General features: G+C 34.2%; 8 protein-coding genes and 2 non-coding genes across 11 annotated transcripts; 8 read left to right on the forward strand and 2 right to left on the reverse strand.

Annotated features, from left to right (window-relative positions):
- Window positions 1–39,554: 39,554 nt before the first annotated feature.
- Window positions 39,555–42,496, forward strand: LOC133315685 (pentatricopeptide repeat-containing protein At3g26540). Its single transcript, XM_061517362.1, has one exon. It carries the CDS (start codon window positions 39,555–39,557, stop codon window positions 41,646–41,648), a length of 2,094 nt encoding a protein of 697 aa, XP_061373346.1. The 3' UTR covers window positions 41,649–42,496.
- Window positions 42,497–43,875: 1,379 nt separating this feature from the next.
- LOC133315700 (putative pentatricopeptide repeat-containing protein At1g77010, mitochondrial) lies at window positions 43,876–45,906 on the forward strand. The gene has a single exon (XM_061517375.1). The coding sequence runs from the start codon at window positions 43,876–43,878 to the stop codon at window positions 45,904–45,906; it is 2,031 nt and encodes a 676-aa protein (XP_061373359.1).
- Window positions 45,907–49,664: 3,758 nt separating this feature from the next.
- Window positions 49,665–51,890, forward strand: LOC133315684 (pentatricopeptide repeat-containing protein At1g43980, mitochondrial). Its single transcript, XM_061517361.1, has one exon. It carries the CDS (start codon window positions 49,827–49,829, stop codon window positions 51,723–51,725), a length of 1,899 nt encoding a protein of 632 aa, XP_061373345.1. The 5' UTR covers window positions 49,665–49,826; the 3' UTR covers window positions 51,726–51,890.
- A 15,052-nt stretch (window positions 51,891–66,942) lies between these two features.
- LOC133315669 (2-oxoisovalerate dehydrogenase subunit alpha 2, mitochondrial-like) lies at window positions 66,943–71,342 on the forward strand. The gene is made up of 9 exons (XM_061517336.1): window positions 66,943–67,285; window positions 68,671–68,808; window positions 68,951–69,133; window positions 69,652–69,809; window positions 69,915–70,014; window positions 70,107–70,218; window positions 70,537–70,676; window positions 70,772–70,957; window positions 71,058–71,342. Exons 1-9 carry the CDS (start codon window positions 67,031–67,033, stop codon window positions 71,223–71,225), a joined length of 1,440 nt encoding a protein of 479 aa, XP_061373320.1. The 5' UTR covers window positions 66,943–67,030; the 3' UTR covers window positions 71,226–71,342.
- Window positions 71,343–72,264: 922 nt separating this feature from the next.
- On the forward strand, window positions 72,265–75,764 carry LOC133315701 (proline-rich receptor-like protein kinase PERK14). The gene is made up of 11 exons (XM_061517376.1): window positions 72,265–72,439; window positions 73,044–73,180; window positions 73,349–73,446; window positions 73,603–73,728; window positions 73,777–73,943; window positions 74,075–74,527; window positions 74,636–74,796; window positions 74,898–74,974; window positions 75,084–75,231; window positions 75,365–75,514; window positions 75,687–75,764. Exons 1-11 carry the CDS (start codon window positions 72,265–72,267, stop codon window positions 75,762–75,764), a joined length of 1,770 nt encoding a protein of 589 aa, XP_061373360.1.
- A 10,920-nt stretch (window positions 75,765–86,684) lies between these two features.
- Window positions 86,685–93,495, forward strand: LOC133315672 (ACT domain-containing protein ACR3-like). Of its 2 annotated transcripts, none has more exons than XM_061517338.1 (8): window positions 86,685–86,916; window positions 89,083–89,194; window positions 89,586–89,631; window positions 89,999–90,113; window positions 90,517–90,584; window positions 91,202–91,816; window positions 92,219–92,323; window positions 92,941–93,495. In XM_061517338.1, exons 2-8 carry the CDS (start codon window positions 89,124–89,126, stop codon window positions 93,259–93,261), a joined length of 1,341 nt encoding a protein of 446 aa, XP_061373322.1. In that variant the 5' UTR covers window positions 86,685–86,916; window positions 89,083–89,123; the 3' UTR covers window positions 93,262–93,495. The 2 variants fall into 2 exon arrangements, with proteins under 2 accessions (XP_061373322.1, XP_061373323.1); XM_061517339.1 differs by lacking the exon at window positions 92,941–93,495 and adding an exon at window positions 92,573–92,914.
- Window positions 93,496–103,091: 9,596 nt separating this feature from the next.
- Window positions 103,092–106,496, forward strand: LOC133315677 (F-box protein SKP2B-like). The gene is made up of 5 exons (XM_061517347.1): window positions 103,092–103,209; window positions 103,745–104,042; window positions 105,072–105,420; window positions 105,510–105,651; window positions 105,799–106,496. The coding sequence occupies exons 2-5, from the start codon at window positions 103,783–103,785 to the stop codon at window positions 106,161–106,163; spliced, it is 1,116 nt and encodes a 371-aa protein (XP_061373331.1). The 5' UTR covers window positions 103,092–103,209; window positions 103,745–103,782; the 3' UTR covers window positions 106,164–106,496.
- A 2,534-nt stretch (window positions 106,497–109,030) lies between these two features.
- Window positions 109,031–109,102, reverse strand: TRNAQ-UUG (transfer RNA glutamine (anticodon UUG)). The gene has a single exon. It is a non-coding gene; the product is annotated as a tRNA-Gln (tRNA).
- Window positions 109,103–112,865: 3,763 nt separating this feature from the next.
- On the reverse strand, window positions 112,866–112,971 carry LOC133315704 (small nucleolar RNA R71). The gene has a single exon (XR_009752115.1). It is a non-coding gene; the product is annotated as a small nucleolar RNA R71 (small nucleolar RNA).
- A 28,062-nt stretch (window positions 112,972–141,033) lies between these two features.
- LOC133315702 (probable indole-3-pyruvate monooxygenase YUCCA10) lies at window positions 141,034–143,388 on the forward strand (the record flags this gene model as incomplete). The annotated part of the gene is made up of 4 exons (XM_061517377.1): window positions 141,034–141,651; window positions 142,588–142,821; window positions 142,937–143,065; window positions 143,164–143,388. Coding segments are annotated over 4 exons (1,206 nt in total), but the record flags the coding sequence as incomplete, so codon positions are not given.
- Between the last annotated feature and the right edge of the window lie 791 nt (window positions 143,389–144,179).

Raw genomic sequence — 144,179 nt, forward strand, 5'->3', positions numbered from 1 at the left:
ATTATTGGAGGCCACTCCTGCTTAATGCTTAATTTGTTTTGTACAAGGATACGGTACCTGGAATTATTTTGTTTCTTTATTTTAAGCGTTAAATGCTTTGAATACTGGAGAGTGCTAAATACTGCCGCCAAAACGGGCTCAGCTCGGCGGGCTAATTTGTCCAACTCGTCAAATGGGACGGAGCGAGCTGAGTTTTTCAACCCATCTCAAAAGCGGAGCGTGTCGAGCTCATTTTTTGGCGATTGATGGAGGGCCGAGGCATGTAAGTGTAAAATAGGTTCAGACTAGTGGGCCAACCAGCCTAACCCGCCAAACGGAACGGGGCGGGATGAGTTTTTCAGCCTACTTTCAAAAGCGGAGCGGGACAAGCTGACTCATTTTTTAACGGGTTGAAGACAGAGTGAGACGGGACGGGCCGCTCAGTTTGCCACCTGTAGCCATAAAGAATATTTATAAAGGTTATAAAATTTGTTTTCCTACATATACAATAAATATGTGAGTCTTGTTAAAAAAAATTTCCTTTTCCTCTTTTCAATTGAACTCACATATTTATTGTGTGTTTGAGAAAAAAATAAATAAATTTGTATAGCATGAGAAGTCTTTAATTTAACCCTATTTATAATGGCATCAAAGACCCACATCAGTTGCTGCATTCCAATGTGGGGTGAATCCATTAGCTATCATGAATCATCATAATCATTATCTTCTTATCAGACAATCATGGCTACCTTCCCCTTTACGAATCTCTGTTCATTGAACGTTATCTTCTTATCATTCTGATAGTTATAATACTAACAAATAATGTTGAATTAATGTCCCCAAGCAACGGCAATATATAGCACATACTATGATGGAAGTGTAGCTGCAGGGACATGGGTAGTTTAGTTGGTATATGTAAAAATCAGTTCAATAAGTATCAACCAAGTAAAGCAGTGGCAGGACCACCTACTAATTAAAATTGTAAATACATTTTGAATTCTTGCCAACCCTAATATATCAATTTCCAAGAAAATAGTTCGCACGGGGAATTTCTCCGACCTTTCTCTGATAGGTACGCGGCAAGTGAAAAATATATATATATATATATATATATATATATATATATATGGGGCAAGATCATCTTACACCGGTGTAAGAATAATAAGTCTTACACTAAATCTTAACCATTGATTTTCTGCATATAACGGTTAAGATTTATTAGGTCTCACTCATTAATTAATTTTTAATTCCCAATAAATCTCAACCATTAGATGCACGGAAATCAACAGTTAAGATTTGGTGTAAGATTTATTATTCTTACACCTGTGTAAGTTGATCCTATCCCTATATATATATATATATATATATATATATATATATATATATATATATATATATATATATATATATATATATTCATTTTTTCTGCAGTTACTGCAAATAAATTATCTGCAATAAGTCCAATACGATGTAGTTTGAGGCAGAAATTATTTTTGTAATTTTAAATTATTTCAGGGTTATTATAATTTTTATAATTATAATTTTCTAATCTTTCAATCCTAAAACGACATCGTTTTAAAAGTAAATGCAGATAACTTATATGTCAGAAATATTTTTTTTATATGAGGAAAGTTATACTTACAATTTTTTTTTATAACCTCTTACAACTATATCTTAACACTGTTGATTTTCGTCAATCAACGGTTATGATTTTCACAAATTAACTCATTAATTAATTATTAATTCACAATAAATGATAATCGTTGATTGACAGAAATTAACGATGTTAAGATATGTTTGTAAGAAGTTGTAAAAAAAATTAAAAGTATAACCTCCTCTAGCAAACCCAGTATAGACAATATTCTAGCAAAACCCTTCTGTTAGGTACGCACCATTAAATTAAGATATACATTTTGTCCCTCAGCCTCAGCCGTACCAAATGAAACAAATGAGTGTTACTTAAAAAAGAAAAAATGATGTATTCAAAAAAAATAAAAAAATGAGTGTGCGGTACTTATAAATAAGGAATCACTAATTATATCATTAAGCTCTTTTTCACAAACTGAAAACCCATATTACTGTCGTTGTCAGATTAGCATCCACGAAAATGACATTCGAACATTGCAATTGATGAACAAACAAACTAATACACCCGAAAGTCTTTTTTTTTAGTTGTTTGTCCCTCCATTCATTATTATAATATTGGTGTTTAATTTTCTCACTATTATTTGTAGTAAAAAGTAAGTCACGAAACAAATTGATATCAGATATTCAGTTTAAAAATTCAATTTATGAACCTGAAAAAAATATAAACTAATTTTGATTTATAAAATATTCTTATTTAAATTTTTTTAAAGTTATATATATATATATATAATTTTATTAATTAACTACCCTTTATTAATAAAAGAAATGCTAATTTGATGTCAAAGAATTGGTGGCTTGAATTTATTATGAGCTGCCCATTTGAACAGTGAAGTTGAAAATGAAACTTAAAGGAAATTCGCAGCAATTATAATAAACATCCCATTTATTATTAAATATATATAAATATGTGTGAGTTATTTTGAAAATACGCTTTTAAAAAAGGGTAAATGATTTTTGCAGTTGAGGCAGAAACTATTTCTGCAGCCACAAATACAAAACAAGAATGAGTTCTATCTTTTTTTTTTCCTTTCTATATGTTATGGGGGAAGGATATTGTGACAATCAAGTTGTGTTACTACCAAGTGACTACCAATCAATCTCACTGCTAGATCGATTATGTTGATCCAACGGTTGTATTTATTTCCATCTTTGCATGATCATGATTCCCCATATTTGAAGTGAAAGCATTAAATATGGGAAATCATAACCATACAAAGGTGAAAATAAATATAAAGTATTAAATTTGGGGAATCATGACCATACAAAGATGGAAATAAATATAACTGTTGGATCAATATAATCGATCTAACGGTAAGATTGATTGGTAGTCACTTGGTAGTAACACAATTTGGTTGTCACAATATCCTTCCTCATGTTATGGACCCATATATAAGACCATTTATTGCTAAGTTCAACAAGAGGCAATCCAAATATAAATCAGATATAATTAAGGAATGATATCAATCCTAATATGAAAGCATAATACATGGGCTTGGGCTGCTAGGAAAGGCACAAAAAGTCCAGAATCCAATATCCACAGGTAAACTTCATAAATAAGAGGTAAAACCTATAGGTATATTGACACTCTCTCTCTTACTGTTATATTGTCACTGTGTACACACACCACCCCTTTGGCGAAAGCTATTTATTGTTCTTCTGTATACAGTGATCTGCTTGGCTCTAGGGTATCTAACTCATAGATACCTTAGAGAGCACCTAGATCCAAAAGTAACATACTAGCTTATTGTTCTAGACATCTGTGTCTTCAGGACAGAACATTGGCGTCGTCTGTGGAAAAATGATAAATTTGTTATTCCCATGATCACGAGCAACAATGGCGGTTCGTACAAGGAGTAGCGGTCAACTGCCACCACACCCACATCTTCCATTGGATCCTGTGGTGGAAGAAGTCAATCAACCTCAAAATCAACTAGAGAACGAGGTTGATTATGATGTTGTCCATATGAGTGAGGGCGTCTTAGACACAGCCTCAACACCAGCTCCCCATAATCGAGTTGTGGATCTTCTTCATCCACCTACAGATGTGGCTGCCCACATTGTACTTGTTGTAGATCCAGATACCTGCCTTGCACAAAACGCATTTGCTGCGATCTTAAGGCGGATGGAGGATATGGAGAGCCGTAACAACCTCCAGCACAGAGGATTTCAAGAGATCTCAAGAAGAAAATAAGAGAATAATGCAAGAGATGGAGGAGCATTTGATGCGAACAAGTAATTTGGGCCGTTATGGAGGTCACATCCAAGGTGAAAGGGAAGTTCACGGTGGAAAACGTCAACTTTGGAATGGTAATGACCAGATCCGGGGTATTACAGACGTATCTCGGATACTCAAATCCAAGTTGGGATTGATGAGGTCCAAGGTGCAGCTAACACTGGAACAACTATAAACCCAAATCATCATATCCGAGTTGATAACAATGGCGAATATCATAACCCAGACACCATTCGCAATACAAATGTGATACTTCCTACCCTGAATGCTAGAGCTGGGAGGAATGTGGAGAGAAACCAGGGTGATACATATCACAACCGGGATACCCAGTTTCCATATAACGTTCTAGAATGTGGTGAAACTAGTGCATATAGGAGGAAGTATAGCAAAGGGTAATATAATAATAGTCCTTTCACGGGGGATATTCTTAATGCCCTGTTTCCAGAAGAATTTGACTCGGCATAATTGCCGAAGTATGATGGAAGCCAGAACTCACAGGTTCACATAGATGCTTTTGACACAGATATGTATAACAGGGGGATTGATGAGCCTATTATATACCGGATATTTGCTACAACCCTGACTGGAGCTGCACAAACATGGTTCTTAACCTTTCCTACTAATTCTATTGGATCCTTTGAAGATTATGGAGAGAAGTTCCTGCCGAACTTTGCAACAAGTAAAAAAATCATAAATTCGAGTTTACACTCGGAAAAATTCGGCAACAATCTGAAGATACTCTCCAGAAATTTCTGAACCGATTCATAGATGTCGTATTACAAGTTCCAGGTTTACAAGAAAATGTCCACGTACATTTAATTGTGGCCGACTTGGATGGTGCATCTCGATTGGAAAAATCAATATACAAGAATCTTGTGAAAATGTTAGAAGAATTCCGAACTCGATCAAAGAAATACTTGGAGCTTGAGCAAATGAAGATAGCAAATGCATCAGGAGAAGAAAATAGGAAGATGAGCACCAAGCGAAAAAGTCCAGCTCCAAAGAAAAAGAACAAGCAAGTAGCAAAAAGAAAGATTTCCGTGGAAGAAACCCGGATGACAGATTCCGGGTAGGGAGGTATGAAAAATATACCCCATTAAATGTACCACGGTCTCAGAAATGGAGAGAAGTTGCAATGAATGAGATGAAGAAAGCAGAACGACCACGTTCTATATTCAACAGAGGAGGCTTGGTTTAATCCAGGTTCTGTGCATTTCATAATGGACCTGGGCATACTACTGATCAATACTGGGACCTCAGAGATGTTGTTGATAAGTTCGTCAGAGATGGAAAGTTGTGCCAATATGGGATTAAGACGCAGGGATGGAAAAATAACAAGAGAAAATCCAGGGGCTGAAGTAGAAGTAAAAGCCCGACCCCTGAGAAGAAAAAGAAAGAAGACAAAGGTAAGAAAGAAGACTTCAATGATGATGAATTCTCAAAAGTCGAGTTCGACTGCAATGTAATCAGTGGAGCTCTTGGTGGAGGTGGAGATACTATGAGTGTAAGAAGAAAGTATCTCAGAGAGGTGCTTTTAGTCAAAGATCAACCAAAGTTCAAGGAAGATCCCAGCAAATCGGATCCTCCTCTGCTATATTTCACCAAAGAAGATATGCAAGGTGTACTACCAGGACATAAAGATGGCCAGGTTATTACAGGAACCCTGTGAATTGTCGGGTTAAAAAGATTTTTGTTGATACTGGCAGCTGTGTAGATATCATCCTTTAGGATGCTTTTAAAAGAATGAACTTAGATGAAGAAGATCTCAAGTCGTGCAAAACTATCCTGATAGCCTTTAACGGGGGAAATACATCCCCTAAGGGGTATATAGACCTTAGATTGACTCTGGGGACAAAATAGGCATTCAAATCGGAACGGGTAAGGTTCATTGTAGCTGACTTTCCTTCTCCATACAACGTAATCCTAGGAAGGCCAACCCTGCATAAGTGGGACATGTTGGTTTCCACAAAACATCAAAAGCTGAAGATGGTAAGTAATAAAAATGAGGTAATCACTATGCAGGGGGATCATAAAGAGTCACGACAATGTTTTTTTTGAAGCTGTCAAAGAAAATAAAGGTGTACATTTAAGTCCACCCCGGATTCGTCCGAGAGATAAAGCTGGGAAGCCGATAACCTTTCAACACTCAAGCAAACCAGTTATCATGGTTGAGTTGGACATGAGAGAAGAAACTATTATTCCAAGACCTGAACTAGATGATGAATTGAAAGATCTTATCCTAGGGGATGAGCTTGCTCAATTTACCAAAATTGGTAAAATCATCAACCCTGAGATTAAAGCCGAGTTGATAAAATTTCTGAAAAACAACAAGGATGTTTTCTCCTGGAAATCATCCAAATTCTATTGTCACAAGCTGACAATTTATCTCGGATAAACTCTAGTTGCACAAAAGAAAAAGGAAGATGGGATCTGAAAGAAGACAAGTTTTAGAGGAACATGTGAAAGAACTGCTTGATGTCGGGTTCATCAAAGAAATCCAATATACTACATGGCTAGCTAATCTTGTCATGGTTAAGAAACCTAGTGGAAAATAGAGGGTCTATACGGATTACACTGACCTCATTAAGGTGTTTCCTAAAGACTTATATCCAATGCCCAATATAGACCAGCTGGTGGATAACTCAGCTGGGTTCCAGTTGTTATCCTTCATGGATGCTTATTCTGGCTACAACCAAATACCTATGTACCCAGAAGATCAAGAGAAAATAACTTTTATTGTTGAGAAGGTCAATTACTATTATAATGTAATGCCTTTTGGGCTCAAAAATTCAGGAGCCACATATCAGAGATGATGAACAAGGTTTTTGAAGACTAACTCGGCAAGAATGTAGAAGTCTACATAGACGACATGATTGTTAAATCAATAGATGTGGCAAGCCATGTACGAGATCTAGACCAGACATTTCAGAAGCTCAAAGCTCATCGCATTCAGTTAAACCCGGTTAAATGCGCATTTGGAGTCCCAGCTGGGAAGTTTTTGGATTTCATGTTAACTCACAGGGGAATTGAAGCAAATCCAGATAAGTGCAAAGTTGTGCTAGACATGAAGGCCCCTAAAAGAAAAAGGGAAGTTTAGCAACTGATGGGTACACTGGCCACATTGACCAGATTCTTACCAAAGTTGGCTGAAAATGACTCCTCATTCTTTAAATTATTGAAGAAAGAAGCTGAACATGGATGGAACCTGGACTGTGAATTCGTGTTCGAGAAAATAAATAAATATTTAGAAGCACCACCGATGTTGTCAAAACCAGAATCAGGAGAAATCCTAATTTTATACTTGGTTGTCGGAGATTAAGCGATAAGTGCCGTGTTGGTGAAAGAAACAGATAAAGGCCAAGAACCGATATACATTGTTGACAAGGCTTTTCAAGGTCCCGAGCCTTGATGGCATGCCGAGTTTCGTAAGATGTGCCATAATCAGAGAGCTCTATTGCCCAGTTAGTCATCCTTACAGCCAAATCCGGCTTGTGCAACAATTACCGTATTGGTTGGTTAGTTCGAACTACTAATTGATGTCCTTGAAAATATGGTCGTAGTTTTCTTGCCGTGGTGAGTAAGGAAAACGACACTTTTCTAGCCTTTGGCCGACTTCTTAATAGAGCTCACCCCGGTAGAAGGAGGAAGCACTTAGAAAAATGACATCTGGAACGTCTACGTTGATGGTTCATCAAACAACAAAGGGAGTGGAGCCAAGTTTATAGCTGAAAGCCCATAAGGGGTTTCAATTGAGCACTCCCTACATTTGAACTTTCCAACCTCAAACAACCAAGCAGAGTATGAAGCCCTGATAGTTGGACTAATGCAGGTCAAAGAATATGGGGCTAAAAGAGTTAAAGTTTTCAGTGATTCCCAACTCGTCACTTCACAAGTTGATGGCAAATATCAAGCCAAAGGTCCTCTATTGATGAAATATTTGAACAGAGTCAAAGAAATTATGACCGAATTTGCGAAAGTGACAATCACTTATATTCCTCAAGGAGAAAACGGTGGGGCCGACATCTTGTCCAAATTGGCAAGCACTAAGAACCCGGGTAACCATAGAACCGTGGTTCAGCAGAGCATAGCCGAGCCCAGTTGCGTGATGGTGATAACATCATCAAAAGATTGGAGGTAAACAATTGTTGCTTACCTTAAAAGGAACACTACTAGAGGATTCACTGGAATCCAAGAAATTGATCCGAGATGTAGCATTATATACAGTGGTGGAGGATCAGTTATATAAAAAAGGATTGCATTCTCCAATGCTGAAGTGCTTGAACTCGAAAGAAGCCGAGTACATCTTGGCAGAGATACATGAAGGAATTAACGACCAACACACGAGAGCTCAAGCCCTGGCGAAAAAGGCCCTTCAAGCAGGGTACTATTGGCCCACTATAAATCATGTGAAGAAATGTAGCAGCTATCAAAAGCATGCCAGGATGATACTTTCTCCTCCAGAAGAATTAAAATACATCTCGGCTTCATGACCCTTTTTCAAATTGAGAATGGATTTGCTGGGACCATTCAAGGCTGCTGAAGGACAACTGAGATGGCTGATTGTAGCTATTGATTACTTCACAAAATGGATAGAAACTGAACCCGTCACTACTATAACTTCGGCTAAAGTTCAAAGATTCTTTGAAAGAAATATTGTTTTCAAGTTTGGAATACTAGCCGAGATAGTGACCGACAATGAAACTCATTTTACTGACAAGAGGTTCCAAGAGCTAATGGTGAATTTTAAGATTCATCATCACTGTGCATCTGTAGAACATCCACAATCAAATGGGCAAGCTGAAGCTGCTAACACAGTTGTTGTGGATGGATTGCAAAAAGCGATGAAAGATAGCAAGGATAGCTGGGTTCATCAGCTTAACTTTGTTTTATGGAGATACAGAACAAGTATCTAAACAGCAACCAGACAAACTCCATTCAGACTTACTTATGGATGCGAGGCTATGATTTCGGTTGAGATATGAGAACCATCTTGGAGGAGAATGAAGACTCTAAAAGAGAAAGAAGAAGAAAATAACAAAGCTCTTGCAGCCGAGTTAGACCTGATAGACGAAATCAGAGTGACGACACTTTGACGAGATATGGCAACCAAGCAATTGGTAGCAGCCAGATATAATAGAAAAGTAAGGCTAAGGTCATTTGAAAAAGATGACCTGGTACTTAGAAGAGCAGATATTGGCAACAAGAATGCCAAAGATGGAAAGTTGGCTGCAAACTGGGAAGGTCCTTACTGGGTTAAAGAGAAACTCAGAAAATGGGCTTATATCCTGGAAACAATAGAAGAGAAGCCTATCAAGAGAACATGAAACGCGGATAAACTGAAGATGTATTACAATTAAGATCCGGGTTCCGTGGACTGGCTGTTTTTAATATTCTTTCAATTTCTAGGCGAATCATTTTTGCTTTGTAGGGATTGTTTAAAGTCGACTATATTGACAAATTCATGTAATTGATATTTTTAATATGAATAAATGAGGAATTTTTTGTTTGAAATTTGTCCTTATATGATTATAATGCATCAATATACATAAATCCGAGATACAAGTGTGATTTGTCAAACTGGCTTTGATCAAGTCGAAATACTCCATATTATGGTTGGTAAATCAAACAAAATATGACAATATTGCCTCTACCTTGGATAAGAACCAGGTAGTAAGACCTGAATTATAGTTGAATGGGGCAATATTTACCTTCACAAATAGAAACATTGCAAAATGCTAAGTTAAAATAACAAAGACGTCATGAAAAAGAACACATGACAAAGAAACGCGTGAAATTCATTTAATATAATCTGACAACGGCAAGGTCAATGATAGTACTCGAAATGTATATCCGAGTTAATAAATAAAATGAGATAATCCATTTCTTTATGGAAAATATCCTGATATGGTTTGAAATACTAAAAAATATATCTAAGTTATACGAAACCTTATTACCATCAGGACAAAGCAATGATAATGCGCGAAATCAACAAGTGCAAATAAACATAAAAACAATTAATAGAAAAAAACCGGTAAGAACTCGACAATATTCATTACAAATCCAAAAGGGCCCCATGAAAAGAAAAATTACAAAAGTAAGCCGCCATCCCGACCCTTCATTCTACTGACTTCTCAATTTGAACATTTTGCTTAACATCCACCTCGACAGCCTCCCTATTGGTAACTTCCTCCTTTCCTTCAACCCGATCACCCTCTATCTAAGTCGCGGAGTCACCTGCAGGAGATGGGGAAGGAGGGACAATTTGCCCATTCCTGATGAAGGCCATGTGATGCTAACCATCAGTGTTGAGCTCGATGCCAGGATTGAGGACTTTAATTTGCTTTAACTCATTGTTGAAAGAGCCTAGTTTCGACTTCTCCAGCTCGGCTCGATAGTACTAAACATCGATTTCAGCCTCTTTCAACTTTCTTTCATTACACTCAAACATTATTTTAAAGTCCTTCAGGGATTGGACATTGTGGGCATGCAAAAGCTCAAGAGAAGTATATTCAGACTTAAAGGTTTTAAATCCTTCTTCACTTTAAGGAGTTCTTCATAAGTCTCAACCATCTCCTCTCTGGCAGCCTTCATCTCACCAAGAGTCTTGACATTTATTTTTTTAAAAAAGCAAAGGTCTCGCTAGAGAAGCCATCTTAACTGTATTCAGCTCAATCATTTCCAATTCCTTAACCTCGGCAGGGGTAAAAGGAGTGGACCTAAAAAAGTGGGCAGGAGGACAAATGACGTCATGAAAATCGTTACTAACCCTAGTTTGTCAAACGAAATTTTTGGGGAGACCAGAGGAAGGTGAAGGAGCAGGAGCCTGATTGGTAGTTGCTAAGGCTTGTGCAGAAGCCGAGATATCTTTATTAGCCAGGGTCATTTTTGACTTATCCCTGATAATAGACTTTTTGGTCTTTGGGTCAGGAGCTTTCCATTTTCGAGTTGTCAAGTTGACAATCGAGGTCTTCTTTCCTCGACCCAAGGCGGCCAAGAAGCTTGGTTGTTCATCTTCTTGTCCCTCCATATATGAAACTGCAAAAAATAAATGGTGGAATCATGTTAAAATGGAATATTATACAACAAATAAAAAATAAGTAAATAAGAAGATAAGTCATACTCATTTCCAAATCTAACTTCTGAGATTTGAAAATGAACAAGGCGACGCTAGTATAACCATGGGCATCGACATATGCATTCATAGAAATGACCGCGTTGATCTCAACGTCGAACAACTCGTTTTCCTTAAAGCGGTCGCTAGAGGGATCAAAATTGTAATGGTCAGGAGACCAGTATAAGGAAAAGTTTCCCTCTGCATCCTCCGCCTCAGAAGAGCGCAAGAACCAGGGTTCTTTCTCGGGTCGGGTACTTGAAGGACTCAAAATAAACATTAAAATTTTTCTGTAAGAGATGTCCCCAGATATTAACCCAACCCTTCCTTTCTGAAGGTTTACGGCCAATACGAGATGTATGGCTTGGAAGTAGAAAAAGAAGATAGAAACTGTGCAAGGCAAAGTAAGATAGACACAGAAGTGCTTAAACGCTTTAACAAAGCCCCAACCATTGGGGTGGAGTTGAGTAGGAGCTATATAGATATGGCTTAAAACGCAAATTTGAAAATTGGTTAAAGGAAACCGAATACCGAGTTTTGTGACAAGATCTCGGTAAAAGAAGAAAAAAGAGGGCTTATCTGGATTCCTCCCTAAGCAAACCAGCTCATTTTCGTGGGGAGGAACTATATCATAATTGTCAAGGTTGCTACATTGAGCCCGATTACATCTTCCAAGCTCATCTCGGATAAGGTGCTTAAAACTTCATAAGTTACCCAGAGATACTGGGATATTAAGAGGGCAGGGGTAGATTCAGAATTCGACTCAATAGAGCGAGACTCCTCTATAATCTCTTACGGAGATGACCCCATAAATACCTAAAATAAGGAGAATTATAGAAGAAATGATGGGAATACCTGAATCAAAATAGCTACTAGTCGAAGAGTCACTAGTTGATGAACTTGCAGATTTATCTGAGATTGAAATAGGATCATTTGCATCACGAGAACCCGAGGTAGATCCCGGAACATCTTCATGGCGACAACTTGACAAGGTGGACTCGACTAAAGAGTCACAACCCCTTTCTATAAGTTTATAACTTAAGAAAACACAAGAATAATAGGGACCAAATTGCTTGGGCTTTGAAGATCATGGAGGAGCATGAGAAGAGGATGATACATTAGAGTTTGGATGGGAAATTATCTCGGAAGGGTTTGACCTGGTTCTAGAAAAATATTGAGGGATACATTTGTTTACAAAAGGACCACCTCCACTCTGTCTAGTTGAACCTCGACCCCGTCCAGCAAAATTTTCATTAATACTGCGGTTTGACAACCCGAATCTTTTCCTGCTGCTTCCACCATGATAGCCACGAAGCATTGCTTCGCGTTCCTCCTCTTTAGTCTTAGGCATTCCCCACAACCAGAATCGAGCCCCTTGGGGGATCTTTTTCAGAAGCTCGGTTTCATCCCATTCCTCCTTTTTGTTACGGATAACAGGAGTGGGATTTTTCTTCTCCCTCATTATCAATGGGGAGGAATACCAAAGTAGCTACACACTCAAAGGAAAAAAGGGACAGATAGTTATGGGTAATGTGCTTAGAATCTTTAAAAGGATAATATGTGCATCAGCCAAGAAATGCTAAGGAAATTCAAAACGTAACTTGAAGAGATTCAAAAAAACTTAGCAACTACCCATAAATGTACAAAATTGGTTCAAAGTAAAGATGAGAACACTAAACACTACAAATTTCCTGAAGTAATCAAATAGATTGGGGATTCGAAGAATAAACGTTAATACCTGAATGAAAAGAGTGTTTGGGGGCGCTGGAATATGAACTCTCGTATGCACGAAAATCAGAGAGGAAGAATACCAAGTTGAACTTCTTGCAAATAGAAAATGAGAAATAGAAGAAGAAAAGGGGGGAATATATACTCACAATCGTAACCGTAGCGGTTTCGAATGGGAAAGGTCAGGGGCATAAGCGTCAACTCTCCAAAAAAGCAATGATTAGATACCTGAAACGACTTGGGCATTAAATGCACATGAAATACGAAGACGATAAAAGTTGGCTGCAACATGCTAATGAATGAAAAAATTACCACGTGTAAAGGTTGCATTATTGTTGTAGTAAATATAATTTCTATCCCGAAATTATAGTTTCACAAATGACCGGGATATTAGGAACCTGGAGCCGGGTTCCAGGAAATGAGCTTCCTCACGCAACAAATGATGGCAAGCTCTACATTAAGCTCTACATTGTATATTTTAACCGAGTTGTTAAAAGATGAACTTGGAGACAACTCATCAATTTGAGATAAAAGCAATTCCAGTTCATCTGTAACTCGAGTTAGAACAACATGAATATTATCTCGGCAAGTTGAAAATTCAATCTGTCGAGCTACGGTGCAGGTATATTACCCCCAGGACCCTTGGAATCAATACAAAAAATCTAGGAACTTTGAAAGTTCAAATTCCCAGATACTTCCTAAAGGGAAGTCTGAAGAATTTTTACTTAACCTGGATGTATATACAAAGATTATGATAATCGGGATCAATTTTTCAAAAATCCGGATGACTTTCAAAGGAACCCGGACAGATGCAAAACTTATAGAAATCCAGAATATACTCAAAATCATTTGCACCCCGCAGTCTGGACACCCAAACTAGGGGTGGCAAAAATGAGCCAACCCGTCGGGTTGACTCGTAACCCGCACAAAACGAGCCAGGTTGGGTTGGCAAAAATGAGCTGCCAGCTCGATTCAGCCCGACCTGAGCCAACCCGGGCTCAAACGAGCCAGCTCGCGGGTTACTCTTTTTTTAATAATAAAATACAATAAAAACAGTCACAGACTCACAGTGACACTCACACTGACTTAGACACTCTCGCTTAGGTTTCACTCACCGCTCACAAACTCACCACTACCAGCAGTCACCCCAGGTCCCCCACCCCACCCACACCGACGGCGACGACATCCTCTCTTCCGCAACACAAACTTTAAGGTTTTTTTCCCTTTCTTCTTGTTTTACTGATCTTGCATTTTGTTAATTTTTTCCCCTTCTTTTCTAGATCTTCGCAGCCACCGTGCTTCTCCTCGCCACTGACCGCCACCTCTGTGTTTTCAGGTATTCTCTTTTTTCTTCTTAGTCTTAATCTTCAAATCTTCCTTTTTTTTCTTAACTTCTCTGCTGCTCCACCACTGCTTGCAAGTGGATGAATGAATGTTGTAAAGAAGCATTGAATATATTCTTAAACAGAAAAACTAAATCAAAGGAAATCACTAAGATTTTCGAGATTAATCAACATGGTGCCTACGTATGTATGTACATTAATATCAAACTACCCTCACGTCTTCTCCTTATAAAAGGAGCACCACCACTCTGCATGCATAACTCAAACTTTCTCACCATATGCTTTCTATTCTTAATCATTTCAGTTAATTTTCAGCAAAATTTTCAAGTTTTGAACAAGGGGCAGTAGGTTAGTTTACATCTTTTTAAGGTAGTAATAGGTTTCTTGATTACTCACTATAAGTTGTGGTGTACATTCTCCAATATGAGGCCTTTAACACAGAATGCAGGGCACACCTCTAGCTAAACCTTGATTAACGATTTTTAGTTTAGTTTACATCATCTTCTTGTAAAACTAGAGTGGGTCAATACTTATGCCTCCACTATCTTAACTTATCAATTCTGCTATTTTTATTATGTTAAAGACTAGTTAACAAAAGTAGGAGATCCATCACCAAATATTCTGTAACCAATTTTCTCATTTATTTATATTCGAAGTACCTTAGAATTTAAAAAGATTGGAATCTGTATTTCCAAAGAGGAAGCAAAATGCATGGTTGAATTTGGTATGTGAATCTTTATTTCTACATAAGAATCATGTGTTACTAGTTATAGTGGAGTTATTAGAATGCATATCTTCTTTGCTGCAAATACATTTATATTCTATCTTAGTATAAATCAAGATTCATATAGCTCATACCATGATGTTCAGAGTTTGTCAGTTTGATTGAATTGCATACATATATCAAGTCAAACGTGCATGAATTTTACTCCTTCTTGAACCTTCTAGATGCTCTGTGAAGTCAACTGATATTTGTTACCTGCTTTTGCAGATTTGCTTCATGTTTTCTCTAATATGTCAAGAGATCTTAATTTCATCGAACATACAAGCCTTACTGGTTGGAAACTGTGAGTGAATTAGTGTTACACATCTACAAATTGCTCTAAATTATATAATTTCATTGCACATACATGCATGCTTTTTCTGGTTTACTATATCAGCTGACTGAAATTTCTTTATATTAATGTTTATATGGTCAGGAACCAAAGAGGAAGACAGATCATTATTGATCCTGCCCTTTACTTATCAAAGAAGTCTGATTTCTCATCTTTGGCATATCTTCGACTTCAAGTCTCTGAAATGGCTGATTCGAATAGGTTAATATTCTTCTATTTTTTTAAAATCTGTTTTAGTTTAAATTATCTTTTCCACGCTATTGTAATTTATATTTAACTTTGATGTAGGGAAAGCTTGGCGATGCTTGAAGAAGGCAATGATGCTGCTGCAGAAAGTGAAGAATTGGAAGAAGTTGAAGAAGGACCTGCTTTTAAAAAGCCTAGGAAAAGGCAAGCTCGTTGCTGGAAACATTTCAAAATAATAGGAGAAAAAGGGAATGAAAAGGCAAGATGCAATGGTTGCAAGACAGAGTACAATATTGACAGTAAGACTTGTGGTACGTCTACTTTAAACCGTCACATTGATAAATGCACACAAATTAAACATGAAGATATTGGTCAAGTCATATTGGACATTCAAGGTAAAATGAAGGCTATAAAAATAGATATGAAGGTAGCACGTTAGATGTATGTTGAAGCTGTTATTGAACATGACCAACCTTTTAACTTTGCTGAGTATAGAAAGTTCAGGCGTTTCCATAATTACTTGAATCCAGATTGGACTAGCATTTCTAGAAATACTCTTAAATAAGATGTTTTAAATGTGCACATGAGAGACAAGATGAAGCTGAAAAAGATGTTTGGTAGCATTCAAAGCAGGATATGCTTAACTTCATATTTGTGGACAACTTGTAATACTGAGGGTTATGTTTGCTTAACTGCCCATTTCATTGATGTCAATTTTATTTCCTTCCGTCATATGCCTTCTTCTCATATTGGATTTGAATTGACTCATAAAATACTTGGTTTGTTAAAGGAATGGGGCATAGAGAAGAAGATTTTTACCATTACTTTGGATAATGCATCTGCAAGTGACTCTATGGTTGGTGGTTTGAGAAGCCAATTGAATATGCAAAAATTGTTGTTATGTGATGGGAAATTTTTTCATGTGCGTTGTTCTGCACACATATTTAATTTGATTGTTCAAGATGGAGTAAAAGTTGCAAATGATGCCTTGACTCGGATTAGAGAGTGTTAAATATATAAAAGGCTCAGAATCAAGAATGATCAAATTTAAGGAGTGCATTGAACAAGTTGGTGGTGAGAAAACTGTAACTGCATTGATAGCAGATGTACCCACTTGATGGAATTCCACTTATGAAATGCTTGATCGTGCTCTCAAATTCAGGCGTGAGTTAGCAATTCTCCAATTGAGTGATAGAAGTTACAAGTATTATCCTTCAGAAGAATAGTGGAATAGGTTGGAAATTCTTTGTCGGTTCTTTCAACCAATTTGTGAGATCACTAATTTGATGTCTGACACTTCTCATCCTACTTCTAACTTGTATTTTCTACAAGTTTGGAAAATTCAGCGTGTTCTCATTCGTATGAGTAATGATGAAGATGTGGTTGTAAGTAGCATGGCTAATAAGATGATGGATAAGTTTCAAAAATATTGGGAAGAGTATAGTCATGTGCTTTCACTAAGAGCTGTTCTTGATCCTCGCATTAAGTTTACTACATTATCTTTTTGTCATAGAAAGATTGATGCTTACACACATGATGACAAGATGTAAAATATAAAGGCAAACGTGTATAAGCTCTTTGAGAATTATGTAAACATTAATTCATCAACTACCACTGATCAAAGTCAAGATAACACTCACTCTTCAAGTCAAGGGTCAATGGAATCGAGAGGATGGAATGATGAGATATTGGATGTAAGTTCATGTTTAGCAAAAAGCTTTAATTATGTTATATCATATTCATTTTCACGTCTTTATTTATGCATGTACTTACTTACTTCAATTATTATGTTTTTGCACTTCTCAAATATGATAGGAATTGTTCTTGCACAATCAACACCTTGCAATAAATGCTAGAAAATCTAAACTTGATGTTTATTTAGAGGAGCCTATAATGGTTATTGACAACTGGAATAGTTTAGATGCATTGCAATGGTGGAAGGATAATAGTTGTCGTTTTCTGAATCTATCATTAATGGCTCGTGACTTGTTAAGCATTCCTATTACTACTGTGGCATCTGAATCTGCTTTTAGCATTGGATCACATGTGCTTAACAAATATAGAAATAAGTTGTTGTTAAAGAATGTTGAAGCTTTGGTATGTACCCGCAATTGGTTGGCTGGTTTTGTTGCCAATGGTAATTTATTTATTTTCAATGCAATTAAAATTTCATTTTTCATTTGTCATTGTAACCTTAATTGATTATTTACATTTTATGGTTTGTGTTTTGTAGATGATGATGATGATGATGAGGATGGTATTTCCCATATATTAGCTTCTTCACGAGGATCTAATGGTCATGAAACTTTATAGATGATCTAATGATGATGGTGTACTTTTGGATGTTTATATTTTGATATTGTTCTTTATTGGCCGTGGGAACTCATAGGACAATTTTTATTTTGTAATGTGTTTGTCTACTGCTATGTTGGGATTTCTTAATTTATTGGTTATGTTTTATTACTTAGTGTCTTTACACCATTATCCATTAGGCAATCAATAGATACATGTGTTGATAATTTTATACAGGAGAACAAACCACAAAAATTAAAAATTTTGAGCCAACTCGCGAGCCAATCCGCGAGCCAATATTTCGAGCTACCCAACCCGCGAGCCAACCCACCGCCATCATTTCAAGCTAACTCGCGAGCTTTTTTTGAGCCTACCCGTGAGCTTTTTTCCGAGCCAACCCGCGAGCCAACCCTAACTTGGCTCGGGTCGGGCTGGGTTTTCCGGCTCGTTTATTTTTTTTGAGCCAAACCGACCCGATCCGTTTTTTTCGGGTTGAATGCGGGTTGGGCCGGGTCGAGCCGGGTTGACCCGTTTTGTCAACCCTAACCCAAATTGTCTGGTTGAGGGGAAACTATTATAGACCTATATATGAGACCCATTTATTACTAAGCCCAACAAGGGGCAATCCAAATATAAATCAGATATAATTAAGGAAGGATATCCATCAAGGATATCAATCATATTAGGACAACATAATACATGGGCTTGGGCTGCTAGGAAAGGCACAGAAGGTCTAGAGTTCAATACCCACATGTAAACTCTATGAATAAGAGGTAAAACCTATAGGTATGTTGACACTCTCTCTCTCTTACTATTATGCTATCATTGTGCACACACATCACCCCTTTGACGAAAGTTGTTTATTGTTCTTTTGTGTACAATGATATGCTTGACTCCAGGATATCTAACTTGTAGATACCTTAGAGAGAGCGTATAGATCCAAAAGTAACATATTAGCTTATTAGACTAGACATCTCTGTCTTCAGGACAGAACACTATCTTCTTTATAATTTCTCTTTTTCAAATGTTTTGTATATGAGACACACAAATAATTTTTGCCTCAGGTGCAAAAGTCATTTGCCATTTAAAAAAACACCTATAAACACGTCATATATAAATGAAGTGCGCAATAATTAAAAACGTTGCGTTACACTATGTATTTTATACATGCTGCTTTATCACAGGCAAGAGAGCATATTTAATGCTCCTAGAGCATACAATATTCAGGGGGACAGATGAGTGAGAAAGAGAAAAAAAGTTGATGAGAGAGGAAAGAGAAAAAGATTAATCTTTTTAAATCAAATATCAAAATTTCAATTAAAAAATTACGGTGGTGCTGCTGGTGCATCAAATTTTTTTTCCACAGGCAGAATATAGAAGCTATGAGTAGATGGAAGGAGTTTCATTTCATTCACTGACAACTGTCTGTTTCTCTGTTTAGTGGGTTTCCATTATTTTCGCTGAAAGTCGGAACATATAATATTTATCTCCTTTAGTTTGGTGGCTTTAAGTTTTTGTTTAAAATAAGCATTAAACAAAGACACAAATAAATATTTTTCCTCATTCCTTCTTATTACGTTATGTCACCCAGCTCATACAATATTGATCCCGTCATTTTCACAAAATCTCTGGACCCTAGTCACCCTACAACTCAATTAGAATATTGAAATATTACGTCTTCCATTACTTAAAGTTTTCTTCCTTTTTTAAATCTTTTCCTTTGTCTCCTTATTTTACTAAAAAAAAAAACCAAGTAACTGGATATAAATAATATTTAGGAATATTAAAAAATAACAAGTACTGTTGGAATTAATGAATGAATTAATGTACATTAATCCATTGGTTATGAATAAGAAGTGGGTTAATAAAGAAAAAAAAAAGAGAAAAAGGGAAGATGAAGAGGTGTGTGGGTTTCAACAAGTCCCACATTAGACAATTAGTAGGAAATGGGAGAGTATATAAGCTCCCACTTCCCTCTCTTAGATTGGCCCTTGGGTCACTACATGTTTTATGTAGGGGAAGAGCTAGGTGAGCATTGGTTCACCACGCGCGCCGCCGTCCGGCCGGCTCGGTTCGGTAACAAAAAATAATTTTTTATTAAATTATTTTTTATTTTGTCCAAAAAATTTACCGTTGCTTCCCTCCAACCAAAATGTTTCTACCCGCCGGATTTTTGAGCAGTATTGAACCGAACCGGTTCTTTCCCTTCGTGAACCTGTCACCGGTTGTGTCTGTTCGTCGGAACAGTCACCGTTCGCCGCCATCAGACACGGCGGTTCGTCGCCGGCGACTGTTCATCGTGACTGGTCAGTGTCTATAAATAGACACTGACACCTTCAAAAATCTATCCAGTTTTTTCTGCACTTAAACTCTGCCGGAATTTTTCTTCTTCCGGTTTTGCGTACTGTTGTTCATCCTCCGGTGTGACTTCCTCTGGCATATTGTTGTGTTCGTTTGGGCTGTTGATCCGGTGTGACTTCCTCTGGCATATTGTTGTGTTCGTTTGGGCTGTTGATTGGTAGTGCCACCATTCTTCAGACGAAATCCGTTCTATCCTGGGAGACAAGTGTCCATCAACCTTAGGCATCAGTGAGGGGGCAAATTGTCTTAAGGAGACACGTTCTGTGGGCTCGGATTTAATTCCTCTGATACTGCATATATTCATCCTTTCATTCTGTCTGTTTCATCATTCTGCCACTGACAAGTAAGTCTGTTTTTAATATTTTTAATTACACAGTGATAATTCTGATCATCTACCTCATCTGCTTTATACATGGGTTCAAATCTATTAGTGATATAATATCACCCACTGTCTTCAATAACAAGTACTTATTAGAGAAATTAAATTACACATGACATGACATGTTCAAAAAAATATTATGTAAACCTAACTGTTCAAATTCAAAAGTGAATCGAATTAATACAAGTCATGTGATAGCATGTGAGTTGCTGTTTATATTACATTTATTTAATTTATAATTTTCACGTCTTATAAAAAGAAAACCCGATTTCCGTATTTAAATCAAGGAGTTAATATTTTTCTCACAGTAAAAAACAAAATTATGTTCTGCAATTTCTGTTTTTTTTTTTTGGTAAACATTATGTTCTGCAATTTCAAAACAATATGTTTTGGAGTTTGGAAAAAATATATATAGAATATTCTAATAAAATTCATAATATAAGAGAAAAGTAAATTTTTTAAAATACCTTACATTTTTTTCTTAAATCCCAATCAATGATTGGGTTGACTGTGAAAAAAATACAATCATAAATATAAATTGAACACAATGAAGCACGTAAATTTGATTGGTTTGATTTTGTTTTATTCCATACATCCAAACTAACCATATCTGTTAAAACCTTTAATATAAATTATTGCTCATAATTTTTTTTTTTATGATTGAGTTTTGAATTTTTATTTTATTTTATTAATCAAAATATTACTTGAACGAGTTAATTTATATATGTTTACATTTAATGCTATTAATTTAATTAATGAAAATTATATTTCTTTCTTTCTACTTACTATCTAAAAGAATATTTAAATTTATTATTCAGTCGCAATTACTTATTTATTATATTTTAAGGAAAAAATGTGTGTCATTTTAAAGGATGTAAAGTTATGTCATTTTAAGAGAGAGAAAGAGATAAATAAAGAAAGAGAGAAAGAGTTGACAAAAATAGATAAAGGTGTGGGTTCCACCTCTTTGTAAGAGTGAAATGATATAAGTTGTGTCATTTAAAAGGATAAATATTTTTCCCTTTTTAATTAATTAATTTAGTTTGTCCGATTATCATTAATATTACAAAATAAGAATACTTAATACATACATTTAAAATATGGGAAAAATATTTATCTTTTTAAATGACACAACTTATATCCTTTCACTTACACAAAAAGTGGTACCCACACCTTTATTTTTTTGTCAACTCTCTCTCCTCATTTATCTATCTCTTTCTCTCTCTTAGAATGACACAACTTTACATCCTTTAAAATGACACACACTTCTCCCTTATAAAATTACCTTGATTTTCGTCCAAAACTACGCCATTTTGGATTCAATATGATAACTTATTTACTTTGATAGTAGAAAAAATGAATTAAGATATCATTATGAGGAATTAGCACGAAATTATTGGCCAACTTCTATATAATGTATACTGTAGCAACACCACAGGCGAGGATTTATCAATATTTTCTAAATGCTCCTATTCTTTTCTGTCGTTTCTTTTCTTCTAATTTTTCAATGACTTTTATACGAACGATGATGATGATGATATATATATATATATATATATATATATATATATATATATATATATATATATATATATATATGGGAAAAAGAAGAATAATGTTGTAGGAAAGTTGTTAGGTAATTAGGTTATGTTATAGAGATAAGGATTGTGGATAGGGGTGTTAACAAGCCGAGCCGAACCGAACCGAGCTTTGCTCTTAAAAGGATAAACTTGTATTTAAATGGGTCAGTCTGACCAAGCCTGTTACCTGTTATAAATATAATTATTGGCCTGTCTTATTTACAAAAAATAAAAGCCTGGTTTAGCCTGTTAGCTTGTATTAAAAACCTTGGACAATAAAAATTTATCCAAACAGAATATATAATCAATAACACTAGTAATTCTATAAATATTCATAAATTTAAGGTATATCAAACAGCATAATATAGAACAAAATCATTCAAAAACTCTGTTTAACTAATAAAATGAGATGAAATGGATTGAGAAGAAAGAGAGGACTATTACAAGTAGTATATAAAATATAAATAAAAAATAATATACTAAGTCGGCCTAAGAAGCTCTAAGGCCGAGCTTTTGAATTAGAGTCTGAGGCTTTTTTATTAAAAGAACTTTTATACAAGTTCAAGCCTGATGCTAATAACCAATTTTAGACATGTAAGCTCAGGTCTTCACGAGCCGAGCCAAAGGCCCCTGCCTCGTTTAGCACCCCTAATTGTGGGACCCTCACTTATTTTCAAAAAACAAAAAAACAAAATAAGTGTGGGTCCCACAATCTCTATCTCTATAACATAACCTAACAACTTTCCTACAACATTATACTTCTATTTCTATATATATATATATATATATATATATATATATATATATATATATATATATATATATATTTATATTTATATATATGGCTTTAATATTGCTACCGTAAATGTAAATAAGTTATCTACATTCGTTTCTAAAACGACGTCATTTTGGGTTGAAAAATTAAAAAATTATAATGAAAAAGACTATTATAACCTTGAAATAAATTATAATTACAAAAATACCTCGATTTCTGCCTCAAAACTATGTCATTTTGGGCTCAATGTAGATAAATTATCTACATTGACTGTAGAAAAAATGAACCCTATATATATACATGGGGTTTACATTTCTGCAATTACTGTACGTGCAGCAATCAAATACCTGCCATATATATACTTGAAAGCATTAAATGCGGAGAATCATAACCATACAAAGGATGAAAACATTAAATGTGGGGAATCATAACCATACACCTGTCGTTGTTGTACGTAAAGCGGCTGCAGAAATGATTTTACCTATATATATATATATATATATATATATATATATATATATATATATATATAGGGCTTATCATTTCTCAAGCTGCTTGAGGTAATTTTATTTCTGGCTACTAAATCATAACCGTACAAAGATGGATCAATGATGATAAAGGAAGAAAGAGATAAAGAGAATCATAACTATTCAAAGGTGAATTTTTAATTAATATAAGAAAATAAATAAACAAAACGAAGTAGTTTTGGAATGGCCGGAGATAAACTTATCTCAAGTTGCCGGAGAAATATTTTTCCTTATATATATATAGTGTTTATAGTTTTGGAATGGCGGGAGATAAACTTATCTCAAGTTGTCGGAGAAATATTTTTCCCTATATATATAGTGTTGCATATCCTGAAAAACATGTGTCAGCCGGAGATAACTTCTCTCTAGCAACAGGAGATTACTAGCGCCCTAAAAAACTTTATAGAAGAAATTATTCAAATCAAACATTGATTTCAAAAGGGTTAGAAGGACAAGGAAAAAAATAAAAGAGAAGGAAAAGAGTGAAATACTGCAGTGTACTTGAAAAAACTGATAATCACTCTTGCAAACACAACATGAAATTATTGGGTACTAGAGTAGAATATCTACTCATTTTCCTCTTACTGCTAATGGAAACATTTTTAGGGGAGAAAAGAAAGAGATACACCATGAAAAAAATGATTTTCCACCAGACTGCATTTTTATGCAAAGGAAAAAAACCCAAAAGTAATGAATTCGCATTTTGAAGACGTCTAGAGAATTCTAGGTTACAAGGGAACCAGGTATATGCATAAGTACAAAGAATATCTTACCCTCCATAAACAGCTCTCATGTCCATGACATTTCTTACTGAAGACCGATTGATACCCATTCCATTCAAATATGAGTGGGAAAGAACGTTTTTCCAATGCTTGTAATCAGCAGTGAATTCTACTGGAGCAGCTCTTTTACAAATGCATTATGGCAATGGTGGTAAGTAGGGGTGTAAATGTGTCAAGCTAGCCTGACCTGACCTACAGCCCAGCCTATGTTGAGCCTAGTCTAGCCTGGTCTTTCTAGAGAGTAGAGTAGGCTTAGGCTTACAAGAAAGCCTTTTTAACAAATAGGCCATAGGCCAACTTTGTCAAGCCTGGCCTAAAGCCTTGTAGGCTGACCTATTTAATGTTTTAAAATAAAATAAAATAAAATATTTATTCTAGGTGGCAAAGTACCAACCATAATTTTTTTTGTGCACCGCCGCTTCTAAGTGACTTCTCACTCTCGTCTCTAAGTTTCGTCTTTGGTTGACCCAGTAATTGTATTTCTTTCTTATTTTCCCCATTTTTTTGACTCTAATTCCCCTCTGATATACATTATAGAGCTGAGATATTATGTTGACTCTTGTTTGTCATTTTTTATTTCTTATGAGAAGTATTAGTGCATGCATGAATGGAATTTTCTTTGCTCTATACAATTAATTTCTTTGCTTACTATCTGCAGTGGGAGGCTACAAGGTCTGTAGGCCATATCAGGCTTTCTAACTTTTAAAAAGAGGCCAGGCTTGACCTATAAAACAAAGCCTTTAATAGGCCAATAGGCTAAATACGCTGAACATTTTTTTATGTAGGCTTAGGCCAGGAAGGCCAAAGCCCGGCTTAGCCTGACCCATTTGCACCCCTAGTGGTAAGAGGATCATATGATGATTTGGCTTTGAGATAAGTGAATTTGGCAGAGAGATCTTCTCCCAAAACAAATTTTAGTTCCTGATCTTAAGAAGAGGAAACGGAGAATCATTTTCCATTTTGAGGGCATAGAAGACATTAAGCAATATATACATACATACATATATATATATATATATATATATGGAAAAAATATTTCTACAGCCACTTTAGATAAGGTTATTTACAACTATCCCAAAAACTACGCCATTTTGATTAATGAAAGGTGTTTCCGTAATTTTAGGTGAATTAATATATGAAGGATGTTTCAGTAAAATGTATATGATAAAAAAATAAACAAAATTACGGAAACACCCTTCATTAATTCACCTAAAATTACAGAAACACCATTCATTAATCAAAATGACGTAGTTTTTGGGGTAGCTGTAGATAACATTATCTAAAGTGGCTGTAGAAATATTTACCCCTATATATATGTGTGTCTATCTGTGTCAGAATTATTTTACACCGGTATAAGTTACACTCTTAATCTTGATTGTTGATTCTATTTATATCTAACGGTTCTAATTTATTAGATATTCGAGTTGTTAGATGCAAGTAAATTAATAATCCAGATTTGGAGTAAGACTTCTTATTCTTACACTGGTGTAAGTTGATCCTATCCATATATATATATATATATATATATATATATATATATATATATATATAAGGCATGATTTTTTGACACCAGTGTCAAATTTAAACCGCTTCCGCATACCAATGTACTAGGTCCTAAACCGCTTCCGCATAAATCTAAGATTTCCTACAATTGGTATCAGAGCCTTGGCTGTACATTGGTATGTGAATCTAGTTTCACTATTCATGTAATTAGTTTTGCTTCTTGAAATGTGGCACCTAGGGTTCTAGGATTATGGTATGAATCTAGCATGTGTATTTTATAATTCATTTTCATAAAAGTTTAAATTTTAATCGGCAAAAATGCTTTAATCCATGGTTAGGGTCTCTCGTGTATTTCTCGATTTGTAACAAGGAGGATAATCCCATATGATTAGGTTTCCTCCTTGCTGTTTTTGTTTATTTTTGGAATTTCTGTGTATTTTTTTCAATATTTTGTAAAAGTTCAAGATCGAGAAATCGCGAGGAAGATGCGCAGTCAGCACTGTCGGAGACTTTTCGAGGACTTACCGATCTCTGAATGGAGCGATCTATATATGGTTGGAAAGAGGACGGAAAGACGAACGCAACGATGGGTGGATAGCCTCCATCGGAGACCACATGCTCTGCCACGCGCCTCCACAAGAGGCTGAGAGTGGTCGCCACTCTCCGGCAAAGAATGGGAGAGTGAAGGAGCGTCCGACCACCTTTTTGGGTGTTTCCGGCGGCGGTGCACTCGTCTCTACGTGGCGGTACTTCCCCTGGAGTTTCAGGCTGATTTGACTTCGGGTGACGGCGCGGCAGACCTGACGGCTAGGGTTCCTCTTTCGCGTCTTAGGGTTTCTCGCCAAAGGATTGGGTCTTTGGGCTTTTGGGCTCATGAAACCCTAAAGGGGCTTCAGACAGATACTATGGGCTAGGCGAAAGTCGAATTCCAAAGTTGTATTATTTAATTTAATTTAATTTAATTTTCTTTAAAATAGGAAGACCATGGATTAAAGTAATTATGATTTATTATTTAATGCTTTTATTGATTGGTATAAATTATATGATTGATAACATGCTTTATTGCGATAACATGCCATATAGAATAGGTGGTGCCATATTGTTGCATAACTTGTATGATTGCATGAGCATAATAGCTATTATGTCTTCAGCGACTAGTATGATAGTTATTATGGGATTATATTGATTTTAAATCATCTTAAGAAATTAATTAATAATTATTATGATTTTTATTAAAAATCTAGATTAATAATTGAATTAATTAATTTTGGATAATTAACATCAAGACAAATAATCGTTATGGAAATTATTTTGATTTCAAATTATCCTCATAAATGATAATTATTATGATTGTTGCAATCTAGATTAATAATTAAGTCAGCTATTTGGATGATTTAAATCTAGAAAAATAATTAGAGAAAATTTCCTAAGAGAATTCTTTTATTTTGCGAGTAATTTGTGGGTTTTCTGAAATGGTCATGGAATAACACACGCTGCATACAGCATTCATGTATCATGATTGTTTGGAGCACACGCTGACGTAAAGTGACCGGATTTCAGGACCTTAATGCTTTCAAAATTATGTTAAGCTTAGTGCACGTTATCAGCGCTCTTACTTATATAGTTTTTGAAATCAAACAAAGGATACTCTCAATTAAGTAATTCTTGGAAATTAGAAAATGTTGCTTATGTTGAATGGAAGGAGATTTAAATTAAGAGATTAATTTAACCTTCAAGCGCATTATAGGACCATTAATAAAATAATCATATGAAGTCCCATCGAATAAGCATGATTGAATTTTATTAGATTGGACTTAAATATCTATGGGAGGAGATTTAAATTAAGAAATAAATTTAACCTCCAGGCGCATTGTGGGCCTATCAATAAAATAATCATGTGAGGCCCCAACGGATAAGCATGATTGGATTTTATTGGGCCTTAATAATTTCAAAATTTTAATAAAGTATTGTACGACCCGTCGTCGATAATACTAAGTTATTAAAGATAATTTTGAAATTAAACAATGAATTCGACTGGGCTTATGAAAATTCTCAAACAAAAATGTTGAATGGGAGAAGGTTTTAAAAATTAATTAATTTTAAAACCTGTGGGCTCCATTTGTGGGTTTATTAGTGAAATGGTTATCGCTGAAGCCCCATCGGATAAGGATAATCAGATTTCACTAGATTAAATCTTAATAATTTCAAAATTTTAGTAAAGTATTGTACGGCCCATCGTCGGCAATGCTTAGACACTAAGGATAATTTTGAAATTAAACAATGGTTAATTACATTCAACTTTGGTAAAATTGTTAACCCTCCTATCGAGGCTCTGGCAATGGCACTGAAGGCCTAAATAACAATTTTGGTTTTTACAAGTGACTTGCCCATCGTAAGCCTTGTAAAGATAAACTGAAGGATTGTTAACAATAAACAATAGTAGTTATGAGAATCTACTTGTACTTCGTTTGTTTATTGCATTATTTGTTTGTAATTATGTGCTTTATATGTTTTTCAGAAAATATCTTAGAAATGATTTTGAGTCGAAAATCTCTAGATGTACCAACTATGAATAAGTGAAAAGAAAATTTTTTGATATTGTTCTAAAACATGGAAGCTAAAATTTGTTCTGACAATGCGAGGGCCATAGTAACCTGCAGAGGATGCGTCTTAGGAAACTAAGATGCATTTCTCAGATTAGGAAAGGGCAGATACGGTAGTTCGCTGCTATATTATTGTCAGTCTTCCCAAATACTTGCAGAAGCAAGTGTACATGATTAAGAGTGGAGTATAAATGCTTCAGACTCTTAATGACATGTTTGCTGCGTCTAGCAGCTTTGCTAGACAGAATGCAGTCGGTGCAGGTTTTGCTAAGAGTCTTGTTAAATCCAAAGGGAAACCCAAGGGTGGTAACAAGAACAAAATGACTTAGTTATCAGTTGTCAAACCAGTTGCTATGAAGAAGCCGCAAGGCAAGTTCTTCAAGTGCAGACTGAAGGGATACTGAAAGAAAAATTGCCCAGAGGTGATGAAAAGAACCAGACATGGGCATATCAAGGCCTGATCAGTGAATGAATTATTGATTCAGGAATCACTGATTATGTTTGTTACTCTTTGTAGTAGTTCAAACATGGCATACCTGTCAGCAATGGACATAGATATTTTAAGCTTGAAAATGGGAACTTGTGTCTGCATTTGCAGTAGGACAAGTTATTTATAAGACTATGGTTTTGGGTGACTGTTTATTTGTTCCAGATTTCAAGAGGAATTCAATTTTTGTTAGTTGTTTTGGTTAAAACATGGGTTGATAATGCAATTGATTCCTCAGTTACATTTCGAAGTTCATCTTCGTCTTGTTTTGTTCTGGTACATTGTTTAAATAGTCTTTATTACCTATGTCCTATACCCTTTTTAAATTTGTTATGTTGAATGGAAAGGATGATGAACAAGGATTTTCACCAAAGAAATAGAAGTTTCAAATGAAACATAACTTTGGCCTTTGTGATTGAGTCACATTATCTCAAGTAGGAAACATGTTTTAGTTAAAAGAGGGACTGAAAGTTCAAGAATCTTTTAACTAACAGCTACATGTTAGTCCTATTTGGAAGGTAAAATGGCCAAGCAATCCTACAAGGGCCAAAAAGGTTTGCGCAACTATTCAACTGGAACTGGTACATACTAATGTATGTGGACCAATTAGCGTTCAGACCAGAAGAGGTGATGAGTACTTCATTATATGAATGTTTACTTTAGATTTGGACAGATGAACCAAGTGCGCCATAAGTCTAAAGCTTTTGGAAATTTCCAAGAGGTTTAGTCTGAGGCAGAAAAGCATGTAGGTGTTCAAATCAAAACACTTTGGTCTACTAAAGTGTTTGGCTACCTGTCTGGTAATTTCAGGTCTTACCTGATTTAAGAGGGGATAGTTTTCGTAACTGTCAACTCTAAGAACGCGTTAGTTGAATGAAGTTGCAGTATGCAAAAATCAAACATTTCTAAAGTTGGTGAAGATCATGTTCAGTTATTCATCTTTGCCAATGTTGTTCAAGGGAGATGCCTAAGAGAAGGAAATCTACCTTCTTAACTTGGTTCCGTCAAAGTTTGTTGTAAAGACACCTAAAGAATTATGGAAAGGGTGCAAGCCCAGATCAAACCATATTCGGATTTAGGGTGCTACGGCACACGTCCTACTACAGCAGTCAAATGAGATGGAATCTTGTATGGAGGAGTGCATATCTTTTGGCTACCCTAAGAGAACTAGGGATGATTTCTTATTTAGTCTTAAGGACAAGATAATCTAAGTGAGCACTCACATGATTTTCTTAAAGGAGGACTAGATGAGAAATTATAAGCTCTTAAGTTAGGTTATTCTTGATGAGATTTATCTCAGATCAAGAATTTCCAGAATCTCTAGAAGCTTCATCCACTGTTCCCTTGATTGTTCAAGAGGGGATAGATATATCTCTAAGTGAACAAACAAGAGAACCATGATTGGAAATTCAACATGATAATATATAAGTGAAACTAGTAGAAATATTAGTATCACATGTAAAGGAACAATATCATGGATAAACGGATCCTCAAGAAATTGAAGATCCATCATTTGACCCACTCTTTGTTTTACCTATAAACACACAAGGTCTAGTGCAGTACATTCGTAGTGGGAGAAAACCTTGTTAACTCTCAAGTTGTCTCTTGTTGAGTGATATTGATCCTACTAGTTACGATAATGCACTAGAAGATGTTGTTGATCAAGTGTTGCTCAGGCTATGAACAATGAGATGAAATACTTGTATTTCAACTCTGTTCGGTCCTAGTAAAGACACCAAGAGGGGTAAAATCCACAAGGTGCATGTGGACATAAAAGGCAAAGATAGGATGGACAGAAAGGTGAAAACCTTCAAAGCTAGCTTGGAGGCATTTTTTGCCAGACGCCATGCTTGAGTCTATCCAGATTCTCTTAGTTGCTATAAGTCTCAATTATGAGATTTCATTTTGGGAGTTGGATGTCAGGATATCTACATACAACAACCAAAAGGGTTTATAGCAAATGAGTAGGAACACACGGTATGCAAGTTGTGAAAGTCTATTTTATAGACTTAAGCAAGCATCCAGGTCTTGAAACATCAGTTTTGATCAGGTTATCAAAATCTTGATTTTGAGAGAACCTTGATGAATGATGTGTATTTGTATGTAAAGGATACAACGGAAGACAGTAGCTTTTCTGGTACTTTATGTAGATGATATGCTCCTTATTAGAAACAATGTGGAGGTAATATCAAGCATAAAGAGTTGGCTAAGTTAGTGTTTTGGTATGGAAGTACTGGGGAAGCCACTTATATTCTTGGTATAAAACTCTTATGAGGCCGGAAGAATAAGTTGTTGGCATCACCTCAGGCTACTTACATTGACAAAACCCAAAATTCAACATGAGAATTCTAAGAGAAGAATTATAATTCTCAGATGTGGAATTCATCTTCCTAAGGAGTGACCAAAGACTTCTAAGAAGGAAGAATGCATGAGCAAGATATCTTATGCTTTGGCAAAGGTAGACTCACGCATATCATGTTGGGCGTTAAACCAGGCATCTGCCATGCAGTGGGAGAAGTGAGATAGTATCATTTTGAACCTAGAGGAATACTAGATTATTGTTAAGCATGTACTCAAGTATCTTTGGAGAACGAGAGATTATATGCTGGTATATTCTAGTGGGAGTCTTAAAAAGCTGAGTTTTCAAAAATTCAGTTATTTCAAGTGGATATTGACTCAAGAAAATCAACCTCGAGCTATGAGTTTTTCATTAAACTCATATAGCATTAGAGGTGGATCTTGCAGACCCAGTTACTAAGAGTTTGCCTGAACTTGTGTTCAAGAAGCATGTTACTTCTTTGGGTCTTAGGAGGATCCCATACTTGCATTAAGCAAGTGAGAGTTATTGGTTTCATTGTGCTCTTGGAGTAAGACGATGAAACAATAAAATAATTTTCTGAATTTCATAAATAAGGTTTTATTTATTTATTTTGCGCACTATTTACAAACATAAAGGTCCGGATCAAATTATGGAGTATATGATCATATGGATACGTTCATGGAGGACATGATCATAGGTTCTCACAGTTGATGAATGGAGTCACAGCCGTTAAATAAAGTTGGGCACTTTATTCAGGCTGCAATATTTTATGAAATGATTTTGTTCGAATCATTGTAAAATATTGGTGTGAATTAACATTCACATTGAAAGGATCAAGGAGAGATTTGATTAAGGTTGTTTTTCTGTCATAAGGTATCAAATCTCCAGTTAACTATAGTTATGTGATTGCTCTTAATCCTGAGTTTATTATAAATAGGTAATCAAATAGTTTTCATTCTTTGATTTACCAACGGGTGAGGTTCGATCTATTGACGGCCAATAACTCGGTATTTTGGGAGTGAGATTATTTGATTATCGGTATTTATGAGATAAACAACATGGAATTTGTAGGATATGTCCCCTTGATATGTTTTGGTACTTGGATATTAAAGACACTGGCCAGTGCATGTAATCCATTAGAGAAACTATCATAGTCAAGGGAATAAATAATTGATTGAGTTACAGAAAACTTGTCAATCAATTATAGACATTCTACAAAGGGGCGATGCATATTCATGTTATAAAGGTCATTAATCTTGGAGTTCACATTCGGGCTTTTAGTGGAGTAGCGCCGAATTAGATAATCTTTCAAAGATTATCAGGAGCCTTGATCAATGACAAATGGTAGGTCCCCAGGCTAGCTCGAGACAAGGGATGGGGTATATTATCAGATGATGATAGCTTATGGGCTACATGGCCTTGGGTTTAAGAACTCAAGTTTGTATCTTAAAGAGCAAGTGGGAGATTGTTGGATATATGCTCTTTTGGTCACTAAAGTCCTATTGGGCTTCAGTGACACTTGAGCCCATGAGGCTTAGGGTTGAGTTATGTCTAAGACCTAAGTGTATATATTCATAGTTTTCTCCTCTTGTGCCTCCAAGGTGAACAGATCATCAGAAACAAACCAAAGAGGCAGACGTTCATCATCTGAACAAGTGCCCACACACTTCCCCTTCCTCCTCGAGAGATAGTTTGGAAGATCTGCCACAGTCCAGCTTCAAGGAGGTTGTTCGTGCTGCGGCGCTGAGTTGAGCTGTTCGTGAAGAGGAATCCTACAAGGGAAGATTCTACACGAGACCTGCGCACCGAGAGGTAATTGTGAAACAAGGATGATTCGGTAAGCATACCAATGTACTAGGTCCTAAACCGCTTCCGCATAAATCTAAGATTTCCTACATATATATATATATATATATATATATATATATATATATATATATATATATATATATATATATATATATATATATATATATATTAGGCATGATTTTTTGACACCAGTGTCAAATTTAAAATTTGACATCTCATCTAAGAGCCGTTAGATCAAAAAAGATCAACGACTCTGATTTGTAAGCATGTGACACTATTGATCTTTTTGATCTAACGGTTCTGAGATGAGGTGTCAAAAGATCCTACCTCTCTCTCTATATATATATATGAGAAATCATTGTCTCATTTTACATTAGATAACTATCTCATGTTGTTCTCACATTAAAAATTGTGCCACCATTTTTTTTTAATAGGTGGTGGGCCCCACCACATCATATGTCTGTAGTAGGAGATAACTATATCCAACAACATGAGAAAATAGAATTCCTATATATATATATAGAGAGAGAGGGGATCCTTTGACACTAGTGTCAAATTTGAAATTCAAATTTGACACCTCATCTCAAAGCCGTTAGATAAAAAAAGATCAATAGTGTCACATGCTTACAAACCAGAGTCGTTGATCTTTTTTTATCTAATGACTCTCAGATGAGGTGTCAAATTTTAAATTTGACACTAGTGTCAAAGGATGTTTCCCCTATGTTTAAGAATGTAACTTTCAATGACATGTGGATGACTGCCAAGTTAAACATAACAAAATTTGTGTGAATAATCTTTTCTCTTTTATTTTCTTGCTTTCTAGAAGTAACAACTTGTTCCTCATTTCAAACATTCTATTTTATAGTCTGTTATAAATAAAAAAGAAATAAAAAAAAGGTTCTTCGTGGACTTTATGAAAGTAGATAACTATCTTACGTATGTCTCAAGCTACATCTATATAGATCAATAAAAGCGTACGTGAGATTGACCACCGGATTACTCGGGAGAATATATTACGAATGAATTATTGAAATGCTTCCGCTTGTTTCATTCGTCAAATTACTGCAAACAAACAGAACCAGACAATTACCAAGAAATCTGGTACCCAAATAATACTAAACAAAACATGTCAAGAAAATGTTGCAACTCATCTAGAAGGGCATTTAGTCAAAACATCTCTTAATTTTTTAGAAGTTGAATGCACAAAAAATATATATATTATTCTCCATGCACGAGTGGTGCAAAGACTGCTGGCGAATATATATGTCAAACTGTGGTTATGTGCAAAGTATACAGCCAAGTTCGGAGGACTTACTTGTTGTGGGTTAGATGTGTTGCTTCACCACTCTGTTTGTATATCTTGTATTCTTTTTCATATCGACGGTGTTGTTCAAGGGTTCATTTTTTTAATGCATATTTAACTCATAGTTTTGCACTTATTCAGTTTATGTATTTTTTTTCTTTAGGATTCGATGCTCGAGTTCGGAGAGATGGCGAGCGTGGAAGATTAATTTTTCATGTTAAGTAATTATTTTTCTTATTTAAAAAATTAAATGAGATCAATAAAATAACAAGATTATCATGTTATTTTTTTATAGTGTACATATTTAAAAATAAAAATTAACCGTTGATTATCTATTTCTCTAAATTCCTCTTTTTAAATATATCTTTTTAGACTAGGTTTAATTGTATTTTTATCTTTCCAATATGTTGATAGTGTGACTTCAATTTTCTAATAATTTTCAACAAATTAAATCTTTAAATTTTGCCCACCAAAAAAAAATCTTTAATTTTTTAATTAAGAAATTAAATCTTAATCAATTCATCGTCTAACTACTAACCAAAACTTATGACATAATTAATAATTTACATACGTGATATTATATTTTATTAAATAAAATATTTTAACAAATTAATAAAATATCTTAACAAATTTGCTAAAACTTTTTATAAATTTAAATACATCATTTCATTATAATTAAATATATTATATTATTTTTAATTTACTTATGTCAAAAAGTTTAAATAAAACATATTTTGTTTCCCTATTAAATTTTAATGCAGCTGCATACATAACTTAAATTTGAGACTATTAATTAAGTTGAATAATTTCTACCATTTGATCCACATGATTAGTGATCTATATACCTACTTCAAACGTATATCAATGGAAAATATCTTTAATAAGACTCATACATCACTTATTAAAAATAGAAAAAAATGTATTCAAAATATAATATAAATTCTATTTTTTTTCTATACTTTTGGGTAAAAAAAAAAAACTATCAAAGATACGCTGGTGTTTTCAATTTCACGTCCCTCTAGTGGGGAAATTTATTCCCTAGTCCTTGATTTCCTTTTTCTTCTCCCTCTCTCTCCTCTCTCCTCTTTCTCTCTCTATTTTTTACTCTCTTAAAGGATCAATGAGCCGTGAGCGCTACATTTTCTCTCCTCTAGTGGGTCCAACTTAAGGCAAATACAAAACAGTGACAGGAGTTGTCCAACATGTAAGCCACAATCACCAGTATACACACATATTTATATTAACACGTAAGCCGTATAGTGACTTTTGCGTATATCAACTGCTTGGTCAAAGGGATGTCAAGGGAAGCAGCACATTTTTTTTATTTTTATTTTTTACCAATTTTAATTATCTTTTTAAAGTGAGTAGGATTTTTTAAATATTTTCATAAATTTTGTTTTTGTTTTGAGTCGGCTACAGAATTAATTTTGAGTTTGGAGATGGTTAGGAATTAAAATTTTATGTCTCCCAAAAATAATATTGATATAAATCGAATCGAGAATCTTTCATCGCCGATCCAACTTCTATACACCAATTTATCACCATTTGATTAAGCAACACGTCTTTGATGTTGCGGGAGTACGTGCACATACTACTTTACAAAAAGTAAAAAAAGGTAGAGATTCAGAGAAAATTTCTATACAAGAATGAATAAAATAGAAAAGACAAATATATTATTCTTTTATATTTAAGAAAGGATGCACGGAGTTTTCAATACTTGACAAATATCTTGGAGCATCGGTAGGTGGAGATCCAAATTACACCACGGGAGACCATGAATGATGTTTACAGGGTCAAACTTTGTTATATACTTCGTACAAAAATTCATTATCATTGTTTTGATTACCCCCGCCCCGTGTTCCTCCATTTCTACATACGGCTGTCTATGCATATAACCATTTTTTTAAGTATTACAATTCGGGTCAATATAATACGATATGAACACAAATTTAAAATTAAGTTAAAATATTTTTGACACGAAGATATTCCACTCATTTTATGAGTTCATATAATACGATATAACATGATATGAATAATATGTGAACCCCAATATATATATGTTACTTAAGAAATATTAAACTCAATTATTTATTGTTCCTCCATTTTTACCAAAGCCTTTCACTCTCTCCTTCATTTTTACCAACGGCTTTCACTCTCCCATGTTGCCATGTTGGTTTATATGGTCAAAATGATTGTTGAAAAGAAGTATTAGAAAAACACTAAGTGAAGAAACTCGTCATTATTGCTAATTGCACAGTTCATAAGGTTTTGTTGTATTATTGGAATATTGCTACTTTAATTCATTGATAAAAATTTTGTGCTTTAACAAAAAAAAAATGAAAAATGTTAGTGCGGAATTTTTTATAATAATAATAAATAAGTTAATCATCATAGCTTGAAGTTTAAAATCTCAATTAGTGTATCTCCAAAAAAAAAAAAAATCTCAATTAGTGTTATTAAATGCGGGGTGCCCAAAAATTAATAAATCGAGGACTTAAGCGGTTTGAGTTAGCCAATGGGTCAACCATGCAATCCACCGGTGAAAACTAATTTGACTCAACTTATTTTTGACAAAATTGGTGACCCGGCCGATTTTGTCATGTATATTTTTTTTAAGAAAATTAAAGCAAAATAATGTCATATTTTAAGTAATGTCTAACTACAAAATCTCTAAGTTGCAATGTATCATTTTCAATTCACATTTTCACATATCAATCATACAAAAAACAAAACACGGTTAAACATTTAAATTTTAGAAAGATAAAATTGAAATGAAAAGTGAAAATGCTAAGTAAGTTGGATTGAAATTTGAAAGCATAAGGGGGTGTTTGTTTCAGGAGTTTGTTCAAGTTTCTTGGGGAAGTGATTCTTGCATTTTCATTACTCCACGTTTGGTTCACGGTTTTCATAAATTTTACCCATCTTTCCTTGTTGCCTATCTATCGACAATTGCAAGTGATTTGTCTGAAAAGTACTGTTGAGAATTGCTTCCTGAAAGGTGGTATTTATCTGAAAATCTGGAGAAGTTCAAAAAGTGGTATAATCGGTGACTATATTACCCCTCGAGCTTCTTCTGATGCTTGGCCTTGGCATGAACCTTTGATCTCTTCTCCTTGTTTTTGATCATCGAAGGAAGCAACTCCTCCTTGTTCTTTTTCTTCGTTGTTGCTTTCTTCATCGAACCTTCTTCGACATCGTCGATTCCTGAACCCTCGCTCTTCTTCCTCTTTCCCCCATTGTTGGTAACCGTAGCAACCACATGAAGTTTACGGTTTTCGAAGCAGAAGAAAGAAAAACAGAGAAGAGTGAAGATTTTTTCTGATTACTGTTTTGAAAGAGGGGTCAATGGGGTCTGTTTCCCTGTTCGCTTCCCTATGGCTTTCCCTTTGCACCATGCAATTGTATTATTACATGTAAACTAAAAAATAAAAATAAAAATTAAACCTCTTCATATTAATTAAAAGATAACGTTCGATATTATAAGTTTTAATGAAATTTTAATATTATACTGTGTTTTGTATAATATCATATTAGATGATATTATTCTGTATTTGATAACATTAAAACCAATCCCATAAAAGGGTTATTTCTAAAAGAGTTATTTTGTAATTTTAATAAATTTTCCCATCAATATTTTATTTTCAACCAAACACACATTCAGGAATTTCACTCAATTTTTCCGGTATTATTTTGGCCTACCAAACAACTTTTTTTTTTTACATTTTTCTACCAAACTCACTTTCCAACTATTTTCCTGGTATTCAAAAAATTTATCCTCAACCAAACGGCCCCCTAAGAGACAAGGAGGAAGAACTAATTTGAAATTTGAAAACTGATATTAATTTTATTTTTTAATAATGACTCTATGGATATATATATATATATATATATATATATATATATATATATTAAAAATGAAAATCCTAATCCAAATACTGAAACAAATAAATCACAAAATACATCCAAACCAATTAAGCCAACAATTTGCTATATATATATATAAGAAATATTATATTTACAAATTTTTTGTTTACAAACTCTTACAAACTACACTAAGTATTACTGGTCATACTTTAATCAAGAGTGTATGACTGGTCATACTTAGTGTAATTTGTAAAAAAAAAATTGTAAACGAATCATTCCCTTATATATATATATATATTTATGAATTAGGGAGGGTTTAATCTTGAAAAAATAAATTACAAAGATATAAGAGTTCTATATTTATGAAAAGAGAGTAAATACTCATTCAGTAAATTGACCATTGACCATTTGAGGTGGAGATAGGTTGAAGATGATGATATACTCTTCTACACCAATGGCTTGTCTAGCAAACTAGTTCGAATATTTGTTACTAAACATAAATTTGGATAAATATTGTTATAGATTTTGTTAGACAATATAAAAGTTATTATGAAAGAATTTTAAGTATAGAATATAAATTTAAATACCTTTAGTCGAGTCATATGATTCAACCACTAATCCACTCGTTAAATCGGTAACGTAGTAACCCAATACTCCCATCAATAACTGGTTCTCGTTTAATAACATTTATATTAATCTTGTTTATATTTTCCATCTATATTTTTTCTTAACATTGGATTTCACTGAGCATCGAGAGAGGTTGAAGCACCATCCACAAGGAATATAACAAATACAACCCTGATTGATTATTTTAATTGTTTATTATTACTTTTAGAGACAATAACATTTTAAAGAGTTTTTTTTTTTAAGACTTGTCAAAATAAAAGTAGTCATTTGATAGAGTGACGTATTTTGTAATATGTTACGAAACATTATTAACAAATGAGGAGAGGGATAATATAAGTATACGAGTGAACTGAAAAAAAAAAGTTCTTTAGTAACTAAAACAGAATCATAAGAGAAAAATTAAACGGTTTTGTACTTTTCAATATTTTTTTTATACAGGAAAGTCATATTTGTAATATATTTTTATTTATAATCATATTTTAATCGTTGATTTTTGTCGATCAACGATTATTATTTATTATAAATTAATAACTAATTAGTGAATTTAATTTATGAAAATATTAATTATTAATTGACGAAAAAAATCAACGATTAAAATATGATTACAAGAGATTATAATTAAAAATAGATTGTAAGTATAATTTTTTATTTTTATAAATAAATATATTATTTATGAGGGGAGATATTTTGACTACCAAAAATGTCCACTACCACCTTACTACCTATCAAATCACCGTTGGATTAAAGAGAGAGAATGTTAAAAAGTTTTTGAAGAGAGAAAAAATGTTAATCCAATGGTGATTAGATAGGTAGTAAGGTGGTAGTAGAAATTTTTGGTAGTCAAAATATCATTCCTCATTATTTATTGCTTTTTAATTAAATAACTAAGACTTTTCTCAAGAACTGTATTTTTTTTTTTTTTCAGTACCAACAATAAAAAGTAAAAACACGGAGGGAAAGAGTGTGTCGTGTTCTTCTTTCCCTTGTATTGTATCATTGTATGGGTGTGAGTGCAGCTTCTGTACTGAACCAACTCCTCCACAACCACAAGCGAAACCTGAAGCCATACTCACCGGCCACCACGACCACCGAGGCTGTGATTCAAAAAATCCTCACTTACCTCGAAGCTGGTCGGGTCAGAAGAGCAGTGTCGATTCTCTTCGCCTTCCCAGAACCCTTCCCTTTCTCTTTCTACGCCCACCTTTTCCGTCTCTGTTCCTTCCACCGCGCCATCGTGGAGGCTCGCAAGGTCGAGTCCCACTTGCTCACCTTCTCCCCCAACCCGCCCACCTTCCTCCTCAATCGCGCCATTGAGGCCTACGGCAAATGTTCTTCTCTTCGCGATGCCAGGGAACTGTTCGACGAAATGCCCCAACGAGATGGGGGCTCTTGGAACGCCTTGATCACTGCTTATTCTCAAATGGGTTACCCAGATGAGGCTCTTTCGCTGTTCCTGTGTATGAATAGGTCCGGTTTTTGCGCCAATGAAGTCACCTTTGCTAGCGTTCTTGCCTCTTGTGCTTCTGCTTCTCAGCTTCTTCTCTCCAGGCAGGTTCATGGGCTTGTGACAAAGTTTGGTTTTTGTGGAAATGTGATCCTCGAGAGTTCCCTTGTTGATGTTTATGCGAAATGTGGGGTTATGGATGATGCCCGGAAGATGTTTCATGAGATTCCACGTCCAAATGCTGTCACTTGGAATGTAATTGTGAGGAGGTATCTTGATGTTGGTGATGCAAAGGAATCAGTTTTCATGTTCTCGCGGATGTTTTTGGCTAAGGTTAGGCCTTTGAATTATACATTCTCGAATGCTCTTGTTGCTTGTTCAAGTATGTCTGCACTCGAGGAGGGGATGCAAATTCATGGGGCTGTTGTGAAGCTGGGTCTCCAAGAGGATAATGTTGTTACGAGTTCGCTTATCAACATGTATGTCAAGTGTGGTAAACTGGAGGATGGTTCTCTGGTTTTTAATCAGCTTGCTTCGAACGATTTGGTGTCTTGGACTTCCATTGTGTCAGGGTATGCTATGAGTGGAAAAACTTGGGAGGCAAGAAAACTTTTTGATGAGATGCCTGAACGTAATGTGATCTCATGGAATGCAATGTTGGCGGGGTATACCCGATTCTTCCAATGGTCGGAGGCATTAGATTTTGTATATCTGATGCTTGATACAATTAAAGACGTAGACCATGTCACTCTTTGTTTGATGCTAAATGTGTCGGCAGGCCTTTCAGACCATGAAATGGGGAAACGGGTTCATGGCTATATCTATCGACATGGTTTCCACTTGAACCTTATGGTTAGCAATGCCCTTCTTGACATGTATGGTAAATGCGGGAACTTGAACAGCGCCAGAGTTTGGTTTAACCAGATGAGTAATTGGCGTGACAGGGTTTCTTGGAATGCTTTATTGGCTAGCTATGGTCATCATCATTTAAGTGAACAAGCACTAACAATGTTTTCAGAGATGCAATGGGAGACAAAACCAACCAAGTATACATTTGGAACCCTTCTGGCAGCATGTGCAAATACCTTTGCTCTTCACCTTGGCAAACAAATTCATGCATTCATCATTAGACATGGATTTCAGATAGATACTATAATCAGAACTGCTTTGGTTTATATGTACTCTAAATGCCGTTGTCTTGAGTATGCTATTGAGGTTCTGAAGGGGTCAGTTACTAGGGATGTGATTATTTGGAATACCATAATTTTGGGATGTTGTCACAATCATAGAGGTAAAGAGGGACTTGAACTTTTTGGGATAATGCTAGCAGAAGGCATCAAACCAGACCATGTGACCTTTCAGGGCATTCTGCTTGCTTGTGTTGAAGAAGGCCTTGTTGAGTTTGGCGCGGAATGCTTTAAGTCAATGAGCAATGAATACTGTGTCCTGCCTCGGCTGGAGCATTATGACTGCATGATTGAACTCTACAGTCGGCATGGATACATGGATAAGCTCGAGAATTTTATGAAGACAATGACAATAGAGCCCACTATTCCAATGTTGACAAGAGCTCTTGATGCTTGTCATAAAAATGACTGCCCAAGATTGGGAGAATGTATTAGAGAAAAACTTAATGAATTTAAACATTAATTAATTTCAGCTTGCAGCATGCCTGCATTATAACAGGGAGCTGATCTTTGTTTCGGCATAAGAGCAAGAAGTCAGACTGCAAGTATATGCAATGGAATATGACTATCAAGATCCTGTCAGTAACGATGATAATCAGATAAATCCCTTGATGTGCTGATACAGGACGACTAGTATATGCAATTGCAGTGAGCAGGACATTTTCTGGTTTTGCTGAAAGAAAAGGATCATGGTGTCTTATCCTGCAACCAGAATAAAGAAAAAAGATCTTATCCAAATGGAAGTAGCGGGTTTTATAGTGTACAAGGAAAAATCTATTTTTCACATTACAAGCACATGCAAAGAGAAAGGATAAACTACATTTTTAGCAGAATATTGCCAATTGATAATGGCTTTATGGGACAATTAGCATGCTTGGAGTTTAAGATTGATTTGAGCAAATCATACGATAGTAAAGCATTTTAAGATAATTGTCATCTTTGGAAATAGCTTGATTCTTGTTTGGAGAATAAATTGCAGAAGGAAGCAGTTTGTGCATTTTGGGATTTGAGTTCTGATGAAGTTATGACTGGTTTGGAACTGTAAGTATAGAACGTAATGGAATAATTTGGTAGAAAATGCAAAGGATCATATGAGTCTTGGCAGATGGCATGGTTAAGTATGATGGCTGCCTCAATCAATTTTACCCAAGTAGGGCCATATTTAACTATATGTTGGGATTCTCAGCAAAATATATAAGCAGAAAGTTTAGAATTAGTAGTTTGGCTTATTTTTGTGGTGTTCATTTGCTGAATTTGAAGCACATTCAATGGTTAGTGCGCCTTTAAAAACAAATATTTTACTCAACAGATTCCCATTCTCTGTTCTTCCAAGCGGCAAGGAGAGTTTTTTTTTTATCCCATTCACTTGTAACTTTTCTACTATTTCATTTTTTGACAGATTGGAAAAAATATATTTGAACTCAAATCAAGAGTCATATGCACCTTTTCAAATTTCAATATGTAAATGAATCAAATTTGAAGGTTATTGTCATTCATAATTATTTATTTATAGTTTTCGTTAATTCAAAATAATATTAATTTACAATTTGAAAAAATAAAAATTAAGAATTGGCAGTATCTTTTTCTAAAGAAGAGTAAATTTAAGAATTGAAAACACTCCCGGTATACTATAATCCATCACTATATAACAAATTTTTTAATTCATCACGTATTTTCTCATCTTGTGTTACGTGTTTTTGTTTCATCTTTCTTGTTATCCTTTTTAATTTGATTTCCATCCTCAATTGATTTTTCAATAATAAATATTTATATTAATTAGCTATAAATTAAAAATAAAAAAAAAACTCTTTCCTCAAATTTTATTTTCTTTGTTTTATAATAGAAAAACACACACATATATATATTGGTAATCGAATAGAAACATAATTTATATATAAAGAATTAAGAAAGTTTTATTATGACCTCATTAACATTGACATTTTTTATTACGTTTTTATAATGTGAAATTAGAGAATAAGGACGATTTTTTTTATATTGATATAAATTTTTATTCTATTAAGACCTTGATTAATATAATGTTTATATTTAGTTGACCAATATATAGTAAATGCAGTAAAAATAACGTTTTAAGTCACCCTGAAGTCCTGAAGGTTAACAGTTGGATTGGGAACTGATTATATTTACCTTTTAATTGTAAATTTAATCGATTTAACTAAATGCACTGTAAGATAGGGAACTTACGAGTTTAATTTTTAAATCATTAATGAGGAGCTAAATGAATAATAAGGTGGTAGTCTGGAGATAAATTTATATGGAAAAGGATCCTTTATTTAATATGACAACGAGACGATATTAATAATTAATAATCAAATTAACGATGATTTTATAATTTCTTATGCTTATATTTTTTTTTCTTTCCATATAACCATTGATATACTATTATTATAGGTTTAAAATTCTCTCGTATATTCGCACATTTTTTTTTATAAATATTTTAATCAGTTCATCACTCAGCGACTCATTTGATTTGGATGGATCTCAGGATTAAAAGGGTTTAACTCCTCCCAAGGACAGTGTTAGTGAAAAGATCGAATATATATTTTCACCCCACCTACTCAATTCCCTAGTATCAATTAAACTATCATTATTTGTTGCTCGTACACTTTCACGCAAGGTATATATATACACATATATAAATACATAATTGAGAATAGTTGGAGGGATAGAGAATGGGTTTGGACTTACATGGCTTGGCTCGCACGCTTCATTACTCGATTGGTGAAGGTAGACAACTCCATGTTCCCTTCCTCAAAACTGGTATTTTGAATTCCTCACTTACCATCGCCAACAGCCTTCTCCAACTATACTGCCGGTGTGGCTCTCTCCGTGATGCGTCCCACTTGTTCGACGAAATGCCCCACACAAACCCTTTCTCATGGACCACCCTAATGCAGGCCTACTTTAACTCAGGTCACATGGACAAGTCATTGCACTTGTTCCATGCCATGCCTCACAAGAACCACTACTCCTGGAACATGGTTGTCTCAGCATTTGCCAAGTCTGGAGACCTTCAAGTGGCTCATTCTCTGTTCAGTGCCATGCCCAGAAAGAACGAGCTCGTCTGGAATTCCATGATTCATGGTTATTCTCGTAATGGGGATCCCGGGAAAGCATTGTTTCTTTTTAAGAGCATGAGTTTGGATCCTTTTGAAATGGTGTACCGTGATGCATTTGTGTTGGCAACTGCTCTTGGGGCTTGTGCTGACTTGTTGGCTCTCAACTGTGGGAAACAAGTCCATGCGCGTGTTTTCATTGACGATCTGGGACTTGACAAGGTCTTGTGTAGCTCCCTGATTAATTTGTATGGGAAGTGTGGTGATTTGGATAGTGCTGCTCGCGTTGTGAGTTTTGTGAAGGAAGTGGATGAGTTCTCTCTATCAGCTTTGATATCAGGTTATGCAAATGCTGGCAGAATGAGAGAGGCAAGAAGGATTTTTGATAGCAAGGTTGATCCATGTCATGTGCTGTGGAATTCAATTATTACAGGTTATGTATCCAATGGTGAGGAAATGGAAGCACTGGCTCTTTTCAATAAAATGCGGAGGAAAAGTGTCCGGGGAGATATATCTGCGGTTGCAAACATTTTGAGTGCTGGCAGTGGCTTACTCATTATTGAACTTGTTAATCAAATTCATGCCTATGCTTGTAAAACTGGGGTAACTCATGACATCGTGGTTGCTAGTGCTTTGCTTGATGCCTACTCCAAATGTCAAAGACCTAATGAAGCCTGCAAGTTGTTTAGTGAGCTCAAAGTTTATGATACGATTTTGCTTAATACTATGATCACTGTGTATTCTAATTGCGGAAGAATCGAAGATGCAAAATGGATTTTTAACACAATGCCTAGTAAAACCTTAATTTCATGGAATTCAATCTTAGTGGGTCTCACTCAGAATGCGTGTCCTAGTGAAGCATTAGATATTTTTTGTAAGATGAATAAGCTGGGCTTAAAAATGGACAAGTTTAGCTTTGCCAGTGTTATCAGTACTTGTGCCAGTAAATCATCCCTTGAACTTGGTGAGCAGGTATTTGGTAAAGCTATCACCATTGGGCTTGAATCAGACCAAATCATTTCTACCTCCCTTGTTGATTTTTATTGTAAATGTGGGTTTGTTGACATAGGGCGTAAAGTATTTGATGGAATGATAAAAACTGATGAAGTCTCATGGAATACAATGTTGATGGGATATGCCACAAATGGATATGGAATTGAAGCACTGACCCTCTTTACTGAAATGATGTATAGTGGTGTGAGGCCGTCTGTTATTACTTTTACTGGGGTTCTTTCAGCCTGTGATCATAGTGGTCTGGTTGAAGAAGGAAGAAATTTGTTCCATACTATGAGGCATAACTATAGTATTAGTCCACGGATTGAACATTACTCTTGCATGGTTGACCTTTTTGCCCGAGCTGGTTGCTTCGGGGAAGCAATGAATCTTATTGAAGAGATGCCTTTACAGGCTGATGCAAACATGTGGTTGTCAGTATTGAGAGGCTGCATAGCTCATGGAAATAAGGCTATTGGCAAGATGGCTGCGGAGCAAATTATTCAGCTTGAACCTGAAAATCCAGGTGCTTATATACAATTATCTAACATACTTGCAACTTCTGAGGACTGGGAAGGATCAGCATATGTGAGAGAGTTGATGAGAGATAAGCATGTTCAAAAGGTTCCTGGTTGCAGTTGGGCGTATTGTTGAATGAAAAACTCAGATGAGCTTCTTAGTTTCCAGGTGAAGATTAATCAATCTGAGGAGGACAACTCCTTACTGAAATAAGCTTGGAACACCCATTAGCTTCCAAGTTTTTTGGGCTGTTTTCAGTTTTGACTAACCGATTAGAAGAGAATGAACAGATTAAAAGTATGTGGCTTGAGTGGGGTTAACCCTTTTTCTTGCGAGCTTTGTTGTGAATGCTTTAGCAGGAGGCTAGGAGCACAACATTTTACTCAAAACACATGCAATGCCTTGAGTGTTGGACTATGGGCTGGAAAATTTTGAAAAAATTGGTGCTTATCTATCATATTTTTACCTGTAGGTGACATAAATCAAGCCAGCTAACAAAGAGTGTTATGCTTTCAACAGCAAAGCCTGAGGTTTATTATTTGTATGAAGCTCAATCCCAAGGTTCATGCTACGTAGTCAAGTAAACTTGCAGTTATTGTACAGATCATCTCAAAACTGAATTTTGAATTGATGGGAAAGGGACTGCTGTGATGTGATTGCAGCTTAGCAATCTTCTTCCTCTGCTAAGAGCTCTGTCCAGTTGGGATTGGGGTGTAAATTTGGAGCGCAAGATGGATATAGAAATCAGCAGAGCTAATTTAGAGAAGGTCAGTTGTGCAGATTGTGACCCAACTAATTTGGGAGAAAGGTGATCTTGATGTAGTTGATGTCAGTTCCGCAGATTGTTGCAAAATATGACAGGAAGGTGCTTTAAGGTTCAGAAAATTAGTTGATTGGAACAAGGTCTCTATTCTGACTTCAGAGCATGTTTCAAATTAGTTGTAAATGCTTGATCCTTACAGGTTGTGTGGGCTTAGTGCTACTACCAAATATTATAAGCCAGAAGTTTTGGGACGTTAAGCCTTCATAGGATTACATCAGGAGTTGGAAGAAAATACTGAAGTAGTGGAACACTTTCTTCTTTGAAATTGCATATAATTGCTTTAATTTTATCGTCCAATGATTGGTTTCCTATTGGAAAGCTTGTGATTGTTATGGCGCAAGGATCATAACTATGGTAAGAGCCATCTTATTGCAACACGTGCTCTTTTTGTGTCCTATGAGGATGGAATTTTCTCTTCTATTTGTTGGCACAACAAATTATTGTATATTTTTGTAGTGTGGGGAATCGAGGTAATTTTGATCATTGCCATACCTGGGATGCTTTTAGACAATCTCATTGATGATGACTGGCGTAAAGCAAATCTCTCTGGGGCTGACTACTAGGAGCATATTGCTTTCCTGTGCCTACGTAGATATGCTATTATGCCTTCTGCAACAAGGTTATTGAGGACAGATATTACCTGTACTTCAATTGTAGTTTAACTAGAAGATTTATATACAGAAGCTATGTAATGTACTTGTCAAAATATTGCTCATTTATTCCTTGTCTTGGGGCTACTTAAGTGCTCAGTTCCTGAGAAGGATTGGAGCTTTGCTCACAGAAGCTATGTCATTGTATTTGTTAACGAAATCGAACACAGTTTGATGTTCATGTTAGAAGGGTTGACTTAACTACCATGAGAAGGTTACTGTGCTTTCTCGAGGGTATAATAAGTTTTGCTTATTTTGTGTGACTGGGTTATTGTCATATAGAGAAACTATATTTACAGTCTTCCTTTTCTTAGGGTGTAAGCCTACAAAGTTTCTTCAAATTTAGGACAAACCATTTTGTATTTGGCAAGGAACCATTCATCCACCATAATTGTAGGGACCAAAAAGGCAGAATTCATGGCAATGTGTTCCGCACTGAGAATCAGCTGTAAGTATTCTTGATCTTCTGTGGTAAAAATTTGTGATTAATGAAGTACATCTTTTTATTTTTAATCTCATTCTCTCTGAAGTAAATATCCTCAGTTCAATAATTATCTTCCTATATTTACTATTGTGACAACCGCTGCATTTTAAATACTAGCTAAGGAACTATTATGCATCCCCCTTCAAGCAATATGTTGGAAGTTTTGACTACTAGTTTAAGGTAAATGGACCTTGAGTATTGGTTTGAATCAGCCTCCCATGATTTTGCAGGGATGTTATCATAATGGTTGTTTTCTTACTCTTGTATAATAGCTTTTTCCTCTCGAGGCTTTTTTCTATATATCGATCCTGGCTTTTTTCTCTGAGATGAGTTATCCATAGGTATTCCTACAAATTTCAATTCTTTGAACTAACTATATAACTAATTCCGAGTTAGGATTTAGTGACAGTTAAAGCTTTTCATCTCTTCCCAAAAATATATTTGATGAGAATTGAATTCAAATTCTCCTTTCAACTACTCAACCTGTGTTATCAATTGTACTCTTTAGGCCTTTTTGTTTGCGCAGCTTTATTATCACAAGTCTCACATACACAGCGTTCAATTTCTGCTATTGGTCAGTGAAATAACTATTTAAGTCAATGGAGTTAAGAGCCTGAAGCAATAAATTGTTGGGAGTGTCTCTTTGTCGCAATTGTGTTTGAGGGGTTAGAATTGCTGTGGGAATACTCTTCAAATATCTAAAAATAAATAAATAAATAAATCAAATGGCAAAACAAGGAACTCTCTCTCTCTCTCTCTTGTTGTGATGGATAAGTTGTGGTTATGGCATGACACATTTCTTGGGGCAATGTATTTCAATTCTAAATTCGCATAGATACAAATTGCAATCTCCATGCACTCAATCACTTTTGCCACGCTAAAAGGACAAATAACTTTTATTATTATTAGTAATAATAACAATTACCTGGCTAGTGAGAATACCAGTGATTAGGAAAAGCTGCAAACATCTTAACTCTTAAAAATAATTTCTTTATGATAAAGTATTGAGCGAAAAAATAATTCATTAAATATTAACTTTTAGATAAATACTTGCACCTAGAACAGTTTTTTTGTTGTTGATAGATTTGTACATTTCTTTTAGAATTGTAGAGGAAATATGCGTTTCTAAGAAAGGAAAATAATGACAAAACTACTAGAAAAAAATTAGATAGTTGAAGATTATTATATAGATTTATCAGGGTATTTTGATAAAATTAATATAAAAAATAAATAAAATATCCTTAATTAATTCATCCAACCCTTAAAACAATATAATTTGGGGTTGCATGAGATAATTGTTTTTCGTAGAAATATTTTTCGCTTGTAGTATTAGATGGGAAGGTTAAGTTTACAACTTTTTTTTTTTGGAGTTACTCAACTCTAATTATCTCTTTGAGACGAGTTGGCTCCCTTCGGTATCCCCACGAGCTTCGACTCTTTGAGCCGGCTATGAGACTAATCTGGAGTGCGGGGGAACAGTGATGGCTAAAGGTTCAGCCCCCTCCCCAAGAATGCATTCAGCGGGAATCGAACACATATCCAACCTCACTAACTCAGCGCCAAGTTTACAACTTTTTTTGTTTATAACTCTTACAATTTCAACTGTGTTTTTCCGGAAGTACACTTTTACAACCTAAACAAAAAAAGTTGTAAACGTAATCCTAACCATATTAGATATAGCAAAATATTATACTTATCACTAATTAAGTTTTGTCATTTCTTATCACTAAATTTTAGCCGTTGTTTTTTTTTTTTTTTCAATTTGACGGTTATAATTTATTACAAATTAATAAATATTATTCAATAAATTAAAATCATTAAATTATAAAAAATGAACGATTAAAATTTAATAATCAGAAATGATAAACCAATTGATGAGTATAAGCTTCCTTTCACATATAATATATAGTTTGGTTTTAGGCGGGAGCTAGGGCAATCACCCTTAATTCCGTAAGGGTTGGAACTTGGAACTGTACCTCCGAATATGTTATCACAAGACGCAGAGATGGAGATTTGAGGAAGCGCGTGTTTCACTGTGTTTGATTTTGGAGTGCTATCGCTAACTCTCAACTGTGCCTGTGGGTGTGGCATCATTTGCATGTACCCATATTTGAAGCAAATACAAGGTCCTCATTCTTCACTTTCTTTTTGCTCTCTTCTCCTACGTCACTGTTTATCTAAAAAATCCGTTAACTTTGTCAAAATCGTGCATGCCCACTTTCTCAAATTGGGTCTTAATACGTATACCTATTTGGGCAATCGCTGTCTCGATCTTTACTTCGAGTTCGGCCACATTAATGATGCCTCGAAGGTGTTTGATGATATTTATCACAAGAACTCCACATCGTGGAACATTTGCTTGAAAGGGTTGCTCAAAAGTGGCCAGCTTGGCAAGGCCTGCTACTTGTTTGATGGAATGCCTGTTAGAGATGTCGTTAGTTGGAACTCCATGATTTCAGGTTATGCTTATTACGGGCTTTTTAGTCATGCCTTGGAGCTTTTTGTTGAAATGCAAGGTACTGGTGTGAGACCAAGTGGGTTCACTTTCTCCATTATGACGTCAATCGTGTCAAGTCCCTGTCATGCTAAGCAGATTCATGGTAGGATGATTAGAATTGGAATGGATTTGTCTAATGTAGTGCTTGGGAATTCCTTAATAGCTATGTATGGGAAGCTTGGTCTTGTTGATTATTCTTTTGGTGTGATTCTGACTATGGAGCAGTTTGATGTTATATCTTGGAACTCTTTGATCTGGGCTTGTCATAGAGCCGGACACCAAGAGCTGGCTCTAGAGAAGTTCTATCAGATGAGAACTGTGGAGTTATTACCTGACCAGTTTACGTGTTCAATATTGATGAGTGTCTGCTCTAACTTGCGAGATTTGGACAAGGGTAAGCAAGTTTTTGCCTTTTGTTTCAAGATGGGATTTGTTTATAATAGCATTGTATCAAGTGCTGCTATTGACCTCTTTTCCAAATGCAACAGATTGGAGGATTCTATCCGGCTCTTCAAAGAACAAGATCAATGGGATTCAGCTCTATGCAATTCCATGATTTCAAGCTATGCTAGACATGATTTGGGGGAAGATGCTTTGCAACTTTTTGTGCTGTCCTTGAGAGAGAATATCAGGCCAACGGAATACATGGTTAGCTGTCTTCTGAGTTCTGTTTCCATTTTCTTACCAGTAGAAGTGGGTAATCAAATCCATTCTTTGGTTCCTAAATTAGGTTTCGAGTCAGATGCAGTTGTTGCCAATTCACTTGTTGATATGTATGCAAAATTTGGATTTATTGATGATGCCTTGAATATCTTCAATGAAATGAAAATGAAAGATTTGGTATCATGGAACACTATAATGATGGGATTGACTTACAATGGCAAAGTGTCTGTGACCATGGACCTCTTCAAGGAATTGATCAGAGAATGTATGTCACCAGATCGAATAACACTCGCTGCAGTTCTACTAGCATGCAACTATGGGAATTTAATTGATGAAGGAGTTAAAATTTTTTCCTCAATGGAGAAGGAATTTGGTGTAAAACCAGGGGAAGAACATTGTGCTTATGTTGTGGAGATGTTGAGTAAAGCTGGTAAGCTCAAAGAAGCCATTGACATTGTAGAAACAATGCCTTATAGAACTTCCTCTGACATTTGGAGGTCAATTCTTTCTACATGTGCAATTCATGAAGACCTGCGAGTTATTGAAAGAGTTGCACAGAAAATAATGGAGAGGGAACCACAGATATCCTTACCTTACTTGGTATTGGCTCAGGCATATCAGATGAGGGGCAGATGGGAGAGCATGGTTCGAGTTAGGAAGGCTGTGGAACATAGAGGGAATAAAGAGTTCATTGGATGCAGTTGGGTTGGAATAAAACATCATATATACACTTTTGCGTCTAATCAATTACAGCATTATGGTGGCAAGGATCTTTATCTGGTTTTGAATTTACTGGTCTGGGAGATGGAGACCGAAGAAGAAAAAGAAAAAGAATGAAATATGCTGTAGCTGTTGGCAAGGAATATGGATGTTGAATTGGAAGGGAAAAAGGAGAAAAATTATGATTTGGCTGGTACAAATCCACACTTATATAATGAAATTGAGTTTTCATTTTTAAGAGTGAGATAATATGCTATTGCACTTTTTTATCTCCTTGAGCCATGTGGTTTTAACTTTTTTTAAGTTTTTAAAAATTCTCAAATTATTATTATTATCTTTTTGAAATTCTACCTTATTGTTTTTAAATATCAACTGTTTATACTTTGAAAATAGTTATTTTCAAATTGTTTAATATTATTTATTTTTCACCTCCACTTTCAACAGCTTATATTTTTGAAATGATTGTTTTCAATTTTTTGGCATTAAATTTCATTTTTTAAACTATTTTTTGTATATTAAATTAGAATATAATTTTTGACTCTTTTAATTTATATTTTTACTTGAATTAATAATGCATATATTTTTCTTTAAATTTTTTTAATTTATGCTTTTAAAATTTTACTGAATTTAAAATATTCGTACAAATGCATGATTTTATCTTCATCGGAGAACCATAAAAAGTTAAAAAATATGGACATTTTTGTGATGCCATAAAACATGAAGAGTCATCTCGAAAATCAAGCTCCACTTCGCAATTCATCTAGAAAGTGTTATCTCTCTTCTTCTTCTTTTTTCCCACATAATCATGATAAGTTAATGAAAAATATATTATTTAATAATTTGGTATAAAAGTACTTAATCTTTGAGGAAAAATAATATTAATTAATATTTGTTTTGAATAAAAAATTATTAAAGTATATTAGGTTTAAAATGAGGATAATATGGGAAAAATAATTTTATGATTATTATCATTTTATTATCTTCCTAGACCTTGACAATGACACAAAAGTTATTAAATTTATTTTATTATTTTTTATCTAAATAATGTTACGATAATTTTATTACATTTTATCCCATTTAGTTTTATTTTATTTTTGGTTTCGGTACATATCCGAATAAAGTGAAATGAATTTTTTTTGATAGTATGTAGACTTAAAGATCAGTCTTATACTTTGTATGCCCTGTAAACGGCGTATTTAACTCAGTACTTTATAATTCTGATGTTACATGAGGAGGAAATTGTTATGTCATAGAAATAAAAAGTATGTGTGACTCATATATTACAAAAAATTATGTGTGGGATTCATATCAGCACAAAAATTAAAAGGTATATAGGAAAATTATAATTTTCACGTTACATGAGAATTATAAAACCCTTTAACTAATCTTAAAATAAGTCAATGATTTTCTTGGCACTAAAATAAAGGAATTTCTTGTCGCTGCATTCAGAGTGAGACCAATGCAGTGATTTTGGTCCTCCATGAGAAAAAGCTTGCCATCAACCGTTTTTTTTTTTTTTTTCTCATTTTGTTCTTGTTTTTGTTAGTGGTACAACAATTATAATTGTTGGGGTGCGGAGTTGAGGTAATCCTGCGATTTAGATAAAATACAATAGGTCCGCAAAGGGTTAAAGTCCAGAATAGGCCCAGAAACATACAGGTCCAATGAAATGCACAATGTTTCCATCGCGCATAAGATCCGAAGGCGCAATGACCTCATTGCGCCTAACCGCCTTATATGACTTAAGAACTAAGGAAATATCTTATAATAAACTAAGATCCACCGCGTCATAAGTCAGTATACAAAAGACCCTATCTTATAGGAGTATAGCCAGAAAGGCACCAGCTGAGACAGCTAAGTCTGTAGCTCAGGAATAGACAATTAGAAGACATACTGTAACGTCCCGTTTTAGAATCGGTTTGTTAACATTACGTGCGGCATTAAGTGCAGTTACAATCACAAAATTGAATTAAATACGGATACACTTTTTCCTTTTTTATTCATAAACGTTTTTGTTTAAAATCCATTCTGTAATGTGATTATAACTTAAATCATTGGTAGACTTCCAATTATAAGTCTTATATAGACCACCAAAGCTTAAAACTCACTTTTGTTGTTCTTAAACAATAAACACATGTACTCGTATGGTCTCCATTTGTCCAATATATTATAGGATTTTTCATTAGCTACGCGTGGGTTCAAACCGCACTCAAATCGGAGCACCGTAGCTCAAGTTACGCATTTTCTAAGAAAATAGGTGCTGAAATTTCCAGGAATCCCGCGCTCATAGCGTGAGCAGTCAGAGGGGTTGACGCTCATAGCGTGAGCAGTCAGAGGGGTTGACGCTCATAGCGTGAATCTCACGCTCATAGCGTGGCAGTTCTGGAGCAAGCACCAAAACAGGGCAATCTGACCTCCTATGGTGTTCTACCCATAACTTGAGTTATACTCATCCAAATTACACAATCTTGGTCTCTATGGAAAGCTAAGAAAAAGATCTACAACTTCCATTAAGACACAAGGTTCCAAATCTATCATATAGGATACGAAAATTGGACAACAAGACGAGATATCTTTACTTTTACTTGGATTTTTAACCTAAAGGTCTTCTTTCACCTAATTGACATCATATAATCTTTTCAATAAATGGTTCTTAGTTCTTGCAAGGTACATATACATCAAAAGAAACATGCATACCATTTCCTCATATACATATATCCTATAATTACAACATTACATCATTGCAACATGTCTGAATTACAAATCATGGGACTTAGCTACAAAACACTATGACCAATTCCTTGGCTCCCATCAACAAAAGAGACACCAAAGGAGATAAGCATAGGCTAAGTTCATCAAAATAAAACATGTCATAGATATAACAATTCTAAATGGCATGCAACTCAAAATGTCCAGCTATCAAGTACAATCTACTCATGCTTCTTGCCTCGATCAACCTCACCTCTATCAGTACATGAAATGATGCCCCACAACACGGGGTGAGATATACAAATATATCACAGTAAACCTAGGGCCCTTGGAGATCACTCCACCCTAAGGTTCACTTCCGATGTACATATAATCAACAGTTTAACACATTCTTATCCATAACAATTACATGGACTTCCAAGAGAGATCCACGAAGGGCTGTTTTTCTTAGGCTCTTACCACATGGAGATCTACATAGGGTTGTTTCAGAGGAAAGTCCTTACCTCAATCTAAGAACCTCCAAGAGAGATCCACATAGGGCTATTTCTCTTAGGCTCTAACCACATGGAGATCCACATAGGGCTGTTTTCAAGGGAAGTTCCTACCAATCATCCTCATCATGGTTCTATCAATTATTACCTCAATCAATATTTACATCTATCAACCATTCCTCAATTACTCTTAAACAATCAAACATCAATCAATTATCATTAAGCAATCATACTAATTTTCAATGCATGAATCAATGCATGAGCATACAACAACTATCATCATTACATATCACACCTCATAAACCATTCCTCCTCAATGGAGTATGGTGGAACATTCAAGGGGATCAACCCCAAGGTCCAAAGGTTTACCTTGCTCTTGAACTTTCCTCAATTAAACACAACCACAAGGGTTGGTCACTCCACTTGGTTCTCTTGCCTCAATCCTATTAATACAAGGAACACAATCAATTCTATAATCAAACAATGACTTACCATTCAAGAACATCCTTAATTTCAAGCATAATTTACTCAAATATCAAACTATACTAAAATGGCAATCTAAACTCATTTCTACCGTTTATTTATCATCACTAACAACATTTACAAAGGGCTTAAGCTTAAATCAACCCCCAACACATACAACCCCAAAAACAATATTCATCATCTTCCTCAACCATGCTACTCCATGAAAACCAAGTTCAAGGGGAAGAAACTCACCACAAATGGTTTCACAACCAATGAGTGTTGATCCCCTAAGCTCCCATGGAGAGAATCACCTTCAAACTCCTCAAATCCTCACAAGGGCAAAATCTTTGGAGGGAGATATCTCACTCCACAATGCTTCCCACTCAAAACTAAGTTTGGTTTAAGGATGAGAGGAAGAATCTAAGTGGTTTAGGCTTTTGAATCACTCAAATAGGTTAAGGATTAGAGGATCTAGGGTTTGGGGCTCCCTCCCTTTCTCTCTTGCTTCTCACTCTCTCCTTTTCTCTTTTCTTCTTGTCAACGGGTGTGGGGGGAAATGAATGGGTTTCATTGCTTTTAGTCACTTAACTTATGTTAAGTGGCTTTAAGCGGGTATTAGCTCATCTATCTATTCAACTCCATTTACCACCAAACTTTACCCAAAGGTCTGGAATATTTTTCTAGGAATATTTCCACTTCCATTTTTATATTTTGGGTTCTTTTGCCTACACCCATTTATACCCCTTAATTTTCACTGAGTACACTTTTTACCTCAAAAGTGATCCCAATTCTCTTAATTAGGCCCTATACTTAATTTTATTCACTAATACATGCTTAATTACTTAATTTAAAGTAATTAATTAAATTGTTTAAGTTAGGGGTATTATATTCACCCCATCTTTTTAGCGATTTTGTCCTCAAAATTGACAAAATCACGCATTCAATCAACTAGGAATTTATAGGAGAACCCTTCTTGTGTTCCCGAAGGTACCCCGTTCATTACTTCCTCTTTTTCTCCTCATCTTGTCATAAGATGAAATCTTTTATTCATGATTCAATCTATGGTTGTATAATTAGGTGATACTTATAAATTTAAGCACTTTTATACTTTCATTTTCCTCAAGGGTCATACCTATTCACTTGATATTTAACCCTGCCCTTCTGCGGTCCTGTAAATAACCTCATGCATAAAATCTCATCCGATAGATCTTCCAAGAGAGATCCACTATGAGCTGTTTCTCTTAGGCACCTGACCACAAGGAGGTCCCGAAGGCTAACTCCAAGGGAAGTTCCCCTCAATTTGAACCTTTCATGAGAATTCCCTATCTCATAGGATAATATCCTCATGGAGGTAATACTACCACATCCATGGAAAGGTTATTGCATATAACTCATAATCTTTTATCAATCTACTCATGGTCTAGTCTTTGATTACTAGACATAACTAATCACACGATCATAGTTGAGTCCACAATCTAAGCATGTGTGGCTCCAACCTCAATAAACTATGCATGTCATATTAATCTACATGCATCATACCTTCCATCATGCATGGGAACCCCTCTAGCTGGGGTTGGGTCGAAGTGCTAACATGTGCCGCTGCTGAAGGATCAGAGACCACTTGCACATGAACAACCCGTCCCACGATCTGGGGACAATCCCTCGCATAGTGACAAGGTCTACTACACTTGAAACATACGTTTTGGCCCATCAAACAAACACCCTTGTGATGCCTACCACAATTGTCACACTTGGGCACAGGGTCTTTCGTCATCCCAACTTTGTTGACTCCCGCTTCTCTTAAACTTTTCCTCCGATTGTCTCGCTTGTAATTTCTTCTTTTCATCCATTTTCTTACTCTTTTCTGAAGTAGAGCCAGTTGCTCCACTAGCACCAGATGCTTGTGCCTCAGAAGGCTTTTTGATCTTGGAAACATTGTACATTTCTTCCACCTTTCGGCACTGGTTCAAAAAATCTACTAAACTCTCGAATGGCACAATTTGACATCTTCTCGTTCAGACCCCATTGAAACTTGGAGGTCATCTCAGCAGGAGTGGGTAGGGCTCTCCCATAGTTGGCGTACTTCACCAATTCGTTGAATCTAGCAAAATATTGGTCAATTGACATCGACCCTTGCTTTAGATCATTGTACTCATTCTGCTTCTGTTCCCTAGCCTCTCTAGGGAAGTAGTTGTCCAAGAACAACGTCTCGAACAACCGCCAGGTGATTTCCTGGCCTTCAGCTTCTAATGGTTGCACTGTATTCGTCCACCAATCCTCAGCTTCCTCTTCCAGCATATACACGAAGTAGACCAACTTCATTGCATCAGGGCATCTCATCACCCTGAAGATCTTCTCCATAGCCTGGAGCCATTTTGCTGCCACCAACGGGTCGTAGCCTCCACTGAAAGAAGGAGGATTATGTTTTCTAAAAGCCATTAATCGTCTTTCTTCAGCTTCATGTTCATCAACATGCTCAACACGTGGTTGATGAACCTCAGTGCGATGGATATGACTACCAGAATGGTGACTAGCCTCACCGTCATTATTATTCGCTTCATCCTCTTCCTGTAGAATATGTGGAGTAGGCGTGGCAGTGTAAGGAGGAGGAGTGGGTTGCCGGTTCGCAGGTCTAGCACCCCTCAATGTCCTCAACTCGTTCATCATCGCGGCCATAGCATTCCGCAAGTCTTTGTTTGTCTTCATCAAATTTTCATTGGCTTGCTGACTAGCAGCCAACTCTCCTTGCACGGCTGCAAGAGTTTCAGCCACGGGATCCGACTGCCTGCCAGTTGCCCCACGACCACTTCGGGGCCTAACAAAAGCAGCCAAAACAGGTTCTGGCTGAGCATTGGCATTCGATGGTCCAAGGTTATTTCGGTTCCTCGTCATGACACTACACATGTTACACAAAGAGATGAGTTGATCAGGCTCACACTCAGTGATCACAAATGCAATAATCATAAAGAGTACCAAAACAAATATAAAACATCAACACCATACAGATATAACAATAGTCCACAAGTTTCCTTACCAAAACTGCTCTGATACCATAAAATGTAACGCCCCATTCTAGAACCAGTTTGTTAACATTACGTACGGCATTAAATGCAGTTACAATCACAAAATTGAATTAAATACGGATACAATTTTTCCTTTTTTATTCATAGACGTTTTTGTTTAAAATCCATTCCGTAATGTGATTACAACTTAAATCATCGGTAGACTTCCAATTGTAAGTCTTATGTAGACCACCAAAGCTTAAAACTCACTTTTGTTGTTCTTAAACAATAAACACATGTACTCTTTATTCATTTAAGAAATTAATATACTACTCTTATAGTCTCCATTTGTCCAATATATTATAGGATTTTTCATTAGCTACGCGTGGGTTCAATCCGCGCTCAAATCGAAGCACCGTAGCTCAAGTTACGCATTTTCTAAGAAAATAGGTGCTGAAATTTCCAGGACTCCCACGCTCATAGCGTGAGCAGTCAGAGGGATTGACGCTCATAGCGTGAATCTCACGCTCATAGCGTGGCAGTTCTGGAGCAAGCACCAAAATAGGGCAATCTGACCTCCTATGGTGTTCTACCCATAACTTGAGTTATACTCATCCAAATTACACAATCTTGGTCTCTATGGAAAGCTAAGAAAAAGATCTACAACTTCCATTAAGAAACAAGGGTCCAAATCTATCCTATAGGATACGAAAATTGGACAAAAAGACGAGATATCTTTACTTTTACTTGGATTTTTAACCTAAAGGTCTTCTTTCACCTAATTGACATCATATAATATTTTCAATAAATGGTTCTTAGTTCTTGCAAGGTACATATACATCAGAAGAAACATGCATACCATTTCCTCATATACATATATCCTATAATTACAACATTACATCATTGCAACATGTCTGAATTACAAATCATGGGACTTAGCTACAAAACACTATGACCAATTCCTTGGCTCCCATCAACAAAAGAGACACCAAAGGAGATGAGCATAGGCTAAGTCCATCAAAATAAAACATGTCATAGATATAACAATTCTAAATGGCATGCAACTCAAAATGTCCAGCTATCAGGTACAATCTACTCATGCTTCTTGCCTCGATCAACCTCACCTCTATCAGTACCTGAAATGATGCCCCACAACACGGGGTGAGATATACGAATATATCACAGTAAACCTAGGGCCCTTGGAGATCACTCCACCCTAAGGTTCACTTCCGATGTACATATAATCATAACAGTTTAACACATTCTTATCCATAACCATTACATGGACTTCCAAGAGAGATCCACGAAGGGCTGTTTTTCTTAGGCTCTTGCCACATGGAGATCTACATAGGGTTGTTTCCAAGGGAAGTCCTTACCTCAATCTAGGAACCTCCAAGAGAGATCTACATAGGGCTATTTTTCTTAGGCTCTAACCACATGGAGATCCACATAGGGCTGTTTCCAAGGGAAGTTCCTACCAATCATCCTCATCATGGTTCTATCAATTATTACCTCAATCAATATTTACATCTATCAACCATTCCTCAATTACTGTTAAACAATCAAACCTCAATCAATTATCATTAAGAATCATACTAATTTTCAATGCATGAATCAATGCATGGGCATACAACAACTATCATCATTACATATCACACCTCATAAACCATTCCTCCTCAATGGAGTATGGTGGAACATTCAAGGGGATCAACCCCAAGGTCCAAAGGTTTACCTTGCTCTTGAACTTTCCTCAATTGAACACAACCACAAGGGTTGGTCACTCCACTTGGTACTCTTGCCTCAATCCTATTAATACAAGGAACACAATCAATTCTATAATCAAACAACGACTTACCATTCAAGAACATCCTTAATTTCAAGCATAATTTACTCAAATATCAAACTATACTAAAATTGCAATCTAAACTCATTTCTACCGTTTATTTATCATCACTAACAACATTTACAAAGGGCTTAAGCTTAAATCAACCCCCAACACATACAACCCCAAAAACACTATTCATCATCTTCCTCAACCATGCAACTCCATGAAACCCAAGTTCAAGGGGAAGAAACTCACCACAAATGGTTTCACAACCAAGGAGTGTTGATCCCCTAAGCTCCCATGGAGAGAATCACCTTCAAACTCCTCAAATCCTCACAAGGGCAAAATCTTTGGAGGGAGATATCTCACTCCATAATGCTTCCCACTCAAAACTAAGTTAGGTTTAAGGATGAGAGGAAGAATCTAAGTGGTTTAGGCTTTTGAATCACTCAAATAGGTTAAGGATTGGAGGATCTAGGGTTTGGGGCTCCCTCCCTTTCTCTCTTGCTTCTCACTCTCTCCTTTTCTCTTTTCTTCTTGTAGACGGGTGTGGGGGGGGGGGGAATGAATGGGTTTCATTGCTTTTAGTCACTTAACTTATGTTAAGTGGCTTTAAGCGGGTATTAGCTCATCTATCTATTCAACTCCATTTACCACCAAACTTTACCCAAATGTTTGAAATATTTTTCTAGGAATATTTTCACTTCCATTTTTATATTTTGGGTACTTTCGCCTACACCCATTTATACCCCTTAATTTTTACTAAGTACACTTTTTATCTCAAAAGTGACCCCAATTCTCTTAATTAGGCCCTATACTTAATTTTACTCATTAATACATGCTTAATTACTTAATTTAAAGTAATTAATTAAATTATTTAAGTTAGGGGTATTATACATACCGCCTACCAAAGGCGGTATAAAGATAGCAAATTAGAAGGCATACCGTCTACCAAAAGTGGTATAAAGACTTGCTATATAAACAAGGGGTACACACCTAGGTATAACAATCTAATTCCAGTAAGAATATAACATAAGCCTAACCTTGATACTGACTTGAGCGTCGGAGCATCATTGCAACTACTCCTAGCCAGAGCCATCGCGTCAAGGGAGCTCCACATCAGTTAACCACAAAGCAGACCAGCCCATCAACCGGTCCGGTTGTAGCATTGACGGTTCAACCTGTAAACCGGTACATTAGAGTGTTGAATAAAATGCACCATTTAATATATTTATTATATAATTATTAAGTTAAGAGAATTATTTCAAAAATTGCATCCAATGAGATTTGAACCCCTTGCATTGAGGATATACAACATAGCAAATACCACTAAACCACATCATGTTATTGTTTAGATGACACTTTTAAAATATTTATTATATAATTAAGTATAAAATATATATATATATATATATATATATATATATATATATATATATATATATATATATATATATATATATCCGGTTCATGCGGTTCAATCTGTGACCTATCGATTGAATCATTGATCTAGTGATCCGGTACCTCAGCCAGGTCAATGACCGGTCCGGTTCTAATAACATTGGAGAGAACTAGGATTTATGAACTCCTTATTTAAAAAATAAAATAAAAAATCTTAAGAATATCAATCACCCGAAAAGATTGGATCCAATCTTTTCGGGTCCCACTCACTATCTTCGTAATAGCATGAGGATCGTCCTGGTAATATACTAATATTAAAAAGGGATGCCTCAAACATTCTTTTTAAAATTAAAAACTAAATAATAAAAAATTACTTAATACGTGATAAAAGTCCATAATTTTTATGAGTCTGTAAATTTTATTACTCAGTTTATAACATTTATAACTAAATGTTACAATATTTTTATTATTTAACACGTGATTTTTAATTACCGAAATAAACCAATTAAAAACATATGAAAACAAGTTTTGAAAATACATTGTAATGGCATTGTTCGCCAGTCCCACTCCCCAGTTATTAGAAGCCAAAATTTGAATAGTGTATTACAAAAAATAAAATAAAAAAAATTGAATAGTGGATGCAGTGCATCTCACCTTAGCTGAGACAGCAGTACAATAAAACGAACGTACGTCCTTTAAAGCTACTTGTCGTTTTCATTCGTAGTAAGTCGTAACAGATGAAACGTATCAAAGTCTAGTTCCTAATTGTTTGCGCTTAATATCAACCGCCCAATGTGCCATTAGCTACAATGACTTTGGGTGCGCATGACAACCTTCCTGAAATTAATTCTTTTTTAATTTCTGTTCTCCGGAATAGAAATGGATAGAAAATTCGTTTGGTAAAACTGGTTTATTTTTTTGTTCACGGATGAACCGGATTAATTTTTGTGCTGGGGAACAGAAAAAAGAATCAGAAAATTTCTGCTTTTTTGTTCTCGGGCACAAAATGAAAAACACTTATCTCTCTTAATCACTTTCCTTCTCTACCATCATCACCACCACCACTATCATCCCAACACGACCACTGCCACCATCGTCGCCGCCATCGTCGTACCACTAGTGCTGTCGTGACCACCCCCACCACCACGATGCCACTGCCACCACCACCACAACTACCACCGCTACAACCACCACCAACTGTCACCGTCACCACCACCATCACCACTACCGCCATCAACCACCACCACCATCATCGCAACCACTGCCACCACCGTCACCATCGGCATCACCACGCCACTGTCACTGCCACCACTACCATCGCCACCACTACCACCACCGCTACCATCATTGTCACCAACCACCACTATCATTGTTGCAGCCACCATCGGCACTGTCACCGCTGCCGCCACCAACCACCACCACCATCGTCACTACCACCACCATCGCCACCATTACATCACCCCCGCCACTACCACCACTGTCGCCGCCACCATCACCACTATCACCCACCGCCACCGCCGCAGCCAATGCCACCACCGCAGCCAATGCCACCACCACTACCATCTCCATGATGCCATCACAACCACAACCACCATGCCACCGCTACCATTGTCGCGGCCACCAATGTCACAACCACCATTATCGCAGCCACTGCTGTCACCTCCACCACCACTACCATGCCACTGCTACCATTGTCGCCGCCACCAATGTCACACCCACCATTGTTGCATCCACTGCTGTCACCTCCACCACCACTACCGCCACCATTACCATCACCACCACTATCATTACTGCAGCCACCACCGCCACCACCATCGTCACAGCCACTACTGTCACCACCACCATCATCGTCACCATTACACCACCACCGCCACCACCACTGTCACCTACCACCACCTGCAGCCACTGCCACCACCACCACCATCTCCATGATGCCATCACAACCACCACTACCATGCCACCGCTACCATTGTCGCCGCCACCAATGCCACCAACCACCATCCCCCACCATTGTCGCAGCCATTGCTGTCACCACTACCACCGCCATCGTCGTAGCCACTGTCATCACAACCAGCACCACTATCATCACCACGTCACTGCCACAACCACCGCCGTGCCGCCGCCGCCGCCACCACCATCATGCCACCCCCCGCCACCACCACCACAACCAAACCATATGAAAAGGAAAGTGATGATCCAATTTTTTTATATTTAATAGGAATTATTTTTTATTATATTATTTGTTGTGTTATCAAACACAATTCTCATTCTTGGAATAAAAATAGAATATGTTATCAAACACATTTTTTTCTCAGAAACTGTTTCAAGGAACAGAAATAGAAAAGAATTGTTTCTTTTCAGAAACAGTGCTAGGGAATAGAATGATTGTCATGCACACCTTTTGGGTGACACAGCAATTTTTTTTTTAATAATTCTTATCTTTTATTAGTTTAGTTTTATTGCCTGTAAATTAATGTATAATATAAAAAATATTATAATAAATTCTGTGTTATTTATATTTATGAATATTGCAATTTTTTTAATTTTATATATTAGTAATCAAACAACTTTTTCTTTGGAAATAATAATCAAACATTTAATAACATAAAAAAATTATTTCAAGACTCAATTATTTATGATGTACTGCTCTATATGTATTATCTTTAAACATGTCTGAAACACAATCTAATTTTGCGTTAAATTAGTTTATAGGTGTTCAGCTTTAATAGGTCAACTATTATGTTTCCTCACACTTTTTCAAAAGAAATAATTTTTTATTTCTGTGCCTTGAAACAGTTTTGAAGAAAAAAATGTGTTTAATAACATGTTCTATTTTTATTCCGAAAATGAGAATTGTTTTTAATAACACAACAAATAATATAATAAAAAATAATTTCTATTAAGCATTATTTTTTTTCGAATCATCACTTTCCTTTGTGGTGGCGGCGGCGGCAATGGCAAGGTGATGATAATAGCGGCAGTGGTGATAATAGTGATTGCAGCGATAGGAGTGGTTATGGTGCTGAAGTTGTGGTGGTGACGTCAGTGGGTGGTGACGATGGAGGTAGTGGTTGTGGTGGTTGATGACGGTGGTGATGACGATGATGGTGGTGGTGGTGACAGTCGCAATGAGTGGAGGTGATGGTGATGGTGGCGGTGACATCATGGAGGTGGTGGTGATGAAGACACTGATGGTACGACGATAGCGACGACGATGGTGGCAGTGGTCGTGTCAGGATGATGGTGGTGATGATGATGATGATAGTGATGGAGAGTGATTGAGAAGAGTGTTTCTTATTTTGTGTCAGGGAATAAAAAAACAGATTTTTTTTGATTATTTTCTCTATTTTGCAACACAAAAATTAAACCGGTTCATATTAGGAAAAAATAAATAAATTAGTTTTACCAAATGAGTTTTCTATCCATTTTTGTTACCAGGAACATAAATAAATAAAAAATAATTCCGAGAAAGTTGTCATGCACACCCTTAAAAGAAAACAAGAATATAGCTATTATTAGGGGTGTAAATGGGCTAGGTCGGCCTACAGAGACCTACGACCTAGCCTATATTAGGCCAGACTTGGCCTATTACAAATAGTAAAATAGAATAGGCCTAGACTTTTAAAAAAACCTATTTAGAAAACATGTCATAGGCTTTTTTGTACATATCGAGCCTATAAGTTTACAGGTCGACTTATAGTCTTATATCATATTATTTATTATAAATAAAATAAATACAATTATTATTTTAATAATTTCGAATAATAAACTAATATTATTTTAGTTATTCTTATAATTATTGAATGTTTAATAGGCTTAAACAGGCTAACAGGCCTAGGCCAATGCTTTTATTTTTTAAATACAGGTCAGGTCAGACCTGTAATTTGGGGCCTACACAGACTAACAGACCGGATCCAATATTTTTACACAGGCCTGGTCTATTTAAAGCAAAATCTAGCCTAGCCTAACTTATTTACACCCGTAGCTATTATTCTATTAATACATAAATAAACTAAAAAAAAAGTTTAAACAAAATATCAGTCTAGCCACCAAAAAAAGTGGGCGTTTTTTCTTTTTTTTCTTTTTTTCTTTGCTTTCTCAACAAAGAAAAAAAGAGAGTAAATATTCTTTTGGGTCTTCAACAAAAAACTTGGAATCCATTTTAATCACTTTGAAAAAAAAGTATCTATATTAATCCTTTTTGAGAAACTAACGTGGATCTTCTTTGAATTTATGAAAGACCACAATTTCAAAGAATTGAAATTTTATTGGCACCACAAGTCGACTTTTTTTCTTCTAGTGGATTAAAATGTGTTTTGTATTTTTTTTGTTGAGGACCCAAAAAAATATTTACTTAATAAAAAAAAAAAAAATCTGGTTGGCGACTTCTTTTTTTCCTAAAAAGAATTAAAATGAGTTCTATGTTTTTTTGTTGAGGATACAAAATGATATTTATTTAAAAAAAAAAACAAAAAAATCTGGTTGGTAGTGTCATCATTTTTCATCAATAATAAAACCATAAATAAAACGTGTTCATGTATTTTAAGCGATCTGATCTGGTCCTGGGCATGTGTTGTCGAAGGATAGCCAGCACTTTAGCACCTAAGAAGCATGGACACCAAGATAAGATGAACGCCCATCCTCAACTCTCTCTCTCTCCGTAAATTCATTGTCGTATTATAAAGACTACAAACCCATCACGTTATATTAATGGTCACAAGAAATTAAAAAAAAAAAAGCAAGAAAAAAAAATATAAAAATAGTACCGGTATATAACTCGGTTGGTAAAATCGGATCCCCACCTGAGTAGTAATACTAATACCAATGCTCAATTATTGAATGAAATCTCAATCAATCTCTCACTAATAAAAAGTAAACTTAATTATAATTTAATGTAAGTTTGGACAAAATTTTACCAATGTGTTATTAACTTTCGTTTAGGATAGTATAAGATAACGTCTGTTTGGTACATGCTATACTATAAGATCTGATTAAATTTTAATACTATTTTGCGTTTGGTATGGTATTGTATAAGATAATATCCTCAAATATTTTAAAAATTAATATATTAAAATAATTTTTTTTAATATATAAATATTAAAATGATATATTAGTTGTTGAGATTTATACTTTTAAGCAATATTAATACATCAACCCCTTATCAGGCATAATCCTACCCTTTTAGACTTGATTAAATTATACATCATTTTGATGTATAAAAAGATCTTACTGTATAAGCTTATATTATACGATGGTCACACCAAACAACTGAAAATTGAAAATGTCGTAATGTATATATAGTATAAGCTTATACTATCGAGCCCCCGTTCGTCGTACCAAACAATAATGTCGGAATCTGACGTGGCTCCACGACAAGAGATAACATGTTAAAAAGGTTTTCTATGAACTTACGACACAAGATAAGTACGTGTGGAGTGGGACTTGTCCATTTCCCTCCTCCACACCATAATATTTGATCATTTTGATTATTGCTTCTAGTCCCTTCCCTGTGAATGTTCAGTCATAGAAATGGCAACATGGTTGTTGGGAAGGTCCAGGACCTTAACTCATCACCACAAAAACCTACCCTTCTTGTTAGGATCACTTCTTAACCATAGCCATACCTCTTCTTCCTCCTCTTGTTTTGTTAAGTCCCGTGATATACAACATGCATCACAGGGTAACAACTCACCTACCCTTTCCTTCTTCTCGCGTTTTGAATCTACCAAAGCCGAGGCACAATTAGAATTACATCAATATCTCAGCGAGGATGATCCAAATCAGGTAATTATTGTATCAATTAGAGAGTGGAATAGTTTATAGTATGGTTAGAATACCTATCCATAGGTTAAATAAAGCTCACTTCGTAGAGAAAAATTTTGGTTCACGGAAGCACCGAACTCGATGTTCGATGTTTTTTTTTTAGGATTTAAAAAGAAATATAAAAAAAAAAAGGTAAAAAAGAGCACCGAACTGTAGTTCAGTGCTCCGATTCACCAAAGTTTTTCTCCACATCACATGTCTCAGGGTTCAGTTTTTGAGTCAAACGGATTTTGGAAATGGATGACCTGGCTGAACCGTTAGTTATAAAGTCAATTTTTTTATTGTATCATTAAATTTTCGATTTAATTTTGAATTTTTCTTTATTTTATTTACGCCTTAAAACATTATTTTTTCATTATAATATTATCTTCAGCTAAATGCTTTGGGAATTATTCTTGATGAGTATTGACTAGCTTTAAATGTAGATTTGTTCTAATCCTGGTTATAGGTATTTCTTAACGTTATGGAAGACCAGCGGGCCCAGTTACGAAGCCGATGGAAAATTTAATAATTCTCGAGAAGGGACGCACAGCTAATAAACTATTGAAATATTCCACACCAAAAAAAAAAAAAAAAAAAACTATTGAAATATTAAGTTTATTCTTTTAATGTTTATCTAAATGTCATTTTAAAATGAATATTTAACTATTTTAAACATAATTAATTTTAATTTTTTAATAATAATCAATGCAAATCTTTAAATATAAATAATCAAAAAAATTATTTTAAATTAATTTTTTTAAATATAATTATATAAATAGCTAAAGGGGGCGAACCGGAATAGTGATAAAAATATTCTTTCATGATTGAAAGATCATGAGTCCTTTTTCAGGAAACAGTCACTTCACAATTATGCAAAGATAAGGCTGCTTACAAGAATTGCTTCTATCTCACACTGGCTAGTCGAGTTTAACGGGGAGTTGTTTTTTGTTTTTATAATTATATAAATAGGTAGAAAAAAAAAAGCGAACCGGCTATAATTCATAACCTATATATAAAAATAGATTGAGATAATAATTTTTTGAAATTATAGTTAGCCAATCTAATCTCATTCTTATTTGACTCAATTCGCAGTGGACTTTTCCCGAATGAGTTAGAATTGTCACCGTTAGTAATATGGAGATCATAGTGAATATCATAATTTCCATTGTAATTTACAGAAATAAACTAAAGATGAAATTCACCTAAAATGAGCAACTAAACATGTATTCACTCATAATTTAAAAATACATAATAATGTTACTCCACTAAAATATAAAAATGGATATATACGTGCAGTTTTTCCATAAATTAAGAAAGACTGATTATGCCGTGACATTATTTAATTCTGCTACTCACTGTGTCAGGTAATTGATTTTCCTGGTGGAAAAGTTGCATTCACTTCTGAAATGAAATTCATTGGTGATTCTGGTGAGAAAAGGGTACCTTGTTATCGAGTTCTTGATGACAATGGAGAGCCCCTGAAATACAGCAATTATGTACAGGTATCTCAGTTAATTACTTTGAGAAAACCAAAAATTGAATTGAGTCTTAGTGTTTGTGATACAACACATGGGAATGTTATTAGCTTGATAGTTATTATATAAGTACTGATTGTTGAATAATCTCTGGACCATAATTCAACAGGTTAGCAAGGAAATGGCTGTGAAGATATATTCTGACATGGTCACTCTTCAAACTATGGACAACATATTCTATGAAGTGCAGAGGCAAGGAAGAATTTCCTTCTACCTCACCTCAATGGGAGAAGAAGCAGTTAACATTGCATCCGCAGCTGCACTTGCTTCTGATGATATTGTATTGCCTCAGGTTTAATTTCCTACCATCTTGTACTTTCTGCTTCTTAGTATTCTCACTTGCATCTCTTGGTCCTGCTTGTTCATTATACAGGCACTGCAATTCCCTTATGCTCCTAGTGAAATTCAACTCCATTTTCTTTTGTTGTGTCACACTTTCTGCTATTGTGGATCTCTAAAAGAAAAACAAGACAATTAAAACTCCAAAATATTCCTGTTTCAAGTAACCTAACTTTTTTTCTTCTCAACTAATAAGTGTCAAATTGAGCGCGAGTAAGGTTGCTCTTTGGGACAGGAAGTTTACGGGTTCAAGTCTTGAAACCGTCTCTTTGTAAAAATGTAAGGATAAGATTGCATATAATCGATTTTCACCTCTATCCTCGCAAGTTGGGCAACCTTGTGCTCCAGGGGTTTGCCCTTTTAATAAGTGAACAAATTGAAAAACTCCATCCCCAGCTGATAGTACTAGTTTTTTGAACACATGTATATTTGTTAATGATGAAAATTTCTAATATGATGTCACTGTCATAGTACCGAGAGCCAGGAGTTCTATTGTGGCGTGGTTTTACACTGCAACAATTTGCTCACCAGTGTTTTGGAAACACAAGTGATATTGGTAAAGGCAGGCAGATGCCAATACACTACGGGTCTAACAAGCACAATTACTTCACAGTGTCATCCCCCATTGGGTAAGACATATACCATACTATAACATGTTAAAATCATTGCAATTCAATTGTTAATTGGTGACATGCACTCTGAAAAAAGTTAATGTTGCTTGGCAAGAAATTCAGAACACAACTCCCTCAAGCTGTGGGCGCTGCTTATTCCCTTAAAGTGGATGGGAAAAGTGCATGTGCAGTCACTTATTGCGGTGATGGTGGCACAAGTGAGGTTTGTGATGATGAATGAGATCTCTTAACAAGTAATAGTATTGAACATCACTATGCCTTATTGCTACTATCTGAGCTCATCAAATATTGCAGGGAGATTTCCATGCTGGTTTGAATTTTGCAGCAGTATTGGAGGCCCCTGTTATTTTTATATGTCGCAACAATGGATGGGCAATCAGTACCCCTGTAGAAGAACAGTTTCGAAGTACTCTTTTCATTTCATTTCAAATTAGTTATTCTTCTTTTTGTCACACTCTTTCAGTGCAAGAGATAGAATATAAACAATTAGCCAAGTTTATAGCATGGTTAGAGATATAGTATACAAAAACTACTCATATGCCTTCACCTAAGATATAATATATAGACTTAGTCCCTCTCTTTTCTTTTTTTTTGGTACAAAGACTTAGTCCCTCTTACTCCATACCCTATTTGACATGTCAATGAGCTTTACACTTTATTTGATCAAATCTATTAAGTTCAGATACTAGAACTCCTGAAAACTTATTTTTTTCCTGTTGGTTAGGTGATGGTATTGTAGTCAAAGGTAAAGCTTATGGCATCTGGAGTATCAGAGTAGATGGAAATGATGCTCTTGCTGTGTATAGTGCAGTTCATACTGCTCGCGAAATCGCTATAAGAGATAAAAGACCAGTTCTAATTGAGGTATGATTTAGCTCCCTTCATGCTAAGATATGATCATTATTTGATACCACCCTATTTCAGTGTTTCACCAATCTTATGCTAAAAATAACCTTCAGGCTCTCACTTATAGAGTAGGACACCATTCTACATCTGATGATTCAACCAAGTACCGGCCAATTGATGAGATTGAATATTGGAAAATGGAAAGAAATCCTGTGAATAGATTCAAAATATGGGTAGAAAGGAATGGTTGGTGGAGTGAAAAGGATGAATTGGAGCTTAGAAGCAGTGTCAGGAAGCAGGTGAATTTAATTTTGCTTATTGCAATTAAGTCTATCTTTGTATACACCAAACTGTTTTGACATTTTCTTGTTTTTTCTGATTTATTTTTCTTTCCTGCAGTTATTGCAAGCAATTCAGGAGGCAGAGAAAGCACAAAAACCTCCACTTGAGGACTTGTTTAATGATGTCTATGACCAACAGCCATCAAACCTTCAAGAACAAGATAGAGTACTTAGAAAAACCATCACTAAGCATCCCAAAGACTACCCTTCCGATGTTCCTTTGTAGATATGCCAATTCAAATAAGGAATTGTACTAAACCTGACTGTCAGAATGTTAAATAAAGATAGGGATTGGATGTTCTTATTGCATCTTTTATTGTGATGATTACTATGTTATTCACCATTAGATTATGTGTTGAGACTTATTCCACAGTAATTTAACCTGAAAGTAACATTTCAATATAACATATGTAAGAACAAACACTTGAAACAGAGATAAGTTCAAAAATCAGTAAAAAATGGACACAATGTTACGGGACCAATACCATTTAATAAACTTGGGTTACACACGCACAGGTTAATGATCTTGGTTCCATCAAAAACATTGGCTACATTATGTAATCTCTCTCGTAAATTACATCCTAATAATCTCATTAGGATTTGGACATCACAATAGTTCAACAAGTACCCACTTCATTGCTCAATTAAGCCGCCCTTCGAAGATGCATAAAAATATTGCTCTATAGTTTGTATTGCATATAAATATTATAATGCAAATTATTACATTAGGTTATCAAAGACATCCCTTCCCCTACTTGGCGTTAGCTCAGAAAAACAACAAACATAAACAAGTTTTCAACAAATAAAAACAATTAGTCTGATCCATTTGAGCAATATTTTGCATTAACTGAAAAAATGACAAATTGATTTGTTTAACGGTGAAAAAGAATAGAATATAACAACTTGGAAAGCATTTCCAAGCAAGCAGTAACCAAAACTGTCTTCAAGTTCCTCGTAGTTTTCCCATGTTGGCACTGTTCTAATCGGCATTCTTCCCGCCATTTTTTGTCTCCCACGAATATCCTCAAGCATATTATTCTCGTTATTGTCGAAACCTTCACTGTGTGCGTGTGTGTGTGTGTGTGAGAGAGAGAGAGAGAGAGAGATGAATAGTGTTGTTGTTTTGGACGAGAAAGCTTCTGTCGTTGAATCATTGGACGATCATTCTCACACCTCAATGCCAATTACCATGTTATGTACTTTTCTGCATCACCCCATTTCGCGTCCACGTTCATCCTTTAACATTAACCTTCATCATAATCATCATGGAGGATCATCCTCCTCCTCTTTCATACGTCGTCGTTGCGTGTGATGCCACCAAGGACGGCAATGAGCACGACATCAAGCTCGTCGTCGATCATGTTCGGGCCAGGGGTGTCATTCTCTCTGCTGGTGAAAGGTTGCTTGTGCTCTGCGTTTTGCATAAGGTGCCTCACCCCAGTAAGTGTTTTTATACATACAGATGGGTCAAATTAATACGAGTTGTTATTGCCTAAACTGTTAAATTCTTTGAGCCATTTTATTTCTCATCTGAAATGATAACAGGAGTTTAGAGGGCGAGCATACAGAAGTGATAAAACTGATTCTTTGTGACTATATGTTTGAATCCACAAAATAGTCTTTTTGCATGTATACAGAGGTAAGACAGTGTATAAGGATTGTCCTCTCTACCCTCGCTAATCCGAATTTAATAGGAATACCCTCTTCCACCCTTCCTTGCTAGTCCGGGTTTAACGAGGAGTGATTAGTTGATAATTGGTTGAAATGATAATAGGAGTGTTATTGCGGCTGTTAAAAATTTCCCCCACTTTTTTTGTGACACTCAAGGCTCAAGTATCACCTTGATTTATAATAAGTTTGAGCAAGAGATTTCAATTGAAGAGCTAGCAATGCGTTGAATATATTATTGTTTTTCTTATTCAATGGTTGATCTGCATGAGCGTGTGTATAGAAGGAAAGTTAATTACTAAGATAGATGAATTTTTCGTTCAATATGCTGCCTACTCATTGCATAACTCTTTTGCTCCTTCCTTTGGATTAACAGTGGGGTACCAGACATTAGCATGCCCCGAGTCTTTTGCTGGCACGAACTTTCGTGCAATGGAGGAAGAAGTCAGAAAGAAAGTTAATGTATATGCAAGTGAGCTTTTATCAAGTTATGAAGATTTTGAAAATGAAGGGGTATATATTAAGTTCTATAAGAGCTTTGTAAATATGTACATGCTTAGTTATGCAGATGAAAAAACATATAATTCCGCCGTTGTAAATAGCATCACTTTTAGAGCAACTGTTTTCAAGTGTTATTATTTTCTTCATCATGCTAATTAATAATTAAACTTGTATCTCCAGGTTAGCATCGAAGTTAAAGTCACCGCGGGTTTTCCAATTAGACAGGTTATTTCACAAGAGGTTAAAAACTACAATGCATCTTGGATTGTACTTGATAGGTATTACCATCTCTACAACTTGTAAATGACCATTATCTCTTACATTTGACAGATGGTTTTCATAAGTCTTTTAATGAGTATGACTTCACTTTTTCTTAGTTTCCTTTTTATTTTCTCCTAATGGCTTTAAACTGTATTGGGAAAATTTGGATACAGACACCTAAGGCGTGACCTGAGATTCTACAACAAGTTGCCATGCAAGGTGGCATTGGTTAAAGATGACTTGTCTGTGGATATCTGGAGATCTCATTATATACAAAACACAAATGTCACAGAAACAAAGTTTGTGTATTCTTTATCCAAGTTTGTCTCGCTATCAGATTGTCGTAGTATTGAAGACATTGATCAATCTGTTATCTCTGCCAAAAGTTATCCCCATTCCATAACTTCCTCTGATAGCTCGGGTACTATTAAGAGCTATATGAAGTATACTAACAGGTCAAGGGAGCACAGCTCTTCATTAGATTTTGGATCTTCTTCTAAGCAAGAAAGATCAGGTCAGAAAGTCTGTTTAATGTTTTTTAACCTGTTTTTTTTATACATAAGTTGTATTCATTCTGTCGTATAAGTCCTGTTTTGTATCCAAATTGGTTCTTTGTAATAAATGAGAGTTTTAACTGTCATTCAGGCATAAGCATCAAAGGAGATTATAGTCATTCCATTACTTCTCAGATTGGTCATATGAAATTCCAAGTTGGCTTTCTACCAAAATCTTCAGATGCACCAATTCTTTGTGCTGGCTGTGGGGCAAGGACTGAGTTGACTATCAAGGAATCAATGAGGTTCAGCTATTCTGACATACAGCTTGCAACAAATGATTTTTCAAAGGAAAGCTTATTAGGTGAAGGTGGATATGGTCATGTATACAAGGGCGTGCTTAAAGATGGACAGCAAATAGCAGCAAAAGTAAGGAAAGAAGAAAGCACACAAGGATTTTCTGAATTTCATTCTGAGGTGTATGTCTTAAGTTTTGCTCGACACAGGAATATAGTGATGCTGTTGGGTTACTGTTGCAAAGAAAAGAAAAATATTCTGATATATGAATATATTTGCAATAAGTCTCTTTATTGGCATTTATTTGGTAAGTGCCTGTAGTTTACTGTGTTGTTTTATCTTATGATATTATAAGTCTCAGATATATCCACTAAGGTTTATATTTTATGAATATGGGGAAACATTTTTTTTGTAGAAAATAATGCAGAAGTTCTTGAGTGGCAACAAAGGTATGCTATTGCCATTGGAACTGCAAAGGGATTGCGTTTTCTACATGAGGAATGCCGTGGTGGTCCTATTATTCATCGGGACATGAGACCAAGCAATATACTCCTCACTCATGATTTTGTTCCCATGGTAAATTAAGTAGCATAAGATGCTTCATTCTCCTTTGGTTATTGACGAGACTGCAGCTAGGTGATGTGTGCTTTCAATTAAGTGATGTGTTATAAATGCAGCTAGGTGACTTTGGTCTTGCCAAATGGAAGAATGGTGATGATACTCTGCAAACAAGGAATATAATGGGCACATTAGGGTGAGGATATGTTCAAGTCTTTTGTTACTAACTGGCCAAATTATATGCTTCGGAACTCCAAACTTAAAAAAATAGCTAAAATAAATGAGCTTTGTTTCTGTTTATGCAGATACCTTGCTCCTGAATATGCTGAAGACGGTATTGTTTCTGTGCGGACAGATGTGTATTCTTATGGTGTTATTCTGTTACAATTGATATCAGGACGCAAGGTTGGCAATTCCAATAATCCAGAACAACAACAATCTCTCCGACAATGGGTATCTTCAATTGTTTATGTCTTTAAATATTTATAAAACTCTTCAATGTTCATAGTTTTTATACTCATGGAAAGGAATGTTACTAGATTCAGTTTAACTGGCCTTGATAAATATTACATGTGGAAACATTTAGGCTGAACCAATGATTGAGAAGTTGGCTTTACATGAACTAATTGACAGTCGTCTAGGGGAATCATATGACACATATGAACTATACCTCATGGCTAAAGCAGCATATTTCTGTGTGCAAAGAAAGCCTGAGATGCGTCCATCAATGGGAGAGGTAATTAATTGGAGTTTTACTTTGGCCTTTCCTTTTGCTCAAGGTTATATATTTTCTTTTATTTGCAACATCATTAGAACTTTAGCATTGTTGACATTATTTTTGTCTTTTATATATTCAATTTCTTTCTATATATCTAGTGCAATTTACTATTAATAGCTTGTTACTTCAGGTTGTGCGCCTTCTTGAGGGAGAAAGTAACCATTTTCACTCCATGGAAGATCAATTTGCACCTGATTATAACAGTTGAGGAGAAGGTTGAGTTTTCATCTGCTCATTATGTTGATATTATTAGTTCGTTTTGTCAATGTTTACTTGTAGCCATGTACTTTTTATATTCTTTTTCTCCATACCAGGATCTTTCTTTTGGTTTCTCCCTTATTTTTGTGCTTGGTTGAGTATATGGAAAAGCTTGGTTAATACGTCAGTTTGCTCTTAGAAAGCCTGTTATGTTATGATTCCGTTACGCCTTGTATGTTGTATGTCGTAACAAGCATATATATATATATATATATATATATATATATAGAGGTAGGATCTTTTGACACCATTGTCAAATTTCAAATTTGACACCTCATCTGAAGAGTCGTTAGATCAAAAAAGATCAATGACTTTGATTTGTAAGCATGTAATACCATTGATCTTTTTTGATCTAACAGCTCTCAAATGAGGTGTCAAATTTGAAATTTGACACTGGTGTCAAAGGATCCTATCTCATATATATATATATATATATGCCGGTTATATTTACAAACTTTTTTGTTTACAAACTCTTACAAATTACACTAAGTACGACAGTCATATTTTAATCATGCAGTGTACGATCGGTCGTACTTAGTGTAATTTACAAAAAAAAATTGTAAATGGATCATATCCCATATATATATATATATATATATATATATATATATATATATATATATTTGGCGCAGGATATTCTTATACCGATGTAAGAGTTAGAAGTCTTACACTCAATCTTAATCATTGATCTACTTGTATCTAATGGCTCACATTACTAAAAAATTAGAGCCCTTAGATATAAATAGAATAAACGGACAAGATTAAGAGTATAACTTACACTGGTGTAAAATGATTCTGACCATATATATGTATATATAGGAACCAGTAACCTTAGCTGGAAATCTTTCCTTAAATCAGTTGTGCAATAAAAAATAATTCAATCGGTTAAAACTTAATTCCTTTTAAGAGGATAATCTTTCATGGAATAACAATAATAATAAGGTATGTCTTTCTATGTGCTTTTATTATTATATGTGAGTGTCATTATTTTCATGTGTTAAAGAAAAACTGAAGTATTAAAACAGTCATTTTTTTTAAGCAAGTTACCATTTCTATGTACCTAACTTGTGTTCTACACATTTTCGTTCAATTACATATATATTTTTTAAAATATCCACAATAGGGGGGAACTTGGGAACCTTGGCGTGGCAGAATTTAGAGAGTGTTGGATTAGTGGTTGGAGCAATTGTTAAAACTGTTAAGTTTCACTTCAATCCAAAATTTTAAGGAAATGTTTGGTACGCGGTATTTTTCAGGATTTCTGGAAAATTAAATTTTTTTAAATTTTTAATTTTCGAATATTATCGTAAACTGAAGATAAAAATTATATTTCTGAAAATCGAGATTCCTGGATAAAAGAAAATTTCTCCTCTACCAAACGCCCCTTAAAGTAATAAGTAATGGTCTTTTTAATACTTTACAAATATCATGTTAAAAACCTATTTCAACCTAAAACCTTAAAATGATAGACGATGATCTTTTTAATACTTTACATTTTATTCTCTAACAAAAACTCTAAAGTAAGGATGTTGCAAATATTTTTCAATATATTTGTATCCCATCATGAAACCCGAGCTATACAGCTTGGAATGGCATGATTTGTATAGTGTTGAACAAGTGGTAGGAGCGTTCAAGTGCCATTACTCAAAATTAAGGATGTTGCAAATATTTTGGAACATATTTGGATTCCATCATGAACATGGATGTAACTATTTGCAAAGAGCATGATCCTTGTGAATTGGTGGTACAAGATGCTACAGCAGAAAGTTGAATCAAGTACCCCAAGCACTGAGCCCAATTATGACTCTTTTTTATTCACAGAAGGGAACCCCTAAATGGAGAAAGGATTCCCTGAGCCCAATTCCAGGAGGGGACACTGTCGTGGCACTATCAAATATTTAAAACACACAATTTTTTTGTAAATAAATATTTTTATGGTGAACAGAAAAGATTTTTCATCAATTATTTTTAATTATAATATAATATAAAATTCAATAATCTTCTGCATAAATAGTATCATATAATTTATTAAAAATATGAAAAATAATCAAAATCAAGTTCATTTCTTATTTAACAATCATTAAAATGCATGTTTAAAATGCATGTGCGTTCTACGTATGCCGGACTAATAAACAGTATCCATTGAAGATGGACAGAACAGTACTCAGTACTCATCACAAGTTGCGCATATTTTGAAGAGGAATCATTGCGGTTTTGTCTTACTCCACATTTCAAAATCCAATGTCAGATTCTCAAGGTAGAGCCGCACTTTTTGTGTGTTTATCATGTTAAGATAAAAGCTTATCTAAACATGATACCAGTCAATCATCTAAAAAAAAAAATTGATAACTGATGTATAAAAAAAAAATACCTTATATAATATGAATAAATTTTTTTAAAAAAATAAAAAAAATTATCTCATACAATACATAAAAAATCAATAAAATTCATTTTATTTTTGAAAATAAGATAAGATCTATTTTTATTCTTTATCTCTTAGATAATTTGTCTCATACAATGTAAGAGATGTTATCCACTTTATTTTATGCGGTGAATCATTAAAAGTGGTGAAAAATATTTATCCTTTTAAATAACATAACTTATGTCATTTTACTCCGACAAAGAAATGAGACTCATGTCTTTATTTTTTTGTCCACTCTCGTTTCTCCACGATTTACATCTTTTTCTCACTTAAAATAACATAATTTTATATCCTTTAAAATAACACATATTTTTTTTCCTTAAAAGTGTCTTCGCTTTTTACCCTACTTTGTCCCTCTACTGCGAGCAAAGTTAGTGTGCTCCGGGATCAACAAAAGTTTGGTGGGACTGAGGGAAGAGAAAGAGAGAAAAGATTGAGAAGAGAGGAGAAAGAAGAAAAAAAATTTGGTTCAGTTGTCAAGTTTTTAGTGGAAGAATCATGATGATCCTGAACCATATTAAAAATTTTCCTAGCATTGAAAACGACATCATCCTTTAACAATTATCTAGTCCAAAAAAAAAAAAATCTTCAAAATGTTTGGCTTAGCTTAATTCCATGAAGAGTTTGCATTTCTTGATGATGATATTCTTTTTTGGTTTAAACAATGGCATTGTCATTGCTGCAACAAAACTAATACTCGTACCTTTACTCTCTCTTGTTTCAGTTTTGTGCTAGAAATTATATTGGAACCAAGAATTAGCAGTAAATTGCCCGTCTTGAATACTTATTTATATAATGAAAAAGAAAATCAATGGTGACATCAAAGGGTTCTTCCTGAAAAATAATGTGGAAAATGACTGCATAACTGTAACTAAATATAAGATAGCTATTTGTAAAAATAATATGTTTATCTACGCTTTATCTTATCCGATATTAGTGTTCGGATTCCGACAATGAAATTACTAACTAAGCTAATGGACTGGAACGTATTCCCTGAAGTGAGGACCAAGCATAAGGGAGAGCCATAGGTAAAGTTACATGATGAATTTTCCGATGCATATTTGCTATAGTCATGTCATATATATCATATATGTGTAGTGCATGGATTGGACCACTTAATTTCGCTTTCCAATGAAACTTGTATAGCCGATAGCTGTACTAAATTTGCTCATTTAAATGTATCTTATCAAATATATTCAGCATCAATAAAAATTAAGATGAGCAAAATCATTAATTAAATATAGTTTGAACTGTGAAACGAATTGGTAAAATCGCAATCACAATCCCATTCTTAACTTTAGCATGCATAATTCGTCCAATTGTATAGATAAATAAAAATAGTGTATGCATTGTACATATTTTGGGCCAAGTGGGCCGGGAAAATGTTTCTTGAAGGACATCAAATATTCACGGCAGAGAGTGACAAGTGGGGTTAGTCATGAGAGGGTGAGAACTTTTGAATTTGTGGTGGACTACGTCTAGTCGTCTACTGAGAAGAGAACGAGATCCACTTGCAATGAAGGATACGTAATCTTTAGCCACTTGAGCTTCTGAAAGTGAAGGGTCACTGATAAGTGTGAAACATACTATGCTTTTAATATTAAATATGGTTCAAATAATAATTGAAATAATTAATAATATAGTATTATTTAAATAAAATATTAAAAGATAGTAAATTACCAACAAATAGATAAGATCCTAATCTTTGTTGTTGTTTCAGGTTGTTTTATACTAGAATAACAAAATACTAACCTGATAACGATGAGAGACCGGTTGCAATCTGAAGAATCGGAGAAATATCAAGCAGAAATAAATAAAAATAAATTATTTGATCACGCTCGCTATACTTCTCGCTTCAGCGAGCAGCACAATTAGGCTCGCTCCACTTCTCGCTTCAGCGAGCAAGTGAGCAAGGAGAAGAAAATTTCTCGCTGAGTAGCTCGCTTCAGCGAACTCCTCAGCGAGCCGGTCCAGAAATTAAAGCCCATTTTAATTATTTAAATACAAACGTGACGAAGGCTTTAAAAATTCAAGAGCGCGAAGGAAGAACTCATAGACAAACACGAAGGCAGGAGCAGAAGAGGAACACTGGAGCGTTGCAGAGGAGAAGGGAGGAATCAATTTGGCATCATTGATCATCACTATTAAACAAGTTTCATCATGAACTTTAGATCTTTTAATTCTGTTTTTATAATTATGCATAGCTAAATTCTTGTTAGTAGTTAGGGCGAGACGGAACCAATGGGTTCTTGAACGCTGTTTGATTTGATTATGATTTATATTCTTGATTAAATTATGCAATCAATCTGCAATTTACTCCTAGTCTTATTTATGAGCTGACCAGTCTTGAATGAGCATTAGAGTCGTGCATGACAATAGGGATGTTGGTGTATCGATTCTGATTGGTTGATTGCTGGAATTTGTATGATCTAGGGATAGACTTATGAATTCTATAACCGTAAGTTCTTGTATTAATGCTTATTTTATGAAAAAGTACTAAGGATTAGGCTTTGGATTAGAATAAAGGATTGGATTACCAAGGGATTGGGACTTAATCAATCATAGAAAGAGCTGTTAATAATTTGATCTTGAATATAATCGTAATTATATGACATTGTGAAATAACCATGTGACATAACCATCAAGGTGAAGTTTGGACCTAGGTCCCGGGGGGAAGTTTGAAACAAATCTTGAAATTCCAAACTACCTGCGAATTGATTTGGATTACGGGTGTAGTTTTGGCTTGTACGATCGGTGCACTTATCGAGTTCGCAACAGTCACTCCCTCCTTTTCTCTTCCCCTCTTTACTGTTGCTCACTCTCATTGAATTGTGGTCATACAAGGAATGTTTATAGGCTGAATTAACTCAAATTTAACTTGATTTGGTTTCTTTAATATTTTAGTCGAATTATTTTTTTTTGACTTGAGTTAGTAATGAATTTACTAATAACTAGATTAAGATAAAATCAAATCTATATTTATATAAAATATATAAATTTAAATAGGAATAAAATATTATGCTTATAATTTTTTCATATTTATTCTAGCTACTCGTCTTCAATATTGTTTGAGTCTCAAGAGGAGAAATAAATGGTGAATGTAACGCATACACTAACACGAGATTTTTCAGTGTGTTTTATCCTCACTCACACACTTTCTGGAAAAACTTCCCAGGAGGTCATCCATCCCAGAATTGCTACAAGTAAAGCAAGCTTACCTATTTAGTTCTTTTGTTCTGGACTACCGAAAAGTATATGCATCTTGTTAGTATAGGTAGTACCAATTAATTCTTATAAGCCATCATCAATTGTGCAGTTTCATACCTGCACAGTCTTTGGAATCCCTCTTTTTTCGGATGTCAATTGGATTCATTTATGTAGCCCTCGCTGGAAGCCTGCCAGGAGCCGCTCATTGTTTGTGCCCTTTCGCACGGCAATCACTCCCCGCCTTCATCAGCGCTCGGGATGTTACAATGAATGTAAGTTAAAATTATAATTTAGCAGTGTTTGAGAGAAATAGGTAAAAGTTGGCATGAAAAAGTGTAAAGCATAAATACCTATATTATGCACTACTTAAGTCATTAAACTTTAATGTTGCAAAACTAGAATTAATAAATGCTTTATAATATATATTTATACAAATTATGTTAATTAATATGATTATCATGTATATATGTATAAGATATTAATTTGAGTTAAAAAATTTTAAATTATTATAAAATATTATGTAATACTTGACTTGACTGGACTAACTCAAAATCTAACTAGAACTTGAATTATACTTAACTAAAAAAATACAATAAGTCTAATTTTTTAAACCCGAACTCAATTAACACTACAATTATATTATGGCTTTTTCACCTTTTTGTCCCTCATTAATTAATTGATAATCATTTTGCCCCTTATTGTAAACTATCTACCAATTTGTCCCTCTTTAATCGATTAACTTGAATATTTAATCGATTAAATGGTTGACTCCAGATTTAATCGATTAAATCTCCCAATTTAATCGATTAAAGATTTAACATGCACCCTTAGCCGTCGTTGGAGAAGTCTGATTTAATCGATTAAAAGGGAGATTTAATCGATTAAATCTTCAAGTCAACCATTTTTTCCAGTTTTGACTATTTAATCGAATAAATCTTCAATTTAATCGACTAAAGAGGGGCAGATTGGTAGATAGTTTTGAATAAGGGGCAAAATGATTATTAATTAATTAATAAAGGGCAAAAAGGTCAACAAGCCATTATATTATTCTATGCCTATTTTGGTTAGGTTTGGTGATATTTCAAATTACTGCACTGTAATTTATTTATTTTTAGTGTTATTTATACACTACTTTTCCTTTTCAGTATTAAGAAATATAAGTGAAATAAAGTTGAGAGAAAATGAAAAGTGACAAACTTGAAAATGATAAAAAGAGTTAAGATATAAAATACAAGCCAAATATATGTGTTGTATAATTTTTTTTTAGGTAATATTTTTTCATTAGGTTGGCTCACCAAAAGATTGTGAAGGATGTCAAGTGCAAAGAAAAAATTCCAAAAACAAAATTATTTCGTGTGTTGTTATGAATATTATTTAAGGATTTTTTTTACTTTGTTAGAAAAGCTATTTGAGAAATTTTATACTTGGAACTCTTGCTGGAAACACAATTTAATGAATTAGAATTTTTTTTTTTTATTTTAGTTTGATTTGTAACTTGACATGCCTATAAGATATTTTAGACAGTGTTTAAAAACTCGGCTCGACCGTCAACTCGGCCGAGGTCAAGGGTCACGGGTTCAACCGAGGGTCACTTCGCTGACCCGATTTTATACATTAAAAAAATATAAATATATATCTTATATGAAAAATTCAAAAAAATCAAACGACCAATCATTAAAGATTCAAAATATACTTAACATAATTCAACCAATTACATCCACAAGTCAATATTACACAAACTAATCAAAGTATCAAACTATGAAAGTAAAAAACACATACCAATGAAGTTAATGAAAAGTTATATCATCAAACTTAGATCATTCTTATCCTATTCACGCACCTACAATATCATGTGAAAGAAGATCCCTTACCCAAGAGAGAACGACAGAGGAAAGGCGGTGACACGATGAATCAATGGTGGGGAGAGAATAACCAGCATGACAGATGAGAGGGAGAGAAAAGATATAAGAGGATAAGAGGAACCACAACCACGGTGGAGGAGGTCACTTTATCAAGGAGACTGGGTCTGAGTCTGGGAGAGAATATCGGAAGAGAAGAAGAATAATAATTTAGATTTCAGATCTAGTTCTACTTTGGATAATAGTGAGTTTTGTCTTTTTTTTTTGTTTTTTTAAACATCAAACAACGTCTTTTCGTATATAATTTTTTTTATAAAAAATACAGTGACCCTCTTTGACCCGGGAGTCACGGGTTCATCAGGAAGGTTTCGGGAGTCAGAGATGTCAACATGCATGCAGGGTCTAACTGTTGACCCCAACCCTCATAGAGAGGGGTCAGTGACCCGGGAGCGGGGCGAGATTTTAAAACACTACTTTTAGGCCACATTAGTTTTTTTAAATTTTTTACAATAGGCCAGGTCAAACCCATAAACCAAGATTTTAATAGGCTAATAAACCAATGTAGGTTATAAAATTTTTACATAGGCTTAGGTTGTGAAGGCCAGAGTCTGACTTAACTTGGCTCATTTATACCCCCACATACATTGTCGGATCTATTTGGTTGCAAATGTGTGGAAGTGCACACATAAATTTGGTCATACATTTTTTTTAGTAAAGAAGAAATATATTTTTTAATTAATTAGGAATGTCACTTAGAGAGCAATTTTAGTGGCTGCATTGCCAGGAATACAAGCACAGGTACTAAGAAAGAAACACATCTTATTTACTGCTTATGTTTTAGTGGTTTTATATCATTGAGTTGATTACTATTTTTTTTATGTTAAGTTGAAGTTTTCTTTTCTTTTATTGTTTGAGGATTATATCGTCATATTATATGAACAAATTTTTTTGTCATGTTAAGAAAAAGACAAGTTATATAATATTAAAGAAAGTGAGATGACATATTATTCAATGAATTGATCATGTCTTTTTCTTAAAATGACAAAAAATTTGGTTCATGTAACATAAGGGATATAACTCCCTTTTTGTTTATTATATTCTTTTTTTAATGCATTTAAAACTTTGTTTAAACTTTTTTTTTCAGGGGCACTGCCCCCAAATCCCCTTCACTAAATATTCGGACTAAATGTACACACATAAATAAAATTTTCTGAGTCCGCTAATGCCTACATAGAAATACATTTTTACACATAATCATTAATTTTTAAAGATATATTGAGCAAAGCCATTAGGATTGGTATAGTGATGAGGGATTTGGGTAGTGTATATTAGGTTGTGTTCGATTCCCATTTGTATATATAAAAAAAGATATGTTGAGGCCAATATTGTCAAAATCGAGTATCTACGTAAAAATGGAAGGGAATGGTAGAGACGTAAATTGTAGAAACGACACGAAACGTAAAGTTTCTACTACTTAAGGTCAAGATACAAAATTATATAATATGCATGTAAAAAAAATATTTCACACAAGTCACTACTCAAAATTCAATGAATAACTTCATATTTAAAAGATATAAATCTCATAACTATATAAGACATAAGTCCAAAAGCACAAAAAGAGTTTAATAACTTCTATAACCAAGTTCCAAAATATCAAAAGAACAAAGTTTAACAACTCCTAAATGGAAATACAGCGATCTCCCGGAAGGTTTGTTTTTTCTAGATAGCTGGAAGAAGATACTGTGCATTTGATTTGGGGGAATGAAAATAGAGTTTTTTTTTGTTATGTTTTTTTTAAAAAAATAAATAAAAATAAAGTGTTGACCTGATTCAGTTTTTTAATTTAAGTAAAAATGTAAAAACTTGCGTTTTTATGTTTTTACACTGAGTTTTTACCAATTTTTATTGGAGAGAGTTTTTACTTGCGATTTAACACGTATCACTTCAGTAAAAACGTAAAAACATAAATTTTTATGTTTTTACACTAATTTTTGACAATAATGGTTGAGGCAGAGCAAATGCCATGTTTAATTAACATTTACCTAAATTTTATCAATTATCATGCAAGAAAACGAAAGGTTAATTACGTGTGATTATGGTGATGAATAAAGTAGCTTTTATACTTAAAGGCTAGATTCTTATATTAAACACTGCGCGTGGATCAAATTTTAATTATTTTACTTAAATTAGCAGTTTTGAGTTGAAACCCGCTAATTATATTAAATATTTGACATGAACAATTTACTGTTTTTTTAATCCTAATTAACTTGAACCAAACTATTTGAGTAATCAATAAAACCGTAAAAAAACTCCAAAAAAAAAAAACCTTACATTATACGTACATAACATTAATTAGTGGATACCGTTGTCTAAGAGTTTGGTTTATATAGGTTCAAAATCTGTTAGTCGATATGTTAACTTTGTTAATGACAGAGAGAGACGACGTAAATCCCTCTAAAAACTCTTCAAAGAGGTTAGGGGGTAATCCTACTGAAATATCAGTATCTAACTTCACTCAAACTTTATATCTTATCAAAAAATTAAATAATGAGGTGTTTGGCAAGGATAATTTTTTGAGATTCTGTGAAAAGTGATAGTAGTAATCATATTTACCTACAATTGGTATAAAGTTTTTGAAAATTTTTCTGAGAATATAATTTTTTTGAAATTTTATTTTGTATATAATTTTCTAAAATATCATCCAAAAATACCACAAAATAAAAATGATAATCTTAACCTACTAAATAATTTTTTAACAATATTTCCGAAAAAATATTTTTCCAACCATATTTTTTGAATCCCAACTACGAAAAAATTTATTTTCTACTAAACATACCTTTACATGAAAGAGACAGCACAGCAAGCACTCCGTGTTGTTATGCCTAAATTGAAGCACATGCGCGCTTGTGTTGTGTGTTATGTTTATGAGAGTCACGTCACGAATTGCCTAAAGGGTATGCTCGTCATTTCACTGAATGCCTGTACTGTTGCCTACCGTATGTTACGTCCTTCCGAGGTATACGACAACATCCAACAGATCTGATACAGCTCTACAACAGGCAGTACATTCTCACGCGCTCCGAAAACACTTGTTTCGCACGCTACTTTGAGAAGCCGGGAACTGAAACGGCACGCGCGCGTGAGGACACTCCAAGCTCGAGGCGCCACCGCCAATGAACAAACAGAAGAGTGTTCTGTCGCCGAGTCATTTTCCATATTATTCACTAACCAAATTGGCAAATATATAAAATTCTTTTGGGTCAGTGATTTAATTTTATATTTATATTATTTAATTATTTGATTATTTGTTAATATTATTATTGATATTTAATGGGTTCCCAGCGCCTCGCTTCGCGACGCCACTTCCATTTGGTTTGCACTAAGTTATTTTTTTCAAGCGTAGAAAGAGAAACAAGAGAGAGAGAGAGATTGGAGTTGAGTGGTATTCCAACGTCGAAAGCAGGGAAGAGAGACACAAAGGTTTCTCGTAAAGTACTCTTGTTTCTTTCTCTCTCTGTGTATATATGTGACTCCTCTGCCTATTATCACTTTGTGAGCTTATGGTTGGTGTTGCCGTGTTGGAATTCTGGAACAACTTCTTTCCAATAATTAAGGTATGTGTATATGTACATGCTTTGTGAACTGTGTGCTTGATTTCAGTTGCTTCCTACGTGTAAGGATTAAGGAAGTTCTCCAATACTCTGAATAATTCTCTTCTTCCCGTGAGCCTTGTCATGAATTTTTTATCCACTTAGTTAGTTGTTCGAGTTCTGAGCATTTTCGTTGATTTGAAGAACTCTTCTTTGTTTTCTTTGGGTTTTTATTCTTTTCTTGATAAAAAAAGTATTCTTAGTGAGACAAATCTCTCTTATTTTCTACATCACTAGTGGGAGTGAAAAATTTGCAGGTTGAGATTTCCATAGAGATATTGCGGTTGCGATTGCGCAGCCATTTTTCTTTTTCTTTCTTGTACATAATTGCGCAGCCATTTCAGTTGACAATATAATAGTGTTATTCTATTTCTAAAGTCTAAGTAAAAAAAAAATAAAAAAAATCCTAATCCATATATGTAAGCCGCCACCAGTCCACCAAGTACAAGTTATTCAAGGGTCTTCCTATGAAAGTCCTGTTCGCTGTGTAAAATGTGCCAAATTGAATTAGTGGATACAGGACATTGATTTTAAGAGATTGTGGTTTTGAGTACTTCATTAATTCCGCGGTTTTTTTATTTTATTTCACTTATCTCGTTCTTATTTATATTTATAAAAAAGATTTCTGCACTGAACATTAAAATTTCAACAGCTTCAAGATTGCACTAACGTATAATTAGGATGCTGTTTTCGTTTTCATATTCGGAAGGTTAAGCATCGATATGTTTTGCATTCTTGAATCCATTTTTGAAAAGTAGTTCGATCACTAGGGTATTGCCCAACTGGTAACATGCATGCCTTTGCCCAAATCTCCCTCGGGTCCCAACTACTACATGCTCGGGGAAACGAATTCACATCCCTCATACCATAGTTCCCCTCTTTTCACTACTCTCAAAAACGTTGTTAAAAAAATTAAGAATAAAAAACCTACCTCCATACAGTTTTTCTTTAAAACAACGGAAAAAACATCGTAACTAGTTAAATTCAAAATTAAGTATCATATATATATATATATATATATATATATATATATATAATTATTTCTTTCGCCAACAATAAATCTTACATCGTGGAATTGTTATGATTCTTCGCATTTAATGTTTTCACTCACCTTTGTATTGTTATGATTTCAGGAACTTATTTGTTGGACGCCAAGTGACTGGATAGATATATATACTTATATATATATATATATATATAATAAAAAAGTCGTTGAATCATGACAATACAAATGTGTATATATAAAATATAAGGTAGGATAATCATATGACTATTCTAATCACCATTGAATTTAAATTCAAAAGTTTTTTCTTTCTTTATTAGATTTTTAAGTCTTACACCTGTAGTAAAAAAAAAAAAAAAAATCTCTCCCCATATATATATAATTTAGTTTTAAAAGATGTGGTTAGTTAGAGTCATCGGATTGGATGATGATGATCTTACTAGATCTCGAGATAAGTTTAGATAATATGGTGATGGCAATTTGGCATGGATGTATCTTGTGTGACGGTTAAAATCACAAAGGAAGGGGAAAAAATTGTGTCACATTCAAGTGATTTTTGGTCGGTTTTTCGAGATTCTATTGTGTCACCGAAGTGTTTGCTGCTTTTTTTCAACTCCGTGGCATAGTTTCATTCTCATTCCTTGCGGCACCATATCACATTGGCTTAGAAAGCCTGAGAATGTCTCTTTTCGAAATGGCATTTTATTATCGCTTGAAACTCCCGCCCAAAGTCACACCTTCCAATTTTATTTTTTCATAAAGAGTGAGCTAAATATTTGACCTATTTTTTTTTGTTTAATTTTTTCTACTTTCTTTTTTCTGTATTATTTATTGGGTTATTTTGAGTATCTTTTTTCAGAACATAGTAGTTGTATTTTTTATTTTTTTTTGTTGCATTGCATAAAAGGAGGTGTGGGATGGGTTGATTCTAGAAAGACTGAAAAAAACATAAGAAATATGCTAATAACATACACATTGTTCCCTTCACTCTGCTGTCCACTTCTAAAATGATTGCCTTTTTATTTTTAGTTACATTTTCCTGTCCATGCTTCTTTGTAAAGAATCTGCAGTAAAGTAATGGTTCTGTTCTCATTCTAACTAGACAAGAGCTTTTCACGTTGATGCAGGAAAAACGAGGCATCTCATTGACTGGAGAAGTTGGTTAAAAATGGCTACAGTTTGTTGGCCATATTTTGATCCTGAGTATGAAAACTTCAGCAATAGAATCAACCCTCCAAGGTTCAGAGCTATCTTACAATTTTGTTTTTCAATTATCTGCAAATTAAATAGCCTCTTTAGGAAAACTAATTAAAGGAAAGGGATTACTAAATCATCACAAAAATAAAATTTAGAGTTCATTTTCATGGATATTTAAACATTTTCTAAGTGTCACTTAACTTCTTCAATTCAGCCTTAAGCTAAACAAGAAAAAGGAACAACATATAAATTTGAAAAGGTTGCTTTAATTCCTCACTAGCCCTTGTTATAAGGAAGAGAACTTCAACTCAATCCCTAAAGGGAGTAAGGGACTCAACAGTTAAAATCTTGTAGAATTGGGGTTTATAATATGACTTCCTAATACCCAGAAAGAAGTGACTCTTTGATGGTAAACTCTGTTTTCACTTTGCAGGGTCTCTGTAGACAACGCTACTTGCCATAATTGTACACTGATCAAGGTATAATTTCTCGAAGTAATAAACTGTCTTTTTGGCCATGGCCTTGTTGTGAGTTGTTATTTGACCATGGAGCTTCTTAGCTATATTTTCTTCCTTTTCTACTTTTAAGTTCATAATAGAAGTCATTACAAATTTGAATTGAAAGCTTATTAAACGGATCAAAATCCTGTTAAAATCTCATCCACTTTAAGATAAAAGATATCTTTATTCTTTGTAAGTTATGCACAGCATAAGGCTACTGCATTATCATCAGACCATCATTTGTTATAGTTCTTGAAAGAATTATTTATTTGGAGATGAATGGATGCAATTTGCAACTTAATCTTATCTTCTGCTAATGGATTTTCAAAAAAAAAAAAAAATGCAGGTTGATAGTGTTAACAAACCTGGAATTCTGCTGGAAGTGGTGCAAATCTTGACAGACCTTGACTTCATAATTACCAAGGCTTATATATCTTCTGATGGGGGGTGGTTTATGGATGGTATGTTTGTGATTGAATTGTGTTTTCATTCAAAATGCGCTAACTACACAGATTTGTCCTGTCCATGCTTGTTATTAACCTAATTAAACGTGGTTAACTATTGAAAACTTGGGCTGCTATTAAGTTGCTCTTCATTATTGTCATTTTTTCTCTTGACTTGAGGGCATGAAGTATTTCTGTGTCTTTGCATCTGAGTACTAGGACAGCAAAAGTGCACTTGTATTTCTTCTAGTTACATCAAAATTGTCATGAAAATGAGTTTGACATGAGTTTCAGACAAGCATATATCTACCCTCTCTCTCTCTAACAGACACATACACACATTCATGCTCACGTGTTTCTGAACACTTCCTACCTAAATCAAGTATTCAAGCAGCTAACTTGCTCACCTACTGAAATACAGTATTTCATGTCACGGATCAGCAAGGAAAAAAGATTACAGATAGCAAAACCATTGACTTCATCGAAAAGGTATACATCTTCTTTCTCTACTGTATTTATCTGATATAGTCTTATATTAAGATATGGTAGCCATCTAACCACCATGTAAAAGACTTAAAAATTATAAGTGAAAAATTGAAGTAGCACAACTCTGTCAATATATATGCATAAACTTCCCAAAGGAGGAAAAGCTATGGGTGCAGTATAAACCAGACACATTTGTTTCTTGTTAATTGAAATCAGATATGACCCGTACCCCTATTCGAGTTTTAAGTTCCAAATGTAAATTCAAATTTGGAGGGAAATTATAAACTCACTAGGTACTTCTACTTCCATAATCACTATAAAATCAACTAGTGATATTACTCATTCATCTGACACTAAGCATAGCAATTCTATCAATATCAAATGATTAATTGAATTTTTTTATTCAATCTTACAAAATTTCTCATTTTTTGTTCTGGAATAAGAGTGTAAGAATTTGTAATTTTTTTGTTTTATCAAAAAACATGAAACATTAAAGATAAGGAAATGCTAATCACTCTTTGTTTATCGATCGAGTTCATGTGATAGTAGCCATCCTACCATTTCCTTAAAATGCATATAAAATACTGAGAGCTACTTGTTAACAGTTTTTCTTACAATAGGCTCTAGGACCAAAGGGCCAGAGCACAGAAGGGGTGAAGAATTGGCCAGGGAAACGGGTTGGTGTGCATTCTGTTGGTGACCACACAGCCATTGAGCTCATTGGCAGAGACCGCCCTGGTCTCTTGTCTGAGATCTCAGCTGTCCTTGCCAACCTCCATTATAACGTAGTTGCAGCTGAAGTTTGGACTCATAACAGGCGAATAGCTTGCGTCCTTTATGTCAGTGATACTACAAGCCAAGCTGTGGATGATCCTAATAGATTATCTCTTATGGAGGAGCAGCTCAACAATATCTTACGTGGATGTGAGGATGGTGAGAACGTTGCTAGGACTAGTTTCTCAATGGGTTTCACCCATATGGATCGGAGGCTCCACCAAATGTTGTTTGCAGATAGGGATTATGAAAGTTCTGGAGTGACAACAGATGTTGAATGTCCTCCCTCTTTCAGGCCAAAAATCACAATAGAACGTTGTGAGGAAAAAGAGTACTCAGTGGTTAGTGTCAGGTGCAAAGATCGGGCAAAACTCATGTTTGACATTGTTTGCACTCTTACTGATATGCAATATGTTGTTTTCCATGCCACAATCTCATCGGATGGCCCTTATGCATTGCAGGTATGTTACACTATACTCCATTCTGCATGTTAATTTATTAATCATGCATAGGACTTATTGGTTGAGTCTGCTGATTCAAATATCCATGGTACAACTAGTTGTTTGTAAGAAACTTGTCTGGTTTCTTAAGAATTTTTTTCGTAAGATAGAAAACATGACATTCGCTGGTGGGTGATTTGTGCCTTCAAATGGCCTAAGGAAGATATAGAATAATGTTTCATGGACAAAACAAATATCTTGATCCTTGTATGTCTAAATTTGCTATTGTTCAATATTTGAAGCGTGTATGGCGTAAGAAATGACCTAGCTGAAACAAATTCAAACTTGGATTAATTTAGGAAATCAGAAGTAGGGAGACCCAATTGAGAATTGTGGACTAAAGAGTTAATGTTGTACTTTTAGGAGTACTTTATTAGGCACATGGATGGATGCACCCTTGATACTGAAGGAGAGAAAGAAAGGGTCATCAAATGCATCGAAGCTGCTATTCAAAGAAGAGTAAGCGAGGTAATTTGCACACTTAAATGATTTCTGTATGCTTCTTTAACAATTACCAAAAAAAAGGACAGGGATTCTCAGCTTCGAGTTAGTCTTCCATGCTCAATTGGTTTTGTCTGGAAGTTTTCCAGTAATCTTTGGCTACTGACTTCATGTTTTTTGAGTGAAGTTTTAATGTTATTCTGCTATGTAATGTATGTGATTCTACTCCAGAAAGTTTTCTGAATTTGACAGAATTAATACATTTTGCACCTGCAGCTATCTACTTGTATTGTTACAATGGTAAGGCAGATACATTGGGCTAAGTTCCACTCAGATTGTCTTAGACCATCATATCCACTGGTGACAACGATGGTCTTTTGCCTTCAGTAGAGCTTAAGAATCTATATGCTCCATGTAATATCATCCAATTCTTAAAATACAAAAATGCAGATGAAGGAAAAGCTTGTGTTTTATTTTTAATCCCCAATCATATGCAAGTTGAGTTTTAAGACAAATTGTTCATCAGTCATGTGCTGGACAAGATATAATGTTCTTAATATGTCTTTTCTTCATACTGTTAATTAGCTTTCAAGAAATTTAGAACATCTTAGTCTTACTATTGATTCTCTGGATTCTGGACACAGGGTGTGAGCCTTGAGCTGTGTGCTAAGGATAGAGTTGGCTTGCTATCTGAAGTAACAAGGATTCTACGAGAGAATGGCCTAACAGTTTGTAGGGCAGGTGTATCAACAAGAGGGGAACAAGCACTGAATGTCTTCTACGTGAGGGATGCATCAGGGAAGCCAGTGGACATGAAAACTATCGAAGCACTTCGTAAAGAAATAGGAAAGACAATGATGGTGGATGTGAAGAGGGTACCAACCAATGCCAAAGCACCAGAGACCCGAGGATGGGCTAAAACAAGCTTCTTCTTTGGTAACTTGTTGGAAAGGTTCTTGACTTGAGAATCGTGCATTTGACCTGGTTGATTTGTAAAAGACACATCATAATGTATAGAAGAATAAAAGGCTGTTTGTGTCTCAGTCATGGACAGTGCTTGGACTTTGGCCCTTTAGTATCAGAACAATGCTTGTCACTTATATTCCCCCTTGGCCCATTCTATCCCTTCCCCATCTTTGATGTATCCTGTTTATATTTTCTATGCCTATTACCCCTTTCATGAATATGAAGTTTTTCTCTGGAACCATAGAAAGTGAAAATTAGTTTATATAAGACATCATTAAATAGGTCTTGTTAAACCAAATGAACACCACTATTGAATGCATATATCATCATGTCTACACTAACAAAGAGGCCCACTTGTAATTATTGACAAAATAATAATGTGATTTGAAATGGAAATATTAATCTTCAATAAATTACTCTACGGCAAAAAAAATATTAAAATATTGCATTTTATATAAATAATTACAAAATTCTAGTAATTTGAAACTTATTTATGAATGTATAGCAACCAGTGGCGTTCAAAGCAACCGATCGTGCCTAACTTCAGGTGCGAATAGGGGTTAAATCCTGTCCAAATTTGGGCGTGACTCACTAGAAGATGACATACGGCACAAAATTTTCAAAATGACCAATCACGCCCAAATGCAAGGCGATAAGGGTTCGATTGCGCTCAAATTTGGGTGCGACTCACTAGAGGATGACTCATAGCACATAATTTTGGAAGACCATAACCTTTGCTTAGATGTTCGAATCGAGTGATTATTTTTTATTATTCCACCTAACTTTTTGACACTATGCACAGGCAAATTCACATAATTGTGTAATTACACAACTTATTAACACAAACTATTCATAATCCACAAATCCTACATATAATGCAGAGATTCTGACAGTGCACAAAATTTTGGGAAACAAATTACTTTATGACAAGTTGAAAAAGTTTACATAATCTCTCATATCCATTAAAATAACGAGTTATGATTATTTGTTAGTGTTGGAAAATGAAAATAAGAATAGAAATTAAATAATTTCATTCACATAAATAAATGTGCCAAATGGGGCACAAGGAATCATTTTTTTGAAATATTTTTTGACCAAATCTTCTTCGGAAGATACGTAGATCTTGAAAAGTTACGTGGAATGAAAAAATAAATCACTCAATTTGAACACCCGAGCCAAAAATTACGACTTTCCGAAATTTTATAGTAAAACTTCTAAAATTTTGTTCACATGTCATTACTGTGGGAGTCGCGCCCAAATTTTGGTCGAACTCAATCCTATTCGAGCTTGGATTTAGGCGCGATCGGTGGAGCCTCATTTTGGGTGCAACTGATTATTACACATTCGTAAATAGGTTTTAAATTGCTATAATTTCACAATTACTTATTTAAATTATAATATTTTAATTTTTTTGCAATTTCTTCGTCGATGAGAATATATAAATTTGTAATAAAATATGGGGTATTTTTTTTTTTTTGTAACAGAAGAAACAAACCTTATTCATGCACAAACATGAGCTTGTGGGATTCACAAGTCAAAAAGAGTAAATAATAATAATAGGGTTTTATGTTTATCGTGTAACATAACACAACTTCACTTTCCTACACACACATTAAAGAAGTGTGATTCACATATTTCTCTTTCTATTTCTCTCTCCCTTTTATTGTGTATGTTGGAAACAAAATTTAAGTTATGTAACATAACATTAATAAAATCCTTAATAATAATAATGATAAAAATAAAAAAGAAGCGCAGCATTCGATGAGTATGCAAGTGTTGTTTTCAAGTACTTGCAGGGAAAAATAGAATCTTTGAAGTTTGACAAAATACGTGTACTTTCCTAAATTTTTGCCAGTAAATTGCACAGATATTACCAAAAGCGTAAATTAAAAGTTAACAACTCTCACAGTCATATTGGTTTGACTAGTTAATATACCTTTTTTTTTTCATTTTTGTGAATTTAGATGTACTTGCTATAAAAGTAACGCGCAACGATACATACAAGTATACAACTGGATTTCTTGTCCCTGTGAGCTGCCAATGTCCACTACTGTTTTGAAACGCAAGCAAAGACAGGTAACGGATGGCCATGCAAGCAAATCAAAACCCCTTACTTGAAAACTATTTCTATTTTTTTAGGGAAAAGATATGTTTACAAATTTTTTTATAAATTATATTAAATATGATCGGTTATATATTCTTAATTGAAATATAATCAATCATATTTAATATAATTTATAAAAATTTATAAATTTTTATAAATATAACTTTTATTTTCTTTCATATACCCACGCGCGCAATCTCATCTCCTAAATGCATAAATAACAATTAAAATACCCATTAAATTGCAGTTCGTAGTTTTTAAATGTGACAAAGACTTTGTGCTTGTATCAAATAACAAGCATTTATATTAAAATGTTTTTTTTTGGGAGCGCGGGCAGGCCTATTAATTAGCCTGTTACTTGCTTAGAATATCACGTCAAGTAATTTCGAAAAAAAGAGTTCCATCGTCTAAAGGAGAATTTCTCCTTAAGATTCTCGTATACCAAAAAAAAGAATATTTCACAACTTTACAGGAGACAAAAAAAAAAACATCTGGTTTCATTTACTTAGCTCAAGTGCTCAAGGTTTTATGTTCTAATTTCGTTTTTTTTTTAATACATTTTCTAATTTTTTTTTTTTTTTTGGAAATAACATTTTCTAATTTCTTGCTACTTAGCTTAATGTATGTTATGTACATAATCATTGAATTTAAATAAAAATATATGAATGCTGTTAACTAGATATTGTTTAAGAAATATTTAATACCCAATTAATAATGTTATTCAATAAATAAACTTTATTAATACTTTTAAATTTATATAGTTAAATGTTTTCATTTTTATTTTAATTTGTTAATCAATATTCTAATGGAATTTGTTAACAAACTTGTTTCTTAAAAATGTAAAGGGATCTATGACACCTAAGAGGACATAAGCTGCTCAATTATTATCTTCATGAATTTTAAATTTGTCTATGATATGTAATGTCTTTTCCACCTCAATCATAAATCATGCTTTCTTACTTTCTTTACTGGTATGTTGATGGATCGCACCGAGACGAAAACAATGCAAGATTCACAACGTATGTAGACGTCATTCCTAGTCACAAAGGAAACCATCGTTTTTTTCAGCTCAAACCTCAAACGCATGTTGGAATATCCATAAAGATAAGATTAGAAATGCAAGGATAAAAGCCAGGCACTGAAAATGGAACGCAAACTGAGAAAAGCTGCATTAACTCACTCATCAAATGTCTAGACCCAACAGCATTCCCTCCACTATATATTTAAATGTATTATATAACTATTTTATATAAAAAAAAATGTATTTATAACTTGAAAGCTAATCCTACGCATGGTTTATTTTAATGTTTAGATTTAAAGGTAAGTTTATTAACTTATTTACAAGTCTTTGTTTTTTGGGAAAACGACTTATTTACAAGTTTTAATACAAAATTAGTTTTTAAATAGATTTTAAACCAAAAGCTAAGTCAACTTATAAAAAAAACTATGTAATCTAACGTGCAAACCTAGCTCTGATTTTATATATGTTTTAAAAAACAAACCTATCTCATTAATTTGACATAAAACATAGGGTGGTCTAACGTTTCGGTGCCTAAAATGTGCAAACGCTCTCTATAAATTGGGACCATAGCACTCCCTTACCCTAAAGAAATTATACTTGTTTTGGTTTATATAAATTAAACTCATCTTTTTGTCAATAGAAATCGTATTAGTCATAACTTTCATTTCCTTTGACTTCATATAAATTTAAAAATTGTTATACAAAGGAGAAAAATTAAATACAAAAAATTATCCAAAGAAAATTTCATATAAAATGTTTTGGGGGAATTCATTAAAGTAGAAGGAAATTAAATTTGAATTAAACATTATTGGAAATTATTCCATTCAGCACAAGACGAATGCTCCCAAAACTCCAAAAAGTGTGGATCCATTTAAAAAAAAAAAAAAAATTAATGAAATAATTAAAACTCTAAAATAAGGGAAAATTGATGACTTAAGCGTCTGTTTGATTATGTTCCTTATGTTCTGATTTTTTTGTTCTTAAAACTGTTTTGTAAAATAGTTATGGAAATATATGTTTTCTATATTGATTTGTTTTGAACGTTAAAAGTTAAAAGACAAAATAAAAATGACTCATACATGTTCTCTAAATTTGATTCTAAAAAAAAAATTAATTACAATGTTTATTTTTTTTTTTTTACAAAACAAGGCTTAACAAACGATTTTCTTTGTTCTAAATATAAAAAAAAAAAAAAACTATTTTAGAAAAATAGGGCCTTGAATTTTGTTCGCGGATACTTATTCTTTGAATTAAATAACCACTTAATTAAGATTATGGCTTTTTGACCCTTTTATCCTTCATTAATTAATTAATAATAATTTTGTCCCTTATTAAAAACTATCTACCAATCTGTCCCTCTTTAATCGATTAACTTGAAGATTTAATCGATTCAAGGGTCAAAACTGACAAAAATGGTTGACTTGAAGATTTAATCGATTAAATCTTCAAGTTAATCGTTTAAATCTCTCTCTTAATTGATTTAATCGATTAAAACTTATATTTAATCGATTAAATATATATCCCAAATGAGCGTGAAAGCATTGATATTTAATCAATCAAATCAATGCTTTCACGCTCATTTGGGATATTTAATCGATTAAATATAAGTTTTAATCGATTAAATCAATTAAGAGGGATATTTAATCGATTAAGAGGGATATTTAATTGATTAAATCTTCAAGTCAACCATTTTTGTTAGTTTTGACCATTGAATCGATTAAATCTTCAAGTTAATCGATTAAAGAAGGACAGATTGGTAGATAGTTTTGAATAAGGAGCAAAATAGTTATTAATTAATTAATGAAAGGTAAAAGGGTAAAAAAGCCTAAGATTTATACCTAATCACTTTTTGAATTTTTTCATAACTTTTTGAATTTTTTTAAAAAAATATATGATTATCATAAATTTGTTTAAATATTTTTTTCAGAATGACAACCAAACTACCCCAAATTTTATTAAGGAATAACTCCTGTTGGATTTTAATAAATACATCAATATTCACTCATATCTATTTTTCATTATTCAGTTTATATTCAAATCACTTTTAAATTAAAACATTTCGATGATAATATTCTTTCTTTCTTTTTAGTTTTCAGTTGTTCAATGGTCATTGCCCGCTTATTATAACTTTTTTTATTTAAAAAAATATTTAAGAAGTAATTGTTAGCATAAAGTAACTATATAAATAAAAAAAATTTAGAAATATTTCAATCGGTTCATCGCTTTGCAACTAGTCTGATTTGAGACGAATCCTTAAATTAAGGTTTTAAACCCCCTCTCAAAGACAGTATTGAAAAGAATTGAACACGTACTCTTACCCCAGTATATAAATAATTTAGCTCTCAACCTCCCATCTTTATTTAGTGGGCTATCTAAAATAGATAGAAGGACCTTAAATCATCCTAGGCAATATAAGAAGGAGGACAAAAAAATAAATTAAAAAAGAGAGAGAATACAACTGTAGTATGCTTTAAAAAAATTAATTAAAAAATTACTTTAGAATAATAATATTCAGGATTAATGGGTTGAAATATCATTAGCAACAAATAAAAAGGATTTGGAAATTTTTTTATTGAAAAATCTTATTTTCATTATTTTATGAGTTATATATATTTTTATTTTTTTCATAAATATAATCATTTACGATAAATATTTTTTTCATTTTTAATATCACATTTAATAATTGTAAATTGTAAATAATAATTAGTAGAATTGATAAATAAAGTTAAAATTTTTCCTCTTCTTTAAAGTTTTGTCTAGTGTTTTTTTTCAATCAAACTTAACTGTTTTTTTAATAAATATATCAACGGAAATCATGCTCTCCCGTGGCAGGAGAGTAAATAATTTTTTTACACAAATTTATTTTCTGTGTCAATTAATTTTTTTTAATATAAAATATGAGATTCACATCTTATTTATCTCTATTTTTGTTCTCTCATATTTTTATGCAACATAAAAAAACATCAATCCATATATCAATTTAAGTCGATAAGTTAAAATAAATTATCAAAATACAAATTTAAATCATTATATTAGAACAAAATCAAAGATATATATAGTGATAGCCATTGATGGTGACCCATTTGATTATATTCCCATCAGTCACTTTATATGATCCCAGTGCGTTATATAAAATTTTCCGTACCTTGTTCGCTAATGTCTTGAATAGAAGTTAGTTGATCGAGTTGAATAAAACAAAAATGTTATGATTGGAAATAATAAGAAAATATTCAATTGAATTATCAGAATCATAATTATAATTGTAGATAGTAACATTATTCAAATGAATGTCCTATAGCCTATAGGTTAGGCATGCTGCTTTCACTGCTTTGGTAGATTTTCATTGTGTGGATGATGTAATACTTTACCTCGCAATATGCACATATTAATGGAGTAGTGGGGATGAGAAGGGTCCAATTGCATAACAAAAAGGGATGAGAAGATTTGAAAATCAATTTGGATTCAATTTCTATCAAATATATTTTTGAAAGGGATAAATTTTTTTAATTATAATTAAGTTTCAACTCAGAACTAATTTTATAACTTACTTAAAGAATTAAAATTTGTTAGAATACGGAAGGAGCGACAACTTGTCTTAAAAAAATAATTAATATCAATATAAAAAAATTATTTTTAATTAGGAGCTTTCTGCAAAAATTTCGAAGCATATATACTCCTGTTCCATTATCTACTGCTCCCTCTTTTTAAGATATTTCATAATTCCAGATTTCACCCATTCAGTTATTTATTTTTTAGTCCTTTATCTATTGCTATTTTCGTTTTAGTCCAGTTTGAACAGAACAACGAATTTCAAGAGGACAATTAATTTCACGGTTTTCTTTTATGGAAAGGGATTTATAAATATAACGTTACAAGAAAATCACTACATCATCTCACACAAACACCAAAAATGGGCCCCATTGTTGGTTTTTCAAAAACAAAATAAAAAAATAAACATCACAAGTATCGATGAATCTGCAAAAAAATGTCCGACTTTTCTGTTGCACGAGGGATTGAAAGCCCTTATGGAAATCGTCCTAGTCTCCTAGAGACGACGAAATATTTGCACAATGACCAAAGTACAGAGATTTAGAGGATGAGTTTTTTTTTTTCAAAAATTATTATTATTTTTTAAAAAAAGGTACTTTTTGAGAAAAGTTTGTTAGGATGCTTGCTTTTAAAAAAAGCAGAAGTCATAAAAAAGTCAAAAAATTTCTTTTTTCGAAAACTAAAAATTTTAGCTTTTAAAAAAAGCAGAAGTCTAAAGCCAAATATTCTTTTTCAAAAATCAAATATTTTTAAAAAAATCTAAATAGCTATAACTTTTATAGAAAATACTTTTAAAATAAGAAAGTGATAAAAAGAATTTTCTTAAAAAGTCAATACAAACGAGGACTTGTTTGATAAGTGTTTTGTAAAATAATTTTTTGATTTTTTGAAAAAAAATAAAAAAAACCCCGTTTAGTAAGCCTTATTTTGTAAAAAAATATATATTAAAAATTGTAATTGTTTTTTTTTTAAAATCAAATTTAAAGAATACATTTGAGTACCTTTTTTTTTTTGAATTTTAACTTTCAAAACAAAAAAATATATAGAAAATAACTATTATACAAAAAGTTTTAAGAAAAAAAAAATCAGAACACAATCAAACATGCCCTTATTCTTATAATTATCTAATTTCCAAAACATGGATAAAAATAGCTTCGAAATCCTAATCATAATTTTATCAATTGCAACCTAAGGATAAGCTAATTAGGATACATGGTTATTTTATATCGGTGAAAGATTTTCAATTTTATTTACAAAAAAAAAAAAAGATTTTCTATTTAATTATTGATTTCATTTGTAGTTAACATCTTACATACCTTACCAAAAAAAAAATCTTACATAATCAATAAATCAAAGTGATTAAATATAATTAAATCAACGGATGAAATCATTTATTATTATTATTATTATTATTATACCAATATAGATTTATACTTTATATATATATAACTTATGAAATGTAGGATGTTTTATTAAATAATAAAAAATGGTAATAAGGTCTTTCAAACAATTTTTTTTAGCTCTAGGCTTGTAAATAAATTTTACACCATAACCTCTTCATTAGGTTATAGATATAAAAAATTTCACGATCAATGATTATCTGATGGATGGATGCATCATTAGTTTTAGCTGCATTTAAGAGGTATCCAAATAGATATATTTCTTTTTCTTTTTTCTTTTTGGAAATCATAGATACATTTCTTCAATAACTACTTGATCAACCTCCACAATGGACATGCACCTATATTAACGGATACGCATTAAACAATTGCATCAAAATCAATTATTTTGCATCAAGCTTAAAACACGTGACTGGATGTATATTCCAATACGCCACTGCCAAATAAGGGGTCGAACGCTCTTTCGTGCCAAATGCCTTCTTGTTACGACTTACGGCAAAAGAAATTAAAATGCCACCAAATACGAACGAGCTATCAATTTTTTTTTAAATACATTTAAATAATTTCTCCCGCCTCTAATTAATAATGTAATATAATTAATAATAATTTTTTCACAATACTTTTGTGTTTTTTTTATATTTTGGTTATTTTTATGATTCTTTAGAAGTTGTTGTCCCTCGTGTATTCTAATTAATTAACACAAAATTTAAAATTATAAATTTTTGAAATAAATTTTTTGACTTAATAATCTAAGAAAAATCATTCTCTCATTTTACATAAGATAATTATTTCATGCTCTTCTCATATAAAAAATTGTGCTACCATATTTATTTATTTTAAATGTCTGATGGGCTTTATGTCAATAAAAAATATTTATTTCTAACAAGATAAGAAAATAAAACTCCGTAATCTAATACCTATTTGAGATTCAGTAAAACGTTGTATTTAGATTCTGTCAAGGCATGATATCGTACTATTACAAAATATAGTTTTTTTTTTTATGCTGAAATATTTTGTTAAAATATGAGCTAAACCAATCACACTGTTGAATTGAGAAATTATAAACATGGACCTGATGTTATGTTTAGACATAATAACCACCTGTATAGCCACTTCTTAATTTGATTAGAGATTGATTAACTAATAATTAGAGAGGTGACCTCCATCCTTGTGTGTAATTGTGATTGTGATGTAGGATCAGAATCAGACTGAGGATTACCATTATCAATTGAAGGCACAAAAATCAATCCAAAGTGATAGCGTTACGGCAAGCAAATACTGTTTTCTCTTCTGTCTCTCCCATTCCTCATGTCGTCATCATGTCCTTGAATTGCTTGATGCTCAGATGCTTAGCAAAACCAAGCATTTTCTGCTTTTTGAGGCGGTTTCGTTTTTGTACACACAGAAGCTTCTACACACACCCCTCCTAATTTCAATTACCTTTATTCCATTTCCTCTCCACTCTCCTTCCTTCCTTTTTTTCTCTCCCCTTTTTTATATCAACAATCATTAATTTTAATTTTCAATTCCAGAAAAGAAATAAAAGAATTTCCTTTTCTTTTCCTCCTCTCATTCTTTTCTTCTTTTACTAGTCTTACGAGTGCTGACCTCCATTCTCATCAAAGTAGAGAACTTTACTTGGGACCCACTTAACCTGTCACTTCCCCATTGATCATGATTACACGTGGCAGCGTACACATCTCTTACCTTTGTTTCCATTCCTCCCTCATTTTCTACCCCCTTCTTCATATATGGACTCTTTCTCCTCATACTTCATATTTCAGAGAAGCACAACCAAGCTTCTCTGTTGAAAAAAAGAGGCGAAAAAAGGGGCAAATATATTGGTTTTGTTCCTATCCTTTTAGCTACAGAGGTAATGATCACATTCATAGCTCTATCATACCTTGGTTTTCTGCTGTTACTATTTGTTGATCAGAGGAAAAAGTTTTGATTTTTATTTTGCCCAGTTTCGTTTCTGATTTCTTCCTTCTTCTTTCCCCCTTATGATTTCAGTTTCTTGATTTCTATTTTATGTGTGCCAAATTTGATAAAAAGAGGCTTTTTGATCATCATTCTTATGACCTGTTTCTGCTGCACCGTTTGTGCCAAGTTTGAAACTTTTTGCAAAGTCTTAATCATGTAATTGAGAAACATTTGGTGGGTATTTATGTAAGTGCAGAATCCTCCTTATAAGATTAGACCCTTTTATTTTTTTTATTTTATTTTCTCTGTATTATAATTGTAAATATCTTTCTGTTGCTTTCTTTGCTAATTAATTGCCTTGGAGGGGCCTTGGACACATGGATTTTTCTTTGTTTGTGGTGATTATCGTTTTGCTACAAGTTGTTTTCCTGAGACCCCAACACTTGGAATTTGCTCTTTCTTATCCGTTTTTCCTTTTCCGACAGCTGTGAAAGTTTATGCTTTTTGTTGGACTGAAATTGAAATGGTTGGCAAGGATAGCCTGAGGACTGAGGACTTTAACTTGTGCTTTGAGAAGCTCATGATGGATGCTGATAGCGGGAACAGTGAGAAAGGAGGGAAAATGAAGGCTGGGGTTATCACCGAATGGAAGGATATTCCTGTGGAGCTTTTGATGCAAATTTTGTCGCTTGTGGATGATCAGACTGTGATCAAAGCTTCAGGAGTTTGTCGTGGCTGGAGAGATGCAATTTACTTTGGCCTTGCCCGTTTATCACTCTCTTGGTATATTACTCTTCTCTCTTAAGGCTATGTATGTATGCTTTTGTAGGCCACGAGAACTTGACATGGTCGATCCATGATCCTTTTCTATTTCTCTCCAATTTGGGATTCTAATGAAGTTTTCCTGGTTCCTTTGTGTGAATTGATTGTGCTATGCTACAATTCCTGATGCTGGAACCATGTTTTTTACATACTTTTATCATGAATCCATGGGTTAGTCTAGATTAGAGAGGTAGCAACCTATTCATTCGGATTTAAAGTATTTGTTTCGTGTCTTCTTCTGCTTGGCATAAAGCTGTATTGCTTCCTTTGTTTAGGGGGTTGGAGAATTCGCTTGTTTGATAGCAATGTCAGTAGAAATGACATAATTTCAATTATTTAAGAATGAGCTGGGATTTTCTGATGAGATTATATGTAACATGGTGTTATACAAGGTTTTTTAACTTGGTAAGCCAAGTTAATATTTGCCAAGGTGTTCTTGGGACTGTACTGTTAAGCTGTGAAAAACAGAGGCTGTCTGAACCGGATAACTTATGTTAATTGTCTTGCCCCCAACGAATTGAAAGATACAACTGTTGTGTGCGTGTGTGTTTTCTTTTGCTGATGCCGTTTTTGTTTTTATATTTTGTTTCCTCCTTTGAACTTCTGAAATTGGCTTCCCCTAGAATTACATTTCTTGAATAATCTACGAATTCTTTAATATTAATAATGTTTCTTGGATATCATGTCTTACCAGTTTTAACTTTGATGTCAATTTGGTATTTGACTTTTTTGTATGGTGACTAAATCTTTTTCATAAACATAAAATTCCTTCATTTGCCCTTACCCCCAAACTTGGCACTCTTCTGAGAAATCTTCATAAAGTAGTGGTTTTGCAGAATACTTATTTTGGTTCAGTGGTATGAAGTGCTTGTAAGCCCCATTTTGGGAAGAGAAACTGATGTATTTTTTCTTTTATTTTTTTTTTGCATTATTGTGGATTTTTGTGTAACTTAGTAATAACAGGATTATGTCATTCCTCTCTGTCTTCAGGTGTAGCAAGAACATGAATAACTTGGTCCTATCTCTTGTTCCTAAATTCACAAAATTGCAAACTCTAATCCTTCGTCAAGACATGCCTCAACTAGAGGATAATGCTGTTGAGACTATTGCAAATTGCTGTCATGACTTGCAGATTCTGGACCTCAGCAAAAGTTTCAAGCTTACTGATCGTTCACTGTATGCTATAGCCCTTGGTTGTCGTGATCTTACAAAACTAAACATCAGTGGGTGTTCAGCATTTAGTGATACTGCTCTGGCTTACCTTGCCAGTTTCTGCAGAAAACTGATAGTTCTTAATCTCTGTGGATGTGTTAAAACAGCATCTGATACTGCTTTACAGGTATGGTTGTGGTAGATTAGTCTGTTCTCATAATCATATTAGAATTAATATGGCTTCGAGTCATAACCCAATAACTAAATGAAACACAGGCTATTGGACAATGCTGCAATCAGTTACAGTCTTTGAACCTTGGATGGTGTGATAATGTTGGAGATGTTGGAGTTATGAGTTTAGCACACGGGTGTCCTGATCTTAGAACAGTTGACTTGTGTGGCTGTGTCCGTATAACAGGTATTTTATTCAAAATTTCAATAATTTAAATCTGGAAAATAGGAATATCTAAATTGTAATGCACTAGTTCAAACTCATCTAATATGGTTTGAATGCTGTTATGTCTCAATGATCAGTGCAATTAAGACTTTGATGTTGTTATTGCAGATGATAGTGTGATTGCTTTGGCAAACAGATGCCCCCATCTAAGGTCCCTTGGCTTGTACTACTGTAAAAATATCACGGACAGAGCAATGTATTCATTGGCACAAAGCAAAGTGAACAACAGGATGTGGGGATCTGTGAAAGGAGGAAATGATGAAGAAGGGCTAAGGACTTTGAACATTAGCCAATGCACATCACTCACCCCTTCTGCTGTTCAGGCCGTGTGTGACTCATTCCCTTCTCTTCACACATGCTCAGGGAGGCATTCACTCATCATGAGTGGCTGTCTCAATTTAACATCTGTGCATTGTGCATGTGCTGTCCATGCACACCGTGGAATCAGCACTTTCCCTTATCCAGCTCATTAAGCACATGCTTTGGTGTAGAAGACACTCACTTCGAGGAAGTGCTCTTGAACGGCTCAGAGAAGTGAAATAAATGTAATTCCCTCCCTTGCAGATATTATATGACTGTGTTGAGCTATATAAGAGACTTGAGCTGCAAATGAGCACAGCCTTTTGTTGTTGAAATCCTGTAGATTATGTAGAACATCTTGAACTTGTGTCTTGTAATTTGTTTTGTTTTAATCTCCTAATATGTGAAGCTTGGACACAAAAAACTGGTTTGTTCGGTGTCAGCTATATAAATTTATGGAAAGACCTGGACTAAAACTATTTCGTAGGAAAAGTGATTGTGTTATGTTATAGAGATTCGTTTTGCGTGCTGAAGTTTTTTTTTTTTTTTTTGCTGCGGGCTCCACAAAATATTGTGTGTGTAGGAAATTTTTTGTGATCATGTTAAATGATAGATAATAAACCCTTTAATTATTGTATGGTTTTATGAAGGATGTGCACATGATATTTTTCTGTGTCCGTGCATCCCTTCAATTAGGGATGTGGTTCGAATTGAAGTGGATTTTTTTAAAAATTGAACTGAATTGGTTTAAATAGTTCGGTTTGGTTAAAAACTGATTTGGTTCGGAAGTAGTTTGGTTTGGTTGAAAACGGTTCGGAACCAACCGGTTTGGGTTGATTATCTTTTGAAAAGAAAAAAAAATTAAACATTTAAAAAATAAAGTTATAAAAATTAATTTTGTTCGGTTTGAAAACGGTTTGGTTCAGAAATAGTTCGGTTCGATGCAAAAACTGGTTCGGTTCTTAAGCTGGTTTTAAAAATCGGTTCAGTTCATGAACTGGTTCTTTAAAAATTGGTTCGGTTCATGAATTGATTTTTAAAAATTGATTATTTTAAGAGCGGTTCGTTTCATGATTCAATCCAATTTTTTGATTATTTTGTACATCCCAAACTTCCGTCCGAGAAAACTAAGATTGAGTTAGCTTTTGACTAAGATGCTAAGCTAAAGCAAATTGCAAAGAAGAAATCATGTACTGGTGAAAAAGAGAAAAATAAAATAAGTTTGACTATCTTGTGAACAGTTTATTCATTGAAAATTGAAATTATGGAAAAAAAAAAAAAAATTAAAAAAAAATTGCTTAAACTATTGTTTGAGCAAACAATGGTTTTGCCATTCTGGTCGGCTGTAGAATTTTGTTGGCCTATGCTAACAATAGATTGGCTGATTGAGCAAGGGCGTAAGAGAATAATTTTGTTTTTCTAAAAAACACTGATGTATTTAACGGTAGTTTCTTCGTTATAATTATATGTTATAACTTAATTGGATTAATTATAGGAGAATTAAAAAAAAAATTCAAACCCAATTATGATGCCTCAAAATATTATGTTCCCTGTTCTGTGACGTTAATATTTCTTCTTCCATTTAGCATCAAGAACAAAAGGAGACTTGTCTGCTTTTGTGTCAAGTAGCCTGACACCAGAGAGACGAGATGAAGAATCTTTGTTGCATTACCAGTTTTAAAACCTTGCCCTATTCTCAGGTCGATCCCACCAGGTCATTGACCTTTCTCTTTGAGGATAGAGGTCAGTAGTTAAATCTTATATGTATGTTGATCTCTTTGACACCTAAAATCTACCGGTTGAATCCATGATTTCCGAGTTAGAAAGGTCAGAGAGGTCATTGCATCTTTTTTTTGTTGAAAAAAATATACACATTTACACGTAAAAAGACGTTGTTTGGTATGTAAAAAATAAAAATAAAAACTCATTGCTGCCTAGATCTAGAATTATATTCGTTTTATTCTTATTATTAATTAGGCTAAAGTATTTTTTTTCCAGTTATTGGAGATAAGTTATCTCCAGGGACATTTAAAACTATATTGCTTTTAATTAATAAATGATGTTTTGATAAAATTTATATTATAAGAAAATAAATGAAATTATAGAAACACCTTTCATTAATTCAAAACGACGTAGTTTTGAGATCACTGGAGATATCTTATCTCCAATGAACGAAGAAATGTTTATTCTAGTGGCCAGTCATCAAAATTTATAATATAAAAAATAAACAAAATTATAAAAACACATTTCATTAATTCAAAACGATGTAGTTTTAAAAATTACTAAAAATAACTTATCTCCAATTATTTGAGAAATACTTTACCCTATTAATTATTGATGGTAAATAATGATCCTAATTTATCATTTACACGAGTCGTTAAATACAATTATAATTAAATAATTAATAATGTAAGCTAACAAAACATTAAAAAATGACTCTCTTTTATTTTACATAAAATTATACTACCTATACTAAAAAAATTGAACCATGGTTTGGCGACGAAAGCTCTTGCTTGGTCCCCTCTATCCATCCCTAATTAATATTATTAATTTTTATAAACATATTATCTGTCTATTATTTTTCCTTCACAATATCATTAAATGATTGCGATGTAAAGCTTCTTATTAACTCTTTTTTAGTATTGATCCAGAGCGTTCTAAACTAATCCAAATCCAAATTAGACGTTACTATGGAATTCTAATTTTGTCAACTTATCAAAGGACTAAAAAGGAAAAGAGACGTGGAATTCACGGGAAGATTTGAGTGTCGGCCAAGAGTTATTCCACGTGTAAGTGGATAATAATGAAACGTTTTCATATATAGAGTAATATTACTCTCATGTAACATGAGAGGGCACGATTTTTGAAGTGAGGAAAAAGGAGATAACTATGTAAAATGAAAGTAGTATTTCCGTATTATATAAGCATAAAACATGATTGTTCATCAACAATAGGGGATCACTTGTTTCTCTGATATGGCTCTTGAATTTTGATCATCCACATCAAATATTTTTAGTAAAATAACATAAAAAACCTAAAAAGGTCCTACCGGGAGTCGAACCCAGGTCGCTGGATTCAAAGTCCAGAGTGCTAACCACTACACCATAGAACCAGTTCTGATGTATGACTAACCGCAAAATATATAAATAATTAGAAAGCTATTGCATTGTATTTTCAAATTTATTTATTTTTTTTTAAAATAACTTCTGTTTTCCAGTGCAAATCAAACAGTAGTAAATAACTGTAGAAAATTTATTTTTTCATGAAATAAATATTATTTATGGGGATAATCATTTATATCAAAACTGTTTTTTCACGACTATATTGTTTTTAATTGAATTAAATAACACTTAAAGGTCATTTGTGATTTGAAATAGCTCTTTTTGGATATATCTATTAGTTTGAGTACTGTTGGACCTACAGTGGGCAGCTCTCCCAATGTGGCTATTTACACCATAGAAAAGTCAATGACGTGCTTCAACAAGAATCAAATAACTTATTTTTAACTCATCTAATTGAAAAGAATTATTAAAAAATTAATAAGTAAGAGAAAAGTGTTGTTATTTTAAAAAAAACCTTAAATGTCAATTTTTAATTTAAAAAAAAGGAAGGGGATAAATAAAAGGGTTTTATAAGAGTTATGTTGTAGGAAAAGTGATTGTGTTATGTTATAGAGATTCGTTTTGCGTGTCGGAGATTTTTTTTTTTTTTGATTTTAAAAATTGCGGGTCCCACAAAATGTTATGTGTGTAGGAAAATTGTTGTGGTCATGTTAAATGATAGATGCAAAACCCTAAATAAAAAGGACAAATGACTTTAGTATGTGTCTTCCACGGGGTATATTGCTTGTTCTAATTTATGAATTAAGAAAAATATTTATGTGTAGAAATTTTTTCGTCATACTTATAAAAAAATTGAGTGGATCTCATTGTAAAGAAAAGAGATCAAAATTTTATTGGGTCCACTCACTTTTATATGAGTATGATAGAAAAAATTTCTACAACAAAAACAAAAATGTTATACCCTTATGTATGTCATGCTTTTGTTTATAAAAAGTTGCAAATTTTAATTTGTTAGATTAAGTTCTTTAATTTTAACCCATTGAGAATAGATATTAATTTTTTCTAAAAAAGAAATCATTCATAAACTTTTGCTTTGTGCTTTAAAAGATTTTAACAAATCCTAAATAATAATAATAATAATTATAATATAATAATAGTGATAATAATTGTTCAATCAAACAACACTCTAAAATATAAAATTTAGTCACAAATTATTATAAATAATATTCAAAAATACATAAATCAATCGTAAATTATTACAAATAACACTCCAAAAATATATAAACCAACCATAAATTGTTATAAACAACACTATAAAAATATATAACTCAATAATAAGTTATTACATATAGTAATTCAAAAATATATATTTCAATCACAAATTATCATAATTAACATTAAAAAACATTCCACATGAAAATGTTTTAAAAAACGCCTATTAGGAACAATTTAATAAAATTACAAAATTGGATTTACATATATTAGAGGCGGAATGGTGGTTCGTGGATAGAGGCTTCTATGTGAAATAATATCTTAATTTTGGGTTTTGATGATAACTATACGTAATGGGATTTGAAATGTTTTGCGGGTCAAGTTCATAGGTCATGGGTAGAGATATTGTAGGGATATTGTGGTTTTGGTGGTTTATGTGTAACACCCCGTAGTACTTTGATGTGCCTCAAGCAGGTGTAGTTTTCTGTGTTAAAATTGATAAGAATCGAGTCATAAAAGAGCAACTTATATACATATTTGCTTCTTATATTGATTCTGTCTATGTCAATAATATTTCTCACCTATTGGTTGTGTTTATACAGAAAAAAAGGAGTGGAAATTATAAATTATAAAAAGCCTGTTGACGCGACTCCACACGAGTGTATCACAGTACAATTTCCAGCAACATGGTGCGGACCGGCACCACACTGACGCGAACCCGCGCCAGTTTACGAATTTTACACCGGAACTTTGCAAGTGGCGCCAACTGGCGCCAATTTCCTAAGAAATACAAGTCAACAGTGGCATGGCGCCACCTAGTGCCAAAACCAAGCCAACTAGCGCCCAAATGAAGCTGGGTAACGCCACTTTTGGAGAACCATTTTGTGTAAGTGTCATGGCGCCAACTGGTGCCACTTTCCGAGAAAATTGTCCCGACTTTTCCATTTAGGCAGTGGCGCGGCGCCAACTTGCGCCAAACCGGCGCCAGGTTGTGGAAAAAATTACACCGTGTTGTCTGGGGGTAATTTTGGAAGAATGAAAGAGACTTATAAATAGGATCCTCATGACAGAATAAAAGATGCAGACCTATTCTATTGAATTGAGACGACGGTGGTGTTCCGAGAGGATTCTGGAGATCAAGTTCTTCTTCATCTTCTCTTTTATTTTATGTTTTTATTGAATATTGGATTTTTAGCCATGATTATGGTTGGCTAGTACTCTTTATTGTAGTTAGGTCACAAACCTTATGTGAACCCTTGTTACGACAAATTGGTTTATAATTCTTCATTTATATAATTGTCTTTATCTCTACCCTGTGCGTATTTTATATCTTCTTTGTTAGACTTGATCAATCTAATAGTTGATGATAGTTTGAAGGTTAAAACCCTAGATAGGGATATTGGGGTTTTGATCTTGAAAGGGGGTAGGATAATAATTTATATGCATGCTAGGAATATATGTGTATTTAATTGCGGATGCTTAAATTATTGAGTTCATTGCTTATTGCCATGAGGAACATTGCAAGAAATTGGGGTTCCAATTGGGATTAAAGGGTTAACCTTGCAAGGAATTGATGGTTAACTATTAATATTTATAGATAATAATTATCTGAGTATTTATATAAATAAGTATTCTTAAATCAATCCAAAGTAAGAAGTGAGGATCATATGGTGAGTGCACTCTAGCTACAATGCTTTTCTCATATTTTCACAAATCAATTCTCATTTTTATTTTCAATTTTATTCTTCATCGCAGAAAAATCCCAAAAATAAGTCTTTACTTTTAATTTTACTCAAATCGACATTATTTGTCATAAACAAACCCTTTTGAATTCCTCCATTCTTGAAAGGAATATTAATTGATATACGATCACAATCCCTGTGGAGACGAACTTTTCTTATCATTATATTACTTGTGCGATCGGTACACTTTCCGGAGAGCATCAAGTTTTTGGTGCCGTTATCGAGGATTGACGTTTCTTATATCAATTAATTTTGATTTTTAAGATTGGATTTTTGTTTTATTTTATTTTTGATTTCTCTGTGATTCTTGAACAGTGCTACTAATCTCTTTTCTGAGTTGTATGCGAGGTAAAGAGCCAGAATTTCCACTTGAATTGGAGATTACAAAAATAGACAAGAGGAACAGAAAACTTGCTCCGAAGAAGCTTGCATTCAACGAGTTAGGAATTCTGCCTGAAGAAGCACACAAGATGGCAGCAAACAATGAAGCGGACAATCAGTTCATGGATACCATTCTGACTCCAACATTCAACAGGCCCAATGCGAGTATTGTTCAGCCAAATATTGCCAACAATTGGGAGCTCAAGTCCTCTCATATTCAATTGGTGGAGAGAGCTCAGTTTGGAGGATAGGAGAGTGAAGATCCCCCACCGATTTATTGACAGATTCTTGAGGATATGTGACTCAACCAAACACCCTCAAGTGTCTAATGATGCAATCTGGTTGAGGTTGTTCCCTTTTGCTCTTAAGGGAAAGGCTCTTAGTTGGTTGGAAAGGCAGCCTGCAGCAAGCATTTCTACATGGGATGATCTGTCTGAGAAGTTCTTTGCTGAGTTCTTCTCGATGGAGAGGTACAACCAGATGGTGAATGATATCACCAATTTCACTCAGCTAGAGGGTGAAACTATGTGTGGAGCATGGAACAGATTCAAGGATCTAATGAGGAGGTGTCCTTAGTATAACTTGACTGCTGGTAATCAGGTGAGAATCTTTTTCAATGGTTGCAAACCTGAGGTGAGGATGGTGTTGAATGGTGCAGCGGGTGGCACGATCAAATCCCTAAGAGCAAATGAGACTCTTGAGTTGATCGAGAGGATGGCTGCCAATGAAAATGAAATGTTGTCAGCAAAGCCTAGGAGAGGTATGCTTCATCTGGAAGGTAATGATGCGATGCTAGCTGAAAACAAATTATTTTCTCAGCAGATAGCAAACTTGACCTCAAGGCTTGACAAGATGCAGCTTGCTGGTATTCAGACTAAAGCTGCTACTGTTGTGTGTGAATATTGCCAAGACAATCATAAGTCTAATGAATGTCCTTTGATGCCTTCTGATTCACCTCAACAAATGCAAGTGAATGGCATTTGGTATGATCAGAGACCTTAGCAACAAAATGTTCAAAGAGGTCAAAAATTTGCTCCTGGAGGTAGTAATTATCAATGGAAGATTCAAGGCACGGGTCTTGATTTCAATTCAAACAACTACTTGCAGCCTCCACCAATCCAACCCAAGGAACCTTCTAATTTGGAGAGGTTAGTTGGACAAATGGCTCAACACTCTAGTGCTTTCATGGAGGAGACAAGGGCCAATACCAAGAACACACAAGCTTCTATAAAAAATTTGGAGAATCAAATTGGCCAACTGGCAAAACAAATATCTGATAGAACTCTAGGTACCTTCCCTCGTAACACAGTTACCAATCCGAAGGAAGATTGTATGGCCATCACAATTAGAAGCGGTAAAGTACTTCCATCTCCTGAAGTTGAAAAGAAGCTAGATACTGCAGGTGAGCCTGAAAAAGAAAAAGAAATTGAAAGACCTGCTGAAGTGGATAAGCCAGTTGAAAAGAAGAAATTTGAGCTGAGTCCTAAATATGTGAGAGCCATGGCACCTTATCCTGGAATATTCAAGAAGGATGCTCAGAAGCAACAGTATGGAAAATTTCTTGATATCTTCAAGAAGTTGCATATAAATATCCATTTTGCTGAAGCCTTGGCTAGCATGCCAAATTATGCCAAGTTCATGAAGGATTTGTTGTCAAGAAAGCACAAGTTGCAAGAGTGCCAAACTGTAGCACTTACTGAGGAGTGCAGTGCCATCATTACAAGGAAATTTCCTCCTAAGCTTCGTGATCCTGGGAGTTTCAATATTCCTATTGAAATTGGGAACACTAAAATTGGCAGAGCATTATGCGATCTTGGGGCTAGCATTAATTTGATGCCCCTTTCTGTTTGTAAATCCTTGGGGATCACCGAGTTGAATCCTACTTTGGCATCTCTTCAACTTGCTGATAAGTCTTTAAGGAAGCCTAGTGGAATAATGAAAGATGTTCTTGTGAAGGTGGACAAGTTCATCTTTCCTGCGGATTTTGTGGTGTTGGACATGGAAGGGGGAATTGAGATGCCTCTTTTGCTGGGTAGACCTTTCTTAGCTACATCTCGTGCAATGATTGATGTTGAAAACGGGAGGCTCGAGCTAAGAATGAATGATGAGACCGTTACCATTAACGTTTTTGATTCTATAAAACATTATTCTCACAAAGACGATTGTTTTAGTCTTGAAGTCTTAAAGGAAGAAAAAAATGTAGCAGTTGAGGTTCTTGAAAAAGAAGATGATTACAAAGAAGATGGTACCTCAAAATTGGAATTGAAGGAACTTCCTCAAACTCTAGAAAAGGTCTATAACAATGTAAAAAAAGAAAAGAAAAGAAAAGAAAAAGAAAAGAAGGTGGAAAATAAAAGGGATGGACCCCTTATCTTTGAAATTTTGGAGCTGAAATTTGTTTGAGATTCGATTGTTTTCAAGAATATATCTGTATTTCAATCTCAACTCACAATTTTAGCTACTTCCCATAAACTCCTACCCTTAAGCCTGGCCAAATTATATCCATGAGAAGTCCTTTTGATCAATTGTGCATGTGTTAATGTTCCTTATCTTTAGGAACTTGAGAATATGATCAAGCTTATGGTAGTGTTATTGCTATGATGGATTGATTGATTGTTACTCCCCCAAACACTTGAGTGCTGAGCGTTATATGTTTATCTTGGTGAGGGGTGTTCAAGCTAGATTCTGATATTTTCCTGAGAATAGAAGACATTGTTAGGAGTTCTTTGCATTGATTCAGTCATGCTTATCACAGTGATCTATTGATTGTCTGTGTGATGTTATGTTGGAATAATTGAGTATTTCTTGAATTGAGTCTTGTACATTGTTGGGGACAGCAACGTTTAAATCTGGGAATGATTTGATGTGCCTCTAGCAGGTGTAGTTTTTTGTGTTAAAATTGATAAGAATCGAGTCATAAAAGAGCAACTTATATACATATTTGCTTATTATATTGATTCTGTCTATGTCAATAATATTTCTCACCTATTGGTTGTGTTTATACAGGAAAAAAGGAGTGAAAATTACAAATTATAAAAAGCTTGTTGACGCGACTCCATATGGGTGTATCACAGTACAATTTCCAGCAACATGGCGCGGACCGGCACCACACTGACACAGACTCGCGCCATTTTACGAATTTTACACCGGAACTTTGTAAATGGCGCCAACTGGCGCCAATTTCCTAAGAAATACAAGTCAACAGTGGCATGGCGCCACCTAATGCCAAAACCAAGCCAACTAGCGCCCAAATGAAGCTGGGTAGCGCCACTTTTGGAGAACCATTTTGTGTAAGTGTCATGGCGCCTAGTGGCGCCAACTGGCGCCACTTTCCGAGAAAATTGTCTCGACTTTTCCATTCAGGTAGTGACGTGGCGCCAACTTGCGCCAAACCGGCGCCAACTGGCGCCGGGTTGTGGGAAAAATTACACCGTGTTGTCTGGGGGTAATTTTGGAAGAATGAAAGAGACTTATAAATAGGATCCTCATGACAGAATAAAAGATGCAGACCTATTCTATTGAAGTGAGACGACGATGGTGCTCCGAGAGGATTCTGGAGATCAAGTTCTTCTTCATCTTCTCTTTTATTTTATGTTTTTATTGAATATTGGATTTTTAGCCATGATTATGGTTGGCTAGTACTCTTTATTGTAGTTAGGGTCACAAACCTTATGTGAACCGTTGTTACGACGGATTGGTTTATAATTCTTCATTTCTATAATTGTCTTTATCTATACCCTGTGCGTATTTTATATCTTCTTTGTTAGACTTGATCAACCTAATAGTTGATGATAGTTTGAGGGTTAGAATCCTAGATAGGAATATTGGGGTTTTGATCTTGAAAGGGGGTAGGATAACAATTTATATGCATGCTAGGAATAGATGTGTATTTAATTGCGGATGCTTAAATTATTGAGTTCATTGCTTAATGCCATGAGGAACATTGCAAGGAATTGGGGTTCCAATTGGGATTAAAGGGTTAACCTTGCAAGGAATTGAGGGTTAACTATAAATATATTTAGATAATAATTATCTGAGTATTTATATAAATAAGTATTCTTAAATCAATCCAAAGTAAGAAGTGGGGATCATATGGTGAGTGCACTCTAGCTACAATGCTTTTCTCATTTTTTCACAAATCAATTCTCATTGTTATTTTCAATTTTATTCTTCATCACAGAAAAATCCCAAAAATAAGTCTTTACTTTTAATTTTACTCAAATCGACATTATTTGTCACAAACAAACCCTTTTGAATTCCTCCATTCTTGAAAGGACTATTAATTGATATACGATCACAATTCCTGTGGAGACAAACTTTTCTTATCATTATATTACTTGTGCGATCGGTACACTTGTCGGAGAGCATCATACTCCGGTAGTTAACATACATTATATTTAACATACACAGCGGAAGACTCAATTTTATTAAATAAGAAATCGTCTTATAAAAAAACGAGTAAACTTTTTTCAAAATATTTTCTGAAAATATTTCCAAAAGCATTCACATGATATATTAAGTACGCGTAAATCTAAAACATAAAACTACTATTTAAGCCCATTAGTCATTACTAGTGGCCATTGACTAACCGGATATGACAACAAGTGTCATTCCTGCCAGAGTCTCACAGACAGAATAACGGTTGTTTAACGGATAACTGGGAGATAAGAATATCACCTCATAATACAATCCTGATAGACACAGTTTATAAAATTAGACGTCTCACAAGTCCCACACGGACTGTGATCCCCTCAATGGGTCAGTACATACACAATGGCTCTGTGCCCAAATAATGACATCCATACATCATGTCTATGTGTCCTCATCACATGCATATAACATAACTCATAGTAAAAACATCCATAATCCATAAGCTCAAATAATAACAATCCTGAGCATTATTATATACAACAATATAGTCTCAAAATAATCTAACTAGGCATGCCAAATTACTACGCATGCCATACAATAAAAATAACAACTTAACATAAACAGCAGCATCGTTTCACTAATCCGTAGCTTGGCCCTTGCCCCTAGAAGACTCACTGCTACCATGGGTACTTGAAATTATGTCCCGAAAAAAGGGGGAGATAACAATATCTCAGTAAGCTCAAGGTTCTTAGAGGATCCTTTAATCCCCTGAGCCCACTTCCTGCATGACGAGTTAGATATAAAGCACATATAACAAATATACAACATAAACATAGCATCATAACTCATCCTTTGGTTAACTATTCAAGGACTCTCCCAAGAATAGCTAACTGACATGTCACACATGCCTAGTGTGACTCCTAGGGTCAAGCCATAAGCAGCCAACATAAACTATAGTACGAAATAACTCTCAGGGTCAAGCCATAGGTAGTCTACATACCAAGGTAACTGGCCAGGATCCTCATAACATGCATCATCATAACATCAAGAATCATATAATATCTATATAAATGTGAATGAATGCACATATACAACATATCACATACTTTCATACAATTCAACCATAATGTCCACCATCATTGTGGGGCCACAAGAGAGAGGAGCAACCAAAACTAGTAGCTTATCTCAAGAAGCTTAGCACAAGAGCACACTCTAATATAACTATGTATGCTCCAAATCAATCCTCAAGTGCAAAGTTTTCTAAACACACCTAGAGTGGGAATCATTCAAATCATTAATTACAAAGTAATTAATCAAGTCATATACAAGACTTAACCATGTAATGATTCTACCTTTCATACTTATATGCCAATAATATGCCCATTAGAAGTCTAGACCATTTATTACGTAGTTACATGTTTTTAGTGCATTATGAAATGTTAATTTGTTACATAAGTATCCACATAGTTCAAACCTATTACATACCCTTAGAACCACACTTAGGACCACTAATGTAACCTAGATTATTTTAAACACTTCCAAGTCATCATATTCCTTCATGGCCGAAATTATATCCCCAGGTAAACCCTAGGTTAGATTTTCAATTTCCAAGTTGATTCAAGCCTTGAACACACATTAAACCCTAAATCATCCTTAAATACAATTTTTGCACCTAAAACCCTAATTATCTCACACATGGCCGAATTGTATAGGGTATTATTCGTTAGGATTTTCTATCATTAGATTACATGATCATGTGTCCATAAACTAGTCTTAAGCCTAGGTTGTCAACTAGCTCCATAATTATGTTTAATTAGCAAACCCTAATTATCTTTGATTAGAAACCCTAGGTTACTTTAATTTTATGATTTTTCTATTATTAGGTCACTTCTGCATTCTCACATAGTCACATTAGGTCTTAGTTCATCAAGTTCACTAATTACATAATTAGTGTTTCTAAACCCTAATTAGGTTTATTTTTAGGATTTTATAATTAATTAATCCATTATGCATGGTCCACCTCACTTTAATCCTTGATTAGTATCCTAACTAGGTCTTAACACCAATTTTTACATACTAACCCTAAGTCCTTCTCCATTGGGCGAATGTGTATGAGGTGGATACTAGGGTTTTTCACTTGTTAATTTTACCATTTCTTCACTTAATTAGGTCCTACACTTAATTAGTCCACTAATCCATAATTTCATTAAATTTTAGACATGAAACCCTAATTATAATCCTTAGGGCAGATTTGAAATGATAGTGTCATTAGGGTTTAAATTCCATCCTTAAGCAAGATTAATGTTCTTAAGCTTAAAGATTACATTTTTCACATTTTCCTTAGTCCCACTCATGATTTTCCACACTTTACAACTTCAAGAACCCATTTTTATCAAATTAAAACATCAACCCCATAGTAACATCATGATGGCCGAATCATATAGGTGGGTGGGGGAGGATTTTGGTCACCATTTCTTCAAGTAATCATACTTACTTCTTCAAGTTAGTTCCAAGGCTTGAAGCTTCCACTTTTCTCAAGCAAAGATGCATCTTTTCCACAAAGAACACACCTTTAAGAAAGACTCAAAGTTAGAACTCAAGAACACAACTCAAAGGTGGAGTTTTTCAAAAAAAAAGGATTCAAGAAACTTACACTAAAACTCAAGGAAACAAGCACCAAATTGGTGTTCTTCAAGGAGAACTCAAAACATCATCTCCATGGCATGAAATTCCCAAAACCACGGCTGTATTCTAGGGGGATCTCCACGAAATTTTTGGCTTTACACAATAAAATGATATATTCTTGGAGAGTATGATGAGAAGAACAACTTTTGTGAAGAAAGTTTGGTGATTTGATGGAGTTTAGAGGGAAGAAATCTAGAGAGAAGAAGGAGAAAGTTTGAATTTCAAAATGTTAGAGAAAGAGGGTGTGGGGCGCTGAATGGGGGCTGCTTGGAGGTTACCCTAGTCTTCTAGGGTTTTGACCAAGTCACCTAAGTGACTTTCTGTCATTTAGTGACACCCGGTGTAATTTTTATCCGAACTGTTATCAGATTTCCACCTGAAAACTCCCAAGACTCTAACTTTAAGTAATTAATTCCAAGTTTGTCTAATTATCATGTTCCTAACTTAAAAATTTTATTAGTAGATCACGGATCTACTTACTGCTATTTAATTGCGCTGTAGTTTTTACCGGTCTTCATATTTGTACCCGTATTTTATAATCGTTGCGTAAAATCGACAAGTGCACCGATTGTACCAAGTAATAAAAGATGAGTAAGAATATCGTCCCACGAGAATTAAGGCACCAAATTTACTTTAACTTTTCCTTTCTTATTGGATGAACAAGAGTTGGTTTGAGAGTAATTGTGCTTGTGAAAATTGTGAACTATTCAAAACTCGTGAACAATTCAGAAGATGATTGAAAACTTAGAATAAAAGGTTGAGATTTGAGAAAAATATTTAAAAAGCTATTGCAGTAAAGGACGCCAACACCTTTCTGATCCCCACCTTGTAATATTAATTAACATTTACATTTAATTACCCAATTGATCAAACAATTCACCATCTATTAATTAATTAGTTAAGCCCTAATCCCTTAGTGATCTTAACTTTATTAACCCTATTAGAATCTTAATCCCTTAGAAATCCTTTTTCAAGTTAATCCTTTAACCCAGTGAATTTTCCACGTTTGCAGTTCATGTAGCCTATCCCTAGTGCATACATGAACTGTTATTTTACCCTTTGTCAGGAATTAGAATCCCAATATTTCTATTGAAAACCCTAACCCTCACAATCCTAATAGAGTGATCAATTCTAAAAGAATTATAGATGAAGAACAGGATAAAATAAATGCAATTGAAATAATTAAATATAAATTTAACCAAACTACAAGGGGTTCACATCAAGGGTTGTGACCCTTACCACAATAATATAAACTAGCCAGACATATTCATGTCTGACAATTCAAAATATTCAAAAGAATTCATAAAACAAAAGAATAACCGGAAGAATTGAGAAGAAGAAATCTTGATCTTCAGTCACCGAAAGCTTGCTCCGATTCATGTTGCTCGCAATTTCTCCCGTGCAAAAGTTATTTTCTCTTGAGGTTTGAGTATCTATTTATAGAGTCTTTGACCTTGTGTAGAATCTTGATCGAATCTTTGTCGCAATCTCAGTGCAATCTTGTCTCTGATTTAAAAGGGATTTAATGTTGATTGACGCACCTCCCACGCCACTAGCGTGGTTCCCACGATGTGAGCGTGGGATTTTTGTTAAGAATCCTGGAGCTCCACGCAACTAGCGTGGTTACCACGCTTCAAGCGTGGACTGCTTGAGAGTCTGGCGCTACTAGCGTCAATTCCACGCTAGTAGCGTGATAGCTTCTGCTTGTTTTTTTATCTCTGGCGCTACTAGCGTGAGTCCCACGCTAGTAGCGTGGATGCCTCTGTCTGAAATTGTCTTCTCACGCTTACAGCGTCATACCCACGCTCTCAGCGTGGGCCTTCAGTTTAGCAATTTCCTTTTTAGCTCCAGTTTGTCTATTTTTCCTACGAAATCAACACAAAATCAATATGCAATCTCTGATTGAGATTTTAACAGGTTATCAATAATATTTGCCCTCTTTGCTTAAGATTAATCAACATTCTTTCTCTTTTTGGATTAGATTTCCCTATATGCTGAATGCATATCAAACAATTCCCAAATTTGAACTTTGCTGTCCTCAGCAATGTAATAGATTAAAGTCATCAGCAAAGAATAATTCTGTTTAAACATGGGACACAACATCTTAAGAATTCAGACTGCTATGCATGTATAACTTTATGTTTAAAACTTCCAACAATGCTTTTCAGTTATATCAAGAATTGAAATCCTAACTTGAACATTCCTCACAGTTTAAATGTACTCTCATCACGCTCAGTGTTTGAGGGTTTCACACTTATCCAGCAGTGTAGTAGTAATTCCATAGGCTTGGACTTATTCTCAATTTCTAAGATTAAGGAATCCATTTGACATGCACAGACTGATCAAAAGTTCTTTGATAGGTTGTAACTTGGCCTGGTTTGGAGGTAACAATCTTTTGGTCAGAAGCTGATTAGAGAGATTGAAATACTGATTTTAACAATACTTCTTTTTTTCTTTTTCTTTTTCTTTTCTCTTCATTTTGCCTCATTTCATAGAATTGGGATTCTTTTCCTTTCTTCACTACCTTTTTCTTTTCTTGTTTGCAGATGTTTTCTTTCTTTGCTCTTTTGAGCTGCAAATTTTCATCTTTTCCTTTTTCTAAATTTTTGCCATATTTTGCAAACCAGTCTTTTGTTTCCTTTTTCAACTACTTATCTTTCCTTTGAGAAGTATCTTGACTTTCTTCTTTGATCAGCATTCAATCTCTCAAGGCGTGTCAAGAGGAACAAGATTAAGTAATTTTCATCAGGTTTGAATTAACTGGGTTAAGGCCCAAAAGGGCTTAACATTGGGAATTCTTAAGGTAGGCTGTTTGGCTCTAAGTTAACAAGAATAAAAATGCCCTTATCATTTCAGTAATGCATGCAAGCCAGAGAAATAGTTCAAGTTCTAGAAACTACTACAGTGAGGCCTCTCTAAAAAAAAAAAAAAAAATTCTGTTTAGGCTCATATCCTCACAGTTATAATTCAAACTAGAATCTCAATTCAAAGTTCACATCAAGCATTATCCAAAAAATTTCACCAAAACAGTTATAAAAATGAGCAGTCATCATTCTCAGATAAAAACAATTAATTGCTCACAGATATCATGCTTCCTCTAACTCGATCTAATTACTTACTGAGTAAGCTTAAAACACTCTGGGACTGCTTGTTCAGGAATACTCTACATTTTTTTTCTCTTTTTCTTTAAAAATTGAATCTAACTGAAAACAGAAAATAAAAAAAAATTTGAAGGTTAAAATATCTCCCTTTTCCAGAAAAAAATTCTGTTTAGACTTTCTTTCTGTTGTGTAGTTCCGCAGTATTTAGCAAGGCTCGCATACAACATGCGACCAATTCCCAGATTTAGAACGTTGTTGTCCTCAGCAACAAACTATACTAGTCGAAGGGCTATTTCTGCGCAGGTGGAACACACACACTTGTTAAACATCAATAGTAATAAAATCAGTATGTAAAAGGAGGAAATAATCAAACCATAATCTCAAAACAGCAAAACGAAAATACTAAAGTCATGATAAATAGTGAGGACACTGACGCTGACAGCGTGGAGTTCACGCTGTGAGTGCGGAGCTCACTGGAACTTTTTGATCAGTGGCGCTGAGAGCGTGGATTTCACGCTGAGAGCGTGAAACTCACTGTCTCTTTTCAGTCTTGTGGCGCCACTAGCGCCAAGTTGACGCTGACAGCGCCAATTCCCAGATTTAAAATTTTTCCATATGGTCACTAATTCACCACTTACTTGACTTATTAAAAATTAAACTATCCTAAGAAAATAAAATAAATAAAATAAAAACAGAAAAACAACTATTGAGTTCCCTCCCAATTAGCGCTTGTTTAACATCACGAGCCTGACGTATCCCTTGTGATTTATGGTGGTTGGAAGCATGCTACCATTGATGACCTAATCTTCTTGATCCAGTATTGTTTCCTTCCATGATCATATGCATGTGGATGAGGATGAGGGTTCTTAGGAACTTTGAACTTAGTCTTCACATGCTTTTTCTTACTCTTGGGCTTTTCTATCTTAACCTTTGGCTTACTTTCTTCATACTGCTGATGGACTTCCTTATTGATGATAACATGATATTGTTCTTCGTCTCCCAAGAAAGCATACTTAAGAGTTTCATGCAACTCTTTTAATTCCACCTTTGGTACCAATGTAGCTGAGTCATCTTCTTTCTTTTCTAGCACCTCAAAGACAGTTGCTCGCTCTTCTTCTGGAGCAGCTTCATCTAGAGCCTTCAACTCTTCTTCAAGCTCTTGATAATCACTTTTCTCTTCCATAACCACATCTTCAAACACTTCAAGTTTGAAACAATCACTATGATCAGAGGGATTCTTCACAGCATCGAAAACATTGATAGTGATTTTCTCATCATTCATTCTCAACTCGAGCTTTCCTTGTTCTACAACAATCATAGCTCGAGCTGTGGCCAAGAACGGACTACCCAACAGAAGGGGCATTTCACTCTCTTCCTCCATGTCTAGCACGATGAAATCAGCAGGGAAGATGAACTTGTCAACTTTAACAAGAACATCTTCTATGATTCCATTAGGTCTCCTCAAAGAACGGTCAGCAAGCTGAAGAGAGACAATGGTTGGCTTCAACTCAGTAATTCCCAATGACTTGCATATCGACAATGACATCAAGTTGATGCTTGCACCGAGATCACATAGTGCCCGGCTAACATTAGTGTTACCTACCGCAATTGGGATGTTAAAACTCCCAGGATCTCGAAGCTTTGGTGGGAACTTCTTCTGTATGATGGCACTGCACTCTTCAGTAAGTGCTACTGTCTCACAATCCTGCAACTTATGCTTTCTAGTCAATAAATTTTTCATGAATTTAGCATAGTTAGGCATATTGGCTAAAGCCTCAACAAAAGGAATGTTAATATGCAGCTTTTTAAACATTTCTAAAAAACTGGCATATTGTTGCTTCTGTGCCTGTTGTTTGAGCTTCATGGGATAAGGAGGTTTCTCAAAACGAGAATAATCCATCAGTTTCTTTGGAGCTTCAACAGCTTTCTCCTTTGCTTCTTCTTTGTCTTGCCTTGCAGGTTCTTCTTTCTCACACTCTGGCTCGTTTATCGGCTCATCAACTTTCTTTTGCTGAACCAATTTTGGCTTGTCTTGAGGAGTGATTACAATCCCACTCCTGGTTACAATGGACTTGTATTCTGCCTTTGGATTCACAATTGTATCTCCTGGGAACTGTCCTTGAGCTCTTTCAGCCAACTGCCTAGACAACTGGCTTATTTGACTCTCCAAGTTTCGGATGGAAGCATCCTGGTTCTTGTGGTAGGCTCTGGTCTCATTTATGTGATCATTAATAGTTTTGGCTAGTTGTATCATCTCTTTCTCCAATTCGGATGGCTCTTTTTGTGGCAGAGGAGGAGGTTGCAGATAGTTGTTGGATTTATAATCCAAGCCACTCCCTTGATTCCTTCTTTAAAAGTTGTTCCCTTGGCCTCCATTCTGATTTCTCTTGTAACTTTGGGTATCTTGTGGTGGCCTTGGATCATACCACACTCCATTGACTTGGAATGGTTCAGCTCCATTGAATGTAGGGCACTCATTAGTCTCATGTGGCTCTTTGCAGTACTCACAATTGAATACATTAACTTTAGATGAGATTTGCATTCTATCTAGCTTGGCGTTCAGACTGGCTAGCTGTTGTGAGATCATCTTTTGCTCAGCTAATGACGCATCATTGTTCTCCAATTGTAAAATTCCCTTCTTGGTTTGAGCTGGCTGAACTGGATGAACTGCCGTCGAAGCATTATCGTTCCGTGCCAAATAATCAATCAGCTCCAGGGTTTCAGCTGTTGTCTTCCTTCCTATAGTTCCACCGGCTGCACCATTGACAATCATCCTGGTATCTGGTGTCATCCCATTATAGAGGACTCTGACCTTCTTCTCGTCTGGAAAGTCATACTGAGGACATTTCCTGATCAACTCCTGGAATCGGGTCCAGGCTGCACAAAGAGTCTCTCCCGGCTGCTGAATGAAGTTGGTGATCTCGTTCACCAACTTGTTGTACTTTTCCCGCGAAAAATGCTCAGCAAAGAATTTAGCTGCTAGATCGTCCCATGTTCGGATACTGTTAGAGGCTTGTCGGTCTAGCCATCTGAGGGATTTTTTGGTCAAAGCAAAGGGAAACAGCCTGAGTCTGATGGCATCGTCAAACACTCCATGATGCTTGGTAGTGTCACAGATTCTCAGAAATCTGTCCATGAAGTCGTGATGATCTTCGTAATCCTTTCCGCCGAAAGGGTTCTTCTCCACCAGGTTAATCAGAGACGGGTTGATGTCGAAATTGTTGGCCTCTATCTGTGGCCGGACGACACTAGAGTTCGGCCTTGTGAACATAGGAGCCAGAATTGACTCCATCAACTCCGCTGCAGGTGGTGGAGGAGGCAGAGGTTGATTTTTAGCTGCCATCACTGGTTCTTTGTGCGGCTTTGAACCTGAAGATTCTTCTTGCTTTCTCTGCTTGGCTTGTTTCTGATTTTCCTTTGCAGTTTTCTCAATTTCTGGATCAAACTGTAAAGAATCTCGATCTACTTTACCTCGCATAAACTATAGCAAAAAGGTCAGTAACAAACAAAATCCAATAAAGAAATTCAAAAGTTAAAAATAAATTAGGCGTAGTCAATCCCCGACAACGGCGCCAAAAACTTGTTGCGTAAAGCCGGCAAGTGCACCGATCGTACCAAGTAATAAAAGATGAGTAAGAATATCGTCCCACGAGGATTGAGGCACCGAATTTACTTTAACTTTTCCTTTCTTATTAGATGAACAAGAGTTGGTTTGAGAGTAATTGTGCTTGTGAAAATTGTTAACTATTCAAAACTTCTGAACAATTCAGAAGATGATTGAAAACTTAGAATAAAAGGTTGAGATTTGAGAAAAATATTAAAAAATCTATTGCAGTAAAAGACACCAACACATTTCCGATCCCCACCTTGTAATATTAATTAACATTTACATTTAATTACCCAATTGATCAAACAATTCACCATTTATTAATTAATTAGTTAAGCCTTAATCCCTTAGTGATCTTAACTTTATTAACCCTATTAGAATCCTAATCCCTTAGAAATCCTTTTTCAAGTTAATCCTTTAACCCAGTGAATTTTTCACGTTTGCAGTTCATGTAGCCTATCCCTAATGCATACATGAACTGTTATTTTACCCTTTGTCAGGAACTAGAATCCCAATATTCCTATTGAAAACCCTAACCCTCGCAATCCTAATAGAGTGATCAATTCAAAAAGAATTATAGATGAAGAACAGGAAAAATAAATGCAAATGAAATAATTAAATATAAATTTAACCAAACTACAAGGGGTTCACATCAAGGGTTGTGACCCTTACCACAATAATAGAAACTAGCCAGACATATTCATGTCTGACAATTCAAAATATTCAAAAGAATTCATAAAACAAAAGAATAACCGGAAGAATTGAGAAGAAGAAATCTTGATCTTCAGTCACCGAAAGCTTGCTCCGATTCATGTTGCTCGCAATTTCTCCCGTGCAAAAGTTATTTTCTCTTGAGGTTTGAGTATCTATTTATAGAGTCTTTGACTTTGTGTAGAATCTTGATCGAATCCTTGTCGCAATCTCAATGCAATCTTGTCTCTGATTTAAAAGGGATTTAATTCTGATTGACGCTCCTCCCGCGCCACAAGCGTGGTTCCCACGCTGTGAGCGTGAGATTTTTGTTAAGAATCCTGGAGCTCCACGCAACTAACATGGTTACCACGCTTCAAGCGTGGACTGCTTGAGAGTCTGGCACTACTAGCGTCAATTCCACGCTAGTAGCGTGGTAGCTTCTGCTTGTTTTTTGATCTCTGGCCCTACTAGCGTGAGTCCCACGCTAGTAGCGTGGATGCCTCTGTATGAAATTGTCTTCTCACGCTTGCAGCGTCATACCCACACTCTCAGCGTGGGCCTTCAGTTTAGCAATTTCCTTTTTAGCTCCAGTTTGTCTGTTTTTCCTACGAAATCAACACAAAATCAATATACAATCTCTAATTGAGATTTTAACAGATTATCAATAATATTTGCCCTTTTTGCTTAAGATTAATCAACATTCTTTCTCTTTTTGGCTTAGATTTCCCTATATGCTGAATGCATATCAATAATCTTCTTAGCTTTAACATTATTGGTCTAATTATGACTTGTTAGGCATATATTGGTCTTTCATTCAATTTTCTCATCTTTTTCTCATTCCGGGATTCTACCGGCTTCTTATACAGCAGTACAAATACCTGACAAAAGTCACTTTCCCAAAATATCCCAAGATACTCTACAGAAGTGACAGTACAAATACCCCTGTTTGACCGTTGACCATCAAGCCTACTCGGGTAACCCCCTCCCTACCCGGGTATTTTTTTGAAATTTTTTCCCTACCCAGGTAGTCAAGGGGATACCCTGGTATATTTCAAAATTTTGGAAAAATGTTTGATTTATTTGCCCGGATAGGTAGGGGGCTACCTGGGTAAATAATCATAGCTTGCATATCCTAGCATATGTGTGTCTATCAGTTTGCCATAATAGATTAAAAGCACATAATGAAGTGACAATATGATCAAGCCTCTGGGCTCTAACTATTGGATTGACCAATATGATGCTTGTAGCTGTAAAGAGAATCTTCTTAGAACTTACCTATGTTCGGGAAACTTTTTGGTTGTTTTTGTTGAATGATCTTTTTTAGCTATCAAATTACTATCTTTAATTCTGATTTTGATTGCATGTGAACATGTGAGATGCTTATACCTGAAGAGTACTATGGGAAGTGCAATCCACATATTTTAGATTCATATATCATCTGTTCATAGATAGACATAGTTAGCGGGTGAAGCTTCTTAGGGTGATGGATATGCAAGCGAGATATTATCGGTGGCTGTTGATGTCCCTTTGAGTCTCGTCATGTTCTTCTGATTTCAAATTTTTTTTGGTATTAATGATATATTTGTTCAATCTGGTGCCTTTGAGGACTAATTTTGCAAATTTTGTACGTACTTTACTTTATTTGGTGTGCGTCCAAAACTTTAGGTTACTATTCATGTTCTTCAAAGCTATGATTATTTACCCGGGTAGCCCCTTCCTTACCCGGGTAAATAATTCAAATATTTTTCCAGAATTTTGAAATATACCAGGGTATTCCCTTGACTACCCAGGTAGGGAAAAAATTTCAAAAAATACTCGGGTAGGGAGGGGGCTACCCGGGTATGCTTTATGGTCAGCGGTCAAACAGGGGTAGATTGGTGTTATGTTTTTTGGAGAGATTAAATTTTTGAAATAGCTTATAATCAAGGTCAATTTGATAATTAATTTTTAAATAAAGGCTACAGTGGTCAAAAGCCTATTCTACTGACTATTACTGCGTCAGTAGTAAGATATAACAGATGAAAAATCCACCTGCGTAGAATACTATCAATGTGGATATCAAAATTCTTAGAATTTCATCCTTATTCCATTCATGACCCTAAGGTATTCATAATAATCCTATAATTTTGAAATTATAAAATTAGGGTTATTATATTCACCACACCTTTTAAAAAGATTTTGTCCTCAAAATCGGATCATACCTGATATCAAAATCGGGTTATTTCCGGAGAATATCATCCTCCCGCTCCCAGGTGGCGTCATCTGGTGTCAATCCTTCCCATTGGACCTTAACCATGGGAATGACTCTATTTCTAAGTCGCTTCTCATATCTAGCTAGAACCTTAGAAGGTCCAACAACGAACTTCAGGTCCTTCTTAACCTTTACATCATCAGGCTGAACAATGTGTGAATCATCAGACATGTATCTGCGAAGCTGACTCACATGTAACACATCACGTAGATTCACTATGTTGGGAGGTAGAGCAAGCTGATACGCCACCAGTCTGACCTTTTTTATTATCTGGTAGGGTCCGATGAACCGTGGACTCAACTTTCTAACTCTTAATGCACGCCCAACACCTGTGGTTGATGACAATCAAATAAATACATGATCCACTTCATAGAACTCAAGGGGTCTGTGCTTTGCATCATAGTAACTCTTTTAACGGCTTTGTGCTTTCTTTAGCCGATCTTGGATCATCTCAATCTGTTCTATAGTCTCTGAACCAATTCTGGTCCCAGAAATTGCCTTTCTCCAATCTTCGTCCAACATGTAGGTATCCTACACCTACGGCCATACAATGCCTTATAAGGAGCTATGCCCAAACTGGCGTGATAACTGTTGTTGTAGGAGAACTCAACCATTGGCAGGTACTTGTCCTAAGCATTTCTCTGCTCTATAAAACATGCTCTCGACATGTCCTCCAACGTCTGAATGGTTCTCTCTATCTGACTATCCGTATGCACGTGATATATTGTACTTAATCTCAATTGAGTACCAAAGGTCTCATGCAACACTTTCCAGAAACGTGAAGTAAACTTCGGATCCCGATCACTGGTTATACTTTCAGGAATGCCATGAAGTTTCACAATCTCTTTGACATACAATCTGGCTAGCTGCTCAGTGGAGAAAGTCGTCTTAACTGGAATGAAGTGGGCGGATTTAGTCAATCTGTCAAACACAACCCAAATGGAATCAAATCCAGCCTGGCTTCTCAGCAATCCAACAACAAAGTCCATGGATATACTCGCTCATTTCCACTCTGGAATCTCTAATGGCTTTAACAAGTCTGAAGGCTTTTGATGCTCAATTTTCACCTTCTGACAAACAAGGCACTTGCTCACAAACTGAGTTATGTTTCTTTTCATTCCATAGCATCCGAAATTGCGTTTCAATTCTTGTTACATCTTGGTAGCAACTGGATGGATGGTGTACTTGCCCATATGGGCCTCAATCAACACTTCTTCTACCATTGGCCTATTCAGAACAATCAGCCTATCCTTGTAGTACTTTACATTAGAAGCATCTGTGAATACAAAATCTTTCCCTTTCATCCTTTGAATTCCTTCATCAATCAATTGGGCCGCTTTAACTCTTTCCACAAGTTAATTTAGGATTTCAACTGCAGTCATAACATACGAAGTCTGAAGTGGTATCACGGGAATTCTCAAACCCCTGAATTTCTCAATCAATTCATACTCTACAATCATCATGCTAGCCATACCTATAGTCCTCCTGCTCAAGGCATCAGCCACTACATTGGCCTTTCCAGGGTGATACTGAAGGTCAAACTCATAATCCTTCAAAAATTTCACCCATCTTCTTTGTCTCATATTAAGCTCCTTTTGATCAAACAAGTACTTCAATCTTTTGTGATCACTATAATTTGTGAAATTAGCACCATACAAGAAATGCCGCCATATCTTTAAGGCAAAAACCACAACCGCTAACTCAAGATCATGTGTAAGGTAGTTCTCCTCATGGGGCATCAACTGTATAGAAGCATAGGGCACTACTTTTCGTTCCTGCATCAACACGCACCCTAATCCATACTTGGATGCATCACAAAAGATTTCAAATCTCTCTTCAAGGCCAGGAAGAATCAAAACTGGTGCGGTAGTCAACTTATCCTTCAACTCTTGAAAGCTCACTTCACACCCAATGGTCCATGCATATGGCACCCTCTTTTGGGTTAATCTAGTCAATGGTAAAGCAATTCTTGAGAAAGAGTGCTGATGCTAATTGCTGGTTACTGCTCCAAACATTTGAGTATTTCATTCGTTACAACAAATGGGAACAACCGTAGTCGTAGTGCAACCTCTGATACTCCGTTGTTCTTGACAGTGTCACAGATCATCAGAAATCTATCAAGAAATTTGTGAGGATCCTCTGTTTCCTCTCCTGCGAATTGAGATTTCTCAATCAATGAGACTAACGCTGGCTTGATTTGAAAGTTGTTAGCCGCGATCGCTGGTCATGCGATACTCGAATTCGGTCTTATAAAACTAGGAATGAGGATTGACTCCATCAACTTCTCTTCATGATGTGGCTGATTATTTCCAGCCATCTCGGGTTCTGGTCTTGACTGTGAACTCAAGGATTCATCTTTCTTCCTTTGCTTGGTGAGTTTCCTGTTCTTCTTTGAAGTTTTCTCTATTACTAGATCAAACTGTAGAGATTCACGATCTACTTTACCTCGCATAAAATAAGAGAAATCAGATCAGTAAATAAACAAAAACAAAATCCAATCTCAAAGATCGAAAGTTATGAATAATATTGGCGTAATTAATCTCCAACAACGGCGCCAAAAACTTGTTGCGAAATCGGCAAGTATACCGTTCGTGCCAAGTAATAAAGTGATAAGTAAAGATCGTTCCCTCGAGGATTAATGCACCAATTATTACTTTAACTAGTCCCCTTAATTTAGAAAACTCGGTTTAATTGAGAAAGTAATTGTTGACTGTAATTTAAAAATAGTAATAATCAAAATCATTAAAGAAAAGATGAAGAACGTCAAAGAAAGTATGAGTAAATAAGATTGTAAAAGAAACTGCAGTCAGGATGGACTTCACCTCCGATCCTCCTCTATAATTCTAAACTGAATTTTATAACTAATTAACTCATTAGCTCATACAATTCATTACTTTCATGTTAAATAGTTGAACCCTAATGTCTTAGTGTATTCAACCCTTTAACCCAATTAGAATCCTAGTGTGCTAGTAATTCCTCTTAAATTAAGCATTAAGCAAATGAATTTAAAAGTCTGCAATCAATGTAAGCATATATCTAGATCATGCACAGATTGTTATTCTACCCTTGTCAAGATTAAAATCTCAATATTCCTATTGTGAGCTCTAACCCTCAAAGCCCTATAATAGAGCGATCAATTCTGGAAAGGATGTGGAAGAATTAATACAGGTAGAATAAAAATAAATAATTAAAGTAATTATAAAAATAATTTAGAAATTATAAAAGATTCACATTGGATCCGTGATCCCAACTACAAAAGAAAATTAGCCAGACATAACTGGCTTAAATAAAACAAAGAAACAAAAAGAAGAAAAAAATCATAAAGAAGAAGAAGAAGAAGGATCAATGTTGCTCAGTCTCTTTCCAGCTCCTCTCTCTCTCTCTGAAATCTCCACTTTGATCTCTGGTGTTCCCTTCCTCCTCTGAATCTGCTTTCCTCTGGCGAATTCTCCCTCTGTGTTTCCAAGAGTTGCCTTTTTATAGAGATGAAATCATATCTTTTAATTTTTCATAATATCTTCAATGGAATCTTCACTAGAATCTTTAATCATATCTTTGATTCAATCCTTCAAATCTCCCCCCTTTTATTTAATGGAAAACTTTCCTTAAAAATATTCAAAGAAAGATTTGATAAGATCTTGAATGATTCAGAAATCTAAAGCAACTCTACTTGATCTCTCCAATTTATCTCTTTATTGAGCTGAAATTTACTGCAAAATATAAGAAATCTTATGAGAATATTATTGAAAATAAAATAATTTAATTATAATTATCATAACTTTTAATTACTTTTAAATCAATTTCATGCTCATATTGACCCTTAATACATAGTAAATTGGAGACTCGTCATTTCTTTTACCATTTATTTTTTAATAAGGTTTTTGACGCATTTCATTTTCTATCAAAAAGTGCACAAATATAATTTTTTTAACATTTATTTTTTTTAAAGTTTTTGATGGAATATAATTTTCGTCTAAAAGTTTATAAATATAATTTCTTTTATATTTATTTTTTATAATATTTTGGACGGAATTCGTTTTACGTTAAAAATTATCGACGGAATTTGGTTTCCGTTAAAAGTTTCCAAATATAATTTTTTTGAACATTTTATTTTTAAAATGTTTTCGACGGAATCAGTTTTGCGTCAGTAATTTTTTACGAAATCTAATTTTTGTTGAAAACTTTTGATAGAATCTATTTACTGTTTCTATTTTCAACAAAATATAATTTTATTCAAAAATTTCGACAAAATATTTTTTATCAATAATTTTCATAGAAAATTAATCTTTTCTAGTAGTGTGTGGATGTATATATATAGTTGTGTTTAGAGCCTAGAATTTATTAAAAAAGTATTAAGAAATTATCATACAAAATCGTGAGTAAAATCGACGACTTCTTGAAATTGGAACCAATTCAAAAATAAAATATAATATTATACTAAATTAATTATAAATTACATTATACAATCGCTCATTTGAAATTAAAATAATTTTTTTAGAACAGTGTAAAAAATTTAAATTAAATATCAAATGCTAAATTTATTCTCACGTAAATTAATAATTTCCTTCCATTCATTAAATGAGTCTTTGAATATAATATCGATTTTATTAATTATGACAGTTTGACTTTTTTTTTTTAAATTATGGTCTGAAACATTTAATGTAATAATAAGATTATACCTATCATTTATTTTCGTTTATAACATCTTACAATTATATTTTAACCGTTAATTTTCATCAATTTAATTATTATAATTTGTTAGGTGTAATTATAAATTATAAATTAAATTTCAAATGATAAATTTTTTCTGAACTAAAATAATAATTTCCTTTTATTCATTAAATCACTACAAAAAAAGCGGTGTCTAGCTACATGTGTTTTGCCACATTTAATGAAATCATCATAAAATTACAAAAATATCCTTATCTTTTCTCATTGTTTTTTTAACGTCCCAAATGATCCTAGAAAAAAAAAACTTTTTTCTGACTTGATTAAAATTGAAAACACAAAAACTCAACTCTTTCATTTCTTCATTCTTCAATTTAATTTAGAAGTTTTCTTTATTCCATCTTTCTTCAAATCTCCATTTCCAGCAATCACAACTTCGAAATTTTTCCCCTCCTTTTAATCATAGCATTTCTTCATCTTCGTCTGTAAAACTTCTCTGATGGAGGAATACAAAACACCTTCATCTCTTTAAATCTATTATCTTATGTTTCTCTCTCTAAAATTCTTTGCACTTCCCTTTTTCAAGTTTGTAAGCCGGCTAAAGAATTCTCTTCTGATTATCGCGGTGCTGAGAAATTTCGATTCGCATTCGATTTCGAGTTCTCCCGAGCATTATTAGGGTTTCTGAATTTTTTGTTTGAGGGGCCGAGGATGCTGCTGGAGTTAGGGTTTTGGGTGGATCTAGGGTTTTGCTGCAGTGCGTGGTTGGGGAATTAAAGTGGTATTGACGGTAGTTGCTGGTTATGAAGGTGGGATCGAGGGGGAAAATGCAAGGCTCTGGCTATGGATGCACTTCGAGTTGAGAAGAGAAAAAAGAGGACTCGGCACATGTGAAAATCCACCATGCGTGTTCACCCTATTGTAAGCGCTGATATTTCTTCTTCTTCATCGTTATCGTTAGTTAAATCCTTCTATAAGATATCCCTCAATGCTCTTAATTTTTATTTTTATTTCTGGAACAACTTTGGGGTAATTGTATCGAAAGGTTTTTGGTTACCTCTGTATTTGTGCAGTGTATTTGTATGTTGATTTATTTTGTCAATCAGAATATTATGTGAAAAATTATTAATTAAGCTTATTAATCAAAATATGCTTATTAATTAAGTTACATATGACCAAATTTCTATAATTTAGTTTATTAATTAAGCTGATTTATGTTAATGGGGGAATGGATTACACGAATTTGTTCATCAGATGCCGGTGATTGAGGAGGGACTTTTTTTTTGGTATCTTGTTTATTGCTATACTCATCAAACTGGCCATGGCTACAAATCACATTGTTGGAGGACCGAATGGTGGGTGGGATACAAACTCGAACCTGCAATCATGGGCGTCATCCCAAATATTTTCAGTGGGAGACAATCTCAGTAAGTCACTAGCATGCATCCATGAGACACAATTCTGATTCATGCTTTGATTTACTTAAAAAGAACACATTACCTTTTTTTTCTTTGTTGAACAAATTTACATCGTATGCACAATATTATTGTAAGTTGATGACATTGACATGGGTACATGCAGTTTTTCAGTACCCTCCAAACCATAACGTGGCTGAAGTTACTAAGGCAGACTATGACTCCTGCCAGCCAACTAACCCAATTCAATCTTACAATGTGTGAGGTACTGATGAATTTTTTATTGTGTCTCAATTCTGATACTTAATTCTGATACTTAATTTCTGATACTTATATATATGTCTCAATTCTGATACTTAATTTCTTCAAGGATTTATTGTGTGAAGTACTGATGAATTTTTTTTTTTGAAAATTTAAAATATCTAGATTAGGGGAGACACCTCTGTCTCATATAAGGAATGAAATTACTTTGAGCAATAGAAGCCTTCTTATATATCCTATTTGCAGTGATTTGTTTTTATAATGGAAGTGGCTTATGCAGTATCGTATTTTTCTTCGTAAATTATTTTGATGTTTTTGAGTTGCATGGTCTGAATATTAATAAATTATTTTAATGGAGAACTAACTATACGTATCACCTGATGAGTCAGAGCATTTGGAAACCAAATTTTTTTTTTTGATATTTTTTGGAATGCTAAATTCTTAAGGGGAATGAATCTGCAGGGTGAAAAAGGTGGAATATAATATTTAGTTGTTTGTTTACTTTTTTCTTTTTGATGGACGAAAAATTGATTGAGATAATATATTGTGTACCTTAGTCCCAATAGGAGCCTCCAATCTCACCCAGAGAGAGAAGGAGAGGGAGAGACATGCCATTGTGTCTGGAGAAAAAATAAAATTTGTTTTGGATTGACAATTGCATTTTTATGATTTTAAAGGTGTTACATATTGCCCTATTAATGTAAGCTTTATGCTTATTTGTGATGGATATTAGGAGAACCGAAGTTGGCGCAGCACTTGAGACCAAATGGAGCCAGGCATGCTGGAAAGAAAGGAATGGCCATGAACAAAGTCAGAAAAAGTATGCAGGTAAAAGGAATGAAAAACCAATCCATTTTGAATGTGGGGAAAAAACCAAATGGATATTATTATTTTTCAATCCTTTTGAGTCTTCACTGCTAGGAAATTTGGAAAAGAGTAAAGAAAAATATAAACAAACCAGAATTATGTAACATAATTATCTAGGGTGAAGGAAGAAGCCTTCCAATTAGTCAGGAGTCTGGAAATTTTATCAACAATAGAGTCGTAGAAGTCCTAGAAAGAAGCAGCCTGTGCATTATGGATTAACACCTAATTACAATTTGAACTATATAATCTATCTTTCATTTATAATCTATCTTTCATTTATAATCTATCTTTCATTTAAATAATCATGTATTTTGTTTGTCTCCCATATTTTACTTACGCTTTTCATCATTTCATCGAAAGTCGAAACAAGCTCAAAACCAGCCATTTATACACAAAAATAAAATAAAAATCAACAACTATAAAATTTCATCCAAGAAGCATCCAACAAGCATGTATTTACTAGCTTAAGATAATCTCAATGAAATATATGTCTTCGTCTCCTGGATCCTTTGGTATTGCATTTGAATTTAAATTAAATGAATAAGTGACTCAACTTGTCGATATTAGACACATCACACAAAGATGTTTCCAACCACCACATGATGTGCCCCTGTTTCATTTTCGACCAATGTATATGTCCTTCTTCCCTTGATATAATATTTCTAACCTCTTCTATATTTTGTATTAAAAAAATTAAGGAATTAATATATTCTCTTTTTGATGCAGAGGTAATGTTATTTCGTTCTTGGTATTCTTGGCTCCAATGTAAGTATTTATATCTATCAAGAAAAGAAATAGAGATTCACAGATTTTAGTTAATATTAATTATAAATAAAAATATATATTTTACCTTCCTTGAATATTGCCGATCAACATTTTACTGAATATACAAGAAGAAATCGTCAGGGGGTTTTAATCACTGCCTTAAATGGTGGCACTGTTCAGTTCCATGCTTTGATTATACTATGTTTTACTCAAAAAAGACGTTATGCTCATTACCATTAACTCATTTAGATGTGTGGTAGAGATCATTTACATCATCTTCTGTTGTGGGTGTCTTTGCAGTCCCACTTAGCATTGTGGTACTTAATGCAATGCAATGCAATGTGCTCTTTTACAAATTTTCCACTTAATATTCATTTTTTTTGTTTTGATACATGCAGGCATTAGAGCAGTTTTTGGATTCAGGAAAATCTATTGCCTTTTCTGATGGTCTTGTTATTAATGGCTAGGCTCATACTACCTTAAATGGTGACTAGGGTTAGTCCTATTAAAAGGATATGTTGTAAATTTTAAGTGATTCATTTTTAGTTAAAATAATCTTTAATGTTTGTAAATTCTAAGTCTTATCAATGTTAGATTACTTCATGAGATAAAACAAATCATTGTTGAAATTACCTTTAATGATATTTATATCTATTTTCTCCCCTAAATTTTATTCCTTTTATTTGTTTTAATTCTGTGAATTCAGCCACATTGTGGCTGTAATTTTTTTTAAAAAAATAATCATTAAAATAGCCACATTTAAACCGTGGTAAATATAATCAATAAACGTAGCTAAACTAATGCTACCACACTCAAATAGAATGTGGCCAAGTAAAGCAATAAACGTGGCTAAAATATTGCTACGCCACGATTAGCCACGTTCACAAAAAGTGTGGTTGCTTTTATTAGCCACATTGTTTAAGCAATTTAGCCACGTTTAATAATGTGGCTAAACACCGATTTTTTTGGAGTGAATGAGTCTTTGAATATAATATTGATTTTATTAATTATGACGGTTTGACTTTTTTTTAAATTATGGTACAAAACATTTAATATAAAAAAAATTATACTTATAATTTATTTTTATTTATAACAACTTATAATTATAGATTCATTTTTTCTATGGTCAATGTAGATAACTTATTTACATGAACTTAAAATGACGTCGTTTTGAGGCGGAAATCAAGGTATTTTTGTAATTATAATTCATTTCAGGATTATAATAGTCTTTTTTTCATTATAATTTTTTAATTTTTCAACTCAAAATAACATCGTTTTAGAAGAAAATATAAATAACTTATCTATATTCACTAAACGTGTTGAAGCCTATAATTATATCTTAACCGTAATAGTTGATAATGTTTTTTTTTCTTTCGAAGAAAGAAAGACACGAGTCGAGCATGCCCTTACAGTGTTGATCTTATCTGTATTTCAGAGTGGATTTCAATGAATCCTAGAACCGTTACTTTCGAAAATAAATCAAGAAATCATTTTTGTAAGAAAAAGGCAAAGTTTCAATTCCTTGTAAGCTTAAAAAAAAAAAAAAAAAAGCAAAGTTCTATGATGTCAACATATTGACCTTTTTTGAGCTAATATATATCGCTTTCTTTAATAGAAAAATGTGTATCTTTTTAAATCACCATCCTTTTAAAAGAGAAGAAGAAAGAAAGATAAAAAATATCACTCTCTCTTTTAGTTTATCTCTTTCTCTCTTTGAAAAAAATAATTTTACATCTTTTAAAAGGATGAACAGAATTATATTTATAAATTTTTTATTTATAAATACTTACAAACTACACTATATTATATCGATAATACATAATATTTAAACATATAATGTCCATATAGTATAATTAGTAAATAAAAATGTTATAAATATACGATACACACTTTTCCGTTTATTAATACCCTTCTCCAGTTTCAAATCTAACGTGTCTCTTTTGCAAAATGGATCAAATATTAGGTGGGACGCTCTCCCTAAATGGCGCGACAGTTTCGCATGCAGACCTCAAGCCACCGCTAGGACGTTTGTCGAACCCTTCATTTACTAGAACTTGTTCTCATGGGTTCGTGTCGACCCTGACACGGATTCTGCGTAACGCATTTTCATCATGTTAGCTTTATATACTCATGGGTTCGTGTCGACCCTGACACGGATTCTGCGTAACGCATTTTCATCATGTTAGCTTTATATATATATATATATATATTAGTTTTTTGGACAAGTTATATTTATAAATTTTTTTTTTTTTACAAACTCTTACAAACTACATTAAGTACAACCGATTATACTTTAATTATATAGTGTATGACTGGTCGTACTTAGTGTAATTTGTAAAAAAAATTTGTAAACAGATTCTATTTCTATTTTTTTTTTTCACTTTCTATTCTCACAATTTATTTCTTTCTCTCACTTGACATAACTTTACATCTTTAAAATAATACATATTTTCCTTTTTGGTAAGTATAATTTTTTTAATATATCCATACACATACAAGACCAGTTACTGAGATCAAGAGAGTGTTTGATATAGGAAATTTTTTTTTATTTGAAAATTTCAATTTTCAAGAAATATAATTTTTATATTCAATTTACGGTAATATTCGAAAATTTTAAAATTTTAATTTTTTGAAAATTTTAAAAAATATCTTGTACCAACGCTCAGAAGATTGACATTTACACAGAGACGTTGATGTTGAGTATATTAATGGGACGCAGACAAAATCATTCTCTGTTCCCGAAACCTGTCATTAAATTCTCCGATTTTATGCCAGCACGGATATGATCGATTCATTGCGAGTCTGTGGTTAGAAATGACAGAAAATGTCCCTAAACGCTTATATTGTTTGATTTAATGTGTAAATAACAATTCAACTCAAAATTTTAAAATGTTAGGGGATATTTTTTTAATATATTATTTTTTATCACATTTTCTTACGTAAAAGTTCTATGAACTTGAAACGTAAATATTACACAGATTTAAATTTTAAATTTATCTTTATACTTTTATTTCTAATTCCATTAGAAATTAGAGCGGTGAGTATTGAATTCGTGATCTTATGATATTGATACCACATGACTTTGAGTTGAAGTGGTTATTTACATAGTATCAAACTTCAATGGCTACAAAGTCACGAGTTTGATCTTCACCGTCTTCCCCTTTCCAATGAAATTAAAAATAAAAGTTCAAAACTTAAATAAAAAATTAAATCTGTGCAATATCTACACTTCAAACCGAAAGGGCTCTTACGTGAGATGATGTGCTAGAGAATAATATAAATCATTAAAAAGGCCCTTACCCAACACTTAAAGATTTTGAGTTGAATTGATTCTTTATATGACATCGTAACTTCGTTGACTATAAGATTACGAGTTCGATCCCTCCTGCACTCCCAATTTTTATAGAATTAAAAATAAAAGCACAAAAGATAAATAAAAAATTGAGCCTATTACTAATATAAATGATTAAAAAATCATTACCTAACCCCTTAAAACGTACCTATGTCGGTTTTTTTATTACAAAAAAGAAATTTGGGAAAGGCTGAAAAAAGGGGGAAATGAAAAAGGTAACCGTTACTAAGCTACTAAAAGTCATATATAAAATTTAATTTGTTGCTGACAGAAATGCAAAAAAAAAAAAAAAAACTTTTCTTGGCCATAAACATTTATAGCTATCCTTACTGTATATTGCTAATCTACTTTTTGACCAAAATTAAAACAGAAAAAATTAATATTTTTTTTTTCTTTTGCTGAAATTTGCTTGACTGATGATACGTGTTCAACATGAGAAAAGGAAAAGAAAGAAAAAGACTAAAAAAAGGTTATCACTCCCTGTATGGCAACTCATTAATTAATTGAACCCTTGCCAACAAAACCATGTTGTCAATAGTGGTGCTTATAAAGGAGCTGCTCTAAGCAGCAAAAGAAAACCAAGAGAGTGCATTACCAATCTTAAAACAAAACCATGGTGATTGATGTGCCTGTTGTGATTGTGGGTGCAGGTCCTGCTGGCCTAGCAACCTCTGCATGCCTTAACAACCTTTCCATCCCCAACCTTGTCTTAGAAAGAGATGATTGTCATGCATCTCTTTGGAGGAAAAGAACCTATGATCGCTTGAAACTTCATTTGGGAAAACAATTTTGTAACCTTCCTCATATGCCTTTCTCTTCTGATTTACCCACCTTTGTCCCTAGGATTGAGTTCTTACGTTACTTAGATGATTACGTGTCCCATTTTAAGATTTCCATCCACTATAACCGTTACGTTGAGTCTGCCTCTCTCGATCACAACATTGGGAAATGGAGGCTCATTGTTAAGGACACATCATCAAATTTTGATGAGATTTACGTTGCAAACTATCTAGTGGTTGCGACCGGGGAGAATAGCGAAGGGTACATTCCCAAGCTAGATGGTCTCGAAACCTTTCAAGGAGAATACATGCATTGCAACAAATATCTCAATGGAAGAGAATGGTATGGCAAAAATGCCCTTGTTGTTGGCTGTGGAAATTCTGGCATGGAGATCGCTTATGATCTCTCAAATTGGGGTGCAAATACCTCCATCCTTATTAGAAGCGCTGTAAGTTATTTAGCTCTCTCTATAGCTTTTACGTACATTCTTGCTATAAGGTAGATCCGAGACCTAATAAAAAAATGTGAAAATATTAGTTAAACAAACGTGAACAATGATATTTTGCTGAAATCAACCTGAGGATATAATATTTAACAAGGAAGAGCCTTTCCCTTAATTATTATTTTATTGATAATTGTGAATAAATTAAAGAATTTTAGCAAGTCATTTATTAAACATTTAATTTATTTTTTGGAGATATTCCAATCGATCAGTTTATCGCTTCGCCACTAGTCCCATTCGGGGTGAGTCCCAAGATTAAATCTTTACATCCTTCCCAAAGACGGTATCGTGAAGGATCAAATTTTTGCTCTCACCCCCACTCATTGTAGTTAAAATCTCGATTTATCATTATAATTTTACGATTTTTTTCATTAAAACAATTTTAACAATATTCAAAACTCTTTTACGTTTTTATGATTACAATTTTTTTGCGTTACAATTTTATATTTTATGTTTTTTTTATCTCCTTTTCGATTTTACGTAAAATCTCGATTTTAACTATCGTGTCCCACCTACTCAGTTCTCTAACGCCTAACTGAGCTACCATAATTTAGTTAAAACATTTAATATTATTTAATAATAAATATATTTGTATCATAACTCTCCAACGTCAAACATTAAATAATAGTTTAAATACTTATTGTAATTAAATCATGTCTAAGGCAAAGTCAGTGTAAATTAAGAGGGAAGTGCCGCACATTATTTTTAGATTTGTTAAATCCTTCGTACATTCTAGAAGCATTATCTTTATTTTAACTCTTAAATTATAAAAGTAAATTGCAGAAAAATAGAGACTTAAAAAATATTTCATAACTTAAACTGTCATTTTTGTATGTTGGCCATCTTTGTATCTAACACATCTATGTGGCTATATACGTCTAGGTTCATTATTTTACTAAAGAAATGGTGTACATTGGAATGCATTTGCTGAAATACTTGAAAGTGGATAAGGTGGACAAGCTCATGGTGCTTATGAGCAAACTGGTGTACGGAGACATGTCCAAGTACGGGTTGATCAGACCAAAGGATGGACCCTTTACTATGAAAGTAAAAGGTGGTCGCACGCCTACCATTGATGTGGGTTGCGTGAAAATGATTAAGAAAGGCAAAGTCAAGGTATATTACACAATTTACACTTGAATATATATTATTGTATTTGCAAGCACCATTTACTTCATTAATTATTCCTTAACAATGGGCGCTATTGATTTGAATACCATCGTTTATATAGGTTTTTCCAGCATCTATTTCAAGCATCAAAGAAGGCAAGATGGTTGAGTTTGCGGATGGACAAAGTGCTCAATTTGATCTTATAATCTTTGCTACCGGATACAAAACCAACGTGCTGAAGTGGCTTAAGGTGCATTATAATAATATATATATGATATATAAGTAACATAATTATTTTTGTTCCATCAAGTCCAAAAGTAATTACTGTTTGTGTCAATTCTCGTGCAGGATTACAAAGAGCTGTTCAATGAGAATGGAATGCCTAAACCAAGTTATCCAAATCACTGGAAAGGAGAAAATGACATCTACTGCGCTGGATTTTCAAGAAGGGGATTAGAAGGCATTGCTGATGATGCGCAGAAAATAGCAAATGATATCCATTTGACTATAAATGCAAGGAAGATACCCGTTCCCGTGGACAACTATGCTAACATGAAGTTATTAGAAAATTGAGATTTATAGTGGAGTATGAGTGTATGGTTGAGTTATTAAGCTATATAAAATAAAATTAGCCTGTGAGTTACATTATCCATGTATGGATTTGAAGGAAAAGGAGGAAAATTAGAAACGTTACGACTAATATAAACAAATAATGTAGTCTATGTTTTTGTCTGAATGCCTATTCTCTTTCTACTTGCTCAATTTTATTTATATTTTATTACATTTATTTATTTTTATTTTTTTTTTAAAATACATTACATTTATTTCTCGCTCTAGCTACTGAAACATATATAGAAATAAAATTAAATAAGAAAATTGACTAGTTGTGTATATGTATACATATATACAGTTCATAATTGCAGAGCATTAACTTGTTATGACTTCTAAGAGTTACCTTAAAGAAATTTGAGCGTAACTCAACAATAATAAAGAATAATGACGCACTAAATTTTGCATATATTGGATTCGTAAATTGTACAAGATGTAAATGTAGCTTTTTTCAAGAATCTAAGGTAAAGAGTAGCTTTGTACTACCTTTATGTTTCGTAAATGTGATATATATGTATTTAAGTCGAGTTACCCTTCTTGAATTTCTTTTTTTGATTAATCCAGTCTACTCTTTATATGTATAACATGAATAACGGAGGTTGGAGAAGAGATATTTCGCTAATATACAGTGATAACTTTTCCAGTTTCCGAAAAAAGAGAGAAGAAGATAGCTTCTATGCTATGACATTCATTTAAAATAAATTATAAAAATGCCGAACAAAATGTTTAGACTGTGTCTCGAAACTCAACAATTT

The sequence above is a fragment of the Gastrolobium bilobum genome, unplaced genomic scaffold (assembly GCF_033153095.1).
Source record: "Gastrolobium bilobum isolate Gb01-03AN ecotype WA unplaced genomic scaffold, APGP_CSIRO_Gbil_v1 utg3766, whole genome shotgun sequence".
NCBI lineage: Eukaryota > Viridiplantae > Streptophyta > Magnoliopsida > Fabales > Fabaceae > Gastrolobium > Gastrolobium bilobum.

Bases quoted from the DNA above. Each gene is read 5' to 3' on its own strand.
- LOC133315684 (XM_061517361.1), top strand. From the start codon at position 49,827: ATGTACCCATATTTGAAGCAAATACAAGGTCCTCATTCTTCACTTTCT.
- LOC133315672 (XM_061517338.1), top strand. From the start codon at position 89,124: ATGGCTACAGTTTGTTGGCCATATTTTGATCCTGAGTATGAAAACTTC. The intron at 89,632-89,998 runs GTATAATTTCTC...AAAAAAATGCAG, and splicing joins ATAATTGTACACTGATCAAG to GTTGATAGTGTTAACAAACC. The intron at 91,817-92,218 runs GTATGTTACACT...TTGTACTTTTAG, and splicing joins ATGGCCCTTATGCATTGCAG to GAGTACTTTATTAGGCACAT.
- LOC133315701 (XM_061517376.1), top strand. From the start codon at position 72,265: ATGGAGGATCATCCTCCTCCTCTTTCATACGTCGTCGTTGCGTGTGAT. The intron at 72,440-73,043 runs GTAAGTGTTTTT...TTGGATTAACAG, and splicing joins GCATAAGGTGCCTCACCCCA to TGGGGTACCAGACATTAGCA. The intron at 75,232-75,364 runs GTATCTTCAATT...GGAAACATTTAG, and splicing joins AACAATCTCTCCGACAATGG to GCTGAACCAATGATTGAGAA.
- LOC133315669 (XM_061517336.1), top strand. From the start codon at position 67,031: ATGGCAACATGGTTGTTGGGAAGGTCCAGGACCTTAACTCATCACCAC. The intron at 67,286-68,670 runs GTAATTATTGTA...TCACTGTGTCAG, and splicing joins GCGAGGATGATCCAAATCAG to GTAATTGATTTTCCTGGTGG. The intron at 69,810-69,914 runs GTAAGACATATA...CAAGAAATTCAG, and splicing joins ACAGTGTCATCCCCCATTGG to AACACAACTCCCTCAAGCTG.
- LOC133315685 (XM_061517362.1), top strand. From the start codon at position 39,555: ATGGGTGTGAGTGCAGCTTCTGTACTGAACCAACTCCTCCACAACCAC.
- LOC133315700 (XM_061517375.1), top strand. From the start codon at position 43,876: ATGGGTTTGGACTTACATGGCTTGGCTCGCACGCTTCATTACTCGATT.
- LOC133315677 (XM_061517347.1), top strand. From the start codon at position 103,783: ATGGTTGGCAAGGATAGCCTGAGGACTGAGGACTTTAACTTGTGCTTT. The intron at 105,421-105,509 runs GTATGGTTGTGG...AATGAAACACAG, and splicing joins CATCTGATACTGCTTTACAG to GCTATTGGACAATGCTGCAA. The intron at 105,652-105,798 runs GTATTTTATTCA...TTGTTATTGCAG, and splicing joins TGGCTGTGTCCGTATAACAG to ATGATAGTGTGATTGCTTTG.